The sequence below is a fragment of the Salmo trutta genome, chromosome 12 (genome assembly GCF_901001165.1).
Source record: "Salmo trutta chromosome 12, fSalTru1.1, whole genome shotgun sequence".
Lineage (NCBI taxonomy): Eukaryota > Metazoa > Chordata > Actinopteri > Salmoniformes > Salmonidae > Salmo > Salmo trutta.
This window is the reverse complement of record NC_042968.1, coordinates 79,805,296-79,935,062: the sequence shown is the minus strand read 5'-3', so window position 1 is coordinate 79,935,062 and position 129,767 is coordinate 79,805,296. Positions and strand designations below refer to the sequence as shown.

At 43.5% G+C, this 129,767-nt stretch overlaps 4 protein-coding genes and 1 long non-coding RNA gene across 14 annotated transcripts; 1 reads left to right on the top strand and 4 right to left on the bottom strand.

Moving 5' to 3' along the window:
* Positions 1–2,797: 2,797 nt before the first annotated feature.
* Positions 2,798–4,207, bottom strand: LOC115202770 (uncharacterized). The gene is made up of 2 exons (XM_029766804.1): positions 3,816–4,207; positions 2,798–3,708 (listed from the first exon to the last, which is right to left on the bottom strand). Exons 1-2 carry the CDS (start codon positions 4,094–4,096, stop codon positions 3,228–3,230), a joined length of 762 nt encoding a protein of 253 aa, XP_029622664.1. The 5' UTR covers positions 4,097–4,207; the 3' UTR covers positions 2,798–3,227.
* Positions 4,208–6,516: 2,309 nt separating this feature from the next.
* Positions 6,517–13,376, bottom strand: LOC115204330 (monocarboxylate transporter 8). Of its 6 annotated transcripts, XM_029769818.1 has the most exons (7): positions 12,848–13,376; positions 12,411–12,555; positions 11,785–12,250; positions 11,388–11,534; positions 8,229–8,457; positions 6,944–7,198; positions 6,517–6,865 (listed from the first exon to the last, which is right to left on the bottom strand). In XM_029769818.1, the coding sequence occupies exons 1-7, from the start codon at positions 13,197–13,199 to the stop codon at positions 6,633–6,635; spliced, it is 1,827 nt and encodes a 608-aa protein (XP_029625678.1). In that variant the 5' UTR covers positions 13,200–13,376; the 3' UTR covers positions 6,517–6,632. The 6 variants fall into 6 exon arrangements, with proteins under 6 accessions (XP_029625678.1, XP_029625681.1, XP_029625677.1 ...); XM_029769821.1 differs by lacking the exon at positions 8,229–8,457; XM_029769817.1 differs by having other exon boundaries at positions 6,517–7,198; positions 12,848–13,375.
* Positions 13,377–24,421: 11,045 nt separating this feature from the next.
* On the bottom strand, positions 24,422–43,670 carry LOC115204329 (interleukin-13 receptor subunit alpha-2). 2 transcript variants are annotated; one of them, XM_029769816.1, is made up of 10 exons: positions 43,425–43,670; positions 42,615–42,720; positions 29,989–30,140; positions 27,731–27,884; positions 27,392–27,512; positions 27,055–27,239; positions 25,840–25,991; positions 25,480–25,621; positions 25,156–25,264; positions 24,422–25,075 (listed from the first exon to the last, which is right to left on the bottom strand). In XM_029769816.1, the coding sequence occupies exons 1-10, from the start codon at positions 43,473–43,475 to the stop codon at positions 24,958–24,960; spliced, it is 1,290 nt and encodes a 429-aa protein (XP_029625676.1). In that variant the 5' UTR covers positions 43,476–43,670; the 3' UTR covers positions 24,422–24,957. The 2 variants fall into 2 exon arrangements, with proteins under 2 accessions (XP_029625676.1, XP_029625675.1); XM_029769815.1 differs by having other exon boundaries at positions 25,480–25,624; positions 43,425–43,667.
* A 7,654-nt stretch (positions 43,671–51,324) lies between these two features.
* On the bottom strand, positions 51,325–125,172 carry LOC115204327 (leucine-rich repeat and calponin homology domain-containing protein 2). 4 transcript variants are annotated; one of them, XM_029769810.1, is made up of 22 exons: positions 124,822–125,171; positions 87,646–87,790; positions 86,759–86,885; positions 86,557–86,662; positions 85,623–85,759; positions 84,870–85,000; positions 84,267–84,354; positions 83,976–84,072; positions 83,758–83,852; positions 83,094–83,161; positions 82,645–82,749; positions 75,052–75,120; positions 71,411–71,473; positions 70,764–70,812; positions 70,470–70,508; positions 69,933–70,070; positions 68,549–68,599; positions 68,354–68,417; positions 62,949–63,055; positions 54,095–54,232; positions 53,871–53,948; positions 51,325–53,505 (listed from the first exon to the last, which is right to left on the bottom strand). In XM_029769810.1, exons 1-22 carry the CDS (start codon positions 125,102–125,104, stop codon positions 53,386–53,388), a joined length of 2,298 nt encoding a protein of 765 aa, XP_029625670.1. In that variant the 5' UTR covers positions 125,105–125,171; the 3' UTR covers positions 51,325–53,385. The 4 variants fall into 4 exon arrangements, with proteins under 4 accessions (XP_029625670.1, XP_029625672.1, XP_029625673.1 ...); XM_029769812.1 differs by lacking the exon at positions 70,470–70,508; XM_029769813.1 differs by lacking the exon at positions 75,052–75,120.
* Positions 54,227–62,828, top strand: LOC115204328 (uncharacterized). The gene is made up of 2 exons (XR_003880350.1): positions 54,227–54,324; positions 62,285–62,828. It is a non-coding gene; the product is annotated as an uncharacterized LOC115204328 (long non-coding RNA).
* Positions 125,173–129,767: the final 4,595 nt, after the last annotated feature.

The window sequence follows — 129,767 nt, the reverse complement described above, 5'->3', positions numbered from 1 at the left end:
ACGAATAAACCAACACCTTCCCTATCTGACCTAAATAACTTGTATGTATATGTCAACTGATTATGTATGCAAGCATGAAATTGCTAAATGTGACAGAATGTGTTTTGTCAGTACAGGACGTTTTTATGTCTATAATTGTTTTAAATGTATGTAGTTCTGCTGTTCTTGTCTATTATTGCTCTGTATAATGGTATGTTTTATGTTTTGTGTGGACCCCAGAAAGAGTAGCGGCTGCTTTTGCAACAGCTAATGGGGATCCTAATAAAATAAAACATTACATCATAAAACTATCACAAATGAATCAGGGATTATATATCATCTTTATTACAGATGTTGATTGAATCTGGACTGAATGTTAACTTGAGTCTGTAAAATGTATCACCTGGAGTCTGGTCGGACAGAAACTGTGTCACGGTAGGTCTATTAGTGCCTCTGTGCAGCAGGTATCGGCTGGCCACCTGCCCCAGAGAGAAGTATATTTTCAGAGTACATTTTAATAGGTCCATTTTTACTCTGAAGAAACCCCATTAGGAACATAAAGCCATGGAGAGCTGCAACACTGAGCTATTTATTCTACCTAGCCAGGAGACTACTCCAGGGGGGGAGAGAGAGAGAGAGAGAGAGTGTGTGTGTGTGTGTGTGTGTGTGTGTGTGTGTGTGTGTGTGTGTGTGTGTGTGTGTGTGTGTGTGTGTGTGTGTGTGTGTGTGTGTGTGTGTGTGTGTGTGTGTGTGTGTGTGTGTGTGTGTGTGCGCGTGTGCTCGTGCGTGTAGACTCTCAAAACCCCACTGTCTCTGTGGGTTTCTCTCTACAGGATTCAAGAACTGTACAGACCAATAGGTGTTCAACAAGAGGTTAAAGCTGCAGTGTAAATGACTCATCTGTGCAGAGTCCTCAGTAAAATATTTAATACATACTGACATCTGCTCTGGGAATATATTATATACTGTATACGCATATTAATAAGTCCTGATAAATATGTAACACCTTGACCACATGTCCAGCTTCAATACTTAAATGACTGCATAACTTGCCAAATAAAACCTACAATAACATTAAACTCAACATTTTACAATTTCCTAATCCCAATATCACCGTCACGAAGTAAATATCACACATGTAGTAAACAGCAGAGTATTGATAACAGTATATTCAGGTTATAATTTAAAGCCAATCTGAGCCCTACTGCTGGTGGACAGATTATGACATCATCCTCTTCCCTGGTTGTTTACACTTGGCAGTGAATCAGCTGTCTGCCATCTTCCTCTTATATGTGACCTCCAAGCATATTTTACCACACTGTCCGAGCACGTCGCAGTTTGACCGGTAAAGTCTGTCGAATCCTCGGCACAGGGCCCAAAAGTGTAACTGGTAATGGTTGAACAAGGCTCTTTTATGCCATGGGTCTGTCTGTAGGCCTGGGGTCCTCCTCACCTGTCCATAGATCTGCATCTGTAGGGGGACAGAACACGATGACTACACTCTTAGAATTAGTGGTGACTCGAGGAACCCTGGATATCCTCAAGGAAACATTGCTAGTCAATGTTGAGGGGTTCTCGGTTAGTTGAGGGGTTCTTGGAGGAACCTTTAATGGTTCGATGTAATAACGGGTTCCTGGAGAAACCCTGGAGTGGAGGCGTGGCTTAGTAGTGGCGTGGCTTTGAAATATGTATTTTTTGGGCCACTCGTTAGAGTAAATGTTATTCCTGTTCTGTTGTATTGTCATCACATGTTAAGGTTGAACATTGAGAGTTTTGTAGCTTCAATGAAGCCAACAGAGGTGTATGAGTTCCTCAAGAGCCTATGAAAATCCCGAATAACCTCTGTATGTAATCAGCAATGTTAATATTATTTATATTATATTAGAATATGTCATATGCATAGGTATTCAAGGGAAATGTTCATCTTCAGTGTACAAACTTGAATGACAAGAGGCTGTCTGTGCTCTTTAAAGGTCCTTATTATTAAATAGTGTCTGTACAAACTTAACATTTACGCCAATGTATAACCAAAAATAACAATTTGAATGCCAGGGCTCCAATAAGCCATGCCTCCAATCTGATAGGCTGCCACCTCTACAATATATTATTAAAAAGGTTAAAAATGTAACCCTCCCATCACAAAAAGGTTCCGGTTTAAACCTTTACACAGGGGTTCCTCAAAGACCCTTTTCAAAGGGGTTCCTCAAGTAACCAATGTTATATACTGTATGTTTCTTATCTGCATTTTACAGAGTGGGATGAAATACAACAAAGCGGCAATATTTTGATACAGGAATGTACATCTTTATGGATAAACCCATTCAGCCTTTTATTGCTGTCCTCTTTTGACCTTCTGAATGGTTCACCTTCAAAATTACTGAACAAAAGAGAGATTATTTAATAAAAAATATTGAACTTAATATGGAACTGTCAAACGATTGACTTACCAAATTGATCTGATAGGTAGCAGGCTACAGCACAATGGCATTTGGTAGATGCAACATAGCCTAAGCTGCCTAAGCTAAGCACACAATGGAAAAAGTCTGGTAGCATCATTTGGATGATTTATTTCTTTGTTGGATGAAAATCAAAGACATTAAAAGGAATTTGACGAAATGGCACTGTCCAACAGATGCCATTTCTGTGATGCGTAATAAACAAGCACCGCTTGAAAGATAGCAGTTCGGTCAATGCCCTTCTCTTACCTTGGGAATTCAGTCATTTCCATAAGTGAGCTTCATTTGTTTAGATGTAGTCATTGTTGACGTCTCTGCATATATACCAGAGCATGACGTATAGGATGAGCAGGATGGCAAAGAGAAACAGAGGTATGAATGTGGCTTTGGTGACAGGGGACACCGACTGCATGACAGGGAGGACGGTTGAACGGAGCTGTGGAGCTCTCAGATTTCTCTGGTGATCAGGAAGCACCTGTCCCACAGCCAATCTAATAGGAAACGATTGTGCCATCTACAGTATACTGTATATATATTTTATTTTTTCTTCAAGGTGCTTAAGGTATGGTAGGCTATGGCTTGCATTCTATTAAAACTTCAACTTCAATTAGCTAAGCTACAAGGAGCCTACATCCATCTTCCTAATAATATTACAATATCCAAAAGAGTCAACGTATCACCCCATTCCTCAGATTCATTTGAAGTTTAGTTCTTTATTTTACTTTAATTTATAATGGATTATGGTTTTTAGTTTTATTTGGGTCTGAGACTGCCCTCTCAAGATGAATCAGGTTAATCGGTGATGCTGGAGTACTCAGAAGCATCATCCTCATCCTCATATTCATATTCAGATTCATCTTCATTTTCATCCTTCCCCCCCTCATCGGCGACACAAAACTCAGAGGGCAGTGGTCTGTTGGGAGCATTAAGGTAGTATGGAAGGGGACTTGTTGTCTTAGGCATGGGCACAGTTGTCTGGAGTGTGGGCTGGGACAAACGTTGGTTGTCGGGCATATTCTCAGTGAGTACAGGAAGTGGTGCAGGGGATGTCATCCTATCAGTGGGTGACACCACAGTGGGTAATGTGACTGAAGTAGGGGGTGGCAGTGGGGTATTTGGGCCAGCACCCTCCAAGCGACGGACACGCCCCACAAGCATCTCCACCAGCTGAGTGGCATGACTCTGATCAGTCCTGATCTTCAGAGTGAATTTGGCCTGGGTTTCTTTCTCTAGTCCATCACCTGCTGAGATTATCTCTATTTCAGTCAATTTCCTGCAAAACGTCAGACAGACTTTGTTAACCTATATGCATGCTCACATATGGTCGATGTTGAAAAAATATCATTGTGACCCTATGGGACCAGACTTTGATCCTCTTACATTGCTGTAGCCCTCTGGGTTCTATTGCGTCTGACGAACCAGCAGCACACTGCTCCCAGCACCAGGAGGACGAGTAACAGAACCACCACAAAGATGATGAAGATGTCTGAAGCAAACCATTTGGACGCTGTTGCATACCTGTTCCCACTGGTACTCATGCCTGAGGTGTCTTGAGGACAGGGTGCCTCCTGGAATAGTGCCAGTATGCGTGGCGTATGCGAGTCTAACAGAGGTCCAGATGTTTGTTGGTCCACTATTGTCTGTTCTTCAGTCACATCCATGTGTTAGTGAAGGGATAATGACCACTTAAACAGATCCATGCCGCTACGTTTGATCTGATCACACATGCCCTCATATAGCCTGTATCTTTCTCCCTCTATTGTTTAATAACTATCCATCAGCATTTCAAAACCAAAGAAACACACTGACAGCAAATAAGAACAGGATGAGAGACTACCTCCCTCATGGAATGTGTTTACTGTTATGATGTCACAATTACGTTTATCTTCCAGTGCAGACACCATAACAATAGAATCATTGAAACATACAGTATCTACCCATATGAATCTGTGCTATTCTGGACAGATATATCCACAGGGAAAAGGACATGCAGGATATCTAAGTACACAGTGCACAGCACATCCTTGAAAAATACCTATCGAAACGTTGGGTGTTTATGTGCTGGATCTAAATAAATGAAAATACTAAGCCTATACATTACCGTTCAAAAGTTTGGGGTCACTTAGAAATGTCCTTGTTTTTGAAAGAAAAGCACATTTTTTGCCCATTAAAATAGCATAAAATTTATCAGAAATACAGTGTAGACATGTTGTAAATGAGTATTGTAGCTGGAAACGGCAGATTTTTTATGGAATATCTAGAAGGCCAGCATCCCGGAGTCGCTTCTTCACTTTTGATGTTGAGACTGCTGTTTTGCGGGTACTATTTAATGAAGCTGCCGGTTGAGAACTTGTGAGATGTCTGTTTCTAAAACTAGACACTAATGTACTTGTCCTCTTGCTCAGTTGTGCACTGGGGCCTCCCACTCCTCTTTCTATTCTGGTTAGAGACAGTTTACACTGTTCTGTGTTGTACGAGATCTTCAGTTTCTTGGCAATTTCTCACATGGCATAGCCTTCATTTCTCAGAACAAGAATAGACTGACGAGTTTCAGAAGAAAGTTAATTGTTTCTGACCATTTTGAGCCTGTAATCGAACCCCCAAATGCTGACGCTCCAGATACGCAACTGGTCTAAAGACCAGTTTTATTGCTTCTTTAATCAGAACAGCTTTCAGCTGTGCTAACAGAAATGCAAAATCAATTAGCCTTTTAAAATTATAAACTTGGATTAGCTAACACAACGTGCCATTGGAACACAGGAATGTTGGTTGCTGAATTTAAATTTGGTGTTATTTTAATGGACCAAAAAAAAGTAGCTTTTCTTTCAAAAACAAGGACATTTCTAAGTGACCCCAAATGTTTGAACGGTAGTGTATATATAGCACATCTAGAAAAAAATATTCCTTTGAATTTGGCTCTAGCTTTTGAACGGTTGGAGAACCAATTGTTAAGCGGAGGGACACGGGGGAACCCAAGAGCAGACTCAGATGAGGAAACAGGGATGAATTAACCAAAATATTTATTGTTACACAGAAAGACATGGAGTGCAGATCCGGTGAAGCTCGGATGAGTTGCAGAAAAACCAGATGTGGAGACGGAAGTCAGAGTTATCTAAGTAGAACAGGGTAAACAGGTCCTAAGGGGAATTCAAGGTAGTGGTGGTGAGTAAAATCCAGAGCTAGATAGTTGGTTGGTGAGATGTGGAACAGGAGACAGGAGCCAGAGCAGTGACTGCAATGAGAGGATAAACGGTGTCAGGCAGGGAAACAGGCACAGCAGAGTAACAGGATCTTGAATAATCATAAATGGCTAGACTCATGAACTGACTAAACAGAGATTACAATCTGGCAGAGTGGAAGTGGCAGGACTGAGTATTTGTAGAGGTCTTGATTATGGAATGAGTTGCAGCTGGTTGGGATCTGCTCTGACTCCAGCACACCTGTCTCCAACCACACAATCACACAGCGGGAGAGAAAGAGAGTGTAACTGCAGGTCAGGAAGACACCGGATGTACACCAGAGGGCGTAGCAGGAGCAGTTGTGACACCAATTACTGAAAGCTAACACTCATGAACCTGGGAATTTAACCCACTATCCTGGTATTGCAAGCACGTATGCTCTATCAACTGAACTACAAGAGGACCACACTGATGTATTTCAATCAGTCCAAAGAATATACTTCCTTCAGACTGAAATTTGGCATTACCTGATTTAACATATAGTAACTTTGTGTTATAACCTTTATTGAGATAATGGCAAAAGGCCATATTTAATAGATTCCTAAAATTATTTTTACACATTTGTTTCTGATATATAAGATATATAACAAAATAGCTTGATGGTCCATGTTAATAGTATCTAAAATATCATGTGTGAATCCATTTGATATCATGTATGAATCAATTTGACTTTGTGAACACCCCAACTCCCTACGGGTATGACGGCTCACTCAGTGACGTTGTTTCACAGAAGTGGCTACCTCAGAAATATTAGTGACTGCCCCTGCCCTAAGCCAACAATGTTAGAAAATCATATACGCAAATAGGTCATAGAGTACAAAGCTTATTCAGAATTCAATCACTTGGTTTAAAGATGTTTATAACAAACGTCCTTTGGAATATCATGGAACAAGACTTCACTCATTATACATCTTATGGGATCTCTGACTTGTCACAGTGTCTTCACCGCAGTGGCCTCTCACTTGGTTACTGTTGGCAACATTCTTGAGTCGTGGCAGCGATGGTGATGACCAGGGATGGGAGGGGACTGTTGGTCAGGGCTGGTTGGGGGGAGCTGGTGACCAGGGATGGGAGGGGACTGGTGGTCAGGGCTGGTTGGGGGGAGCTGGTGACCAGGGATGGGAGGGGACTGGTGGTCAGAGCCAGGAGGGGATAGCTGGAGGTCAGGGCTGGTTGGGGGCAGCTGGTGACCAGGGATGGGAGGGGACTGGTGGTCAGAGCCAGGAGGGGATAGCTGGAGGTCAGGGCTGGTTGGGGGCAGCTGGTGACCAGGGATGGGAGGGGACTGGTGGTCAGGGCTGGTTGGGGGGAGCCGGTGACCAGGGGTGGGAGGGGACTGGTGGTGAGAGCCAGGAGGGGATAGCTGGAGGTCAGGGCTGGGTCTTGGGAGGGTTTCTTGCTGACCCTCCAATAGGCGTTGATGAACATTCGGGACAAAGAAGAGCAGGACACCTCCGACCATGGGAGGAACCCCAGCCAGGTAGAAGGCCATGTGGTAATCTCCAAAGTGGTCATGGAGTAGCCCTGCGAAGACACACAACTCAGTATCACACAGAGAGGCATCATTGAGGAGCACTTCAAGGTGATTCACACAGTCAGAAACATTTAACAATTTACAATAAGGCTCATGTGCATACAGTACTGATGATACTAATATATACTGAACAAAAATATAAACGCAACATGCAACAATTTCAAAGATTTTACTGAGTTACAGTCGATTTGAAATAAATAAATTAGGCCCTAATCTATGGATTTCACATGACTGGGCAGGTATGCAGCCATGGGTGAGCCGGGAGTGCAGAGGCCCATCCACTTGGCAAGCCGACACTGGGGAGCCAGGTCCAGCCAATCAGAATTCGTTTTTCCCCACAAAAGGGCTTTATTACAGACAGAAATACTCATCAGCTCATGAAACATGGGACCAGCACTTTACATGTTTTGTTTATATTTTTGTTCAGTGTATATCAGCTATATATATATATTTTCCAGCTGTCAGAGCAACTCACAGATCACTGCACCTGTACATAGCCCATCTATAAATTGCCCAACTACCTCTTCCCCTACTGTATTTATTTATTTATTTATTTTGCTCCTTTGCACCCCATTATTTCTACTTTGCACACTCATCTACTGTCAAATCTACCATTCCAGTGTTTTACTTGCTATATTGTATTTACTTCACCACCATGGCCTATTTATTGCCTTTACCTCCCTTATCTCACCTCATTTGCTCACATTGTATATAGACTTATTTTTCTACTGTATTATTGACTGTATGTTTGTTTTACTCCATGTGTAACTGTTATATGTGTCAAACTGCTTTGCTTTATCTTTGCCAGGTCACAGTTGTAAATGAGAACTTGTTCTCAACTTGCCTACCTGGTTAAATAAAGGTGAAATAAATTTAAAAAAAATAAAAAATATCCAATTGATATGTAAGGAATACAGGATAACACAGACATTTTGCATCAAAACAGTAATAATTTGTATCTGAGACAATGACACAGTGGGTTAGTGGCCATTTGAATTACTGTCCGAAAGGAGGTGAGACCTGCGAGGGGGGGTCCGGCGGTCATGGGGAGGGCCATGAGGCCCATCAGGTAGCCGATGGCCTGGGAGGCTCTCTGGGGGCCCACCAGTTCAAATGTCACAGGGGCCATGAGGGTGATGACGCAGCCATCACACAGCCCCAGCAGTAGACACACTGCAACCAGCCCCTCAAACCTGACACACAGAGGGACCAGCATAGACGCCAAGCCAAGCACCATGAAGGAGCCTGCCTGGAGGATGATGACAAGGACGGGTTAGAGAAGTTTGTCCACCACTGTTTCATTCTAATCCTGTTCAACATTTAGTTCTAAGCACAACCTCAGACTACTAGAGTGTACAGTCACTATGCCATCCAGGGGAGGACTGTGTTTCTCTCTTATCTAGTCACGGTACTTCCTATGTCAAGGAGTGTCAAACTCAATCAGCGCACAGGCCATATTGAAAAAACACAAGGAATTCGCGGGCCAGACATAACCTGTTATGTTTGTTTTTACAAAAGAAAGTGCATACAACTGGCCATTGTTTAATTTGAAAAAATATGGTGCTTTATAATGTCTACTTATGCTGTGTACAGGCTGCTGTATACAGCATTTTAATGAAAGACCCACACACTGTCGAAAAATAAGAATATTAATCTATATAGAATTTTAACATGTTAAAACAATATAAGGAGCACTCAAAAAGGCTTGTAGTTGAGTAGCCAGCCTAGGCTATATGTTAAGTCCTTTGCATGGTGTTTTGTTGCAGGTTTAGTTGTTTGGTTATTCATTGTCAAGCTTTAAAAACCGAAGCCTACACCATTTGAGTAGCCTAGCTGAGACTGTGGCATGTGTCTGTACACTTTCCCTGCACGCTGTAAACGGGAGAAACGAATGCAGCGCAATTGAAGTTGAATTCACCAAGCTGTAATTTCATAAAGTAGAAGACTCAACTGTTGATTCATTTATACTTGCTTTGTGTCCTATTGTCCTTTAGTAGTAGTTTATACCAGTGCATGAATCCTTTATCTTATAACTTTTTGACAATCAAGATTACATTTTCTGTAAGCAACAGCAATGACCCGTTGGAACCGAAACTTGGCATGGACATTTAACCTACAACATGTTTAAACTTTTGGTTTGGTAGAAGCACATTGGCTTGCTTGTGTGTGGGTGTGTGAGTGTATGGGTGCGTGTGTGTGTGGTTCTGGGAGGAGGGGTGTGTGTGTGGCAATGCACTGTAGCTTGCAGCAAGTTGGCAGTGCTTGCTGTGACTTATAGTGCAGCGCATCATGGCGGTACGGAAGTGGGCCCAAATCATTGCCCCGCTGATAGAAATGTGTCCCGAGCCTTGTGTTTGACACATGTCCTATGTTTTTGAAAAATAAGAGCAAAAATGATAAACACAAATAGGTGCTGAGTGGCGTAAAAAATCTAAGTCCAGGTCTGAAAAAGAAAAAGCCTTTAAACAATTTAAAGGCAGTACTACCAAATACTAATTGAGAGTATGTAAACTTCTGACCAACTGGGAATGTGATGAAAGAAATAAAAGCTGAAATAAATCATTGTCTCTACTATTATTCTGACATTTCACATTCTTAAAACAAAGTGATCCTAACTGACCAAAGACAGGGAATTTTTACTAGGATTAAATATCAGGAATTGTGAAAAACTGAGTTTAAATGTATTTGGCTAAGGTGTATGTAAACTTCCGACTTCAACTGTATATGTGGGTTTGATAAGTGAACACTCCTAATGTTTGCTGTTTTGTCACTAAGAAGAACAATGTGTCAGGACATACGCCGGAGATGAGAAGCAGGTACGTGGAGTCAACATTTAATCAGGAACAGACAATGACAAGAACAGCGTCAGCACACGGCTACAAAACGACAAACGACAATTAATGCTTAAGCAGGGAACAGATCGGGGAAACAGACAGTTATAGGGAAGGTAATGACAGAGGTGATTGAGTTCAGGTGAGTCCAATAATCACTGATGCGCGTGGCGGGGGAAGGCTGGTGTGCGTAATGATGGTGCAGGACTATGCAATGCTGGGGAGCCTGGCGCCTTCGAGCACCAGGGAGCGGGAGCAGGTGTGACACATTGGGAACTAACCAAACACATGTGAAACCTCATTAAAAAATTGAGGGTGGAACGCTGTAGACTACTGGATTCAGGGAGAGAGTGGAGGGGTGAGTAGTAGTTCTGTCTGTCTGTCTGTCTGTCTGTCTGTCTGTCTGTCTGTCTGTCTGTCTGTCTGTCTGTCTGTCTGTCTGTCTGTCTGTCTGTCTGTCTGGGGCATGGACTCAGGGAGAGAGTGGAGGGGTGAGAAGTAGTTCTGTCTTTCCGTCCGTAATGTGTTGATAATAATATACTCTGTTAGGTACAGAATAGAGGTAGGTAAGTGGTTAACTTCTTTGGGATAGGGGGCGGTATTTTGACGTCCGGATGAAAAGCGTGCCCAAAGTAAACTGCCTGCTACTCAGGCCCAGAAGCTAGGATATGCATATAATTGGTAGATTTGGATAGAAAACACTCTCAAGTTTCTAAAACTGTTAAAATTATGTCTGTGAGTATAACAGAACTTATTTGGCAGGCAAAACTCCGAGGACAAACCATCCAGGACTTTTTTGTTGAGTTCACTGTGTTTTCAATTGGTTTTCTATGGTAAACTAGATTTATGAGGGACCTGGTTGCAGTTCCTATGGCTTCCACTAGATGTCAGCAGTCTTTAGAAATTGGTTGATGTTTTTCCTTTGAGAAATGAAGAAGTACGGCTATTCAGAATAAGAGTCAAGCCAAGTGGACTGTTTTGTTTGGGGCGTGAAGGAAAGTGGAAACGCGTTGTCTGGAGTGATGAATCACGCTTCACCATCTGGCAGTGCGATCGACGAATCTGGGTTTTGGGATGAATTGGAACGCCGACTGCGAGCCAGGCTTAATTACCCAACATCAGTGCCCGATCTCACTAATGCTCTTGTTGCTGAATGGAATTAAGTCCCAGCAGCAATGTTCCAACATCTAGAGGAATGCCTTCCCAGAAGAGTGGAAGCTCTTATAGCAGCGAATGGGGGACCAACTCCATATTAATGCCCATGACCTTGGAATGAGATGTTTGACAAGCAGGTGTCGACATACTTGTTTTTGGTCATGTAGTGTATGTTCTGTTGGATGTGGTTTACCTGCAGATAGATCTTGCGTGCCCCATGGAGCAGGTCTCCCACCCTGCCAAACAGCAGGCGTCCTACACAGGAGGTCACCCCGATACACACCAGGAGGACCCACTCCTTCACTGGCGTCTCCACAAACTGCTCCTCCACAAAACTCATCTGACAAGAGGCATCAATAGGATACACTGAATCACTAGCCAGGTATTGTCGAACAATCAATATTAACAAAAGGTAAGGCCGGAATTCAAAAAGGGAATGTTTCCAAGTTCGTAGAGATTGCATTCAAGTTAAATGTGCATATGTCAGATCAATCGGAAATGACCTTTAAATGTCAAGTGTTCTACAAAACGCCTCAGATTAAATCCCGTCCTAAATGATAAAAATGTAAAGAATTACACAGCTAACTCACCAGGTAAATGTAGGGCACAAAGTTGCCCAGCATAGCCGTAGCCACCCCAAAAGCCCACACCCTGTAACTAGGGAGGTGAAACACTCCCAGGTTGCAGTACCTCCTGGTCTGTGCCAGGCCCTGCTGCCAGCCACTGCTCAGGTTGGCAGATGAATCCTGGGCTGTGTTAGTGGACAAATCCCTGTGGTAAAGGCGTGAGCGGAAGGAGAATGCCATGGCTGCCTGGATTAGCATGAGGGCACTGAGGATCTGAAAGGTGGTGCTGAGGCCCAGAGGTGTCCCCACCTCCTCCAGCAGGGCGGGCAGGCTTATGGAGAAAACACTGCTGCCTGCCATCACCACCCCGTTGACCAGGCCGAGGCGCTGAGGGAAGTAGTGTCCCAGGGTCACCAGAGAAGGCAAGAAGACAAAGGAGGAGCCACAGCCAAACAGAACCCCATAGGTGAAGTACCACAAACCTAACGACCTTGGAGAGAAATACACAGTGACAGCAGCAATATAATGAAAACACTTGATTAAATGAAAATACATTTAAAATATATCACTAGGATTTTCAGATTAACCAGTTTTCATTTGTACAGTAATGTATTGGAGAAAAGGTGCTAGAAAGAAGCATCCTAAGTTACACGGTGAATGAACTTGTCAGAAGTCCCAAGAAAGCCACAAGGGCCCCACAAATGGCCGTCACTCTGCAGCCCAAGTGATCAGTGACAATACTGACCAGGGGGGAGCAGAGAAAGACCATACCCATGGCCAGAGCACCAACCCAGGCTGAGGAGAGTAGGGAGAAGGGGGTGAAGATCATCTAGTATTTTAATTATAGAGTAATACAGCAATAACACAGTAATTAGGTATTTTGTAGGAGAAGCATAAACTGGATTGTGTGCGTGCATGTGTTTTTGTGTATGGCCAATAATCTATGCATAGCGGAGCGGCCCCACTGACGTCATGCTTAATCAATGTTTGGAGGGGCACAAATAAAACAAATCAAAGTTCAAATCGATCAACTATTCAGAGTTGTCTGAACAATACTGTAGGTACCCAAGCAAAACTTTCCTCTCACCTATTGCAAACTGAGAAACGTCATTATTTGAGTCCTTGTGAGCTTTAACAAGCATCATATGTATGATTCCAAAAGACTTCTGAATCCCAAAGATTGATCCATTGCACCAGGTGGCTGCCAGGACAACAAGCCAGACGAACCGTCCCTCCGGGAAGCACTCCAGGTCGGGAGCTGAATCTGCACGGGCACATGAGACAATCTGAGATGATGGGTCCTTGTTTTCCTCTGTCTCACAGTCAGGACGACTGCCATCTCTTTTCATTTCTTCATGCTCGTAATATGATAAATATGTTCCTAAGGACTGTGCAAGGCCTGGATCAGGTATCTCAGACTGTGTTTTTTGGCTCTCCATCCTCTGAGATGCTGTCTCCAATTATCAGGCCTCTAATTTTCCCATGAACATTATGTTAATATCCCTGCATGATGTCTTAGCTTCCCAGCACAAACCAATGAACCAAATCAACGCTGTTGCATGTACATCACAGAGGCTGTGAGCTAAGAGTAAAGATAACAAGTGTTACGCTCAATCATTAACCACAATGAAGAAGCATCATGGTCATGGTCATATTTTACCTTTATTTAAGCAGGGGGTCACCATCGAGACCAGGGTCTAATTCACAAGGGAGCACTGCATATACAATTTCATAGACAAAATACAAAAATCCAATTCAATATAAAACAAGTAAAATACAGAACAATACAAATTACTGCTAAGCCATTAGTGCTTTATGAGTTCGTTTCGTCATCAGTTCGACTATAAAAAAAAGAATCACGGTTTTCGACTGCAGTTTCGCTAGATTTTTCAGACATTAGACGGCATTATCTGGGTTGAATGCTGTAACAACACAGAATAAAACAATTAGGCCTAATACAAGTCCCATGTGGAGGTGACTGCCCATTACGGCTTATTACTTATTAACTATCATTTATTCACATTACTTTACTTTAATAAAATATTTCAGATGTTGTGTATATTACTGACTTTATTATTTAATTCCAAGTTATTATCTCATCTCTATAGAGCTGCTGCCTATGCTGTCTGACAAAACCACTATTTTAGTAGTTCTTCAAAGTAAATAAGGTTTTTATGACTGCTGAATACCAACTATCAATCACTTAGATCATGTACTTTCAGGTAGAGATACCTCGCGAAGCAACTTTTCTCTATCCCTCTCGATTGCGAGTTCTCTCTTCTCTCTGTCTCTGGACAAGTAGGCGCACAATGGACTATGGTCAATCTAGTTATTTACCATGTTTTCTTCGCTAAACTATATAGAATATTGACCTGTTGGAAACTACAACTCCCTACTACATCACACAGTTTGGGCTTTATCCGTTGAGAAACTGCAATGAATAAATGCACATTGAGCTCACAGAAGAAGAAAAAAATGTACTTAAATGGAATTCAAATAATTGAACCGATGTCGGTTAATTAGTTGTTTAAAAAAAACATAACGACATTTCGGTTAATCGCTCAGCACTAACAAATATTCAAAAAAAGGTTTAGCCCAAAGGCGGTTCATGTAATTTGGAATCAAATTTGCTAATTGAATTTGACTGTGTAATTTTGATGCATGACCTTGGTCTCTCTTTCACGCTCTCATTCCCCTCGCTGAGCCCGGCTGCATGGGCATTTCGCTTTCCCCTTTCCATTGACTGTTCAATTAGTCCCTCTTTGTGCTTGGCTTATCCAGAACATGGGTGTTTAGAGTATGTGACGAATCAAATTGGCTTGTAGTGATGAGGTAGGGAACTAACGCACTACAGTGGTAGACATTTTTTTGGTTTATTGTTGCATTCAAAACAACTGGGAACTCAGAACTCTCAGACTTCTGTGCGTTCAAGACAACTGAGAACTCAGGAAAAAAATGACCACCGACTGGCAAAAATCGTTTTGAATTGTCGTACAACTTGGAATTCCAAGTCAGAAACTCAGGCATCTTTCTAGAGCGCCGACTTTCCAACCTGAACATCCCTGACGTCATGATTTGATCTTGTTTTTTTCCCCAGAGTTCCCAGTTGTCTTGATAGCACCATTAAACAACAACAAGCATGGCATTGCACAATTACACAAGGACCACAGCTTGTGAAAAAAGTTATCTTCACAACAATTTAAGGATATATTTGCTGTCTCTGTACACTGAAGAGAGTTTAGAAAAGTTCAATTGAATTTTGGAGTGGAAAGGAGATGGTTCCTTAAAGCGGAAGAAGTGAATGGATGAAATCGGGTCGTTGTCCTACCTAATGGGGAGGACAACAGTCCATGTGGATGACTGGACTATATGTATGCCTATGAGTTGTTCTCCTCCTTTTCAAGCAATATGTTTATCCTAGGCTGCCTGTCATTTCATAATCTGATTAAAAAAAAATTCACTGTGTAAATTCATTAGGTAGCCATATACGCTATTCAATGCAGTACTAGTCCTAATAATTACTCTTCAGCTCTTGGAGTCCCAGGAAAAGCTAGACTAGGCCTACAATAGCTTGTTGCACACTTATCGTATTTCAAGCATTTCATTTTATACTACTAGCCTACCGCCTATCTAGGAGAGATTCCAGCTTCCTCTTGCTTGCTGAATGTAAAAGACAGAAACTGAAATAACTGGCTGTGAGTTTGAAAGGAGCGAAGGCAGTGATTTCAGCATGAAGCATTCCAAGCAGGATGTTTTAGCTCACATTATTGCAGTTTACAGCCCTGGCCAATAATTGTGTAGGCCTACTAAATTGATAACAATGATACATTCCTCATTGCACTGTGTTGTGGAAGCCTACAGTTAGAATAATGTTGTCTAAAAACGTAGGACTAATCAATAGTGGAGCTTTGCATGGCCGAGCCCCCAGGGACTGCAGAGTGCAGCCTGGAGGAACGCACAGATCTGCCATTTCATAATATGTTCACTTTTTTTCCTTGCACTTTGACAGGTAAATATTTATAGACCTACTATTTAGCTAATGAGTGGCCTAATATCTAGATAATATTTAACTCTGGCGCCTCTCTTCCAGCTGTTCCCATGCGCAATAGGTTATAGGCTAGGCTACGGGCAATAGGCTATAGCCTAGGCCACGGACAATAGGCTATAGCCTAGGCCACGGACAATAGGCTATAGCCTAGGCCACGGACAATAGGCTATAGCCTAGGCCACGGACAATAGGCTATAGGCTAGGCCACGGACAATAGGCTATAGGCTAGGCTATGGACAATAGGCTATAGGCTAGGCTACGGACAATAGGCTGTAGCCTAGGCTACGGACAATAGGCTATAGCCTAGGCTACGGACAATAGGCTATAGCCTAGGCTACGGACAATAGGCTATAGCCTAGGCTACGGACAATAGGCTATAGCCTAGGCTACGGACAATAGGCTATAGGCTAGGCTACGGACGCATGCCTTCTCCATTCCTTTTCTCGCGAACTGTCAGGAAAAGCTATAGGCTTCAAAAGCTATAATAAGGTTCAGCTATTAGGCTTTTACTGGAGAGAGACAGGCTAGCTCCTACTAATTGCTGGATGTTAAAACCAAATCAAATAGCTAAATGATCCATAGTAGGACCATCTTAAAACAACTGCCTTGTTCTGGGGCAGAATGACAGATTTTTACCTTGTCAGCTCGGGGATTCGATCTAGCAACCTTTCAGTTACTGGCCCAACGCTCTAACCGGCGGCAGGCTACCTGCCGCCCCTTAAACCTAACCCCTAGCCTAGCCACTGTTAGCCAGCTAGCTAACGTTAGCCACCTAGCTAGAATTCATACGTTTTGCAAATTCGTAACATATATTACATTTAGCAAATGTTCAACATATAATAAGAATTGTAATTCGTAACATGGACATCAACAAATTAATACATACCATACGAAACGTAACATATCATACTAAATGGAGTGTCTCAGATTTAAGAATATATATGAAATGCTTTGAGACCAGGTTATTTAACAGCGAAGTTAGGTAAAGTCGGAAGCTTGTGTAGTAGAGATTTGTAAACAAAAAGGGAATAATTAAGTAATCTACGGACTTTAATGAGGACCAGCCAACCTTTCGATACAGGATGCAGTGATGAGTATTAAAACTGTCACGTGTGATAAAGTGAAGGGCGCTATGGTAGACGACATCCAAAGATTTAAGAGTAGTCTTACATTCTGGTAAATGGTTTCCCCATAGTCAAGAAAATGCATGGAATGTATTGTACAATCTGGTTCCTGCTATTTAGGGACAGTCCAGATCTATTTCTAAAACAGAAGCCCACTTTAAAGCTAAGCTTTTTAACTAGCTCATCCATATGTTTTTTGTACGTTAAATCTTAGTCAATCCAAAAGCCCAGATATTTATAGGCGGGAACCCGATCAATGGGAGAACCATCCAATAAATAAATGTGGTCCATCTGAAAAATGTTTGTGAGAATTAGAGAACCACATGCACTGAGTATACAAACATTAAGAATACCTGCTCTTTCTATGACATAGACTGAATAGATGAACCCAGGTGAAAGCTATGATACCTTGTTGATGTCGCTTACTAAATCCACTTCAAACAGTGTAGATGAAGAGGAGACTGGTTAAAGAAGGATTTTTAAGCCTTGAGACAATTGAGAAATAATTACAATTTAGCAGTTAAACACAGGAGTGATAGATGTGCAGAAGATGAATGTGCAACTAGAGATACTGGGGTGCAAAAGGAACAAAAAAAACAATATGGGGATGAGGTAGTTGGGTGGGCTATTTACAGATGTGCTGTGTACAGGTGCAACGATCAGTAAGCTGCTCTGACAGCTGATGCTTAAAGTTAGTGAGGGAGATATACGTCTCCAGCTTCAGTGATTTTTGCAATTCGTTCCAGTCATTGGCAGCAGAGAACTGGAAGAAAAGACGGCCAAAGGAAGTGTTGGCTTCGGGAATGACCAGTAAAATAAAGCTGCTGGAGCGCGTGCTACGGGTGGGTGCTGCTATGGTGACCAGTAAAATAAAGCTGCTGGAGCGCGTGCTACGGGTGGGTGCTGCTATGGTGACCAGTGAGCTGAGATAAGGTGGGGCTTTACCTAGCAAAGACTTATAGATGACCTGGAGCCAGTGGGTTTGGCAACGAATATGAAGTGAGGGCCAGCCAACAAGAGCATACAGGTCGCAGTGGTGGGTAGTATATGGGGCTTTGGTGACAAAACGGATGGCACTGTGATAGACTGCATCCAATTTGCTGAGTAGAGTGTTGGAGTCTATTTTGTAAATTACATCCCCGAAGTCAAGGATTGGTAGGATAGTCAATTTTACGAGGGTATGTTTGGCAGCATGAGTGAAGGAGGCTTTGTTGCGAAATAGGAAGCCGATTCTAGATTTAATTTTGGATTGGAGATGCTTAATGTGAGTCTGGAAAGGGAGTTTACAGTCTAACCAGACACCTAGGTATTTGTAGTTGTCCACATATTCTAAGTCAGAACCGTCCAGAGTAGTGATGCTATACGGGCGGGTGCGGGCAGTGATCGGTTGAAGAGCATGCATTTAGTTTTACTTGCATTTAAGAGCAGTTGGAGGCCACGGAAGGAGAGTTGTATGGCATTGAAGCTCGTCTGGAGGTTTGTTAACACAGTGTTCAAAGAAGGGCCAGAAGTATACAGAATGGTGTCGTCTGTGTAGAGGTGGATCAGAAAATCACCAGCAGCAAGAGCGTCATCATTGACGTATACAGAGAAAAGAGTCAGCCCGAGAATTGAACCCTGTGGCACCCCCATAGAGACTGCCAGAGGTCCGGACAACAGGCCCTCCGATTTGACACACTGAACTCTGAGAAGTAGTTGGTGAACCAGGCGAGGCAGTCATTTGAGAAACCAAGGCTGTTGAGTCTGCCGATAAGAATGAGGTGATTGATAGAGTCGAAAGCCTTGGCCAGGTCGATGAAGACGGTTGCACAGTATTGTCTTTTATTGATGGCAGTTATGATATCGTTTAGGACCTTGAGCGTGGCTGCGGTGCACCAATGACCCGCTAGGAAACCAGATTGCACAGCGGAGAAGGTACGGTGGGATTCAAAATGGTCGGTGATCTGTTTTGTTAACTTGGCTTTTGAAGACTTTAGAAAGGCAGGGTAGAATAGATATAGGTCTGTAACAGTTTGGGTCTAGAGTGACTCCCCCTTTGAAGAGGGGGATGACCGTGGCAGCTTTCCAATCTTTAGGGATCTCAGATGATACAAAAGAAAGAGGATCATTTTAGAAAGAGAGAGTCCAGATTGTCTAGCCCAGCTGATTTGTAGGGGTCCAGATTTTGCAGCTCTTTCAGAACATCAGCTATCTGGATTTGGGTGAAGGAGAAATGGGGGAGGCTTGGGCAAGTTGCTGTGGGGGGTGCAGAGCTGTTGACCAGGGTAGGGGTAGCCAGGTGCAAAGCATGTCCAGCCATAGAAAAATGCTTATTGAAATTCTCGATTATCATAGATTTATTGGTGGTGACAGTGTTTCCTAGCCTCAGTGCAGTGGGCAGCTGGGAGGAGGTGCTCTTATTCTCCATGGACTTTACAGTGTCCCAGAACTCTTTGGAGTTTGTGCTACAGGATGCCAATTTCTGTTTGAAAAAGCTAGCCTTTGCTCTCCTAACTGCCTGTGTATATCGGTTCCTAACTTCCCTGAAAAGCTGCATATCGCGGGGGCTATTCGATGCTAATGCAGTACGGCGCAGGATGTTTTTGTGCTGGTCAAGGGCAGTCAAGTCTGGAGTGAACCAAGGGCTATATCTGTTCTAAGTTCTACATTTTTTGAATGGGGCATGCTTATTTAAGATGGTGAGGAAAGCACTTTTAAAGAATAACCAGGCATCCTTTACCGACGGAATGAGGTCAATATCCTGCCAGGATAGCCGGGCCAGGTCGATTAGAAAGGCCTGCTCGCTGAAGTGTTTTAGGGAGCGTTTGACAGTCATGGGGTGTGGTAGTTTGACCGTGGACCCATTACGGACGCAGGAAATAAGGCAGTGATCGCTGAGATCCTGGTTGAAGACAGCAGAGGCGTATTTAGAGGGCAGGTTGGTCAGGATGATATCTATGAGGGTGTCCGTGTTTACGGATTTAGGGTTGTGCCTGGTAGGTTCCTTGATAATTTGTGTGAGATTGAGAGTATCTAGCTTAGATTGTAGGACGGCCAGGGTGTTAAGCATATCCCAGTTTAGGTCACCTAACAGTACAAACTCTGAAGATAAATCGGAGGCAATTAATTCACATATGGTGTCCAGGGCACAGCTGGGGGCTGAGGAGGGTCTATAGGGAGACAGGTGGCAACAATGAGAGACTTATTTCTGGAAAGTTGGATTTTTAAAAGTAGAAGCTCGAACTTTTTGGGCACAGACCTGGATAGCAAGACAGAACTCTGCAGGCTGTCTCTGCAGTAGATTGCAACTCCACCCCCTTTGGCAGTTCTATCTTGGCGGAAAATGTTGTAGTTGGGGATGGAAATGAATGAATTTTTGGTGGCCTTAGCCAGGATTCAGACATGGCTAGGACATCCGGGTTGGCGAAGTGTGCTAAAGCAGTGAATAAAAAACTTAGGGAGGAGGCTTCGGATGTTAGCATGCATGAAACCAAGGCTTTTACGGTTACAGAAGTCAACAAAAGATAGCACCTGGGAAATAGGAGTGGAACTGGGGGGCTACAGGGCCTGGGTTAACCTCTACATCACCAGAGGAACAGAGGATAAAGGGTACGGCTAAAGGCTATAAGAACTGGTCGTCTAGTGCATTGGGGACAGAGAATAAAAGATTTCTGGGCATGGTAGAATATATTCAGGGCATAATATACAGATAATAGTATGGTAGGATGTGAGTACAGTGGAGGTAAACCTAGGCGTTGAGTGACGATGAGAGGTTTCATCTCTGGAGGTACCAGTTAAGCCAGTTGAGTTCTGCGCATGTGTGTGGGGTGGGACAAAAAGAGCTAAGGCATTTTGCGCAGGACATTGGGCTCACAGTGAAATAAAACAGTAAGAACTAGCCAAGACAGCAGTAGACAAGGCATATTGACATTAGAGGCATGAAGCAAACACAGGTGTTGATCAGGAGAGCTAAGACAACAATGGGTAAATGGCCATGAATGGGCAGAGCGGGTTAGTCAGGTACATACAGAACCTGAGTTCGAGACTGGGGCCGACCGGTAAACAAAATGAGGTACCGTGTTATTGAAACAGTCCAGGGGGAATCAGCTGTGTAGCCGAGTGATCATAGGGTCAAAAGAGCAGCAATAGGTGAGTCAGGGTGCCGTTCGGTAGTCACTACTACGCTAGGCGAGCAGGGGACACAGCGTTCAGAAAAGCTAGCGGGCCGGGGCTAGTAGATGGTTCTTTGGCGACATCGTAACAGTCTGTTGAGACCCCCTCGGACGGTTATGTCGGTAGACCAGTCGTGATGGATCGGCGGGGCTCTGTGTCGGCAGTAAAAGGGTCCAGGCTAATTGGCAAAATAGGTATTGTAGCCCAAGAATTGTCTGAAGGACCTCTTCGGCTAGCCGGGAGATGGGCCTAGCTCCAGGTTAACTGGTGCTTGATTCGGGACAGAGACATTAGCCAGGAGTAGCCACTCGGATTGCAGCTGGCTAGCTGCGATGATCCGGTGTAAAGGTTCAGAGCTTGCGATAGGAATCCAGAGATGTAGTAGAGAAAGCAGTTCAATATGCTCTGGGTTGATATTGCGCTGTGCAGACTGGCAGGAATTGACCATGCTGAGGCTGGCTAATGTCCGAGTTAACGGTGATGACCTCTAGCAGTGGCTAATTGACTACTAGCTAGTTAGCTGGCTAGCTTCTGATAAAGTGTAAAAAATAGCAGATCCGTACCACATTGGGTGAGGCGGGTTGCAGGAGAGTATGTTCAGTCCGTAGATGGAAATTGAGATTAAAAATATATATACGAAATATATATGAAGAAAAACGATAAATACACAGGATGGGACAAGACAAATAGACATCTGACTGCTACGCCATCTTGGAAAACAAAACATGGATTGTGTGTGTGTGCCATTCAGAGGGTGATTGGGCAAGAGAAGATTGAAGTGTCTTTGAATGGGTTATAGTAGTAGGTGCCAGGTGCACCTGTTTGTGTCAAGAACTGCAATGCTGCTGGGTTTTTCACGCTCAGCAGTTTCCTGTGTGTATCAAGAATGGTCCACCACCCGCCAGGCGCAGTGCACGCTGACACGGTCACCAGGTGTACGGTGTTTCCTCCGACACATTGGTGCAGCTGGCTTCCGGGTTAAGTGGGCATTGTGTAAAAACAAATCAGTGCGGCTTGGTTGGGTTGTGTTTCGGAGGACGCACGGCTCTCGACCTTCGCCTCTCCCAAGTCCGTACAGGAGTTGCAGAGATGAGACAAGACTAACTACCAATTTGATACAAAAAAATAAATAACTATGGTCCCCCCCCCCAAAGGACATCCAGCCAACTTCACACAACTGTGGGAAGCATTGGAGTAAACATGGGCCAGCATCCCTGTGGAATGCTTTCGACACCGTGTAGAATCAATTCCCCGATAAATTGAGGCTGTTTTGAGGGTGGGGGGGCACTCTAACAATGCCTGGTCAACAGTTGGGGCAATGGCATACATAAGTGTAGTCTGCATACAGATGAATATTACAAGTTAACAGATATAAATAATATTGGTCTATAAATAGTAAAGAGAGCAGGTCCCATACTGATCCCTGTGGTACACCATATGTAATATGCAGGAAACTAGACTTGACACCATCAGAAATCACGCATTATGTCCTATCTGACATTTAATTGTCAAACCACATGCAAGAAAGCCTGATCCAGGCCTATTTCTGTCAGCCTTTGAATGAGAATGTAATGATCTACTGTGTCGAAGGCCTTGGAAAGGTCTACAAATAAGGCAGCACAATGGGTTTGAATATTTAAGCAATTTAACACATCTAGAACAAGCATAGCAGCTGAAATAGTGCTATGTCCAGGTCTAAAACCGAACTGTTGTACATTTAACCTCAGCACATGAAGAAACATCCCTTTTTCAGGACCCTGTCTTTCAAAGATAATTCGTAAAAATCCAAATAACTTCACAGAACTTAATTGTAAAAGGGTTTAAACTCTGTTTCCACCACTTGTTCAATGAACCATAATCAATTAATGAACATGCACCTGTGGAACGGTCATTAAGACACTAACAGCTTACAGACGGTAGGCAATTAAGGTCACAGTTATGAAAACTTAGGAAACTAAAGAGGCCTTTTCTAACGACTCTGAAACACAGAGCAGGTAAAGCAGGTCCTCACCAGACATCACAGACAACGTCGTCGCCTATGGGCACAAACCCACCGTCGCTGGACCAGACAAGACTGGTAAAAAGTGCTCTTCACTGATGAGTCACGGTTTTGTGTCACCAGAAGTGATGGTCAGATTTGCGTTTATCGTCGAAGGAATGAGCGTTACACCGAGGCCTGTACTCTGGAGTGGGATCGATTTGGAGGTGGAGGTCCGTCATGGTCTGGGGCAGTGTGTCACAGCATCATCGGACTGAGCTTTTTGTCATTTCAAGCAATCTCAACGTTGTGCATTACAGGGAAGACATCCTCCTCCCTCATGTGGTACCCCTCCTGCAGGCTCAGCCTGACATGACCCTCCAGCATTACAATGCCACCAGCCGTACTGCTCGTTCTGTGCGTGATTTCCTGCAAGACAGGAATGTCAGTGTTCTGCCATGGCCAGCGAAGAGCCCGGATCTCAATCCCATGACGCACATCTGGGACCTGTTGGATCAGAGGGTAAGGGGGATTCCCCCCAGAAATGTCCAGGAACTTGCAGGTGCCTTGGTGGAAGAGTGGGGTAACATCTCACAACAAGAACTGGCAAATCTGGTGCAGTCCATGAGGAGGAGATGCACTGCAGTACTTACTTTTGACACCCCCCCCCCTCTGTTCAGGAACACATTAATCCACTTGTTAGTCACATGTTTAGTTTGTGTCTCAGTTGAATCTAATGTTCATACACGTATTTAAACATGTTAAGTTTGCTGAAAATAAACAGTTGACAGTACGTTTCTTTTTTTGCTGAGTTTAGAATGAGAAGTTTAAGTTCTTAGCTGAGAGTTGGCCAGGGACTTTAAAACTTTGGAAAGGCAAGATAACTACCATCCAATTTATCTAAGTTGGAAAGATCTCCTTTGTGTAGAGGGAGGACATTCCACTTCCCAGATCTTAGGGAGAACACCAGAAACAATTGTCAAGTTAAGAATATAGGTCAATGATTCTGCAATAAGTGGGACAGATACTGTATGGGATCAAAATAATCAGCTCCTGATGATATTTTTACATAGATTTTTAGTAAGGCACTTAGTACATCATAGATACAAAATGGCTGAAATTAAAATAGAGAATGTGTATCTGGGAGTGCACCATTCTCTACAGTCTGTTTCGAGGTGGATAAAGGACTCCTACTGGAATTAGAGGAATTTCCAGAAACTTATTTCAAATAGATGGCCAGTTGAGGCAATGAAATAAAGACACTTCAGCAACATGTCATTGTAAGAGCAACAGTGTACACTTAGTCGCCATGACTGGCCACATACGTCACAAGCGCTCTGAAACAGCAATCACTACAAATACAATACACATATTTATAGGTATAGACGAGAAGCATAGTTTTATAAAACATGACTTCACAACACCATCCAGCACATTTAATGTTAACAGGCTTGGGAATTCTATGCACAGGACTTAAAAGATACATTCAACTTCATACAATAGCATCAAACTACTACAAACAATTACTCCAGTAAATATAATTTGTGATATAAAATACATGTAGCAAGTAAACAAAATGGGTATAAAGAGCTGTGGCATTTTTTTAAGGATATACTGTGTAACTTAATGCCTGGAGTCTTACATTGCATAAACAGTTTGGCAAGACTATTTAATATTGTATTGAGTAACATTAAGTTGAACACATCAGTACATAAGAGATGAATATAAGTATACACATCAATATTATTCTATCTTGAACATGACATTGGTTATTCATTTTTTAAGCATAAGGGTGTGTGGTTGCGTGTGTGCGCATGAGCGTGTGTGTTTTAATCACCTGTGTAACTTCTATGTCTTCATGGTTTGTGTGCCCCCAGGTAATGCTTGCAAGACAACTACTTGTTTCTTCTTGTTTTATTGGGAAGAGGATCACAAGCACTGAGTCCTTTGGAGTATTCCATCAGTTTGTGCAGGGGACAGAAATGCATAGTTTTCCCCTCTCTGCCTTTACACCTAAGAGACAGAGAGTAGATTAAGATTTGCAACGATACTTCAGTCTTTGTGTTATCTATATGGATTGTGTGTGTACTCACTTTGTCCAGAGTGCCAGGCCACACAGAGACAGGACCACCATGGAGATAATGACCACGATGACCAGCACACAGACCACCACAGCATCTGACACAAAACCAGGAGGTTGCTCTATATCAAGGGAAAGAGATGGGTTCAAATATCCGTTCTTACAGGGGGAAATGTATCTACAGTATGTCCAAACGTGGAAGTGCATTGATCCAGTAATTAGTATGATATTTTGGTTTTTATGTAAAAGTGAGGAATTTGCATGGAAGAGGAACAGGCAACTCTATAAATATAAGAATATACTTTCTGTATGGAGAAATGTTTTACCACAATGTTACCTGGGTGACAGAACCAACGACTCCAATCACTCCAGAAGCCTCTGTCAGCACAGTAGTGGTGCACCCTGGACCTGACCCGGAAGCACTGGGCTCCATCCATTGAGAGGAAAGTGAGGGTCATCTCCCTGGTTATGTTCCTCTGCTTCTGGTGACAGGAACAGTATCAGATGAGGAAAACTTCTGAGAGTTTCTATAACCAATAACAATAGAATTTGCTTCTTCAAAGCATCATCTCAGTACCTATCAATTATTCAATAATGTTATGCATCAAAACATTATGAAAGGTGTGAAAAGATATAGGAATATATGAACTCAGTTAATCCAGGCATGTCATAAATACAGGGCGCAGTAAGGGCATACCAACAGCTGCTGCCCGCCTACGCCCTCTCTGGTTTCCACCTCATACTCCAGGCAGTGGGTGGGGATACTTTCGTGGGGTAAGTCCCAGTGCACCTGGAGCCTCCTGTCTAGACCAGCCTCCAGATGCACTGCCTCTATGGCTGCAGGCTTCACTGCAGAGTACACACAAAGGAGTCATGTTTTCAAAGAAAATTTAAAATATGATGTCATTACAAGTGTCGGTGGGTGTACTGAGGCAGAACAGTTAGTAGGAAAAACAGTTACGCAATCCTCTTGGAGGGGGGAACACAACACCCTGCTACAGTCAACTCCCTGTGGCGTGAAAGAGGTATGTGACTGTCGGTGCGGGTAAAGATGGCAGAGAACATTACTGTTTACTGGGAATTTATTAACTTAACATGGTAATTGTGGGGAAAAGGGGCAGGACGGAACCAAAGCAAAGAAAGTAAAAGTTAGAGTCCCCTCTCCTACCTACCCACCTATCTTAACACCACGTGGCGCGATACCCAAAAAACATGGGGTGATCCACCCAGGTCTTACCTAGTGTGCATAGACAGAGTACATACTAATGGTATATGTATGCCCACAGGCCTCTTGCCTAAGCACTCCCAAGGTGCCTTCCCCTTCCCCCCTGGGAACAAATGATACAGAGTAATACAAACTTAAAGTGACCAATTTCAATAATCAAAAACAATGAGTCCTATTGGCGCAGTTAGAAAATACATTCAACAAAACTGTGTCTGCGCAACAACCAACACAGGACATCCCAGAAACACTCTCTTCCTCAAAGGAACACTGGCTTTTCAAGCTATGAAGGAGTCGGTAATTGCCGACAGCTGTATCCCCTAACGAGAGGGCGGGATCAGAGCGCCAATCTGCAATGGGGCCGACCAATCAGCTGCTTGGGGGAATCCAGGAAGCTATTTCCTGAAATACACATATACACAAACAAACCCAAAACACAGAAACTGGGGAACGTAACACGTCCACTCCAAAATCTGCAAACTCCCAGTTTGCATCAATAAAAACCAACGCGCATCCCCAGTTACTAAAGTAGATGATATCTGTTTGGATATGTTAACACTGATTAAAAGACATTATGGAAAGGAACTGTATGGGCAGTTTAACAATATTTATGGAAAAGAGCAAATATCCAAACAATAGCAGTACTGCATTGAAAAGGTGAGGCATATCATGGCCTGATGTGAGTGTTACCGTGGTTCTGAACTTGCAGGGAGAAGAACGCTGACCTCAAAGCCACCTTGGGGGAGGAGCTGTTTACACATATGTTGAAAGCACTGAATTCTGGGAGAGATTCCCTGGTGAATGTGCAGCCAGTCCTGACCCCATTGGACTGGATGTACTGAGGGCACTCCTCAGCCTGCTCCATCTCCCGATGCCTGGAGAAGCACACAGACACCCACGAAATGCAATTTGGAGCAGCATTCACAGAGATTATATTAATCCAGTCTACACAGGTACAGACATGTATGTAGTTCATATGGCAGGAGATATGTTATGATGAACACAATGTTATGATAGGGTGACATACCAAAAGTACAGACTGTGCTTGGAGTGGGCTGGCTCCTCTAATCCTGCCTCCCAGGTGCACTCCATGACCTCCTTCTGATAGAACACGCAGCCAAATCCCTGGACCCTGGAGTCAACTGGACCTGGTAGGAATTCAAAAGAGATGAAGGGATTCATAGATTATCATGATGGTGCCTGTAGAGAATTCCGTCCATACAGCACACCCCATCATTGATAATTTCCTATATATAGGATAATGTGAGGAAAGAAGTCTCTCCCTCTTTCTGTCAGGCTATTGGTGTCATTTAATCTGAACCAAACAACTCCATATCTGCAAAAGCATATTGTCCCCTGACCTCACCTGTGTTATTGGGTTGCAGGACCATCTCTGTGAAGGGGCTCTTCAGCTCAGTGCCGTTAGTGCAGGCTCCCTTCAGTACGGTTGAGATCCGCACCCTGACCTCTTTCTCCAGGTCAAACTGAGCACGGTACCATGTCCGTACAGTCCTGATCACCTATTCATACACAGACAATATTACATTCATGTTATTCATACCTCAGGCACTTGGTCACCACTCTGGTCTAACAGCTATAGACACAGATCATATTGAAAAGATTTGGAAAATCTGAAAATGTATTCATTATTCTCTCATGAATACATTGATGAATTTGTCATTCCTACTACCCCTAAAAATACTGTTGGCTGTTTTACAATTACAGGGAACACCACAGTATAATTTAATGGAAGCTAAATGCGGTTATGTCTAAGCAACCACAAATCTAAACAGAGCCAAAGGATAACATTGTACGGAAATATTCCACCATGCGCATCATCACTGGCACACTTTGATCCACCCCGCTTCCCTGGCTCCATGTCCTGGCAAACATCACTCCCCCCACATATCCGGAGACGCCAAACTACCCACAGAATGATTGGAAAGATCCACAACGCCCCACAACTTCTGCTCCATAAGACCTCCTCAACCCACCAAAGATATGCCTCCCATTATGTTAGCCAATCTGGGAAGACCCTCAACACAGCAGGACAGGAAGCAATTGCTTGGCTAAGGGACTCTGCCTTCTCTAAATAAAATACAGTGCCTTGCAAAAGTATTCATCCCCCTTGGCATTTTTCCCATTTTGTTGCATTACAACCTGTAATTTGAATGGATTTTTATTTGGATTTCATGTAATGGACATACACAAACAGTCCAAATTAGTGAAATTAAAAAAATAAATAAAAGAAAGTTAAGAAAAAAAATATTGAAAAAATATATATAAAAAAAGAAAATTAGTGCATGCGTATGTATTCACCCCCTTTTCTATGAAGCCCCTAAATAAGATCTGGTGCAACCAATTACCTTCAGAAGTCACATAATTTGTTAAATAAAGTCCACTTGTGTGCAATCTAAGTTTCACATGATCTGTCACACGATCTCAGTATATATACACCTGTTCTGAAAGGCCCCAGAGTCTGCAACACCATTAAGCAAGGGGCACCGCCAGGCAAGTGGCACCATAAAAACCAAGGAGCTCTCCAAACAGGTCAGGGACAAAGTTGTGGAGAAGAACCGATCAGGGTTGGTTATAAAAAAAATATCAGAAACTTTCAACATCCCACGGAGCGCCAATAAATCCATTATTATAAATTGGAAAGAACATGGCACCACAACAAACCTGCTAAGATAGGGCCGCCCACCAAAACTCACAGACCAGGCAAGGAGTGCATTAATCAGAGAGGCAACAAAGAGACAAAAAATAATCCTGAAGGAGCTGTAAAGCTCCACAGCGGAGATTGGAGTATCTGTCCATAGGACCACTTTAAGCCGTACACTCCACAGAGCTGGGCTTTACGGAAGAGTGTCCAGAAGAAAAAAAACATTGCTTAAAGAAGAAAATAAGCAAATACGTTTGGTGTTCGACAAAAGGCATGTGGGAGACTCCCCAAACATATGGAAGAAGGTACTCTGGTCAGATGAGACTAAAATGTTGCTTTTTGGCCATCAAGGAAAACGCTATATCTGGCGCAAACCCAACACCTCTCATCACTCTGAGAACACCATCCCCACAGTGAAGCATGGTGGTGGCAGCATCATGCTGTGGGGATGTTTTTCCATCGGCAGGGACTGGGAAACTTGTCAAAATTGAAGGAATGATGGAGGGCGCTAAATACAGAGAAATTCTTGAGGGAAACCTGTTTCAGTCTTCCAGAGATTTGAGACTGGGCTTGAGGTTCACCTTCCAGCAGGACAATGACCCTAAGCATACTGCTAAAGCAAAACTCGAGTGGTTTAAGGGGAAACAACTATGGGAAACCACACTTTTTGTCTTATTTGTTGTTTGTCCCCCCCCCCCCTAAAAAAATGTCATACTTTTGCAAGCCACTGTAAATGGGGAAATATTAACATTACTGGTCTTGGCAGGCTGTTTATGGATGGTGTACCACATTTTTTTCTATTATTCTGTGTATAAGAATATAGTGTCCTTGGCCAGGGCCTCAGTGGCCTTAGGACACACAGTCCTGACAGACAGGCAACACTGTACAAGTGTTTCTAGAATAACCCTCCAGTGTGTCAGGTACACATTTGGCAATGTCTAGTTATGTGTCCAGTGACTTACAGTCCATCTGTTCTGGTATGTGTTGAAGTATTCCAGGTGGTATCTCATTGAGCAGTCAGTCAGGTTGGTCAGGCTGACAGGAGACGTCCAGTGGATGTCGAGCTGCCCAAGGTGGCCAAGGTCATCAACCCCAACATTCTCAGGAGGATCCACTGAAAGTCAATGAGGTACACAGTATTTCCAGGTCAAAGGTTGATAGAGCAAAGGCACCAAGCTTGCGGTAAGCATTAAAGGGGCAATCTGCAATTGGTATATCAATTTCTTGACTTTTTGTCACGCAGAGGGAGTAGTGGGTAGTATTTTGGTCAGGACGTGGCAGAAGAAGTCTGTATGTGTTGTCTAGTATGTCTGTTTCTGTGTTAGTCTTGTGACTCCTGATCAGGAACAGCTGGGGATCGTTGTTCCTGATTGGGAGTCATATATTTAGGAGTATGTTTGTCACTTGGGTTTGTGGCTGGTTGTGCTAACACTGCTAGTCTTTTGTTTGTAGTAAGCCTGTCGTGAGTTCGTGTTTTTGTTTTCCTGTGTATGCTTTGCTCTTCTATATTAAAAAGATGAGTATCCACATTCCGTCTGCAGTTTGGTCCATACAACACGGCTTCAACTATTGTGACAGAACCACCCACCTAAACAAGACCAAGCAGCGGAAAAAGGAGAGGAACGCTGAGTACATGGACTATGGTGAGAAATGGACCTGGGAGGAGATCTTGGAGGGAAAAGGCTCCTACACTTGGGAGGAGATCCAGGCTGGAAAGGATCGCCTTCCATGGGGACAGGTGGAAAGAGAGAGGGAGGAACGGCGAAAGGTTGGTGAGGACCGGGAACGCTACCGGGGTACACGACTGGCGAGGAAGCCGGAGAGGCACCCCCAATAATTTTTTTGGGGGGGCCACACGGGTAGTTTGGCTAGGCCAAGGAAGAGCCATAAGCCAGCTACCCGTGATTATGTGGAGGAGCGTATGGAGTGGAGGGCGCCGTGTTTTGCTGAGGTGCGCACTATCTCACCCATACGCACGCACAGTCCGGTGCGCACCATTCCAGCCCCGCACAGATGCCGTACTAGAGTGGGCATCCAGCCTGGTAGGAGGATGCCTGCGCAGCGCATCTGGTCGCCGGTACGCCTCCTAGGACCAGGCTACCCTACTCCCGCTCTACGCACGGCAAACATCAGATCCCTGCACAGCCCAGTTCGCCCTGTACCAGCACCCTGCTTGTACAGGGCTGCTAGTTCCATCCAGCCAGGACGGGTTGTGTAGGCGGTGCGGTCAAGGCCACCTGTGCACCTCCATGGCCCAGTCTTTCCGGTTCCCGCCTCTCGTGCTATCCCGGAAGTGAGTACCTCCAGTATGGCACGACCAGAACCAGCAACCCGGACCAAGCTTCCCATGAGTCGGCCTAGTCCTATTCAGCCTGTTCCCGCTCCTCGCACTAGCCCTAGGGTGCGTGTCTTCAGCCTGGTACCACCTCTACCAGCCCCACGCACCAGGCCTCCAGTGCGTCGGCCCAGCCTCAAGAGCCCGGCACCAGTGTGCAGTCCAGAGAATTCGGCACCAGTGTGCAGTCCAGAGTATCCGGCACCAGTGTCTAGTCCGGAACCGAGAGAGACTGCCTGCGACCCGGAACCAGAGGGAGCCTGCCTGCGACCCGGAACCAGAGGGAGCCTGCCTGCGACCCGGAACCAGAGGGAGCCTGCCTGAACTGAAATTGACGAACTGTGTTGTAAATGAGTCTGCCAACAGCATGGAAATGCGGGAACCTGCCCACGAGCCACAACTTGAGTCTGTCTACGACACGGACCCCAATGAGTCTGCCTACAACCTGGAGGGCAGGAGGCCAGAACCAGAGCCACCTCCAGGATAGGTGGGTTGGGGAGGGAGGGTGTAGCACAGTGCCGTCGTTGACGGCAGCCACCCTCCCTTCCCTCCCTTTTTTGTTTAAGGGGTATTATTTTTGTTGTTGTTGTGGTATTGGGGATTTTTGTGTTTTCTTTTAAGGTGCATTCCGGGGTCTGCACCTTTAGGGGGGGGGGTACTGTCACGTCCAGACCAGCAGAGGGAGTAGTGGTGTAGTATTTTGGTCAGGACGTGGCAGAAGAAGTCTGTATGTGTTGTCTAGTATGTCTGTTTCTGTGTTAGTCTTGTGACTCCTGATCAGGAACAGCTGGGGATCGTTGTTCCTGATTGGGAGTCATATATTTAGGAGTATGTTTGTCACTTGGGTTTGTGGGTGGTTGTGCTAACACTGCTAGTCTTTTGTTTGTAGTAAGCCTGTTAGCCTGTCGTGAGTTCGTGTTTTTGATTTCCTGTGTATGCTTTGCTCTTCGATATTAAAAAGATGAGTATCCACATTCCGTCTGCAGTTTGGTCCATACAACACGGCTTCAACTATTGTGACACTTAAATTATTTTTTCTTTATTTTTACTATTTTCTACATTGCAGAATAATAGTGAAGACATCAAAATGATGAAATAACAAATATGTAATCATGTATCATTTTTTAAAAAAGTGTTAAACAAATCCAAATATATTTTAGATTCTGTAACGTAGCCACCCTTTGCCTTGATAGCTTTGCACATTCTTGGCATTCTCTCAACCAGATTCACTTGGAATGCTTTTACAATGGTCGGGAAGGAGTACCCACATATGCTGTTCACCCCGCTACCATCCAGAAGGCAGGTCAGTATAGGTGCATCAAAGCTGGGACTGAAAAACAGCTTCTATCTCAAGGCTATCAGACAGTTAAACAGCCATCACTAACACAGAGAGGCTGCTGCCAACATACTGACTCAAATCATTGGTCACTTAGGTGTCCCGCTAGCGGGATAATTCCATAACATCCGGTGAAATTGGAGAGCGCCAAATTCAAATTACAAAATCGTAATATTAAACATTCATGAACATACAAGTGTCTTATATCATTTAAAAGCTTATCTTCTTGTTAATCCAACTGCGTGTCAGATTTCAAAAAGGCTTTACGGCAAAAGCATACCATGCGATTATCTGAGGACAGCGCTCCACCAAAATATTTTTTTCAACCAGCACAGGCTTCACAAAATCACAAATAGCGATTAAATAAATCACTTACCCTTGAGGATATTCCTCTGTTTGCAATCCCAAGGGTCCCAGCTACAACATGAATGGTCGTTTTGTTCAATAAAATCCTTTATATCAAAAAAGTTGGTTTAGTTGGCGCCATTGATTTCAGTAATCCACTCCAACATACAGACAAAGGAATCCAAAAAGCTACCGGTAAACTTCTTCCAAACAAGTCAAACAACGTTTCTATACAATCCTCAGGTACCCTAATATGTAAATAAATGATAATATTTCATACGGAAAGAACGGTGTTCAATAGGAAAGGAAAATAACAAAGAGCGTGCCCTCATTCACGCGTGCCGAAGACTACTTTTCCTGTTGAGCTCCCTTTGGAAAGATTACTATTACTTTTTCGTTTTTCAAGAAACAAGCCTGAAACCCTGTATAAAGACTGACATTTAGTGGAAGCCATAAGTACTGCAATCTGTGAAGAATTGTTATATATAGACCCATGGACTTGCATTGGAAAGGCCTGTGACCTCCAAAAAAAAGATGTCCAGATGGATTTTCCTCAGGTTTTCACCTGCCATATCAATGCTGTTATACTCACAGACATTATTTTAACAGTTTTAAAAACTTCAAAGTGTTTTCTATCAAATTCGACCAATTATATACATATCCTAGCTTCTGGGCCTGAATAACAGGCAGTTTACTTTGGGCACGTCAGTCAGATGGAAATTCAGGATACAAGATAATAAATGGATCACTAGTCACTTTAAATAATGCAACTTTAATAATGTTTACATCTTATACCATCTATTGCATCTTGCCTATGCTGCTTGGTCATCGCTCATCCATATATGTATATGTACATATTGTTATTCCATCCCTTTAGATTTGTGTGTATTAGGTAGTTGTGGAATTGTTAGATTACTTGTTAGATATTACTGCACTGAACTAGAAGCACAAGCATTTCGCTACACTTGCATTAACACCTGCTAACCATGTGTAAAATTTGATTTGATGTGCTGAGCACTTGTTGGCTGCTTTTCCTTCACTCTGCGGTCCAACTCATCCCAAACCATCTCAATTGGGTTGAGGTCGGGTGATTGTGGAGGCCAGGTCATCTGATACAGCACTCCATCAATCTCCTTCTTGGTCAAATAGCCCTTACACAGCCTGGAGGTGTGTTGGGTCATTGTCCTGTTGAAAAACAAATGATAGTCCCACTAAAGGCAAACCAGATGGGATGGAGAAGCGCTGCAGAATGCTGTGGTAGCCATGCTGGTTAAGTGTGCCATGAATTCTAAATAATTCACTGACATTGTCACAAGCAAAGCACCATCACACCTCCTCCTCCATGCTTCACGGTGGGAACCACACATGCGGAGATCATCCGTTCACCTACTCTGCGTCTCAAAAGACAAAGACGGTTGGAACCAAAAATCTCAAATTTGGACTCATCAGACCAAAGGACAGATTTCTACCGGTCTAATGTTCATAGCTCGTGATTCTTGGCCCAAAATTAGAAATGAGAAATTCGACCATGAAGGCCTTTTTCACACAGTCTCCTCTGAAAAGTTGATGTTGAGATGTGTCTGTTACTTGAACTCTGTGAATAATTTATTTGGGCTGCAATCTGAGGTGCAGTTAAAACCTGTTGGGGCTAGGGGGCAGCATTTGCACGGCCGGATAAAAAAAGGTACCCAATTTAAACTGGTTACTACTCTTGCCCAGAAACAAGAATATGCATAGAATTAGTAGATTTGGATAGAAAACACTCTAAAGTTTCTAAAACTGTTTGAATGGTGTCTGGGAGTATAACAGAACTCATATGGCAGGCCAAAATCTGAGAAGATTCCATACAGGAAGTGCCCTGACTGACAATTTGTTGTCCTTCTGTTGCATCTCTATCGAAAATACAGCATCTGTGCTGTAATGTGCCACTTTCTAAGGCTCCCATTGGCTCTCTAAAGCCACCAGAAAGTGGAATGGTGTGTCTGCTGTCTCTGGGCAAAGTACAACAGCTCTGTTTGTGAGTGGTCAGCCTGTGGACAGTGAGACTGAGATGCACGTTCACGAGAATTCTAAATTTTTTTCTTCCAGCCTTTGAGTGAATACAACGTTGCCCGGTTGGAATATTATCGCTATTTTACGAGAAAAATAGCATAAAAACGAAATGCGCTCGCGCGTCACCCTTCGGAGAGTGACCTGAACGCACGAACAAAACGGAGCTATTTGAATATAACTATGGATTATTTGGAACCAAAACAACATTTGTTGTTGAAGTAGAAGTCCTGGGAGTGCATTCTGACGAAGAACAGCAAAGGTAATCACATTTTTCTAATAGTAATTCTGAGTTTAGTGAGTCCCAAACTTGGTGGGTGTCAAAATAGCTAGCCGTGATGGCCGAGCTATGTACTCAGAATATTGCAAAATGTGCTTTGCCGAAAAGCTATTTTAAAATCTGACACCGCGACTGCATAAAGGAGTTCTGTATCTATAATTCTTAAAATAATTGTTATGTATTTTGTGAACGTTTATCATGAGTAATTTAGTAAATTCACCGGAAGTTTTCGGTGGGTATGCTAGTTCTGAACATCACATGCTAATGTAAAAAGCTGGTTTTTGATATAAATATGAACTTGATTGAACAAAACATGCATGTATTGTATAACATAATGTCCTAGGAGTGTCATCTGATGAAGATCATCAAAGGTCAGTGCTGCATTTAGCTGTGGTTTTGGTTTTTGTGACATATATGCTTGCTTTGAAAATGGCTGTGTGATTATTTTTGGCAGGGTACTCTCCTGACATAATCTAACGTTTTGCTTTCGCTGTAAAGCCTTTTTGAAATCGGACAATGTGGTTAGATTAACGAGAGTCTTGTCTTTAAAATGGTGTAAAATAGTCATATGTTTCAGAAATTGAAGTTATAGCATTTTTGAGGTATTTGTATTTCGCGCGACGCTATTCCACTGGCTGTTGACTAGCCCAGGGAAGTTAACTCTAAAGAACTTATCCTCTGCAGCAGAGATAACTCTGGGTCTTCCTTTCATGCTGCGGTCCTCATGAGAGCCAGTTTCATCATAGTGCTTGATGATTTTTGCGACTGCACCTTCATGTCTTAAAGTAATGAGGTACTGCCATTTCTCTTTGCTTATTTGAGCTGTTCTTACTATATTATGGACTTAGCCCTATTTTTGGTAAAATACTATCTTCTGTATACCACCCCTACCTTGTCACAACACAACTGATTTGCCAAAACGCACAGTGGCGACCTGTCATTCAGGGCAGTTTTGAGCCCCATATTTTTTGCTAAAAATATATTCTTTCTTTTTGGGGGGGGGGGGGCTTTTATGCCCCCTTTATTTATCCTATGGTTCTGACTTGGTGTACAGGGAGAACACTGTAAGAACGGCCCATGTTCTGTATTCTGTCACTGTACATTTCAAAAGTGCTAAACAAATAATTATATTGACTACATCTGTCCTAACTCGCTCATTAATTTCTTAATCGAAATTACGGATTGCCTCTTGTCCGCTTGTCGTCCCCTTATGCCATAATTTGTACATCTCAATTGTCATTAGAAACCACATTTGTTTAAGCAAGTCAGCCATTTCACCTATGTTTTTTTAAAAGGCAGTAAATGAGGCTGAATGAACTGTTTCGCTGCCAAGCAAGGCTCCGCTGATAGCCAGGTGTAGTAGTGGTAAGGTGTTGGGACAGCTTTATTTAGGCCCTAACAGTTTGTGAACACTGTTTGTCACCATTATAGTGCAATTAATGTATTGTTTAGTGTTGTGTCCTGGCAACCCATCATGATGCACACCTGGCAACCCTCATGGTGCACACCTGGACTTCATCACTACCCTGATTACTTCTCCTTTATCTAGCACTCATTAGCATCATTCTTCAGACAGTATTGGTTTAGTTTTCATGTCCAGACACTTCTCTTGTTTTGTAATGCTCCATGTTCGTTAGTATTCAACTCACCATTTGCACCTGCTTCCTGACTCCCTGCGTCTACGTTACAGAATACTGCCTCAGAAATGATGGAGCAACAGGGTCATCTACTCCACCAACACCACGACCAGCTGGCTCTACATGAACATGAAGGAGGTCCTCCGCATTTTCCACCGCCTCAACACCACCAGCAAGGTTCTCCATACCTCTGATCGAGGGCCTCTTAACACGGGTCGTCACAGTGAGCCAGTCCCCCAACCTACCTAGCCGTCCGCCCAGGTCAACGATGCCTGACTTTCCCTTCCGGAGATGTATGATAGTACTCCATCGAAAGGCTTCCTACTCCAGTGCTCCCTCTCTTTCGCCTATCAGACGGTGGCCCCCACCACGGAGAGGTCCAAGGTTGCCATGGTAATTTCCCTGCTGACCGGACAGGCGTTGGAGTGGGCTACGGCGGTCTGGGAGAGAGGAGAGGATGAGTTGGGTTCCTATGAGTGGTTCATGGCTCTGTTCAGGGCGGTCTTTGACCATCCTCCAGAGGGCAGAGAGGGAGGTGAGCTACCTTTTCAACTCCAGCAGCGTGCCCAGACAGCTGCGGAGTACACCCTCACCTTTCGGACTGTGGCAGCCGCCAGTGGATGGAATAAGCCGGCGCTCCGCACTCTATTGCGCAGTGGACTGCGCGAGGAGGTCCAGAAGGAGTTGGCATGTCGAGATGACAACCTATCCTTGGACGCTTTCATCCCGACGGCCATCCGTCTGGATAACCTTCTTTGGGAGCGTCAGTGTCCACCTCACTACTCGCTTCCCTCCTTTGGCTGTCCTGAGGCAGAGCCTGAACCCATAGAGGTGGGGGTCATGCACCTCTCCGCGGCATCGCCGGAGACAGCTGGGGTTCTGCCCCTATTGTGGCCAGGAAGGGCACCAGCTTCAGTGGTGCCCGGTGTGGTCCTAACCTGGGGTGCACTAGAGCAGAGGGGCGGCCCGTGACCTTCCGTCTCCCAGTGTAGGCATGAGTATTCCATCATCACTTTCCTCCAAATCCTTTCTGGTGTCAATTTCACTGGCTGGCTATCCCCCATGGATCTCCCCCTTTCTGATGGATTTACCACTAATCTGGTTGTTGTTGACAGATTTTCAAAATTATCCCTCCCTCTGGTCTACCTACCGCTCTCCAGGTCGCTGAGGCACTTTTCCAGCAAGTCTTCTGGCACTATGACCTTCCGGAGGACGTCGGTTCCGACCGTTGTCCCCAATTCATATTTTGGGTCTGGAAAGCCTTTATGAAGAAGCTGGGGGCCACAGTCAGACTCACATCCGGGTACCGGCCTCAGTCTAACACGCAGGTGGAAAGGACCAACCAAGAGCTGGGGAGGTTCCTGAGAACCTTCGTCACTCCTCCACTGGGCTGACTCCCTTCCAGTGCATCCTGGGATATCAGCTGGCCTTGGCTATGTGGACTCCGAGCCAGACCGAGGCCTCTGCAGTTGATGAGTGGTTCTTGCGTGCAGAGGATTTGTAAAATGCCACCCACGTGAGGCTCCAGCACACTGTCTACCGTCAGAAGGATCAGGCGGATGGCCTCCACAGTAAGGTTCCCACGTTTCATCCTGGTGATCGCGTCTGGCTCTCCACCAGGAACATCCTACTCCACCTGCCCTGCCGGAAGCTGCGTACTCCGCACAGGGAAGGAATCGGGCCCACTCCCCCTGCCGGTCCTGGCAAATGCTCCTCAGGAACCTCCCCAGCTCCTGGTTCATCCTCTCCACCTGCCCGTTGGACTGAGGCCTATACCCGGAAGTAAGGCTGACCGTCACCCCGAACTTCTCCATACCCGTGATGTGAATTGGGGTCCACGGTTGGAGACGATGTCCTCTGGAAGACCATAATGCCAGAAAACTTGCTGGAACAGTGCCTCAGCGGCCTGTAGAGCAGTAGGGAGACCAGAGAGAGGGCTGAAACAACAGGATTTGGAGAATCTATCCACAACCATGAAAATGGTGGTGAAACCGTCAGTGGAGGGGAGATCAGTGTCAAAGTCAATGAATAGATGAGACCAGGGACGCTGAGGCACGGGAAGGAGTTTTCCTGCTGGAGCGTGCTGAGGGGACTTAGTTTGGGCGCAAACAGAACAGGAGTTGATGTAGCGAATAACGTCCTGCGCCAAGGTGTGCCACCAATACTTTTTGTAGAGCGATTGTATAGTACGGGTGATCCCAGGATGTCCAGCGACGACAGCTGTGTGTGCCCAGGTCAACAGCCACTCCCTTATCCCCATGGGAACGTAGTTGCACTCAGGAGGACAGGTAGAGGGTGCGGGTTCCCTCTCCAGATCCTGGCAAATGTCCACATCTACATCGCAGACCACAGGGGCTATGACTCGAGAAGGAACAGGAAAACAGGTCCTCCGGCATTTGGGTGACCAGTCCATGATTCTCATCCTCGACCATGAGATGGTGGGGTTATGGCGTTGGAGCCATGGGAGGCCGAGGATGATCTGGTAAGCTGGTGCCCTAATGATGAAGAAGGGAATGTTTTCCTGATGAATGGGCTCCACGGTGAGGATGAGGGGTGTGGTGATGTGTGTGTGATGGTTCTGGATCCTAGTGGCTGATTATCAACAGCATGAACCAGAAACGGAGAGGAGAGCGGGTATGAGGGGATGTTCAGAGATGAGGCAAGGGTCTGGTCAATAAAGTTCCCCGCAGCACCGGAATCCACTAGCACTGTAGAAACAGTACATGAGGAACAGCCAGCTAGTGTGATCAACACTAAAAAGTGTTTGGCAGAAAATTATGAAGATGGGACACTTACACCTGCCCCAGGAGATGGAAGATCACATGACCGTCCCTCTGCTGTCATGGATCCCGAGTTGGGACGTACCGGACACTGCTGAAGTTGGTGCCCCCCTTGACCACAATAGAGACAGAGCCCCAGCTGTCTCTGTCTGCATCAGATGCTGCTACTGTCCAGAAGGTGAGCGCGTACTGGGCAGTGGTCTGGTCATCCTGCCGTAGTTGGAGTAGGCGCTCACCCCTCTCTCTGCCCTCTGGTGGATGATCAAAGATACCACCTGAACCCCTCATACGAAGCCAGCTCCTCCTCTCCTCTCTCCCAGATGCCCGCCCAGTCAGCAGAGAAATAATCGTGGCAACCTTCGACCTCTTGGTGGTGGGGAATCCCATCTGGTGCGCAAAATAGAGGGAGCACTGGAGTAGGAAGCCACGGCATTTAGATGAAATTCCATCATATTTATCCCGGAGGGACAAATGGGCATCGCTGACCTGGGCAGACAGCTGAATGGACTGGTGTGCTTGCTCGCTGGGTCGACTGGTGGCAGAGTATCCTACGCTAGTAGAAGGCAACGCTACTCAGGTATGTTTGAGACGTTGAAGACTGCGAAGAACCTCTTTCATAGCCGTCCCCAGTTGAGCCAGCTGATTGTGGTACTGACGAAGTAGGTATCCTTGTTCGTTTACCGTCTGGGAGATGTCCTGATTTCCTGCTGCTTCCATTTGTCGAGGCAGTATTCTGTAACGTAGACGCTGGGAGTCGAGAAGCAGGTGCAGTTTAATAATATAGTAATAATATAATGAACGATACAAGACAAGAGTAGTGTCTAGACATGAAACACATAGTTCCATTCCCCAGGCAGTATTGACTAAGCGAGTGACGATATAGGGGAGGTAATCAGGGAAGTGATGGGGAGGTAATCAGGGAAGTGATGGAGTCCAGGTGTGTCTCATGATGAGGTGCAGGTCCGCTTAACGAAGGAAACAGGTGTGCGTAATGATAGTAGTCAGAGCCAATGATTAGTAAACCGGCGACGTCGAGCACCAGAGAGGAGGAGCGGGAGTAGACGTGACAGTCACAGACAGCTGATGTGGACTTCAGTGCACAACACAAGCAAAGGGAAAAAGTGAGAGGAGGAAAGTGGGTAGATGTGAGAAGGAAGTATATATATACAATGAGCTGTTTGTATGTGGCTGCTATGAAAGTGAACTGTTTGTGTGTGATCAGGGGTGTATTCATTGTGCCGATTCTGTTGAAAAACATTTCATAAACAGAAGCAAACGGAACGAAACATGGATAAACATACCTGAATTTGTCCAATAGAAACTCTCATTTGCAACTGTTGGACTAATGATTACACCCTAGTTCAGGTAGATGCAGGCAAGAGTGTGCAACACATGTGTTGCTGTCTGTCACCTTGATTACTCAAAATTCTCTCAACCTGTGCACCTACATTGTAAACTTTCATTCACAAGTTAAGTTGTAGCAACCTCGTGATGGGTATAGGAAAATGTGAGTATCATGTAGTAGGCTAAATCTATTGATGTTTCATTGAGCTGGGTGAATGGAATATGAATGACAGTCATCCAATATGCTGTAATAGAAATAAGGTCATGCTCATAAAAAAAATAAGAAAATCTTCCCTCATCTTAAACGGCACAGACCGCCACTGATTTATTGCCACAGGGGCCCACCTCTTGCCTTCAGAAAGCATTTATACCCCTTGACTTATTACACATTTTGTTGTGTTACAGCCTGAATTCAATATTGATTAAATATTTATTTTTTCTCACCCATCTACCCACAAGTGAAAACATGTTTTTAGAAATGTTTGCAAATTTGTTGAAAATAAAATGCAGAAATATCTCATTTACATAGGTTTTCACACTCCTGAGTCAATACTTTGTAGAAGCACCTTTGGCAACAATTACAGTGGTGAGTCTTACCCAGAAAGTCTCCAAGAGCTTTCCACACCTGGACATTTGCCCATTATTCTTTCCAAGATTTTTCAAGCTCTGTCAAATTGATGTTTTGATACACCATCCAAAGCGTAATTAATAACTTCACCACGCTCAAAGGGATATTCAATGTCAGTTTTTTTTCTTTTTTTAACCATCTACCAATAGGTGCCCTTCTTTGTGAGGCATTGGAAAACTTCCCTGGTCTTTGTGGTTGAAACTGTGTTTGAAATTCACTGCTCGGCTGAGGGACCTTACAGATAATTGTATGTGTGGGATACAGAGATGAGGTAGTCATTCAAAAATCATGTTAAACACTATTAATGCACACAGAGTGAGTCTATGCAACTTATTATGTGACTTGTTAAGCATATTTTTACTCCTGAACTTATTTAGGCTTGTCATAGCAAAGGGGTTGAATACTTATTGACTCAAGATGTTTCAGCTTTTCATTTTGAATTAATTTGTAAACATTTTTCATAACATGATTCCAATTTGACACTGTGGGGTATTGTGTGTAGGCCAGTGGAAAACAATCTAAATTTAATTCATTTTAAATGTAGGCTGTAACACAACAAAATGTGGAAAAAGTCAAGGGGTGTGAAAACTTTCTGAAGGTATTGCAGATAAGGGGAGGAGTTGATACTCAAAGTAAAGTACATGGGATCGATCTGAAATAATCTGGTAAAGGTCTGTTAATATATAGTCTGCATGGAGGGATTCTGCCTCACATCCATGACCTTCACAACAATTTATTTGGGACCACCTTTTGTTTTGAGATCAATCTGATATAGAATGGAAATCTGCCTGGGATTACAAGTTACTAAAGTAAAACAGTGATGAATGAATAGAAATACACCTGTAGAGACTAACCTGTAATTTCCTGTGGCTTGATGCACTGACTCCAGTCAGATATAAGCATTAATATGGCTGTCAGCCACCACCATTTTTTACTCTTCAGCATTCTCTTAACTGGCCCCTGGAACATCATGAGAATTGAATTGTACAATTTAGTATTGATAAATCAATCACATATCATATCTTATCATGAATTACATTCTCAGCAAACACCAGTATAGTACAGTAGAGTACAGTAAAGTATGGAATCTGAAGGGTATGGAAGGATCTTGATAAACATAATATTATGTAGATGAAAACAATAACATGCATTATTTAAAATGCATGTGTAATTGTCTTGATATAAACCTCAGGTACAGTGCCTTCAGAACTTATTCCACATTTTGTTGTGGGATTAAAATGTATTTCATTGTAATTTGTCAACCATCTACACAAAATACTCTGTCAAAGTGGAAGAAATCTCCTTTACTTTCTGAAGGCACTGTACCTTTTAAGTCTTAATAATGTGAAGAAAATACATTGCTGACATGCACAAGTTGTAATCTATTGTACTGTATGCCATTGAATGCTCTATAGAAATCAATATAAATATACTGTTATTAATGTACAAAGTAAATGTTTTCAAGCATGTACAGTAGAGAATGCATAAACTACACAGTGAACGCATGCTTTTAAATCCAAGCATGTGTTTATGAAGGCTACCCACAACTTGTACGTTCACTTTAGATCAACAGTTTAGTAGAATATAAAGATGATAACATTGGGATACAATACAGAGAGAACAGAGAAGATAAAAGTGCATATCCACAGACAAGGAGTACTTACTGTAAATCGAGTGAGAGAGCTCCTGTGTAGATGTTTGACAGCCTGCACCATCTAATCAGGGCTGTGCGAAGTGCCTGCTTTTGTATTCTCTGGTGAACTACAGCGCAGCAGAAGCAGCAGGTAAAGACTACAGTATGTCTCAGGGGTCATGTATTGATGTCTCAGGGGTCATGTATTGTACTCTGTAAGTCTGGATTCTCTACCAAACAAGGAAGCTCATATTAAGGGTGAATCTGCAGTTTTGTCAGATTCCTGATGAACAGCCTGTGAGTGTGGTCATGGATGTGGTTCTGTGGAAGGGGAGTCAACTCTGCTGTTGCTCTGACCTGGATGGGTGGGGGTTGCAGGCTGAAGGTTTCTCATACTAACGGATGTTTTGTTTCCCTTTTCCCACGAATCATATATATATACACACATTCTAAGTGGCGAGGGGGGGGCAGGTAGCCTAGCAGTTAAGAGCATTGGGCCAGTAACCAGAGGGATTGGGTTAAATGCAGAAGACAAATTCCGATTGAATGCATTCAGTTGTGCAACTGACTAGGTATCCCCCTTTCCCTTCTCTTTAGCCCGTTTGTGCACAAGTATCAACCAGTCATCAGCCAGCCTTGATCCAATTTCAGTTACTGGCACTGGAGTTATGTTTCCAAAATGTACACTTTACTGTATTATGACAAAAGAAGTTTCACAAATTGTGTGGCGCAGTTGGTAGAGCATGGTGGCTGCAACACCAACGATCAGGGGTTCAATTCCTACTGGGGCCACCCATATAAAAAATATACAGTACCAGTCAAAGTTTGGACACATTTACTAATTCAAGGGTTTTTCTTTATTTTCTACATTGTATAATAATAGTGAAGACATCAAAACTACGAAATAACACATATGGAATCATGTAGTATCATTAAAAAAGTGTTAAACAAAAATATATATATTAACAGGTATGCTTTGTTAAAAGTTAATTTGTGGAATTTATTTCATTTTTAATGCGTTTGATCAATCAGTTGTGTTGTGACAAGGTAGGGGTGGTTTACAGAAGATAGCCCTAGTCCATATTATGGCAAGAACAGCTCAAATAAGCAAAGAGAAACGACAGTCCATCATTACTTTAAGACATGAAGGTCAGTCAATGCGGAACATTTCAAGAAGGTTTCTTCAAGTGCAGTCGCAAAAACCATCAAGTGCTATGATGAAACTGGCTCTCATGAGGACCGCCACAGGAAGGAAGACCTAGAGTTACCTCTGCAGAAGATAAGTTCATTAGAGTTACCAGCCTCAGAAATTGCAGCCCAAATAAATGCTTCACAGAGTTCAAATAACAGACACATTTCAAATCAAATCAAATCAAATGTATTTATATAGCCCTTCTTACATCAGCTGATATCTCAAAGTGCTGTTCAGAAACCCAGCCTAAAACCCCAAACAGCAAGCAATGCAGGTGTAGAAGCACGGTGGCTAGGAAAAACTCCCTAGAAAGGCCAAAACCTAGGAAGAAACCTAGAGAGGAACCAGGCTATGAGGGGTGGCCAGTCCTCTTCTGGCTGTGCCGGGTGGAGATTATAACAGCACATGGCCTAGATGTTCAAATGTTCATAAATGACCAGCATTGTCAAATAATAATAATCATAGTAGTTGTCGAGGGTGCAACAAGTCAGTAACACAAGAGTAAGTGTCAGTTGGCTTTTTCATAGCCGATCTTTGAGAGTAACTCTACCGCTCCTGCTGTCTCTAGAGAGTTGAAAACAGCAGGTCTGGGACAGGTAGCACGTCCGGTGAATACGTCAGGGTTCCAGCAGGTCTGGGACAACAGGTCTGGGACAGGTAGCACGTCCGGTGAACATGTCAGGGTTCCATAGCTGCAGGCAGAACAGTTGGAACTGGAGCAGCAGCACGGCCAGGTGAACTGGGGACAGCAAGGAGTCATCAAGCCAGGTAGTCCTGAGGCATGGTCCTAGGGCCATGAGAGAGAGAAAGAAAGATAGAGAAAGAGAGAATTAGAGAGAGCATATTTAAATTCACACAGGACACCGGAAAAGACAAGAGAAATACTCCAGATGTGACAGACTGACCCTAGCCCCCCGTCACATAAACTACTGCAGCATAAATACTGGAGGCTGAGACAGGAGGGGTCAGGAGACACTGTGGCCCCATCCGATGAAACCCCCAGACAGGGCCAAACAGGTAGGATATAACCCCACCCACTTTGCCAAAGCACAGCCTCCACACCACTGGAGGGATATCTCCAACCACCAACATACCATCCCGGGACAAGGCCGAGTATGGCCCACAAAGATCTCCGCCACGGCACAGCCCAAGGGGGGGCACAGCCCAAGGGGGGGCGCCATTTCAACATCAACTGTTCATAGGAGACTGCATGAATCAGGCCTTCATGGTCGATTTGCTGCAGAGAAACCACTACTAAAGGACTCCAATAATAAGAAGAGACTTGCTTGGGCCAAGAAACACAAGCAATAGACATTAGACCATTGGAAATCTGTCCTTTAATCTGATGAGTCCAAATGTAAGATTTTTGGTTTCAATCACTGTGTCTTTGTGAGACGCAGAGTAGGTGAATGGATGATCTCTGCATGTGTGGTTCCCACCGTGAAGCATGGAGGAGGTGTGATGGTGTGGGGTTGCTTTGATGGTGACACTGTCTGTGAATTATTTAGAATTCAAGGCACACTTAACCAGCATAGCTACCACAGCATTCTGCAGCGATACACTATCCCATCTGGTTTGCGCTTAGTGGGACTATCATTTGTTTTTCAACAGGACAATGACCCAACACACCTCCAGGCTGTGTAAGGGCTATTTTACCAAGAAGGAGATTGATGGAATGCTGCATCAGATGACCCGGCCTCCACAATCACCCGACCTCAACCCAATTGAGATGGTTTGGGATGAGTTGGCCCGCAGAGTGAGGGAAAAGCAGCCAACAAATGCTCAGCATATGTGGGAACTCCTTCAAGACGGTTGGAAAAGCATTCCAGGTGAAGCTCATTCAGAGAATGCAAAGTGTCATCAAGGCAAAGTGTGGCTACTTTGAATCATCTAAAATATATTTTGATTTGTTTAACACTTCTTTTGGTGACTATAATGATTCCGTATGTGTTATTTCATAGTTTTGATGTCTTCACTATTATTCTACAATGTAGCAAATGGTAAAAAATTAAGAAAAACTCTTCAATGAGTAGGTGTGTCCAAACTTTTGACTGGTGCTGTATGTATGCATGACTGTAATAAAGTTAGACAATTATTTCAAAGAAAGAACTCAAAAGTTCGAAAGAATTTCACTTTATTTTCCTTTGCTCTTGAAACAATGTTTCTATTTCCTTTATATAAAAAAAGAAACACTCCACAATTTATAGAGGATATATATTTACATATGAGGTTCAGTCATCTGGGATCATTGCATGCATTTAGTTTCTTTAAAATCAAAACGTGTATGTACAGAATACATCAGAATGTTTCCTCCGCAGTATAACGTGTAGATGATTCTTCCTGTTCTTTTAATCAAAGATTGAAAGTTTAAAACAGCATGAGCGATGTAGATGTGAGAGACTTGGGAGAGCAGACTGACCTTGTAATGTGGATGGATGGAGGGGGGGGCAGGATATAGCTCCAGGGTTTATCTCACATACAGTACACCATGACGCAAAGCCTGTACTAATGCTCGGATATGGCAACCACTAGGAAATTACAAATTCTTGTGCTATTAGGCTTACAGAAGTATAAGGCTTGTTTGAAAGTTGTTTGATATAAAGGATAAGGAACAATAGCTGATATGTTCTGTCAACAAACAATTGTACATATTTGTGTCTTGTGTCAGGATATGTTATCAAAAAAGCTCAGAGAATGGATTGTTGTCTCCCAAAAACCACTTGTAGAGTCTTATCACATTGACATTTTGTCACATTTACATTGACTATGAGTAGGCTACTTGATGCCTATAATTACAAGTTGGCAGATTTTCTTGGCACTTGTCAGCAGACGAGGGGATGGGCTGTTGTTGCATGTTTCTGGAATGAGAATACTCTATTAGCAAAATGGCAACACAGTCACCTGTTTTTGAGTCAGAGACATTTACATTTACATTTAAGTCATTTAGCAGACGCTCTTATCCATCAACAGCTCTGGTTATGGTGATGTCAATGCAGTAGGGTGTGGTGGGCGTTCACTGACAGGTGAATGGCATTCTAAACAGGGGAGGCAGCAAAACTTAATACATTAATCAAAAAACTTAATACCACCAATCACCACATCATAGAAAATAAACTATACAAAGGAAATTGAAATACATCAGAGATTAGTTCCCATAAACCTGTCAGAGCAGGGTTCTGTGGCCAGCTCGAATTTCAGTGTGTATTTCTGTATATGCACTTTGTGCTGATGTAAAAAGGGCTTTATAAATAAATGTGATTGATTGATCCAAGCATGTTCCAATTGACAGACACAAAGCTAACTAAAACAATGGAATGTTCTATATTTGACATGTAATGTTCTATATGTAGTTCCAGCTTCATGTCATTAGTAAAATACTTGGTACATTAAAAACCAGTGATAACATTCATGAGTTGTACAGGCACTACTAATAAGAGATATGTTTCACTGACAAAGTTACATACAAAACAGACACCAACACGGGAGTGGACACAAAAGAAACACCGGCAACATAAACTGTAGCAGGTGTGTTTGTGTATGAGGAACAAAAATATAAATGGAGTGAAGCTCAAATCTATTTTTTGGCTCTATACTCAAGCATTTTGGATTGGAGATAAAATGGATCATATGAGGCAACATTAAATCATTTCACCTTTTATTTGAAGGTATTTTCATACATATCGGTTTTACTGTTTAGAAATAAAAAGTACTTTATGCATCTAGTCCCCTCATTTGAAGGTGTCATAAGTACACTGAACAAAAATATAAACTCAACATGCAAAGTGTTGGTCCCATGTTTCATCAGCTGAAATAAAAGATCACAGAAAATGTTCCATATGCACAAAAAGCATATTTCTCTCCAATTGTGTGCACACATTTGTTTACATCCCTGTTAGTGAGTATTTCTCCTTTGTCAAGATAATCCATTCACCTGACAGGTGTGACATATCAAGAAGCTGATTAAACAGCAGGATCATTAATTACATAGGTGCACCTTATGCTGGGGACAATAAAAGGAACCGCTAAAATCTGCAGTTTTGTCCCACAACACAATGCCACAGATGACTCAATTTTGAGGGAGCGTGCAAATGGCATGCTTACAGCAGGAATGTACACCAGAGCTCTTGCCAGAGAATTTAATGTTCATTTCTCTGCCATAAGTCACCTCCAACGTTGTTTTAGAGAATTTGGCAGTACGTCCAACCGGCCTCACTACTGCAGACCATGTGTATGGCGTCGAATGGGCAAGCGGTTTGCTGATGTCAACGTTGTGAACAGAGTGCCCCATGGTGGCGGTTGGGTTAGGCTATGGGCAGGCATAAGATACAGACAATTGCATTTTATTGATGGCAATTTGTGGCCCGTTTCAAGAAACTATGTCTTGTCGCACATCACTACTACACAGGTGAGGGATTTTTTTGGTCAGAAATGCCTTCTGGAACATTCATGTGCCTTAATAACAAACTTGTATGCAATCTGTAAATACGAATAAAAAATAATAATAACGAGCCTAGTTGGTTTAGCCACAGAAAAATACAGGAACTTTCCCTTTAGCCATGATTGGCTGAGATAATGGATGGGCTGGACATGCCGAGAGATGAGTTTGGATTGGTCTGCCATGTAGCATGCTTCTGTCTATAAGTATGTGTGGATAATCCTGTCTACCGCTGCTTTTTTTGAAAGATATCATGAACTGAAAAGGTTTTGCTACTGCTCTCAACATTGCTGCCCTGGAGTTAATAGCGCTATCAACAAAGCTCAGTGGGAAAACGTTGTGATGGACAACTTCCTGGAGGATGATCGTGCCATGCTGACTCTCTGACTCTGAAAATGAATCAGACACTGAGGAAATCCCTGATTTAGGTTAAAACATTTTCATTGAACCAGACAATGTAGTCTTCTGATGACAAAGATGGGGAAGAAACGGTGTAGTTGTCACGGAAGAAGTTGACCGAGTTTTGAAATCAGTGGAATGCCAGGTGGAAGCAAAGAGATGATTTCCAAATGCAGAGGGAGTCCAAAAAGAGAACACAGAAAGAAGGCTGTTGTATAAAACACCTCCCTCCAGATTACATCTTCAAACTAAGCTCAACCATGGCATCTATGACAATGGGAGAAGCGTTCGTCCACGTATACGGGTATATGTCTAGCTACATTTTCAGATATTATACATTTCTAATTTTGTCAAAGTAATTTTCAATGCAAGTTAAAGCATACTGTTAGCTAGCTAGCTAATGTTAGCTGGTTCGCTAGCTAACATTACGTGTATGATCTGTGAAGGAGCTCTAGAAAGAGGCCCGAGTTCAAGAGTTGGAATTCCGAGTTGGATGACCGTTCAAATAGATTTTTTCCAGTTTGAGTTTTTTTTAGTTCCCAGTTGTTTTGAACGCGGCATTATAATTGGGATTATGGTTTATTGTTTAGCTAGCTAGCTACATGTCTAAACAAAAGACTGCACGATGGAAGTAACCATTTCACTGTACCGTTTACACCTTCTGTATCCTGTGCATGTGACAAATAAACTTAGATTTTATTTGATATTGTGTGGGTTTACCAGAGACGGTGTCATGTCCTGACCAGCAGAGGGAGTAGTTGTTTAGTATTTGGTCAGGACGTGGCAGAAGTTGTGTGTTGTATGTAGTTTCTAGTTGTTCTGTTTCTGTGTTAGTCTGTGTGACTCCCAATCAGGAACAGCTGGATATCGTTGCTCCTGATTGGGAGTCATATATTAGGTGTGTGTTTTTCTCTTGGTTGTGGGTTGTTTTATTTTGCACTGCTGTAAGTATCTATAGAGCCTGTAGAACTGTCGGTTTGTCCTTCGTTATTTTCCTGTGTTCTCATTATTTAATAAATTATGATGTTGAGCACGCAATCCGCTGCGCCTTGGTCTTCTCTACAGTACGACAACCGTTACAGACGGTAATGTAAAGAACAACATGACCTGCATTAAAGTCAGATTAGGATATAGGCCAAGGACTAGATACAGTTTATTTTTACTACTACTTTTTGCTACTACTTTCACCACTTTTAGTCTTGAAATCTTTGGTTGTTTACTACACAGTGAATCCTTAAAGAGATGGGTGGGGCTAAGGCTTAGGAGGGTGTGAACGATGCTGAATGGTTGTAGACAAAGAAGGCCCCTCCAGTAGGTGTACCAAAATATTCACGGACCATTTCCTCAAAAATGGTTACAAGTTTATCAACTTTCAAAGCATAATCATTTTCTCACTGTTCCTCAACTGCAGTGTATTATATACCATTTCCTAGCTCGGAGTCTCTACTTCTATGTAAAAAACATCATTCAAATTTTGCTACATAGGACCGAATCCAGGTGGTGGGTCACATTTGAATGCATAGAGATACTGTGACGAGAGCCCATTGTCGTGCCATTCATACGCTGCCATCACCTCATGTTTCAGCATGATAATAGACGGCCCCATGTCGCAAGGATCTGTACACAATTCCTGGAAGCTAAAAATGTCCCAGTTCTTCCATGGCCTTCATACTCACCAGACATGTCACCCATTAAGCATATTTCTGATACACTGGATAGACATTTACAACAGCGTGTTCCAGTTCCCGCCAATATCCAGCAAGTGGGACAACATTCCACAGGCCACAATCAACAGCCTGATCATCTCTATGTGAAGGAGATGTGTCGCGCTGCATTAGGCAAATGGTGGTCAAACCAGATACTGACTGGTTTTCTGATACACACTGCTACTTTTTTTCTTTTTAAGGTGGCCAACAGATGCATCTGTATTCCACGTCATGTGGAAACCATAGATTAGGGCCTAATGAATTTATTTAAATTGACTGATTTCCTTATGTGAACTGTAACTAATTGTTGCATGTTGTGTTTATATTTTTGTTCAGTATAAATATTTATCAGTGAGTAACACTGATTCAATCAGACATTGCAGACAAAAATACTATTGTTCCTGTACCACACAAAAGCATATTTGAAGTATGTGCAATACTAAGACTACATTTACTGATGGAAACAAAATGAAACTGCATCTGGAACAATTGTTCAGATTTCCTGCAATGTGAGGTTAATTGAATCAGGCTTTTTGAGACAATGAACTTGTAAACTGTGGCCAAGAACAAACACCAAAGCAAACACTAAAGCTTAAAGCAGGAAAATAATCACCGGTTTGGAGCTGCAAGCTCCAGTCACATAACTTAAGGGGTCATCAGGGGTGAAAAACAAACAAACAAACAAAGAAAATAGATAAATAATTTTCCTGATTAAAATAGTTCAGTGGTCTGGATTCATCTATGGCAGTGCTTCCCAACTCCAGTCCCCAAGTACCCTCAACAGTACATATTTTAGTTCTAGTCCCAGACTAACTCACCTGATTCAACTCATTGAGGGCTTGCTGATTAGTTGAATCAGGTGTGTTTGTCCAGGGTTACAACAACCATATGTACTGTTGAGCATACTGAAGGACTGGAGTGATGAACGATGACCTATGGGATTGCCTCATTGTTTATGTTGTGTTCCTTATTTTACATTTTGCAGTTGTGAATCCAACTAGAGGAGCAAGTTATAAATGTAAAGATGAAATATGTCAATATTAAAAAAGAACTGTTTCAATGCATCAAATTATCAAAAGATACAATCTTAGCATTATAAGTGTATCTGGTACAATATCCTAACTAAATAACCATGTGCTTTCAACAAGTCCTATTCAAATAAGCACACGAGGTACGATCAAAGCTACATGTAGTCACAGTAGCAATGTCTCTAGGTCTGCATTTGAGAGAAGGTCCCGTGGCAGTGGGAAGGCTCTCTCGTATACCGTACCGGTGTGAGCTACTAGTACCACATCTGAAGTACCTCAGAGCAGCCTCCCTGCACCACAGATGTGCTGCAGTAGAAAATCGGAATCATGGATACCATGCTTTTAAAAGTAAGCTTAGCATTCTTCCCTCAAATGGCACTGTTATTGGTAGTACAATAATTATTCTCAAATGCAGACTGTAAGAAGTGTGTATACCAGTGCTTGGCTACTGCTGGCTCCTCTGAGGTAAAGCACCACTTAGGATGTCCCAAGCCTTACCTCTGGGATATCAGAGGTATATTGTGATATAACACAATGATCTTTACAAATATATCCCCTTTGAAAGCTAATTTGTTCTAAAAAGAAAAGTCAGGGTGTAAGGACCACTTGAGTTATGTGGTGTGGCTGGTTCGGCCAGCATGCAGTTCAGTTCTCTGAGTGAAAGAGTGAGTACATGCCTTTAAATCTGCTATCACTTCACTACAAATGTCTTCAATACTGAGTGTTGAAAACCCAGTGAATTCAGTGTTCGCACCACTAGGTTCAAAAGTGTCTGAGCATGGGCTTGTCAATATCACCATGGGGACAGACAGGTCTTCATCTTCACTGTGATTCATTCCTTAGTCTGACCTCTGTTCACCAGCTCTCATAAAGTCCACACTGTGCAGGTCACACAGGTCACACAGACAGCCACACTGGTACTCTACAAACACAGTACAGTAGGGTCCCCTTGGGGAGGACATGACAGTAGCTAACAATCTGATGGATGGGAGGCTGGTCCCAGCTGACATCATTTAGGAAGGGTGGGAGGATCTGAGTTAATCCCTCCCTTTCTTGACTCAGTCAGCTGGCAATGGACTCCCTGCAGCCCCCAGCCCTCACCCCCTAAGGGGTCCCTGGTCCCCGGTGATGACCGGAGCAGGCTGGAAGCCCCCTCCTCTGTGGGGTGAAGGGCTGGGTTGTGGAAGGCTGGACTGGGCTGTACGGGGGTTGAGGCAGTGTCCAGGCTGCTGTTAGACAGCAGACAGCTGGGTGGGCTTGGAGGCCGGCAGCTCCAGTAGAGCCTGAACGGTCATACCCACCTTCACCAGCCCACGCTCCTCTAGGATATGGTGGGGTAAACACAGCTTGTCCTGCCAGGGTAGAAACACAGCACACAGTCATCACCGGTCCTTTCAAAATACCTTCAGGTCAGTACAAGTGAATTGACGTTTGGATGCCAGTCTGTTTCTTTGTTAAAATACATTGTCAGCAAGACAACAATAAGGCAGTTGTATGAACCAAAAACAGTGGCACCCAAGCTCAACCTATCCTCTTGAGGTTTCCACATTAGGTTCAGGACTCAGACAGAAGTTTATCTACAAATGGTTATCTGTAGATGTTCTCCTGATAAGGGAGTGCGCCATAACTGGGAAAAGAGGCGTATCAGATCTCTTGCTGGTAACTGAGAGGACTGATGACAGCGATAGACAGTGGTGATTTTGTGATGTGCGTTTACCTGTGACACGCCCAGCTTCTTACAGGCATCCAGGAAGTTCTCCACATTCCTGCGGCACTTGGCCATGCTAAGCTTTGGCTGTGGAACAGAGTTCGTCAGTTACATGAAAAAAAAAATTTTTTATCCTTATTTGTTCTAAATATTCTTGGCTTTTTTTTCTTCTTGGCAGGTGGTTTGCTTTGGCTTTAGGGATTTAAAACAACAGGTTTTCAACAGGTACTTACCACTGCTGGGGAGGGTACATGGATGCTGGCCACTGACCGAGGACGAATGTGATTGGCCAGATGGCACAAGACAACGCCATCCATCAGAGCAGCTCCGACATCGTCCGGCAGCAAGACCTTTAGTCTGGACTCCAGGTTCTGAGAGGAGTCACAGTAATAACACATTCAACATGGATCCTGTAGAATAGATCACTGTGGAATATTGCACAACAACTATTGCAACCACTAAGGTAAGACATGTATGAACAGTCCACTGTAGGAGGTGTTTGGAAATAATATATATTAACAAAATAGCAGACACTTCTTTCCAAAGTGACTTACAGACTTAGGCATGACATGCCAACAACAAATTCTGAACCTACACATCCAAGTATAACTGACCAAATTATGAAAGACAAGCATTGACATTTTGTATTCCGTAAAGTGAATGTGGAAGAGGTGAATTTTTTTTTGCTGTCTACCAACAATGACAAGCCACCTTGGTCTGACAACTTGGATGGAAAATTACTGAGGATTTTCCTAAAGGAAAGTGTGTGCCCTCAGGCCTGGAGGGAAACAAAAGTAATTCTGCTACCCAAGAATAGCAAAGCACCCTTTACAGGCTCAAACAGCTGACCAATCAGCCTGTTACCAACCCTTAGTAAACTTTGAGAAAAATTGTTTTTGAACAGATACAATGTTATTTCAGAGTAAACAAATTGACAACAGATTTTCAGCATGCTTTAAGGGACGGGCATTCAACATGTACGGCACTGACACAGAGAAAAATATTGTGGAATGTGTTTTGTTAGACTTCAGTGTAGCTTTTGACATTATCAATCATAATCTGCTGCTGGAAAAACATGTGTGTTATGGCTTTACATCCCCTGCTATATTGTGGATCGAGAGTTACCTTGTGGCAAAATCCTGCACGGAGCCTTCAAATCAATTTTTATTTGTCAGTGAAATGACCTTACAGTGAAATGCATACTTACAAGCCCTTAACCAACAATGCCATTTTAAGAAAAATAAGTGTCCAGTAAAAAATAGATAAGAAAAAGTAGAAAATAAAAGTAACAAATAATTAAACAGCAGCAGTAAAATAACAATAGCGAGGCTATATACAGGGGGTACAGGTACAGAGTCAATGCGCAGGAGCACCGGTTATAAGACACAGTGGCAGAAACATTATTCACCGTGCGCTGCCACTTTAAGAGTGCATCAGCAGTCAGGAAGGAGGAAATAAAGATAGCTATTCTGAGTAATAGCAACATTGTTGCGAACATTTGAAAAACAAACCAACAAACCATCAGCTGTATCAGAGGGACAGACAGTGTAACTGCAAGCCTGAAGTCAACAGCTAAGACCCCCCCCCCTCTCATTTCCATCCATCGTTCCAGTGCGTTTCACTGCAGCAGACTTCATTTTATTCCCTATGTGCTCCTTTTGATGTTCTGTGTTGTTGGACTATTAGTTCCCTGCCAGTTGTATTTGGTGTGACATTTTAGTTAAAGGGAGTTTGCATGAGTTATTATTTATTGTTGTTTGAACTGTATGGATTTTCTGTCGGACTATTTACATTTGGCCGAGAAGATTCTAGGACATTTTAAGGCCTTTGTTTTGTCCCCCCACCCCCACCCCCCACCCACCCCCCACGCACACACACAAACTCATTCATCATCCCAGAGTCGCCTCTACACCGTTGACGTTGAGACTGGTGTTTTGCGGGTACTATGTAATGAAGCTGCCAGTTGAGGACTTGTGAGGTGTCTGTTTCTCAAACTAGACACTCTAATGTACTTGTCCTCTTGCTCAGTTGTGCACCGGGGCCTCCCACTCCTCTTTCTATTCTGGTTAGAGACAGTTTTAGCTGTTCTGTGAAAGGCGTAGTGCACAGCGTTGTACGAGATCTTCAGTTTCTTGGCAATTTCTCACATGGAATAGTCTTCATTTCCCAGAACAAGAATAGACTGACGAGTTTCAGTATAAAGTTATTTGTTTCTGGCCATTTTGAGCCTGTTGTAATTGAACCCACAAATGCTGACGCTCCAGATACTCAACTAGTCTAAAGAAGGTCAGTATTATGTGTTCCCATTTAATTAGCTAGTAAATAAATAATTAAACCAATTTGTGTCGTACTGAATCATAAGTAAGACTCTGGTTTTTGCAGATGCAAGGTTACGACTGTTCAGAATTATGATGATACGAGGTTGTGATTAATAAATTGACTGTTTATAGATGTGATAGGTAAAGATCTTTTAGCGTTTCATTCGGGAGATGGTATCTCTTTAAAGAACCGCTCTCGTGGTGCCCCAGATCCTAATGAGTTAATTGTTACTTGATTAAGTTAAATCGGGTAACAATTAAACAGACTTAGTTAATTAGATAAATAACAGTCTTCAGATTAATGTTAAAGTCAAGTCACAACACAGACTATTGCAAATACTCTAATGTTGATGACTGGGTTCTTTCTTGTCAATTGTTTCTATGAAGTTGCCGTTAAATTGCTATTGTATGAGGTATTTTTGGTTGTGTTACCCCTGTGCTGTGACGTGTGTTTTATATGGTGTGTCTTTTCTTTCCACTGGCTATCTGGCCAACAGACTACACTCTAAGCAGTCTATTCTGCTGATGTGTGTGTGTCTGGTAGCCCTACTGTCACATCTTCTCCTGCTCCTCCCCTCTGGCGTACGACGTCACCAGAATACTAACCACCGGTCCTGGGATTCATTATTACGCACACTTGGCACCTATCGTTACGCACACCTGTTAATTATTATGATTCACACTTGGACTTCATTATCTTCATAATTTCCTCCCATTTATATGTCACTCCCTTATGTTTTCTCACTAGTTGGTATTGCTCTTGTTTACCGGCGTGTAGCATTATGGAATAGTCTCGTTACTGGTTTTGTTGTTTTACTAAACGTTTCACCTGCACCTGCTTCCCGACTCACAGCGCCGTTATTACAGCTACTCTATCTATCCTACTCTTTTCCTTTCGGCAGGGTTAATATATACTTGGCGCCCCAACAAAATCTTTATCTTTACCCCTCTCTAACAATACCACTACAACCAGTTTAACAGAACACAGAGGGTGTTCTTTAATGGAAGCCTCTCCATAACAATCCAGGTAGAATCAGGATTCCCCCTTGGCAGCTGTCTAGGTCCCTTACTATTTTCAATCTTTAATAATGACCTGCCACTGGCTATAAGTAAAGCCTGTCAGATACCACAGCAAGTGAAATCACTGCAACACCTAACAAAGAGCTGCAGTCAGCTTCAGAATGGGTGGCAAGAAAAAAAATAACGAAACACATTGTATTTGGGACAAATCATTCACTGACCCCTAAATGTGGAAATTGAGCAAGTTGTGGAGACTAAACTGCTTGGAGTAACCCTGGATTGTAAACTGTCATGGTCAAAACATGTTGATGCAACAGAAGCTAAGATGGGGAGAGGTCTGTCCATAATACAGTGCTATTCCGCCTTCTTAACAACATCAACAAGGTAGGTCCTACAGGCCCTAGTTTTGTCGCACCTGGATGACTGTTCAGTCATGTGGTCAGGTGCCACAAAGAGGGACTTAGGAAAATTACAATTGGCCCAGAACAGGGTAACACGGCTGGCCCTTAAATGTACACAGAGAACCAACATGAAATACAAGTCAATCTCTCCTGGCTCAAAGTATCATAGAGGAGAGATTGACTTCATCACTACTTGTATCTGTGAGAAGTATTGACATGTTGAATGCACTGAGCTATCAGTTTAAACTACTAGAACACAGCTCGTACACCCATGCATACCCCACAAGACATGCCATCAGAGCTCTCTTCACAGTCCCCAAGTCCAGAACAGACTGTGGGAGGCCCACAGTACTACATAGAGACATGACTATATGGAACTCTATTCCAAATCAAGTAGCTTATGCAAACAGTAAAATCAGATTTAAAAGCAGATAAAAATACACACACAGTGGGGACTGTGAAGAGACACATGCACACACACACACGATAACATACGCATTATACACACATGGATTTTGTGTTGTAGATACAATGTATGTGGTAGTAGAGTAGTGGCCTGAGGGCACACACTTAATGTGTTGAGAAATCTGTTGCGAAATATATTGTAATGTTTTTGAAATGTTATATAAATGCATACATTTTGCTGAACCCCAGGAAGAGTAGCTGCTGCCTTGGCAGGAATGACAGGGGATCCATAAACAATACAGTCATGCAAGCATAACTTTTTAACTCATGGTTAGTCCTGGGAATTGAACCCACTATTCTGGTGTTGCTCTACCAACTGAGCTACAGAGGACCGAATGCACGCAGGCAAGCATGCACACACATTGTTTCAATGGGAGGTAACCAAGAACCCGATGGTCACTCTGACCGAGCTCTAGAGTTCCTCAGTGGAGATGGGAGAAGGACAACCATCTCTGCAGCACCCATCAGGCCTTTATGTTAGAGTGGCCAGACGGAAGCCACTCCTCAGTAAATGGCACATGATAACCCGCTTGGAGTTTGCCAAAAGGCAAATACTCTCAGACCATGAGAAACAAGATTCTCTGGTCTGATGAAACCAAGATTGAACTCTTTGGCCTGAATGCCAAGCGTCACGTCTGGATGAATCCTGGCACCATCCCTACGGTGAAGCATGGCGGTGGGAGCATCATGATGATGGGATGTTTTTCAGCGGCAGGGACTGGAAGACTAGTCAGCATCGGGGTAAAGATGAACAGAGCAAAGTACAGAGAGATCCTTGATGAAAACCTGCTCCAGAGCGCTCAGGACCTTAGACTGGGGGTGAAGGTTCACCTTCCAACAGCACAACGACCCTAAGCACACAGCCAAGACAATGCAGGAGTGGCTTCAGGACAAGTCTCTGAATATCCTTGAGTGGCCCAGCCAGACACTGGACTTGAACCCAATCTAACATCTCGAGAGAGACCTGAAAATAGCTGTGCAGCGACGCTCCCCTGACAAAGCTTGAGAGGATCTGCAGAGTATAATGGGAGAAACTCTCCAAATACAGGTGTTCTAAGTTTGTAGTGTCATAGTGAACAAAAAACATACAGTCAGCGGCAGTCCAGTCGGCGAAAAGAGCTCGTTGATGAGAGAGGTTGAAGGAGAATGGCAAGAATCGTGCTAACTAACAGGCGGGCTACAAACAGACAAATTACAGTGCAGTATATCAGTGGTGTGCAGAACGGCATCTCAGAACACAACTTGTCGATCCTTGTCACGGATGTGTTAATGCAGCAGACGACCACACCGGGTTCCACTCCTATCAGCTAAAAACAAGAAGAATCGGCTCCAGTGATCACCAACACTTGACAATTGAGGAATGGATCAATAGGCCCTGGAACATGACAGCAAGTTCAGTTTACTTGAGTGGCCTGCACAGTCTCCAGACCTCAACCCAAAAGATCATCTTTGGGATGAGATGGAACAGGCTGTCCGCAACATGAACGTACCATCGTCCAATCTGCAGCAACTGCGTGATGCCATTGCGTCAGCATGGACCAACATACTAGATTGGTGTACCTAATAAGTATATATCCTGTCTGGGCTAGGGGGCAGTATTTTCACGGCCGGATGAAAAACATACCCAATTTAAACAGGTTACTACTCTGGCCCAGAAACTAGAATATGCATATTATTAGATTTGGATAGATTTGGATTATTAGATTTTGATAGAAAACACTCTGAAGTTTCTAAACCTGTTTGAATGGTGTCTGTGAGTATAACAGAACTCATATGGCAGGCAAAAACCTGAGAAAAATACAACCAGGAAATGAAAAATCTGGTGCCTGTAGGTTTTTCAAGTCATTGCCAATCGAACACACAGTGACTAAGGATTCATTTTGCACTTCCTAAGGCTTCCACTAGATGTCAACAGTCTTTAGAAAGTTGTATTTTTCTGAGCACAGTACTCAGATTATTGCAAAGTGTGCTTTCCCAGTAAAGTTATTTTGAAATCTGTCAATGCGGTTGCATTCAGGAGATGTTAATCTATAATTCTTTGAATAACAGTTTAATATTTTATCAACGTTTATGACGAGTATTTTTGTAAATTGTAGTGCTGATTCACCGGCAGTTTTGGGGGAAATACATTTTCTGAACGTCACGCGCCAATGTAAAATGCTGTTTTTGGATATAAATATTGATAGAACAAAAAATGCATGTATTGTCTAACATAATGTCCTAGGAGTGTCATCTGATGAAGATTGTCAAAAGTTAGTGCATAATTTTAGCTGGTTTTCTGCTTTTGGTGATGCCTGTCCTTGCATTGAAAATGGCTGTGTGTCATTTTTTGTATATGTACTGTCCTAACATAATCTAACTTTATGCTTTCGCCGTAAAGCCTCTTTGAAATCGGACAATGTGGTTGGATTAATGAGATGTTTATCTTTCAAATGGTGTAAAATAGTTGATTGTTTGAGAAATTGAAATTATTAGATTTATGCTATCTTGTCAAGCAATCCCGTTACCGGTATGAGAACGGGAAGGGGTCCCATAGAGGATATACACTGTATATACAGTTGAAGTCTGAAGTTTACATACACCTTAGCCAAATACATTTAAACTCAGTTCCTCACAATTCCTGACATTTAATGATAGTATAAATTCCCTGTCTTATGTCAGTTAGGATCACCACTTTATTTTAAGAATGTGAAATGTCAGAATAATAGCAGAGAGAATTATTTATTTCAGCTTTTATTTCTTTCATCACATTCCCAGTGGGTCATAAGTTTACATACACTCAATTAGTATTTGGTAGCATTGCCTTTAAATTGTTTAACTTGGGTCAAACGTTTCGGGTAGCCTTCCGCAAGCTTCCCACAATAAGTTGGGTGAATTTTGGCCCATTCCTCCTGACAGAGCTGGTGTAACTGAGTCAGGTTTGTAGGCCTCCTTGCTCGCACACACTTTTTCAGTTCTGCCCACAAATTTTCTATAGGATTGAGGTCAGGGCTTTGTGATGGCCACTCCAATACCTTGACTTTGTTGTCCTTAAGCCATTTTGACACAACTTTGGAAGTATGCTTGGGGTCATTGTCCATTTTGTAGACCCATTTGCAACCAAGCTTTAACTTCCTGACTGATGTCTTGAGATGCTGCTTCAATATATCCACAGAATTTTCCTTCCTCGTGATAACATCTATTTTGTGAAGTGCACCAGTCCCACCTGCAGCAAAGCACCCCCGCAACATGATGCTGCCACCCCCGTGCTTCACGGTTGGGATGGTGTTCTTCAGATTGCAAGCATCCCCCTTTTTCCTCCAAAAATAATGATGGTCATTATGGCCAAACAGTTCTATTTTTGTTTCATCAAACCAGAGAACATTTCTCCAAAAAGTACGATCTTTGTCCCCATGTGCAGTTGCAAACCGTAGTCTGGCTTTTTTATGGCGGTTTTGGAGGAGTGGCTTCTTCCTTGCTGAGCGGCCTTTCAGGTTAGGTCAATATAGGACACGTTTTACTGTGGATATAGATACTTTTGTACCTGTTTCCTCCAGCATCTTCACAAGGTCCTTTACTGTTGTTCCGGGATTGATTTACACTTGCCCCCCAAAGAACGTTCATCTCTAGGAGACAGAACGCGTCTCCTTCCTGAGCAGTATGACAGCTTGCGTGTTTATACTTGCACACTATTGTTTGTACAGATGAATGTGGTACCTTCAGGTGTTTGGAAATTGCTCCCAAGGATGAAACAGACTTGTGGAGATCTACAATTTTTTTCTGAGGTCTTGTCTGATTTCTTTGGATTTTCCCATGTCAAGCAAAGAGGCACTGAGTTTGAAGGTAGGCCTTGAAATACATCCACAGGTACACCTCCAATTGACTCAAATTATGTCAATTAGCCTATCAGAAGCTTCTAAAGCCATGACATCATTTTCTGGAATTTTCCAAGCTGTTTAAAGACACAGTCAATTTAGTGTATGTAAACTTCTGACCCACTGGAATTATGATACAGTGAATTATAAGTGAAATAATCTGTCTGTAAACAATTGTTGGAAAAATTACTTGTGTCATGCACAAAGTTGATGTCCTAACCAACTTGTCAAAACTATAGTTTGTTAACAATAAATTGGTGGAGTAGTTGAAAAACTAGTTTTAATGACCCCAACCTAAGTGTATGTAAACTTCCGATTTCAACTGTATAACAGATATATTTAACTTCAACTATTTCACTCCACAGCTCCATATAAATGTGGGCGTGCAATGTGCATGCTTCTGGGGAGCCCTGAGGGACCCACTGGGATGCTGTCGAAAGCCCAACGCTACCTGGAGCTGTCTGGAAGAACAAGTAGTGACACGTTGAGAATTCTGAGGAAAACATGAAATAGCCCATTCAAGGAAAACATCTTAGAATTACAGTAATACATTCTCCTGTCAACTCTGCCAATACAAGAGGAATTTGTTCACACCTGATGAATAGCTGCTGATTGTCCTTAAAACTCTTGACACATATTTTATAAAGGATTCAGTAAATTTCATGGAGAATGAAAAGGACTGTTCCAAGTCTAATCGGATTACACAAGGTTAGAGCGTTGGGCCAGTAAACAAAAGGTTGCTGGTTCGAATACCAGAGCCGACAAGGTGAAAAAGTCTACCGGTGTGCCCTTGAGCAAGGCACTTAACCCTAATTGCTCCAGGGGAGCTTTACAATGGCGAGCCTGGCCCCATTCCCTGACCCCATTCCCTGCGGGTGCCTCAGGGTGAGTTTAGATATGCAAAAAAAACAATCCATTACACACACGTGTATAACAGGACAAATATAAGCACCCCCCCAAATGATTATTATTATTGGTGATGATCTTTTAGTCATTGTTTGTCATCTGGTGTTTTCGGAGTGTCCTGACCTGCCGTAGGACGCCAATCTGCTCCATCTCCTCCCTCAGGTGTTCCATCTTCCTCCTCATGGTGAAACTGGGGTCTGATGACTCTTGACGGCTGCTTCGACAGAACGCTACACCAACATATAAGAAACGTATAGGTTGTGACCTACAGAAATCACTGAAATTACACATTTAGGGAACTTTCAAACAATGGACCTCTGGGAATACCATTGAGCAATGCAGAGATGAGATCAGAGTCTAGACCTTTTACTGACCATAATCACAGTCTTCCTTCCAACAATAATTGTAACTTTGGAATGTTCAGACTAGGGCTGTGATGGTCATGGAATTTTGACAGAGTATGGGAAACCCTGTTTAAAAACGGTTGTGACAGTTATTTTCATGACTGTCTTCATCCATAACCGTCAGTTTCACAGGGTATGGTAGCAGGCGCCAGGCGCACAGGTTTGTGTCAAGAACTGCAACACTGCTGGGTTTTTCACACAACAGTTTCCTGTCTGCGTCAAGAATGGTCCACACCCAAAGGACATCCAGCCAACTTGACACAGCTGTGGGAAGCATTGGAGTCAACATGGGCCAGCATCCCTGTGCAATGCTTTCGACACCTTGTAGATAGAATCCACGCCCCAACGAATTGAGGCTGTTCTGAGGGGAAAAGTTGGTGCAACTCAATATTAGGAAGGTTTTCTTAATGTTTTGCAACGGTGTAAAGTACTTAAGTAAAAATACTTTAAAGTACTACTTAACATGTTTTTCGGGGTATCTGTACTTAACTTTTTATATTTTTGACAACTTTTACTTCACTACACTCCTAAAGAAAATAATGTACTTTTTACTCCATACATTTTCCCTGACACCTAAAAGTACTCGTTACATTTTGAATGCTTAGCAGTACTGGAAAATGGTCCAATTCACGCCCTTATCAAGAGAACATCCCTGGTCATCCTACTGCCCCTGACCTGGTGGACTCACTAAACATACATGCTTCGTTTGTAAATCATTTCTGAGTGCTGGAGTGTGCCCCTGGCTATCCACACATTAAAATAACAAGAAAATGGTGCTGTCTGGTTTGCTTAATAAGGAATTTGAAATGATTTTACTTTTGATACTTAACTATATTCTAGCAATAACATTTACTTTTGATACATAAGTATATTTAAAACCAAATACTTTTAGACTTAATCAAGCAGTATTTTACTGGATGACTTTTACTTTTACTTGAGTCATTTTCTATTAAGGTATCTATACTTTTAGTAAAGTATGACAATTGGGTACTTTTTCCACCACTAATGTTTTGTATACTCAGCATTATGTACTAATTATACTATAACTACTTCTAAGGAAATCTCCTTACATGCTGACCACACTGCTCGAGAGTGTGCTCCATTACGCGCATGTTGATTTTTTCCACACACACCAGACGCGATCAGGACACGCAGGTTGAAATATCAAAATGAACTCTGAACCAACTATATTAATTTAGCTAGTTAGCTTGCAGTTGCAAGCTAATTTGTCCTATTTAGCTAGCTTGCTGTTGCTAGCTAATTTGTCCTGGGATATAAACGTGGAGTTGTTATTTTACCTGAAATGCACAAGGTCCTCTACTCCAAAAATTAATCCACACATAAAACGGTCAACCGAATCATTTCTAGTCATCTCTCCTCCTTCCAGGCTTCTTCTCCTTCTTTGGAATATATGGTGGCAACCAACTTTAAGGTGTATTTCCACCATCAACTGGACTGGCGTGTGGACCTCAGTTCATCTTTCAATCACGCATATGAGTATGTGCTCCTAAGAACCAATGAGGAGATGGGAGAGGCGGGACTTGCAGCGCATCAAGCATCACAAATAGAACCAAGTTCTATTTTAGAGCCTGGCTATGCAGACGCACGTTGACGCGCTCGAGCAGTGTGGGTAACAATGATTGAATAACATGTTGTATACATTTATTTTGCAACGCACACGACGCGGGCGGTGTGGTCAGAATGTTAGTGTCCTTTCTGTGGGTTCAACACCACATTTCTTGGATTTTGTAAACCATTTATTAATAGTGAAATACCATGAAAATTCCACTGAACTCCTCCACTTTTTCTTGGAAGGAAAGTTGAGAAGGTCATTTCACACATCATTGTTATCATGGCAACAGAGACAAAGTAATCAGGAACTAAGGTCAAAGGTCCAGTGATTGACCGGGAGTGCAGGACAGATTGCAACTCTGACAGGGACACCATTTTCCTGTTTGTTGGATATCTATGACACCCACTAATAGTTTATCTTCTCTATTTTATATTTTGTTAAAAGGGAAATCTGTGATTCAAACAAAGCAGTCACCCTGCCACTGAATTGGTAAACAGCTGAGGGATGGGGCTGGAGAAATGTAACCACTCTCAAATTCATAGACAGAGCTATGGATGCAAGGACTGACCATGAGATCAAAATGATAGTTTTAACCATGTTTTGAAACTATACAGTGTTTGTTTACGATGACATTGTTTACAAACAATGGAGTAAAAAAGCAAATACGACAGTAGAACTAAGCTTATGAGGCATTTATACATTATTCTTCAAGAATGAATGGGTACACACTGAGTAAACCAAAGAGTAGGAACACCTTCCTAATATTGAGTTGCACCAACTTTTTCCCTCAGAACAGACTCAATTCGTTGGGGCGTGGACTCTATCTACAAGGTGTCGAAAGCATTGCACAGGGATGCTGGCCCATGTTGACTCCAATGCTTCCCACAGTTGTGTCAAGTTGGCTGGATGTCCTTTGGGTGGTGGACCATTCTTGATACACACGGGAAACTGATGAGCGTAAAAATCCCAGCAGTGTTGCAGTTCTTGACACAAACCAGTGTGCCTGGCACCTGCTACCATACCTTGTTCAAAGGCCCTTACATTGTGTGTCTTGCCCATTCACCCTCTGAATGACAATTGTCTCAAAGCTTAAAAATCCTTCTCTAACCTGTCCTCACCTTCATCTACACTGATTGAAGAGGATTTAACATGTGACATCAATAAGGGATCATAGCTTTCCCCTGGAAAAGTCCAAAAATGTATGTAGCAATCACAGATTGCACTTTTAAACAGAGCCTCCCACAAGAAAATTCAACCTCTAGCACTGAGGCACATGCTTGACACACAGTTGACATTGCAGAGTGCCTTCATAAAGTATTCAGACCCCTTGACTCATTCCACATTTTGTTGTTACAGCCTGAATTCAAAATTTATTAAATATATTTTTTCTCACCCATCTACACACAATACCCCATAATGACAAAGTGAAAACATGTTTTTAGAAATTTTTGAAAATGTATTAAATGAAATACAGAACTGTATAATTTACATAAATATTTACACCCATGAGTCAATACATGTCTTCCTGGGTAAGTCTCTAAGAGCTTTGCACACCTGGATTGTACAATATTTGCACATAATTATTTTTTTAATTCTTCAAGCTCTGTCAAGTTGGTTGCTGATCATTGCGAAACAGCCATTTTGAAGTATTGTCCTGCTGAAAGGTGAGTTTGTCTCCCAGTGTCTGTTGGAAAGCAGAATGAGACAGGTTTTCCTGTAGGATTTTGCATGTGGTTAGCTCTATTGTGTTTATTTTTATCCCCCCAAAACTCCCTAGTCCTTGCTGATTGCAAGCATACGCATAACATGATGCAGCCTCCATCGTGCTTGAAAATATGAAGGATGCTACTCAGTGATGTGTTGTGTTGGATTTGCTCCAAACATAACGCTTTGTATTCAGGACATGAAGTTAATTTCTTTGTCACATTTTTAGCAGTTCTATTTTAGTGCCTTAATGCAAACAGGATGCATGTTTTGGAATCTTTTTTATTCTGTACAGGCTTCCTTCTTTTCACTGTGTCATTTAAGTTAATATTGTGGAGTAACTACAATGTTGTCAATCCATCCTCAGTTTTCTCCTAACACAGCCATTAAAAACTCTAACTGTTTTAAATCCTTGAGTGGTTTCCTTCCTCTCCGGCGAGCTAGGAAGGACGCCTCTATCTTTGTCGTGACTGGGTGTATTGATACACCATCCAAAGTGTAAATAACCTCGTAAGGATACCATTTCAAAGGAAACACTTTGAAGTTTGTGGAAATGTGAAAGGAATGTATGAGAATATAACACAATTGATCTGGTAAAAGATAATACAAAGAAAAAAAACAACCGTTCGTTTCTATTGTTTTTGTACCATCATCTTTGAAATGCAAAAGAAAAGCCATAATGTATTATTCCAGCCCAGTTGTAATTTAGATATTGGGCACTAGATGGCAGCAGTGCATGTGCAAAGTTTTAGACTGATCCGATGAACCATTATATTTCTGTTAAAATATTTGTATCAAGACTGCCCAAATGTGCCTAATTTTGTTTATTGATAACTTTTCATGTTCAAAATTGTGCACTCTCCTCAAACAATTGCATGGCATTCTTTCACTGTAATAGCTACTTTAAATTGGACAGTGTAATTAGATTAACAAGAATTTAAGCTTTCTGCCAATATCAGATATGTCTATGTCCTGGGAAATGTTCTTGTTACTTACAACCTCATGCTAATCGCATTAGCCTATGTTATCTCAACCGTCCCGTGGAAGGGACACCGATCTCAAAGAAGTTTTAATAACTTCACCATGCTCAAAGGGATATTCAATGTCTGCTTTTTATATTTTTACCCATCTACCAATAGGTGCCTTTCTTTGCGAGGCATTGGAAAACCTCCCTTGTTTATGTGGTTGAATCTGTGTTTGGAATTCACTGCTCAACTGAGGGACCTTACAGATAATTGTATGTGTGGGATACAGAGATTAGATATTTTTTAATGACTATGTTAAACACTATTATAGCACACTGAGTGAGTCCATGCAACTTATTAAGTGACTTGTTAAGCACATTTATACTCCTGAACTTATTTAGGCTTGTCATAACATCGTGGTTGAATACTTATTGACTGAAGACATCACAGCTTTTCATTTTTTATGAATTTGTAAAACACTTTAAAAACATATTTCCACTTTGATATTATGGGGTATATAGGCCAGTGACACAAAATCTCAATTTAATCAATTCAGGCTATAACATAACAACATTTGGAAAAAGTCAAGGGGTGTGATAAACAAATGTATCACCATGCTTGGGACAAGCTGTAACAGGTCCATACTTACACAGAATCACTCTATTACTTTCTAGAATGCCATTCATTATATACCACGCCTCATACTTGCACAACATGTTCAAGCTCATTGCTCCATGTTATCTGTTTTAAAGTTATTTAACGGGTTAAATACCTTAACTGGAAGACATTGAAATGTGTTGATTGTAGGTGTGCCACTTCATAAATAAAAGCCAGTTAAGGAATGACTGTAACCGCTGAAAGATTTAATTAATTCAGGCTTACCTGATCTTGGCTTCAGACCAAACACTGTGAGGGTGCTGCTGAAATCAGCATTCCGCATCCCCTCCTGCAGACAAAATACATGACAAGTTTATCGGAAAGATAGATCAGACAATTTTGATATTTGCTTAAGTATGTACGAATATAATTTGGATGAATGTGATTTTACTGTGCATTTGATTGAATAGCAATTCACACCTCACACTCGTCATTCCCACAGGAGTTTCTTCGGGCACTCTGGCACTTGTACTGTAAGAGAAGACACATCAAGAAAGATATTTACTCCATGATCTAGCCTGGAACCTGGTGTAGGCTTCTAGCTGAATCCTCTCATATATACTGAACAAAAGTATAAACGCAATATGCAAACATTTCAAAGATTTTACTGAGTTAAAGTTCATAGAAGGAAATCAATTGAAATAAATTAGGCCCTAATTTATGGATTTCATGGGTGAAATCCCGCCGGGGAGCCAGGCCCAGCCAATCAGAATGAATTTCCCTCCCCTTCTTTTATTGCAGCTCATGAAACATGGGACCAACACTGTACATGTTGCGTTTATATTTTTGTTCTGTATAGTAGAATACAGCCCTTTGTCGTCTACCTCCCTGGACAGTCTGGGATGTATTTGTTCCAGCCTGTGAAAGAAAAGTTGTTCATTTCATACAGTGGGGAAAATGAAACCTTTAATAATATGATCACAACTACAACTCCAGCCATGTAGCAGAGCCATATTGAGGTATGCATGGGGTAAACACTTGAGCTTGCTCTTGGCATAAGCTGTAATGTGATGCTACTGGCGGCAGAGAAGTCAGGCGCAGGAGAGAGGAAACTCATTTACAACGGTTGTGTTTAATAACCATAAACCACCATCAACAGAACAATACAATAAATGGATCAAACAAAACCCGGTAAAAACCAGCATGTCGTGCACAAGCACTACAACAAACAATTACGGACAAGGACATGAGGGGGAACAGAGGGTTAAATACACAACATGTAATTGATGGAATTGGAACCAGTTGTGATGGAAAACAAGACAAAACCAATGGAAAATGAAAAGTGGATCGGCGATGGCTAGAAGGTCGGTGACGTCGACCGCCGAACGCCGCCCGAACAAGGAGAGGGACCGACTTCGGCGGAAGTCGTGACATAAGTGCTGCATCTAAAACAGGGATCATCAACTAGATTCAGCCACGGGACAATTCTTTCTGGAGCGGATGGTCAGGTGGCCAGAACACAATTACACATCATTTGTAGACTACAAATTGACCACAAGAAGCCCAAACGGATATAATTGTGGACTAAAACATAATCATTTCAAACCTTGCTTACATTTTTATACAATCACATATCTCTCTATATGCGTGGAACAGATTTCCAAAACTAAAATCACTTGGAATCGATTTGCTGGTATTTTTACAGTCTTGTATGTCCAACAATAAAACAAATTAAACTTCTTTAGGTAGTCTCACTAAAAACTCTCTTTTTTTTAAATCACCCAGTACCTAGTATGCTGGAAAGCTTTTGATGGCCAAGGCTTCAAGTAAGTAAGACTGCATTGTGAAAGTCATGGTTTCATACCTTTAGATAATCTTTCCTCAGATACTTGTTCCTCCTGCGCTCCTCGTTCTGGTTGAGTACGGGTGGAACCTCTGGCCATTTTGGCTCTGTGTCAGACTCTGACTTTAGACTGCCATCGAAAGAGCAGGAAGAGGACGGCTGAAGAAAGACAAAGATGAAAGGCCAAGGTACTGGACACTGTACTGATCAAATGGCAATGCAATAATGGACAAAAAAACACTTTGCTTAAGCAGCACAAGCCTTCAATATAAAGACATGAAGACTAAAGCCTCCCCTTACATCACTAAATGTAACAAGGTCACATGCACACCAGTGGAGGCTGCTGAGGGGAGAACAGCTCATAAGAATGGAGCAAATGGAGTGGCATCAAACACTTGGAAACCAATTGATACCATTCCACTGATTCTGCTCCAGTCATTACCAAAAGTCCGTTCTCCCAAATTAAGGTGCCACCAACCTCCTGTGGGATACACAGATTCATCATCACATGCATGATGATGAGGGTGAGAAAACAAAGGCATGAATGAAATGGGTGACCTCAGAGAAAGCTGTGTCATCGTCTGTGAAGTCAGGGTCCTTTCCGGAGAAAGACAGAGAGAAAGAAAAATAGGAGTGAAACCGACACCAAAACCAAACACCACACACACACACACACACACACATACACACACACACACTTTAAAAGTGAAACTGAAAATATGACTGAATTTTGCAGATGAGATTAATGAGTGAAAAGAAAGAAATTATTGCTAGTATTACTTGCACAAATGGAAATAATGAATTGCTTGTTTCCTGTAGAAAACAGAAGGTACAGAAAGTCCAGTTCCTTACCTGCCCACTTAGCACTGACGGTCCACTGCTCCCTTCATCCAGGGAGGCACTGCGAGTGAGACAGGAAAACACACTGACTCACTCTGTGTCACACATACAAACTTACATTCATGTAAGCCTTATTTACAGTTTACTGGAGAAATTGGCTCAACACTAGAAGACAGCCAACAATAAATAACACCAGACAGACACAATGGAGTTTTTACTTTAAACACCTTACTCATCATCATCATCATCATCATACAGTATGATTTGTGCCTGCTCATACTCTTTTCATAGTAATTACTCATCATCATCATCATACAGTATGATTTGTGCCTACTCATACTCTTTTCATAGTGATTACTCATCATCATCATCATACAGTATGATTTGTGCCTACTCATACTCTTTTCATAGTAATTACTCATCGTAATAACTAAACTATGACAACATCCTATAACATCAGTCATGGGGCCAGTTTCAACAGAGCATGAATGGACCATACTTTTTAGTCCATGACTAAACTTGACCTGTGCCCAGGAAACTGATTAGTTTAATGCAACTGAACCATGGTCTCGTTGATACGGTATACAGTAGTCACCTGTCAGAGCAGAGTGAGGGGCAGAAGTCATGTGTTTAGGCAGAGCTGTGCTGTACGTACGTACCTGCGGATGGCCTGGCAGGGGGACCTCTGTTTGCTGCTGGAGCTGCCAGAGTGACTGAGGAACCTGGACAGGTAAACAGAGGATGCAATAAGGCCAGAGGAGGTGTGGTATATGATCAATATACCACGGCTAAGGGCTGTTCTTAAGCACGATGCAAAGCGGTGCCTGGACACAGCCCTTAGCCGTGGTATATTGGCCATATATCACAAACCCCCGAGGTGCCTTACTGCTATTATAAACTGGTTACCAACGTAATTAGAACCATAAGACTCCTGAACACCTAATCAAATGGCTACCCAGACTATTTGCATTGCCCCCCCTCTTTTACATCGCTGCTACTCTCTGTTGTTATCATCTATGCATAGTCACTCTATGCATAGATAACTCTACCTACATGTACATATTACCTCAACTAACCGGTGCCCCTGCACATTGACTCTGTACCGATACCCCCCTGTCTATAGTCTCCACATTGTTATTTTACTGCTGCTCTTTAGCGCTTTAATTACTTGTTACTTTTATTTTATTATTCTTATCCGTATTTTATTTTTTTTAAACTGCATTGTTGGTTAGGGGCTCGTAAGTAAGCATTTCACTGTAAGGTCTACATCTGTTGTATTTGGCGCATGTGACTAATAACATTTGATTTGAATAAATGTTGTCATACCCGTGGTATACGCAGTGGTGGAAAAATACTCAATTGTCATACTTACTCAATTGTCATAACTAAAAGATACCTTAATGGAAAATTACTCAAGTAAAAGTGAGTCACCCAGTAAAATACTACTTGAGTAAAAGTCTAAAAGTATTTTGTTTTACATATACTTTAGTATCAAAAGTAAATGGAATTGCTAAAATGTACTTAAGTATCAAAAGTAAAAGTATAAACCATTTCAAATTCCTTATATTAAGCAAACCAGATGGCACAATTTTCTTTCTTTTGTTTATTGACGGATAGCCAGGGACACATTCCAATACTCAGACATCATTTACAAACAAAGCATTTGTGTTTAGTGTGTCCGCCAGATCAGAGGCAGTAGGGATCACCAGGGATGTTCTCTTGATGAGTGTGTGAATGTGACAATTTTCCTGTCAAAATGTAACAGGTACTTTTGGGTGTCATGGAAAATGTATGGAGTAAAAAGTACATCATTTTCATGAGAAATGTAGTGAAGTAAAAGTAAAATTTGGCAAAAATATAAATAGTTAAGTAAAGTACAGATACCCCAAAAAAACAACTTAAGAGGTAATTTAAAGTATTGTACTTAAGTACTTTACACCACTGGGTATACAGTCTGATATACCACGGCTGTCAGCCAATCAGCATTCAGGACTCAAACCACCCAGTTCATAAGTAAGGATTAGTATAATTTCTCTGTTTTTTTTGCAGGCACAGTGTGTTCAGACGGTCATGGTATGGGTTCAGGTGGATTTAAGACCTGGAGACCAACAGACAATATCTCTAATGCAGTGTGTCTTAATTTTGGTCCCGTTTTTGCCTTAGCACTACACACCAGGTTCAAGTAATCAAAACTTGACTTCATGACTGAGGTGATCATTTGATTCAGCTGTGTAGTGCTAGGGCAAAAACTAAAATGTGTGTCTGCAGGACCATAATCAATAAACACTGCTCTAATGGTGTGCATACATGTCATCTCACAATAAGACAGAAATGTGTCGTTTCAGGCACAGAAACATTTCAAAACAATTTAACACACACCACCTGAGTCTTGCATACATACATCCCCCTCCTTTAGCTTTCAAAATCTCACTCTGTCACACATACAGTACCAGTCAAAAGTTTGGACACACCTACTCATTCAAGGGTTTCTTTATTTTTACTATTTTCTACATTGTATAATAATAGTGAAGACATCAAAACTATGAAATAACACATATGGAATCATGTAGTAACCACAAAAGTGTTAAACAAATCAAAATATATTTTATATTTGCCACCCTTTGCCTTGATGAAAGCTTTGCACACTCTTGGCATTCTCTCAACCATCTTCATGAGGTAGTCACCTGGAATGAATTTCAATTAACAGGTGTGCCTTGTTAAAGGTTATTTTGTGGAATTTCCTTCTTCATGTGTTGTGACAAGGTAGGGGTGGTATATAGAAGATAGCCCTATTTGGTAAAAGACCAAGTCCATATTATGGCAAGAACAGCTCAAATAAGCAAAGAGAAAAGACAGTCCATCATTACTTTAAGACATGAAAGTCAGTCAATGCGGAACATTTCAAGAACTTTGACAGTTTCTTCAAGAGCAGTCACAAAAACCATGAAGCGCTATGATGAAACTGGCTCTCATGAGGACCGCCACAGGAAAGGAAGACCCAGAGTTACCTCTGCTGCAGAGGATAAGTTCATTAGAGTTACCAGCCTCAGAAATTGCAGCCCAAATAAATGCTTCACAGAGTTCAAGTAACAAACACATCAACATCAACTGTTCAGAGGAGACTGCGTGAATCAGGCCTTCATGGTCGAATTGCTGCAAAGAAACCACTACTGAAGGACACCAATAAGAAGAGACTTGCTTGGGTCAACAAACACAAGCAATAGACATTAAACCAGTGGAAATCTGTCCTTTGGTCTGATGAGTCCAAATCCAACCGCCATGTCTTTGAGAGATGCAGAGTAGGTCAACTGATGATCTCTGCATGTGTGGTTCCCACCATTAAGAATGGAGGAGGAGGTGTGATGATGTGGGGGTGCTTTGCTGGTGACACTGCAAGTGATTTTTTTAGAATTCAAGGCACACTTAACCAGCATGGCTACCACAGCATCCTGCAGCGATACGCCATCCCATCTGGTTTGCGCTTAGTGGGACTAACATTTGTTTTTCAACAGGACAATGACCCAACACACCTCCAAGCTGTCTAAGGGCTATTTGACCAAGAAGGAGAGTGATGGACTGCTGTATTAGATGGCCTGTCCTCCACAATCACCTGAACTCAACCCAATTGTGTTACGACTCCCGCCGAAGTCGGCCCCTCTCCTTGTTCGGGCGGCATTCGGCGGTCGACGTCACCAGCTTACTAGTTGCCACCGATCGATGTTTCACTGTTTGTTTGGTTTTGTCTTTATTGTGTACACCTGTTTTTGATTTTCCCTAATTATGTTCATTATTAAAACCTCTGCATTTCCTGTTTGTCTTGTCGGTGATTGTTTCCTGTTTTGTGTGGTTGGAGGTGTTTCTCCGCGATATGTATTTTTCTATGAGAAGATTTATTGAATTTTTCAAGTAAACACGTTTGTTTACATTGATCCCCGTGTCCTGCGCCTGACACCTCTACTTCGCTAAAGAAAAACCATTACAAATTGAGATGGTTTGGAATGAGTTGGACTGCAGAGTGAAGGAAAAGCAGCCAGCAAGTGCTCAGAATATGTAGGAACTCCTTCAAGAAAAGCATTCCAGGTGAAACTGGTTAAGAGAATGCCAAGAGTGTGCAAAGCTTTCATCAAGGCAAAGGGTAGCTACTTTGAAGTATCTCACTACATGATTCCATGTGTTATTTCCTAGTTTTGATGTCTTCACAATTATTCTATAATGTATAAAATAGTACAAAAATAAAGAAAAACCCTTGAATGAGTAGGTGTGTCCAATCTTTTGTCTGGTACTGTATATCTCTCTCTACCTGTGTGCTCGGCCGGCAACCCTCCTTCGATGAATTAGACTCTCTGCTCTACAAATTAAGGACCGTCGTCTGGTAGCCACACATTATGTGTGCATCAATCAGGTCCAAGGAAGAGGTGAGGTTGGGGAGCAGGAGATGGATGAAGGGAGAGAAGGGAGAGAAGAAGGGGAGAGAATAGGGGAACAAATGACGGGGAGGGTTGTTAGATGCAGAGCGAGAAGAGAGATAGTTAGAGCGTGGTGATGGAGTAACTTCAGAAGAGAAAGGAGCAGTAAAATGTCTGGAAAGGACCTAAGGTCTGCCTATACAATGGACAAAATGCAGAGAATATAGAATAGCCTAATACACAATAAATTAAAACATGTACTCTTCACATATCCCCTGCTGTCTACAACAGCTATGGCTGGCTCTCACTGACTATTGATTGTAAGTAAGCTACACTGAACAAAAATATAAAACGCAACATTAAACAATTTCAAAGATTTTACTAAGTTATAGTTAATTTAAGGAAATCAGTCAACTGAAATTAATTCATTAGGCCATAATCTATGGATTTCACATGACTGGGAATACAGATATGCATTCGATGGTCACAGATATCTTTTAAAAAAAGTAGGGCCGTGGATCAGAAAAAACAGTCAGTATCTGGTGTGACCACCATTTGCCTTATGCAGCACATCTCCTTCACATAAAGTTGATCAGGCTGTTGATTGTGGCCTGTGGAATGTTGTCCCACTCCTCTTCAAAGGCTGTGTGAAGTTGTTGGATATTGACGGGAACTGGAACACGATGTCGTAAACAATCAATCCGGAGCTCGCCAAACATGCTCAATGGGTGACATGTCTAGTGAGTATGCAGGCCATGGAAGAAGTGGGACATTTTCAGCTTACAGGAAATGTGTACAGACCCTTACGACATGGGCTGTGAATTATCATGCTGAAACATGAGTTGATGGCGGCAGATGAATGGCACGACTACGGGCCTCAGGATCTCGTCACGGTATCTCTGTGCATTCAAATTGCCATTGATAAAATGCAATTGTGTTCATTGTCCGTAGCTTATGCCTGACCATACCATAACCCCACCACCGCCATGGGGCACTCTGTTCACAACACTGACATTAGCAAACCGCTCGCCCACACGACGCCATCTGCCCGGTACAGTTGAAACCGGGATTCAGCAGTCAAGAGCACACATCTCCAGCATGCCATTGAAGGTGACCATTGAAGGTGATCATTTGCTGACTGAAGCCGCACTGCAGTCTGGTCAAGACCATACATGTATACATGTGGTCTGCGGTTGTGACGCCGGTTGGACATACTGCCAAATTCCCTAAAATGACGTTGGAGGCGGCTTATGGTAGAAAAATGTACATTTAGTTCTCTGGCAACAGCGCCGGTGGACATTCCTGCAGTCAGCATGCCAATTGCACGCTCCCTCATGGGACCAACACTTTACATGTTGCATTTATATTTTTGTTCAGTGTACAATGCAATCGGAAACTATTCAGACCCCTTGACTTTTTACACATTTTGTTACGTTACAGCCTTATTCTAAAATGAATTAAATCATTTTTCCCCTCATCAATCTACACACAATACTGACAAAGTAAAAACAGTTTTTGAAATTTTTGCAGATTTATTACAAATTAAAAACAGAAATATGACATTTACACAAGTATTCAGACCCTTTACTCAGTACTTTGTTGAAGCACCTTTAGCAGCGATTACAGCCTCGAGTCTTCTTGGGTATGACACTACAAGCTTGGCACACCTGTATTTCAGGGATGCAAACTGGTGAGGGCCCAAAAAGGTGACACTTTTTGCACGTAAACATTCCAAAAACATTTTTAAAAAATCAATGCTAGGTGGAAATGCAGGTTTTAACTAATTAAACAATGAATATGATCTACATGATCACATGATCAGTCTGTGTGTAAAATAAAGTGTTTAAGCTAACTCGCAGCTAAAAATGAAAATAAAGCAATCCAATGTTATTTGTTGCCTAGACTTTATTGCAAATGACACTCAAGTCTTGAGAAACGATACGTTAATATTGCAGTTAGCCATGACAGCATTTATAATAGAACGTTTGTGACCACACACATCCAAATATTGCACTTGGGAAAAAAACATCTTAAAGTATGAATGAAACAAACAGGCATTCTATTTTTGCTCTATTATAGTGGCCACTATAGTAAACATCGATCAAGTGCACAAGGCTACATGTGTGCAAAAATAACATTCACCAAATAAAAAAATGTAATGTTCTGTAAGGGCTGTCGTCATGGAGAGAAGTGGACCAAGGTGCAGCGGAGTTAGTGTTCATAATTTTTTATTCAAAACGGAACACTATACACTTACAAAACAATAAACAACCGACAGCTAAACAGTACTGACAGCATAACACACTGCACAGAAACAATTACCCACAACCACAAGGACAAACACACACTACTATATAGGACTCCCAATCAAAGGCAACTCAACACACCTGCCTTCAATTGGGAGTCCAACACCCAACTCACACGTAACCCAAATATCTCTGCCACGTCCTGACCAAAACTAATACACTTGCTCCCTCTGCTGGTCAGGACGTGACATGTTCCCCCTCACTCACACATAAGTGTTACTGTCGAATTCAACACAACAAAAGCAGTATCTTTGGGCTACACATTATTACATTGTACACTTTGTTAGAGAAAATTATAATTTTCGTGGTATTGCTTTGTGCACTGACTTTAACGAGATCTGGAGAAAACGAACATTGTCGCTGGGTGAGTACATCTGACAATGTGCTCTCCCGTCCATTGGACATTTTGTTTGCTGGAACTCGCTCTTTTTCACTCGTTCCACTCGTCCAAGTGCCGATGTATTTGTGGCGTGATGTGAACATTATGAATTTGTGTCACTACCAAAGTCTAATGGTTTTAAATGACTGTTTTGTATTGTCTGGAAACTCACTTGTAGACTTCGCTTGCAGTAGGTCTCTTAAAAAAGAGAAGCCGTGCAAAGCTATTAAACAGAGGTGCCTAGTTATTCTTCTATTGTTGATATCAGGTAACGTGCAGCCTAACACTGGCCCTGATATGCAATGTCTCCAAACCCCCTCTGATTTTAAATCAAGATCTGGTCTTGGTATTTTTCATTTAAATGTACGCAGCCTGTTGTCAAAAATGGATGGGGTTAGGATTTGGGCTAAATCAACTGATGCTGATATAATTGTGTTTTCTGAAACCTGGCTCAGCAAGTCTGTTCTTGATACGGATATTTGTATAACTGGTTACAATGTTTATCGCACTGATCGGGTTAAGAAAGGTGGGGGTACATAAATTCTATTCTTCGTAATTCTTCGTTAATTCTATGGTTTTTACTAGATTCATTGTAGTTTTTCATGTTGTTTGTCTGTCATTTTTGTAATGACTTGGCGCCGCCTATCTTGGCCAGGACGCTCTTGAAAAAGAGATTTTAAATCTCAATGAGCCCTTCCTGGTTAAATAAAGGTTAAATAAAAAAAAATACAAAAATAAAAAACTTTCTGCCTGTGGACATCGGTTCTACAATGTGCCAGCTGAGCATGATACCCTTTGTTGGCATAATTGATCCCTTTCAGGCAGAGAGTACACCTGGCATACCCCTTTTTATATCCCCTGTATTGAAAAAGTTAGAGGGAAAGTGTGTGGTGTTCCTTTCACCTCTACGGTGGCATCCAGCTTAAACCAGGCCCAGCTCCAGCTACAATTCATCCCTGTATCCACTTGCTTAATACTGTAATGACCTGACTAGATCATAAAGGAACAATTGTCCAGACAGAGGATTGAGTTTACGAAATGACGGTTTATTAACCCACGCCAAATAAATGAAGGATACCCCACAAACCAACCGTGACCTTCTCTTGTGAAGCCCAGACGTAAGAGAGAGAACAATGGCTAAACCCGGTCTTAACTTCCAATGCTCCATCCCCCTGCCCAACCCCCCTCCACGCCACTCCGCCAACCACCAGGCTGCCCGGCATCAGAACATTCCAGGAATTCCCATGATTGGCAGATAGCGGGTTGATTGGCATGTCGGACCCCGCGAACACTGGGTACTGGTAAGTACAACACAACCAACTAATTGCCTAACACAACACACAGCTGTCTGTGCGGGTCGCTACAATACTTAACAAGCAATGCCTCATTTTCACCTAATTCTCTCATTCTGAAATTAACCACATACTTTAGAGGGAAAACATCAGTTCACAGATAGTAGTTAATTCGTTAGCTAGTTAACATTTCACACAGACTGCCAGGGTCCAGTAAACAACTAACATAATGCGTTATAACTTGAGGAACGGCAAGGAGTCGTACACCAGTTAATACTATAGCGAATTGGTTAGGTTAACGTTAGCGCATCCAAATGCCAGTTGTTTTTAGGTTACAGCTCATTAAGTACGCTTCATCACCTTCTCGTCCCTGTCTCCGTGGTCAGCCTTCTCGCCTACCTACCTCTTCGTTATCTTTCAGGCGACGCGCTGCTGTAACTGGCAAACTGCCTTTCCACTCTCCCGCTGTCTTTCTAGAGCGCGCGCTGATAACTGTTTGCTATAACTAGCAAATTGGTTGTCTCTTCTCTCTTCAGTCGCATGCTGCGTTCTGTTATGTGAACGATTGGCTGAGCCTTGGATACAGACAGCATTGCTCCAAGCGCATATCAGTCGTTCACTTACAGCCAGTATTGATCCCCCCACCCCCAAACTTTTCTCATCGGATCTACACAAATTACGTAGGTCACCTATTTTGGATTCAAAACAGCGAATTTCGCTGAAAGGTGACTAGTTTGCATCCCTGGTATTTGGGAAGTTCATCCCATTCTTCTCTGCAGATCCTCTCAAACTCTGTCAGGTTGGATGGGGAGCGTTGCTGCACAGCTATTTTCAGGTCTCTCCAGAGATGTTAAATCGGGTTTGAGTCCGGGCTCTGGCTAGGCCACTCAAGGACATTCAGAGACTTGTCCCGAAGCCACTCCTGCGTTGTCTTGGCTGTGTGCTTAGGGTCGTTGTCCTGTCGGAAGGTAAACCTTCGCCACAAACTGAGGTCCCGAGCGCTCAAGAGCAGGTTTTCATCAAGGATCTCTCTGTACTTTGCTCCGTTCATCTTTCCCTCAATCCCGTCTAGTCTCCCAGTCCCTGCCACTGAAAAACATCCCCACAGCAGGGATGATGTCAGGTTTCCTCCAGACGTGACGCTTGGCATTCAGGCCAAAGAGTTCAATCTTGGTTTCTTCAGACCAGAGAATCTTGTTTCTCACGGTGTGAGAGTCCTCTAGGTGCCTTCTGGAAAACTCCAAGCGGGCTGTTGTCTTTTACTGAGGAGTGGCTTCTGTCTGGCAACTCTACCATAAATGCCTGATTGGTGGAGTGCTGCAGAGACGGTTGTCCTTCTGGAACGTTCTCCCATCTCCACAGAGAAACTCTGTCAGAGTGACCATTGGGTTCTTGGTGACCTCCCTGACCATGGCCCTTCTCCCCCGATTGCTAAGTTTGGCAGGGTGGCCAGCTCTAGGAAGAGTCTTGGTGGTTTCAAACTTCTTCCATTTAAGAATGATGGAGGCCACAGTGTTCTTGGGGACCGTCAATGCTGCAGAAATGTTTTGGTACCCTTCACCAGATCTGTGCCGCAACACAATCCTGTCTCGGAGCTCTACGGATAATTCCTTTGACCTATTGGCTTGGTTTTTGCTCTGACATGCACTGTCAACTGTGGGACCTTATTTAGACAGGTGTATGCCTTTCCAAATCATGTCCAATCAATTGAATTTACCACAGGTGGACTCCAATCAAGTTGTAGAAACATCTCAAGGATGATCAATGGAAACAGGATGCACCTAAGATCAATTTCGAGTCTCATAGCAAAGGATCTGAATACTTACGTAAATAAGGTATTTCTGTTTTTGCTTTGTCATTATGGGGTATTGTGTGTAGATTGATGCGAAAAAACAATAATTTAATACATTTTAGAATATGGCTGTAACGTAACAAAATGTGGAAAAAGTCAAGGGGCCTGAAAACTTTCCGAATGCACTGTAATAACTGTGGTTAGAAGGCCAAAAATTAGTCAGAAACCCATAACTGTCAGGGGTTGTAAATCAAGTCCTTATTGTCACCGCCCAACATTCTAGGAAACTGAAAAGAAGAGTCCCTCTCCTTCCCAACCCTCTCCTCCAAGAACATCCCAGGACCTTCCTGCCCTTGCAGTGAAGAGGTCAAGGGTAGAGAGCGGGAGCAGAGGTGCCATGGGGAAGCTGAGCTCAGCAGTGGTGTGGAAGACATAGAGATATGGGGCTAGGGGCAGGGCAGAGCTAAGCAGTGGTGTGGAGGACATAGAGATATGGGGCTAGGGGCAGGGCAGAGCTAAGCAGTGGTGTGGAGGACATAGAGATATGGGGCTAGGGGCAGGGCAGAGCTAAGCAGTGGTGTGGAGGATAGAGATATGGGGCTAGGGGCAGGGCAGAGCTAAGCAGTGGTGTGGAGGACATAGAGATATGGGGCTAGGGGCAGGGCAGAGCTAAGCAGTGGTGTGGAGGACATAGAGATATGGGGCTAGGGGCAGGGCAGAGCTAAGCAGTGGTGTGGAGGATAGAGATATGGGGCTAGGGGCAGGACAGAGCTAAGCAGTGGTGTGGAGGACATGGATATATGGGGCTAGGGGCAGGGCAGAGCTAAGCAGTGGTGTGGAGGATAGAGATATGGGGCTAGGGGCAGGGCAGAGCTAAGCAGTGGTGTGGAGGACATAGAGATATGGGGCTAGGGGCAGGGCAGAGCTAAGCGGTGGTGTGGAGGATAGAGATATGGGGCTAGGGGCAGGGCAGAGCTAAGCGGTGGTGTGGAGGATAGAGATATGGGGCTAGGGGCAGGGCAGAGCTAAGCAGTGGTGTGGAGGATAGAGATATGGGGCTAGGGGCAGGGCAGAGCTAAGCAGTGGTGTGGAGGATAGAGATATGGGGCTAGGGGCAGGACAGAGCTAAGCAGTGGTGTGGAGGATAGAGATATGGGGCTAGGGGCAGGGCAGAGCTAAGCAGTGGTGTGGAGGACATAGAAATATGGGGCTAGGGGCAGGGCAGAGCTAAGCAGTGGTGTGGAGGATAGAGATATGGGGCTAGGGGCAGGGCAGAGCTAAGCAGTGGTGTGGAGGATAGAGATATGGGGCTAGGGGCAGGACAGAGCTAAGCAGTGGTGTGGAGGATAGAGATATGGGGCTAGGGGCAGGGCAGAGCTAAGCAGTGGTGTGGAGGATATAGATATGGGGCTAGGGGCAGGGCAGAGCTAAGCAGTGGTGTGGAGGACAGAAGTTGTCTACATTTGACACTTACATGCGACTTCTATCAGAATATGAAGCTTGCATTGAAAACACGGGTCTAGACGCACAAAAGTCACTCTGTGGTCTGACTGTGTTCAGATCTGTCTGAACAGTTGGTCAGGGATGCATTGTGTGCTGATTTCTCCTCAGCCTGGATGCAAGAGAGATACAGTATGGGGCTAGGCCAGGGTAGAGCTCAGCGTGAGGTGATTTCAGAGAGGAGTGGCCATGGCAGGGGTCAGAGCTCAGCCTCTTACCTGTTCTGTTGCTCCTGCTGCAGGAGCTGGACAGCGATCTTCCTCAGGTCCAGCACTTCCTTCAGCTCATCCTCATCCTCCTCAACTAGCTGATCTTTATCAGAGCTGCAGGAAACAGGGACATGACAATTCAGTTTGAAGCCAAAACCTATGCCAACTACACTCCCTATAATAGCATTAACTCAGTGTGTGACCCTACTATAGTGGCAGCTATCCAACGACATAACCTTCTCAGCATGTCTACTGTCTGAGCCTGTTATTATGTTATGTCACTTCTGCTATCATCTACAGCTGCTAATTATCAACTACAGTACATTAACTAGTGTTGAAAATTAATTATTTAAGGAGACGGATAGATCAATATGATTTCAGTTCAAACTTATAGAAGTTAAAAGGATTTTCTTCCATTCCTCCTTTCTTCTATCTATTCAAGTGTAGTGAAGACTTACCCAGACTCCTCTTTCCAGTTCTCCTTATCTTTGCTTTGGTGTGACTTGTTAAGAACTTTCTCCAATTCCTGACACACAGAACAAAAAGTAAATAAAATCATGTTATTTTTATTTAACCTTTTATTTAACTAGGCAAGTCAGTTAAGAACTGGCTGGGCCACCGCCCTGACTCCCAATCACGGCCTGTTGTGATACAGCCTGGAATCGAACCAGGGTCTTTAGGGACGTATCTAGCACTGAGATGCAGTGCCTTAGACCGCTGCGACACTCGGGAGCCCATAAACAGATATCTAAAAGTAAAACCCCCACACTCTTATCCAAGTTTATCCAACACATTTCATTTGAACTTCAAGCTGAATCCACAGGTTTCCTCCCAAAAAAGACCTAACGAGACAATCTGTTGGCTTTATTCAATCAAATTTATGGCATCTGAGATTCCACACCTGATGCCTTTCAAGCTTTTGACTCGATGAAAGATAAGATTAGTTTAAAGCCCTGACCAAGCATGTACCAAAACCTCCCATTCTTCAGAGCTAACAGTGGAAAATAACAGGCACTAATTGGACAGTAGCTCACCCAGGGATAGCTCAACAGTGGAAGACTAGTGCAGTTAATGGTGTACTGTAGTGGTCATACAGCTCTCTATGGATCCCTGGTGACATACCTTTATACATGAGATGTTGGGTCCACTCTGCTGCCCATCTGACAGGGCAGCATCTTCCTCTGCGTTGGGCTCGATGAAGTCAAAGGGGACCTGATCTACAGGAACAACACACCAGGTTCAACCTCAGACTAATGTGCTTGTTGCCAGTTGAGCCCATTATTGCTCAAACACCGTTTTTTTTCAAACAGTCAAATCCACTGCATCCAAACAGGTCTTACCTTTGCCTGAGTCCATCTTGGAGAGGAGAGAGAGGGCGTCGGCGCGGGCTGTCTCTGAGACCTGAGAGTGCAGGCTGATGGTATCATCGTCAGAGGGCTAGAGGAAGAGAGGGAGGAGGAAGGGGGGGGCTCAGTGTTAAAGTGAGCATAAAGCATAGAGTTCACGTCTACTGAACATGTCTGCAGAAGAACTGCAGAGTGTCAGGATCTACAAGCCATGGTTGAACGCACAACAGTCCTCAGTACAATCTAGGCATCAGTTCAGCCTGACTACAGCGGGTGAACTCTGACCTCTGTCGCAGACAGTCTTTTATCCCCGTTGTCACTGCCGATACCAGAGTCAGGACCGTGGTTCTTACTGGGGTAAAAATCCTCCATGCTGCAGAGATGTATAAAGGGATAGTCAGTAATAAACAGTCAGACAGTTTTGATTCAGACACATTCATGACAATTCCGTAAGCACTTCAAAATATGTCGAGACCTGTGTCATTAATCTTCAAATATGTCATACCAGTTGTCATTACAGTTTCATGGCACATACTGCATATTCGTGTCAGTCATGCATATGGTCAATGGTCTTGTCTGTAGTATACTTAAGCAATAAGGCCAGAGAGGGTGTGGTATATGGCCAATATACCACGGCTAAGGGATGTTCTTAGGCACAACGCAATGCGATGTGCCGGGATACAGCCCTTAGCCGTGGTATATTGGCCATGTACCACAAACCCCAGAGGTGCCTTATTGCTATTATAAACTGGTTACCAATGTAATTAGAGCAGTAAAAATACATGTTTTGTCATACCTGTGTTGTTATTGGTTGTCAGCCAATTGGCATTCAAGGCTCGAACCACCCAGTTTATAAATAGAATTCTGATATGATATAAGAGTGTGTACCTGTCTGTGAGAGGCTGGGGAAGGCAGCGTTTGCCCAGAGAAGGGAGGTCCAGAGAGTCAGGCTTCTTATCCATCCTACAAGCCTGGATGTTCAGGTACTTAAAGATGTGCACCTTGCCCTTCAGGCAGATCTGAAACACACAAATACAAAGTGCATGAAGTATATATCCAAGTGCTGAAATGAAGTGCCCAAATGTTCATTCAAGCAGAAATGAAATCATAAGGGGATAGCTGCCCACTAGATGGTGCAACTGTTCCTCAGCGACCATTATGGGTATATCCTGGAAGAGCAAGGAAACTGTCACAGCTAGGGGGGGTGTTTCTAGGCATGATGCCGAGCTGAGGTTAACCTGTGTTAACTCGTCGGCACCCCATACCTGATACACAAGGAGATGGCTGTGGATAATCCCATGCAGTGCCAAAATGTCATTTACAGCATTTACATTTTAACAGACACTCTTATCCAGAGCAACTTACAGTAGTGAATGCATACATTTCATTTCAAGCATTTTTTTTTTTGTACTGGCCCCCCGTGTGAATCGAACCCACAACCCTGGCGTTGCAAACACCATGCTCTACCAACTGAGCCACAGGGAAGACACTCACACACTCTCACTCACACACTCTCACTCACACATACCTGTGCAGGCTGACCTGCCATAAACTACCACAGATGTTGCCACACACTCACACACTCTCATTCACACACTCTCACTCACACACTCTCACTCACACACTCTCACTCACACATACCTGTGCAGGTGGGGACTGCATAGGGTTGTTGTCGAGGATGATGTGCTGCAGCTGCCTGAGTCTCCTGTAGACAGGAGGGATCTCTGTGATCTTATTGCAGGAGAAGTCCAGTCTGATGAGTGGCAGGTCAGCCAGCTCTGGGGAGAGAAAAAGAAAGAAAGCACAAGAGGCATGGGTTTGGATATAGAATAAGGAGAGAGATTATGGTAGACCTAGCTGGTATCTGTCACTGCTCTAGGGTCCAGAGAGGAGGGGTTGGTGAGGGAGAGAGGAGAGGACCAGGGGAGAGGATGTAGACTACTGCCTACCCTCAGACCAGGGGAGAGGACATAACAGCTACCTACCCTCAGACCAGGGGAGAGGACGTAGACAGCTACCTACCCTCAGACCAGGGGAGAGGACGTAGACAGCTACCTACCCTCAGACCAGGGGAGAGGATGTAGACAGCTACCTACCCTCAGACCAGGGGAGAGGACGTAGACAGCTACCTACCCTCAGACCAGGGGAGAGGACGTAGACAGCTACCTACCCTCAGACCAGGGGAGAGGACGTAGACAGCTACCTACCCTCAGACCAGGGGAGAGGACGTAGACAGCTACCTACCCTCAGACCAGGGGAGAGGACGTAGACAGCTACCTACCCTCAGACCAGGGGAGAGGACATAGACAGCTACCTACCCTCAGACCAGGGGAGAGGACGTAGACAGCTACCTACCCTCAGACCAGGGGAGAGGACGTAGACAGCTACCTACCCTCAGACCAGGGGAGAGGACATAACAGCTACCTACCCTCAGACCAGGGGAGAGGACGTAGACAGCTACCTACCCTCAGACCAGGGGAGAGGACGTAGACAGCTACCTACCCTCAGACCAGGGGAGAGGACATAGACAGCTACCTACCCTCAGACCAGGGGAGAGGACATAACAGCTACCTACCCTCAGGCAGCATGTGAAGACAGTTCCTCCTGATGTTGAGTTCCCGTAATGAACGGAGCCTCCCCACCTGAGGGGGCAGCACCTGTATCTCATTACAGCTGATGTCCTACAGGGGAAGACAGGAAGCAGGATGTCACACACAGACAGACCAGTAACAATATAGCTGCAGTGGTTTTTTTATCAGCTCTGGGCTTGTGCTCACCAGCTCCATCAGTTCTTTGGCCTTCCCAATCTCCTCTGGGACAGACAGTAGCTTGTTGTTGCTCACCACCAGCACTTTGAGAGGGAGGTTGAACAGGTATTTTGGCAATGTTGAGAGAAGGTTCCGGCTATAGAAACACAAAATACACATGTACAATATAGGCAGTATGAAAGTTTTATCCTGTGTGCAAGGATAACATTGGGGACATCAGGAAAAGATCAAGCAATGAATGTCTCCTCAATGGGTTAACAAAATGTTAGTGAAACAGAGGACCAGAGCAGACTGATATCCATGGCTGTGTTTACACAGGCAGTCCAATTCAGATTATTTTTCCACTAATTGGTCTTTTGACCAATCAGATCAGCTATTTTGCCAATAATTAGAAAAAAGCTCAGAATTGGCGTTGCGTGGGGAAACGCAGCCTAACTGTGTCTAGGAAATGAACCATTCAAAACAACATCACATAGTGTAGGCCTATTTCTCCCACTGTGAAAGAGGAAATGCTCTGGCTACTTGATCCTGTGAATCCCCTGAAAGGAGAACTCCATACTGAGATAAAGCAGAACAACAGTGAACATGGGCCCTTGTATTTCCTCTAGCCTGGTGATATCATGGTTGTAGAATCTTATGATGCTTCTTAGAACGAGGACTCCAGACACTTAGAATAACCTTACAGGAATGCACCTGGTGTAAGCTACCTGAGGCTTTTTTGAGCACGGTTATATTGCATTTAAAGGGCTACGGATAGCGGAAAGAAAATGTGATATTGAGTCAATGCTGCCATAATACTTAACTATACCAGGTTACTACAATGCTGATATCATGTTACAGTATGAGGTCATTGGGTCAACAGATCACACCACAGTGTTCCATGAGTCATCACTGACCTTATGTTTAGATAGGTCAGCACCTGCAAGTTGATGATGGCTTCAGGGATGCATTTGATGCAGTTGTGGTAGAGGTTGAGAGACTCAAGGGGGGCGAACAGACACACCTCTGGAGGGATCTCTGTGAGCCTGTTCTTCGACAGATCTGGGGGAGGGACAGACAAGAGACAGACAGCAGGTGAGGGTCATGGGTACACAGGGACTACATACTGTCATACATGTATGGTCAAATTCTTCATCAAGTAGCACAGATCAGGTGTTGGCTACTGTATGTATCAGGATGTAATGTAAGAAAGGATCCAAACAGTCTCTCCAGAAGCTGCTATACACTGTTAGAAAAAAGGGTTCTTAGGCTGACCCAATAGGAGAACCCTTTTTGGTTCCATGTAGAACCCTTTTGGGTTCCATGTAGAACTCTCTGTGGAAGGGGTTTTAAATGGAACCCAAAAGGATTCTACCTGGAACCAAAAAGGGTTCTTCAAAGGGTTATCCTATGGGGACAGCCGAAGAACCCTTTAAGATTCTAGATAGCACCTTTTTTCCTAAGAGTGTCGGTTGGGTCGGATGAAATCCTCTGGGAGAGTAAATTGATTCCAGGCAGTCTTGACTGGTCAATATGTCTGAATGAGTGATCAATGGGAAAATGGCATGTTTCTCAAAGACAGCTGAAATTACACTAGGCCTGAGCACAGTTCTATTACACACAGTCATATCCAGTTCCAGATTCAGTCAGTCTTTCCCATATCGATATATCCATTCAATGAGAGTAGTCTGGCCAACTCCTCTGCTTGTGTCTGTGTAATAGCTGTTGACCCATACTCTTTCAAATTCTGCATCAAACCAAAAGGAGTTGTATTATGACGTCTGCAGTACATGGCTAGACAAACCAAGCCTCGGGCCCGGGGAAAGAACATACATTGTAGGTTAATAATATTACATTGTATTACACACTTTAAACATATTCTATGGATCCCTTGGCCAAAAGTAGTTACATCTGTTGGTAGTAAAATGTAATATATATACAGTACCAGTCAAAAGTTTGGACACACCTACTCATTCAAGGGTTTTCTTTATTTTTACTATTTTCTACATTGTAGAATAATAGTGAAGACATCAAAACAATGAAATAACAAATGGCTAGAGAAGATCTGCAAAGAGGAGTGGGACAAAATCCCTGAGATGTGTGCAAACCTGGTGGCCAACTACAAGAAACGTCTGACCTCTGTGATTGCCAGCAAGGGTTTTGCCACCAAGCACAAAGTCATGTTTTGTTGAGGGGTCAAATACTTATTTCCCTCATTAAAATGCAAATCATTTTATAACATTTCTGACATGCGTTTTTCAGGATTTTTTTTGTTGTTATTCTGTCTCTAACTGTTCAAATAAACCTACCATTAAAATTATAGACTGATAATTTCTTTGTCAGTGGGCAAACGTACAAAATCAGCAGGGGATCAAATACTTTTTTCCCCTCACTGTATATATTACAGTTGAAGTCGGAAGTTTACATACACCTTAGCCAAATACATTTAACCTCAGTTTTTCACAATTCCTGACATTTAATCCTAGTAAAAATTCCCTGTCTTAGGTCAGTTAGGATCACCGCTTTATTTTAAGAATGTAAAATGTCAGAATAATAGTTAAGAGAATTATTTATTTCATCTTTTATTTCTTTCATCACATTCCCAGTGGGTCAGAAGTTTATATACACTCAATTAGTATTTGGTAGCATTGCCTTTAAATTGTTTAACTTGGGTCAAACGTTTCGGGTAGCCTTCCACAAGCTTCCCACAATAAGTTGGGTGAATTTTGGCCAATTCCTCCTGACAGAGCTGGTGTAACTGAGTCAGGTTTGTAGGCCTCCTTGCTCGCACACACTTTTTCAGTTCTGCCCACAAATTCTCTATAGGATTGAGGTCAGGGCTTTGTGATGTCCACTCCAATACCTTGACTTTGTTGTCCTTACGCCATTTTGCCACAACTTTGGAAGTATGCTTGGGGTCATTGTCCATTTGGAAGACCCATTTGCGACCAAGCTTTAACTTCCTGACTGATGCCTTGAGATGTTGCTTCAATATATCCACATCATTTTCCTACCTCATGATGCCATCTATTTTGTGAAGTGCAGTAGTCCCTCCTGCAGCAAAGCACCCCCACAACATGATGTTGCCACCCCCGTGCTTCACGGTTGGGATGGTGTTCTTCGGCTTGCAAGCATCCCCCTTTTTCCTTCAAACATAATGATGGTCATTATGGCCAAACAGTTCAATTTTTGTTTCATCAGACCAGAGGACATTTCTCCAAAAAGTACGATCTTTGTCCCCATGTGCAGTTGCAAACCGTAGTCTGGCTTTTTTATGGCGGTTTTGGAGCACTGGCATCTTCCTTGCTGAGCGGCCTTTCAGGTTATGTCGATATAGGACTTGTTTTACTGTGGATATTGATACTTTTGTACCTGTTTCCTCCAGCATCTTCACAAGGTCCTTTGTTGTTGTTCTAGGCTTGATTTGCACTTTTCGCACCAAAGTACGTTCCTCTCTAGGAGACAGAATGCGTCTCTTTCCTGAGTGGAATGACGGCTGCGTGGTCCCATGGTGTTTATACTTGCGTACTGTTGTTTGTGCAGATGAACATGGTACCTTCAGGCGTTTGGAAATTGCTCCCAAGGATAACCTTCTTCTGAGGTCTTGGCTGATTTCTTTTGATTTTCCCATGATGTCAAGCAAAGAGGCACTGAGTTTAAAGGTAGGACTTGAAATACATCCACAGGTACACTGCCAATTGACTCAAATTATGTCCATATCAGAAGCTTCTAAAGCCATGACATCATTTTCTGGAATTTTCCAAGCTGTTTAAAGACACAGTCAACTTAGTGTATGTAAACTTCTGACCCACTGGAATTATGATACAGTGAATTATAAGTGAAATAATCTGTCTGTAAACAATTGTTGGAAAAATTACTTGTCATGCACAAAGTAGATGTCCTAACCGACATGTCAAAACTATAGTTTGTTAACAAGAAATTTATGGAGTGGTTGAAAAACGAGTTTTAATGACCCCAACCTAAGTGTATGTAAACTTCCGACTTCAACTATATATATATATTTTTTTATAGACCTGGCCGCGGACCCCCTGCAGTACCGCTGACCCCACTTTGAGAACCCCTGGTGTAAAGAGAGTATAAACATGTTGCCCTCGTTCACAGTAATATTTAGCTGAATTAATTAGACTCACAGGGCTTACTCATTTCATGGGTCATGAAACGGTGCGTAATGAGAAGATTGATAAAGAGAGGTGGAGAGAAGAGATGCAAGAGAGACAGCCGTGAAGAACACGTCACTGCCCCTTTCAGATAAGTTTGTATGGTTGTGGTGCAGTAGGCCCATCCCTCTGTCCAATAATTGATGTGATGGCGAGTGGAGTGCCTGGCACATTGTACTGTACCCCTCCTCAGCCTAAGCTCTAGCCTCAGCTCTAACCTCAGCTCCATCCCCAGCAGTGGTATCTGGCAGCCACCACTGCCTCTCAGAGAACCAATGAATAAGATGATGTCTGGAGGAAGAGCCTCCTCCTCCACCCCCTGGAACAGACTCACTGCAGTTCCTCCATTCACAAATGACACGGTCTACAATACAGCTACTGTACCTACCTATTGCACCACTCTCCATTCACAACAAGCTGCCTACTCTAGTTTACCACCTCCTCAATTCCTCACACACTATTCTACCACAACCACACTGTGCGTTACAACTGAAATTCCGTCACATGGTTCATGCACAATGTGGAATGATCACTATAGCTCTGTTCACTGCATATTCTGTCTATTCTAACAACATCTGTGTATCTTCCTGTGTGTGTATCTTCCTGTGAATGTATCTGTAATGTAAGAGGCCTATCAGTGTGTGATCCCATATGTGAGAAGTCTAGGCTCTGCATATGTGTCCCTCACTCTGTGAAGGAGAGTTCTGCAGTGCTCCGTGAAGGAACTGTGAAGGCCCTGGCTACCGATACCATGGCAACCACACGCAGAGAGGAGGGGAGCGGCAAGCAACTGAATCTGCAAGACGCTCACATGAGGGGGACGTCTGTATATGCCTTGATATGCGTGTCTGTGTTTGCTTCAGTAGTGCATGCTTGCATGCAAAGGAGGGAAGGAGGTTGTGCTGATACAACTGATTTCTAAATGAAACTAAAACAAAGGTCGAGCTCCTCAAACACAGAGGGAGTTGGTTCCTGAACAATCTAACAAACTGACCTCAGCCCTGTGTCTGTATGTATGGGCGAGTGTTCAGCATGGTGAGTAGGAGGGTGTTGTCTGCCAAAACAATGCTGTCTATTTAATTAGAGGGCAGAGAAGGCAGGACTAAAGCTTTATCTCTAGGCCACTCGCAGGCCTTGGTAGACTACTTGATATTATGGCCTTGTTTTTCTCTCATCACTAATCTCAAAGCCAAGACTGCATAAAGATGCCCAACGGATCCTTGCATTTAAACAAGCTCAAATCCAGATATTTTATTGTCTTTCTGTACATCTTTAACCTGTAAAAGCCCAACCAGGATGAATTCCAATTGCATCTCCTCCACTCATGAGAGACGTATTCCTTTCTTTCAGGTTTTCTGGGAATTACCAGTCAGGCAAATGATAATAGGAACCTGGGGCTACCATCCAGTCAAATCTCACATGGCAGAGACTAGCCATCAAAGGCAAAGTGGGATCACAACAAGCATCAATGCTAGTCAGACCCCACTGTTTATCACACACATTGTAGCTCAGTATTGTAGCTCTGTTCAGAGAGAAAGAGCTGTTTTGGATGAACATAAGGGGGCCATCTCTGAGTAAGCCTGTTACAAATTGCAGCATTTACTGTGTGGGAGACATTTCCATAAGGAAGTGTTTGTGTTTAACTCCGTTCCTGAGGCAGAGTTCTGAGGCAGGAAGATGGATACATCATTGCTCCATCACATGAAATGTGACAAAAACTCCAATAACCTCCTCAGATTTAGGGCTGGCACAATTACCATATAACCGACGGTTATGGATGAAGACCGTCATGAAATAAAATAACAGTCTTAACCGTTTAAAAATACAGTATATATCTTTTTTTTACAAACAGTTGACTGAAGACGGGACAGCCGGGCATTCTGCAGTTGAGTCCGTTTCCGCTGTAACATGGGTTCTTAACAACATGATGAAACTGTTGCTGCTTGCTGAAACAAGAAACTAGCGGAACGAGTCTTCGGTTGCCTAGGCAACGGCCCCCACAATGCATCAGCAGCACACAGCAATATAATTCATTCTAATTTCTAGCATTCTATTTCTATGGCAGCACAATGCAGTCAGGAGCAAAGGAGAGGAGAAAAGGTGCGTCTATAAATGTTCTATTCATACGTATTACGGAGACCGCGGTCATTTTGGCTGGCCAATTACCGTCATCCAAAATTCTATGACTGTCACGACCCCACTCGGAGCAGATGTCAACATGCACACTGCATCAAAGACTCTGTAGAACAGGGAACACAATCTACATTCCAGTGAGATGGGTCCTCGTGAAATATACCTGCACTTATTGCAATATACACTGCATTCGGAAAGTATTCAGACCCCTTGACTTTTTCCACATTTTGTTACGTTACAGCCTTATTCTGAAATGGATTCAATTGTTTTTTTACCTCATCAATCTACACACACAATACCCCATAATGACAAAGCAAAAACCCGTTTTTAGACATTTTTGCAAATGTATAAATAAAACAAAACTGAAATATCACATTTACATAAGTATTCAGACCCTTTACTCAGTACTTTGTTGAAGCACCTTTGGCAGCATTTACAGCCTTGAGTCTTCTTAGGTATGACGGTACAAGTTTGGCACACCTGTATTTGGGGAGTTTATCCCATTCTTCTCTGCAGATCCCCTCAAGCTCTGTCAGGTTGGATGGGGAGTGTCGCTGCACAGCTATTTTCAGGTCTCTCCATAGATGTTCGATCGGGTTCAAGTCTGGGCTCTGGCTGGGCCACTCAAGGACATTCAGAGACCTGTCCCAAAGCCACTCCTTCGTTGTCTTGGCTGTGTGCTTAGGGTCGTTGCCCTGTTGGAAGGTGAACATCGCCTGAGCGATCTGGAGCAGATTATCATCAAGGATCTCTGTGTACTTTGCTCTGTTCATCTTTCCCTCAATCCTGACTAGTCTCCCAGTCTCTGCCACTGAAAAACATCCCCACAGCATGATGCTGCCACCACCATGCTTCACCGTAGGGATAGTGCCAGGTTTCGTCCAGACGTGACACTTGGCATTCAGGCCAAAGAGTTCAATCTTGTTTCTCATGGTGTGAGAGTCCTTTAGGTGCCTTCTGGCAAACTCCAAGCGGGCTGTCATGTGCCTTTTACTGAGGAGTGGCTTCCGTCTGGCCACTCTACCATAAAGGCTTGATTGGTGGAGTGCTGCAGAGATGGTTGTCCTTCTGGAAGGTTCTCCCATCTTCACAGAGGAACTCTGGAGCTCTGTCAGAGTGACCATTGGGTTCTTGGTGACCTCCCTGACCATGGCCCTTCTCCCCCGATTGCTCAGTTTGGCAGGGTGGCCAGCTCTAGGAAGAGTCTTGGTGGTTTCAAACTTCTTCCATTTAAGAATGATGGAGGCCACTGTGTTCTTGGGGACCTTCAATGCTGCAGATATATTTTGGTACCCTTCACCAGATCTGTGCCTCAACACAATCCTGTCTCGGAGCTCTACGGATAATTCCTTTGACCTCATGGCTTGGTTTTTGCTCTGACATGCACTGTCAACTGTGATACCTTATATAGACAGGTGTGTGCCTTTCCAAATCATGTCCAATCATTTGAATTTACCACAGGTGGACTCCAATCAAGTTGTTGAAACATCAAGGATGATCAATGGAAACAGGAGGCACCTGAGCTCAATTTTTCTAGTCTCATAGCAAAGGGTCTGAATATTTATGTAAAGTTATTTAGGTTTTTTATTTATTTACAAAAAATCTAAAAACATGTTTTCTCTTTGTCATTATGGGGTATTGTGTGTAGATTAATGAGGGGGAAAAAAATAATTGTATACATTTTTAGAATAACGCTGTAACAAAATGTGGAAAAAATGAAGGTGTCTGAATACTTTATGAATACACTGTAATAAGTCAGTGTCCTCATAAATGGTGTAGAATAATGCTAATTACCTTGACAGGTGAACTTGACCCACTTCATCAGTGAGAAGGAATGCCGGTTAATCAGCTAGGGTGTGATTAGTGATTACCATAATAGTGAGGAGTCTTTTCCTGCCTCTCACCAGTCAGCCACCAAACCCACAGCAGTACCAGCCCTGTTCCTCTCCTCCCGCCTGCAGGAAACCTGGGGGCACCTCATTAAATATTCAGATGGCAGCCCATTCAGTGAGGTCAGAATATGATTGGCATGCGTATGAGAGACAGAGTGAGAGATAGGAAGAGTGTGAGAGAGAGAGAAAGAGCTATAGGAAGAATGTGAGAGAGGGGATAGAGAGAGAGAAGAAGAAACAGAAAGAGGAAGAGAGAGAGAAAGAGACAGAGAAAGAGCAAGTGAAAGAGAGTGAAACAGAGAGAGAGAGAGCAGGCCTAGATTCCAGGCCATCTTGGATAGAGAGTGGAGCCAGCCCCTACACATCCTCATGACAGTTGGGAAAGGGTTGTCCCCACACCAAGCTGTATTACCCACAACTCCTGCTCCCCATTCTCTATGTATATGTGAAATCCCCTTCCTGCGTGCTCCATGTCTTAGAGTCCAATTGATTTTCTCCACACCCTATCCATCAACATGGCTGTAGACATGTAGAGCACAACACCAAGAGGAATCATTCAGAGCAACACAGGAGAAGCAGACAACAGCTCTTCAACCTAAGATAATGCTAATGCACAAGCCCCATTCTTTTCACGGACAGAAATGAATGATCTAGTAATGATATAATGCATGTTCGTTAGTGATAATCATTTTAACAAGGATCAAAGCAGAAGTGTCCTAGACCTGGCAACACAATCCTCGGCTTTGGCATGTGACGTGACAAAGCGAATTCGACAGACATGTCATAAGGTTCCTCATACAGACAGGCAGACAGGCAGACAGGCAGCGTGGAGAGGCAGTGATGGGAACCCCATGTGACAGTGACATCTCTAATCCTCAACCTCCTGTCCCTCACTGCACAGCCAGAGAGAAGGGGCCCGTGATGCCTTAGAGGACTGCTGTATAACCCTGGTCTGCCTGGCTACATCACAGAGAGCTAGCCAGGCAAATACACCAATATCTTATACCAAGCCTAATCGTGGTGGGCTAACGCACAAACAAATCAACCCCTGTTACTGCCAGTAAATGAGCTTGTAGAGAAGTCACAGTGCCCTATTTCACAGCCTTTCAGGTGGAGGGCTGTGTGGAGAGGCTGATGATGATGGAGGGGGCAGGGGGGAACCTATCGTCTCAGCTGTGTACCAGAGGGAGTATAATCCCCCCCTCCCCACGTCACTCCTCCAGGGACCTCTCTATCCACAGCAGGGTCACCCTCTCAGTGGAAGATGGGGAGAGGAGAGGGTGAAGATCACTCTATATCACTCCCACTCACAACCTGAGGATGTATCATTCCACCTCCCCAGAGACTCCTCCATTACTCCATCAGCCAGAGGGGAGAAAAAAGGCCTACGGTATTGCTTTGGGGCAGTAGACCCCAACAGAAATGCAACCCCCTCCCCTTGTTATTCACCCCAACCTTGGGCTACGTCCGAGTATGAAAAATACTCCTGACCAAGGTCAGAGGATAATGTAAAGATAATGTTTGACCTTGCGCCCAAATCACATCAACATTTTGAAGATTGCGAGTCAATTCACTCTTTGACAACTGTGATGAATTAGGCGTGGTCACACACAGTTCAGAAAGATTGACATTTTCGAAAGAAAATGTGTGTTTATTCACACAAACATTCCCATATACTCATGCCTTAAACACACACGTGCACTCTGATGTGTGTGTGTGTGGTGGGGATGTGTCTCTGCTGATGCAGGTTTAATTGGCCCAGTTGAGCCTGTGTGTGATGGAGCCTGAGCTCTGGATAATCATGGGCTGACACAGTAATTACAGACCTGTGTGAGGAGCTGCACAGCCCCTGGTAAAGATACACACACACAGACATACACACACAGACATACACACACAGACATACACAGCCCAGCTCAATTATGACATATTACATACGATTACAGCAGATACATCAGCACCAATTCAACTATTTAGCAACACATTCATTGGCTTAATTGAATACGAGTCCATAGCTATTGGGAAGTACTGTATGTAGAGTCACACATGGATTCAGGAAAATACACATATTGATCTCTGTTCTCTCCCACACAAACACAAAGCCTCCTGTCTTTATCTCTGTCTGTCAGACACAAACACAGACACATCTAGACAGACAAAAGTGCTCGCTCTTTCACACACACACACACACACACACACACACACACACACACACACACACACACACACTAATGTGAGGCTTGAGGCTTAAGGCACAGCTTCAGCAGCCAGTAAAGGCTTTGCTGCCAATTCTGTGCTGATAGCTAGTCTTCCAACATGCATCATTCATGTTGTACAGCGTAGGTGAGCCTCGATTTCAAATACGTGTTCCCCATGTTACAGGCTCATCCCTATCCTGTGATGTCAGAGCGCAGGAGCGCTGTATGGGAGCGGTGAGAGAGCAGCCCTTCATCTAAAAGGCTTTTGTTCTCTCACATGGCCAAGGCACACAGGACCAAGCTCCTCTAACTCTGACTTTCAGCAGAACAACAAATCCCAGACAGACACATGAATCTGAGGGCCCACAGACACAGACTGGGAGACAGACAGACTAAAGAGAGGAGGAGACAGACTGGCCAGACAGACATGAGGGAGAGGTGAGGAGAGAGACAGACTCAAGCATCTCTCTTCTGATGATATGCGCAGGAAGACAACGGTTGGTGGATGTGCTGTGAATCTAAAGGCTCATCTCTCCCATTAAATCAACCCAACTGACAGACATGTTCCAAAGTCAAAACGTTGTCAGCCCTTCTCATATGTTGCCTGAAGCAGTAGTTGACTGTTCCCCTTTCCCCCTGAAGGGAAGACCAGGGTTGGCCCAAGCTCACTTCTAGACTTAGACCTGGAGGTTATGAAGGGGACCCCCTGCTGGGCTCAACAAAGGTCTGGCCACTCGTGTTTGGGGAACATTTGAAGTACACTGGTCGTTGGGGAAGGGGGTGGGGAGAAGAGTGATGCTGTCCATTTCTCTTTCTCCATCCTTGCCTCTGACCAAACGCCATCTGTGGCATAAGCAGGCAGACAGACAGGCAGACATCTGTTAATGCCCAAAGAGCTCAAGCAGAACAGGATCGGCGAGGCTGACTACCCCCAGCCAAACCACCAGGCTGACTACCCCCAGCCAAACCACCAGAATGACTACCCCCCCCCCAGCCAAACCACCAGTATGACAACCCCCCCCCCGAGCCAACCCACCAGTATGACAACCCCCCCAGCCAAACCACCAAGCTGACTGACTACCCTCCAGCCAAACCACAAAGCTGACTACCTACCCCCCAGCCAAACCACCAAGCTGACTACCTACCCCCCAGCCAAACCACCAAGCTGACTACCTACCCCCCAGCCAAACCACCAAGCTGACTACCTACCCCCCCAGCCAAACCACCAAGCTGACTACCTACCCCCCAGCCAAACCACCAAGCTGACTGACTACCCCCCCGCCAAACCACCAAGCTGACTACCTACCCCCCGCCAAACCACCAAGCTGACTACCTACCCCCCAGCCAAACCACCAAGCTGACTGACTACCCCCCAGCCAAACCATCAAGCTGACTACCTATCCCCCAGCCAAACCACCAAGCTGACTACCTACCCCCCAGCCAAACCACCAAGCTGACTGACTACCCCCCAGCCAAACCACCAAGCTGACTGACTACCCCCCAGCCAAACCACCAAGCTGACTGACTACCCCCCAGCCAAACCACCAAGCTGACTACCTACCCCCCAGCCAAACCACCAAGCTGACTGAATACCCCCCAGCCAAACCACCAAGCTGACTACCTACCCCCCAGCCAAACCACCAAGCTGACTGACTACCCCCCAGCCAAACCACCAGGCTTGACTACACTCCCCCAGCCAAACCACCAGGCTTGACTACACCCCCCAGCCAAACCACCAGGCTTGACTACACCCCCCAGCCAAACTACCAGGCTTGACTACACCCCCCAGCCAAACCACCAGGCTTGACTACCCCCCAGCCAAACCACCAGGCTTGACTACCTCCCAGCCAAACCACCAGGCTTGACTACCCCCCAGCCAAACCACCAGGCTTGACTACCCCCCAGCCAAACCACCAGGCTTGACTACCTCCCAGCCAAACCACCAGGCTTGACTACACCCCCCAGCCAAACCACCAGGCTTGACTACACCCCCCAGCCAAACCACCAGGCTTGACTACACCCCAGCCAAACCACCAGGCTGACTACCCCCCAGCCAAACCACCAGGCTGACTACCCCCCAGCCAAACCACCAGGCTTGACTACCCCCCCAGCCAAACCACCAGGCTTGACTACCCCCCCAGCCAAACCACCAGGCTTGACTACCCCCCCAGCCAAACCACCAGGCTGACTACCCCCCAGCCAAACCACCAGGCTTGACTACCCCCCAGCCAAACCACCAGGCTTGACTACCCCCCAGCCAAACCACCAGGCTTGACTACCCCCCAGCCAAACCACCAGGCTTGACTACCCCCCAGCCAAACCACCAGGCTTGACTACACCCCAGCCAAACCACCAGGCTGAAGCCTCTTCATCAAGTCAGGAAAGGACATTCAATGTGGGGTGGCAGGTAGCCTAGTGGTTAGAGCGTTGGGCCAGTAACCAAAAAGTTGCTAGATCGAATCCCTGAGCTGACAAGGTAAAAATCTGTTGTTCTCCCCCTGACCAAGGCAGTTAACCCACTGTTCCTAGGCCATCATTGTAAATAAGAATTTGTTCTTAACTGACTTGCCTAGTAAAATAAATATTACTTTTTTTTTTTTAAGTAATAGATAAAGCCTGACTGATATGGATGCTGAGAGCAGAAAGAGGTTGGAAGGTTGAATTAACTTGTAGGACAAGTATGTTGTGAATGTAAATAGGAAATGCTCCCGCCATACCTTGTCCAGTGGCTGTTGCTTATCGTCTCGCAAAATAATGATATAAATGCACCTTAAGTTAGGCTTGATATGTAGAGTCTTTATTATCCCAAAGGTGTAATTCATTTTGCAGCACGTACTGAGAAACACAATGACAATAAAAATAGACAAAGACAGTATATGTAGCACACAATACTATGACAGCTAGTTGAGGAAGCTGATTGTAGCTGGAATGAAGGCGAGTGTAGGCCTGTTAGTTTTAAACTTAGGGAGCCCGTATCTGCGCTCTGAGGGAAGAATCGTAAATTAATCAAATAAGGAATGCTCTAAGGAGTCCCTCAGAATGGGCTGCCTATGGGCAAGGCTTGATATTAGTGTAGGTATGAGCTAGACTTAACCAAACCATGACATTTAGCTTGCACTCTCTGATAATTACCCCTCAGGAAGAGTGGTGGAATAAATCCTCACTTAGCCAAAGGCATTGATGCGCTGGGCTGCAAAATGGCTGACATTTATCACAAAGGTTAGGGTAGCACATTGTTGGTTGATGAAGGACAGGCGCAAATGTCCCTTTTTACTAGAACATTTCCCTTCAACTGAGTTTTTTGTGTGAATTCCATCTTACAACGTAACACGTCGCATAATTCATTGTAATAGAATTGTCAGTAGTCTAAAGAACACCAGACAAGACCACAACAGAAACAGAGGGTGACAGTGAGAGCTCTTCTATGTTAGCATAGGCCTACATCTTTTGGCTGGATTTAACTTACATGTAATGTCCATTCTGATATTTGTAACGCAAAGCCACAAAGTCATAAAATCTGATTTTAAACCTAATATTAACCACCCTGATGCCTAACACTTACTTAAATTAAGACCAAAAGCACATTCTTGTTTTCATTCATTTTTACAGTTTAGACAATTTTGACTTTGCAGCTGGCCTGTCATTTGGGGCGGCAGGTAGCCTAGTGGTTAGAGCGTTGGACTAATAACCGCAAAGGTTGCTAGATTGAATCCCTGAGCTGACAAGGTAAAAATCTATTGTCCTGCCCCTGAACAATGCAGTTAACCCACCAGGTTGTCATTGTAAATAAGAATTTGTTCTTAACTGACTTGCCTAGTTAAATAAAGGTTAAGAATAAATACAAATCTAGTGGAAATTGCTCAGTCCTGCCTCCAGGACAAAACTCATCCCATTAAACATCAACCTGCAGATGTTTATTGATTAGTATCACTTAATACAATACAGCATAGAATGTATACAATAATTTGTTTTGAACTAACAATATTCTGTCACTGTCAAAGTACAATCTTAATTTAGAGAGTAGTAGTAGTGATGATATGGGGGGGGGGGTAAACCAATACTGTAACATATCAGGATATTATTTCCTACAATATATCATATTGTTTTGACAACATCGGAATAATGTTTTTGCGCTAGTTGGCTGTACCTGCACTAAAACTCAATTTTAATAAGGGAGCCAATTAGTTTTCAGCACTTCTATTTCCATGACTGATCAAAACTCTCATGGCTCACTCTGCAGCAGACATATGGAGAACCATACGTTTGGAACATTGAAACACAAAATCACAGTATCGAATCACAATACATGTAGAATCGTGAGAATCACAATACATATAGAATCATGAGAATCACAATACATATAGAATCATGAGAATCACAATACAAATAGAATCATGAGAAATACAATACATATAGAATCATGAGAATCACAATACATATCTTATCGCCACTTAAGTATGGTGATAATATCGTATTGTGAGGTCACTGACAATTCCCAGACTTAGAGAGCACGTAGACTTGATTAACAAAATATCAACAATAGAACTCCAAGTGCAGACAAACATCCTGATCTGGCTGGCATGTGTTCAGACTTTTTGTTCTTTTTTTCAAGCAAGCATATCTAAAAAGGATCATACACAAACACAGTTTCCAAACAAGTCCCTGGTTTCAGAGGAACTAAGAGTCTTTCCTTGCAGAATAAAGTCAAAGTAGCATGGGTGTTAAGTGTGGATCAGCCTGTTTAGAAACCTCATGGTCATTTGACACAGGGGTGTCTGTCTGGACTCCCCACCTTTTAAAGGTCAAGCATTGATTTCCTCGCCCACTGTGTCTGTCTGCCCATCTTCACCCAGAGAGATAGTATAGAGGTGAGGGAGCCAGGGAGGCTTGGTTGGAATGCTGCCTGTACAGGCTGTACACAATAGCACTGTGTGGTTTCAAGTTTCAAAGTTGATTCGCCACGTGCACAGGAGACAACAGTGTAAAACAGTACTGTGAAATTCTTTCTTGAGAGCTCTTTTCCAACAATAAAGTGATAATAATTATAATAATAAATATAGATAATAAAAGGAAAAACACACAAAGTACGATATAAGTTGAAGAAACACGAGAATGCAAGTATATACAGGTCTGTATCTTATTCAATATTCAGGGGTACTGGAGTGGTTGAGGTGGGTTTATACATAAAAATGTACTGGTAGTAGATGGCGCCGAAGACCATGGCTGACGTTGTTATTTTTTTGCGTTTTGTATAACTTATTTTTTTTACTTATTTTGTACATAATGTTGCTGCTACAGTCTCTTATGACCGAAAATAACTTCTGTACATCAGAAAAGCGATTACTTACCGCGGACTGGAAGAAACGTTTTCCTTTAACGAGTCCGACGAGAAGGATATCCTGCTTTCACTGGAACAGGCCCAGATACACGCCTTTTGCGTGAAGAAAAGATGTCGGAAAAGGGGACACAGATCGGGGATCCTTCTGAGAATCCGGAGGCGAGCTCGTAAACTCCCAATGCCTTCCATTCTTCTTGCTAACGTGCAATCGTTAGAAAATAAAATTGATGACCTAATATTAAGATTATCCTACCAACGGGACATTAAAAACTGCAACATCTTATGTTTCACCGAAACGTGGCTGAAAGAAGAAACTGACAATATAGAGCTGGAGGGATTTTCCATGCACCGGCAGAACAGAGACGCTACCTCTGGTAAGACGAGGGGTGGGGGTGTGTGTCTTTTTGTCAATTACAGCTGGTGCGCGATGTTGAATATTAAAGAAGTCTTGAGGTATTGCTCGCCTGAGGTAGAGTACATTATGATAAGCTGTCGACCGCATCTACTAAGAGAGTTATCATCTGTATTATTCATAGCTGTCTATTTACCAACACAAAGCGAAGCTGGCACTAAGACCGCTCTCAACCAACTCTATAAGGCCATAAACAAAGAGAAAATGCTCACCCAGAAGCGGCGCTCCTAGTGGCCGGGGTCTTTAATGCAGGGAAACTAAAACAGTTTTACCAAATTTTTACCAGCATGTCACATGTGCAACCAGGGTAAAAAAATCCTAGACCACCTTTACTCCACACACAGAGATGCATAAAAAGCTCTCTCCCGCCCTCCTTTTGGCAAATCTGACAATAATTCTATCCTCCTGATTCCTGCTTACAAGTAAAAACTAAAGCAGGAAGTAGCAGTGACTTTCTCAATACGGAAGTGGTCAGATGACACGGATGCTACACTACAGGACTGTTTTGCTAGCACAGACTGGAATACGTTCCGGGATTCAGCCAATGGCATTGAGGAATACACCACCTCAGTCATTGGCTTCATCAATAAGTGCATCGATGATGTCGTCCCCACAGTGACTGTACGTACAGTTGAAGTTGGAAGTTTACATACACTTAGGTTGGAGTCATTAAAACTTGTTTTTCAACCACTCCAAAAATGTCTTGGTAACAAACTATAGTTTTGGCAAGTCGTTTAGGACATCTACTTTGTGCATGGCACAATAACTTTTTCCAACAATTGTTTACAGACAGATTATTTCACTTATAATTCACTGTATCACAATTCCAGTGGGTGAGAAGTTTACATACATTAAGTCGACTGTGCCTTTAAACAGCTTGAAAAATTCCAGAAAATGATGTCATGGCTTTAGAAGCTTCTGATAGGCTAATTGACATCATTTGAGTCAATTGGAGGTGTACCTGTGGATGTATTTCAAGGCCTACCTTCAAACTCACTGCCTCTTTGCTTGACATCATGGGGAAATCAAAAGAAATCAGCCAAGACCTCAGAAGAAATATTGTAGACCTCCACAAATCTGGTTCATTCTTGGGAGCAATTTCCAAACGCCTGAAGGTACCAGGTTCATATGTACAAACAATAGTACGCAAGTATAAACACCATGGGACCACGCAGCCGTCATACCGCTCAGGAAGGAGACGCGTTCTGTCTCCTAGAGACGAACGTACTTTGTCGCGAAAAGTGCAAATCAATCCCAGAACAACAGCAAAGGACCTTGTGAAGATGCTGGAGGAAACAGGTACAAAGGTATTTATATCCACAGTAAAACGAGTCCTATATCGACATAACCAGAAATGCCGTTCAGCAAGGAAGAGGCCACTGCTCCAAAACCGCCATAAAAAAGCCAGACTACGGTTTGCAACTGCACATGGGGACAAAGATCGTACTTTTTGGAGAAATGTCCTCTGGTCTGATGAAACAAAAATTTAACTGTTTGGCCATAATGACCATTGTTATGTTTGGAGGAAAAAGGGGGAGGCCTGCAAGCCGAAGAACACAATCACAACCATGAAGCACGGGGGTGGCAGCATCATGTTGAGGGGTTGCTTTGCTGCAGGAGGAACTGGTGCACTTCACAAAATAGATGGCATCATGAGGTAGGAAAATTATGTGGATATATTGAAGCAACATCTCAAGGCATCAGTCAGGAAGTTAAAGCGTGGTCGCAAATGGGTCTTCCAAATGGACAATGTCCCCAAGCATACTTCCAACGTTGTGGCAAAATGGCTTAAGGACAACAAAGTCAAGGTATTGGAGTGGCCATCACAAAGCCCTGACCTCAATCCTATAGAAAATGTGTGGGCAGAACTGAAAAAGCGTGTGCGAGCAAGGAGGCCTACAAACCTGCCTCAGTTACACCAGCTCTGTCAGGAGGAGTGGGCCAAAATACACCCAACATATTGTGGGAAGCTTGTGGAAGGCTACCCAAAACGTTTGACCCAAGTTAAACAGTTTTAAAGGCAATGCTACCAAATACTAATTGAGTTTATGTAAACTTCTGACCCACTGGGAATGTGATGAAAGAAATAAAAGCTGAAATAAATCACTCTCTGTCATGACTTCCGCCGAAGTCGGTCCCTCTCCTTGTTCGGGCGGTCGACGTCACCGATCTTCTAGCCATCACTGATCCATTTTTCATTTTCCATTGGTTTTGTCTTGTCTTCCTGCACACCTGGTTCCAATCCCATCAATTTCATGTTGTGTATTTAACCCTCTGTTTCCCATCATGTCCTTGTCAGAGATTGTTTGTTTTGTTTGTTCGTGAATTATGTATTGGTGCGTGACGGGTTCTTGTACCCACTTTTATTTATTATGTACTTTGGTTTTGGAGTTTATTAAAGGCTATTAAACTACTCCATTTATACCAAGTTCGATTCTCCTGCGCCTGACTTCCCTGCCACCTACACACACGACATTACACTCTCAACTATTATTCTGACATTTCACATTCTTAAAATAAAGTGGTGATCCTAACTGACCTAAGACAGGGAATTTTTACTAAGATGAAATGTCAGGAATTGTGAAAAACTGAGTTTAAATGTATTTGGCTAAGGTGTATGTGAACGTCCAACTTCAACTGTAGGTGTTCCTTTTGTCCAGGTGGGAAAGGGCAGTGTGGAGTGCAATAGAGATTGCATCATCTGTGGATCTGTTGGGGCAGTTTGCGAATTGGACTGGGTCTCGGGTGTTCGGGAGGATGCTGTTGATGTGTTTTCTTCTCCCTTGAACTGCACTGCTGGTTAAGGGCTTGTAAGTAAGCATTTCATGGCATAGTCTACACTTGTATTCGGCGCATGTGGCAAATAAAGTTTGATTTGTTAAACCTGTGAACAGGGCTGAAAAGTAACTGGAAGCAGGAATATATAAACGCTTATGGTAATGTACTAATGGTAATACACTGAGTATACAAGACATTAGAAAAATCTGCTCTTTCCATGACCTAGACTGACCAGGTGAAAGCTATGATCCCTTGTGTCACTTGTTAAATCCACTTCAATCAGTGTAGATGAAAGGGAGGAGACCGGTTAAAGAAGGATTTTTAAGCCTTGAGACAATTGAGACATGGATTGTGTATGTGTGCGATTCAGGGGGTGAATGGGCAGGACAAAAGATTTATGTGCCTATGAACGGGGTATGGTAGTAGGTGCCAGGCGCACCGGTTTGTGTCAAGAACTGCAACGCTGCTGGGTTTTTCATGCTCAACTGTTTCTTGTGTATATCATGAATGGTCCACCACCCAAAGGACATCCAGCCAACTTCACACAACTGTGGGAAGCAATGGCGTCAACATGGGCCAGCATCCACTTGACACCTTGTAGAGTTCATGCCCTGACAAATTGAGGCTGTTCTGAGGGCAAAAGGGGGAGCAACTCAATATTAGGAAGGTGTTCTTAATGTTTTGTACACTCAGTGTAAACAGGTGTAATAGTGACCAGTAGATAGATACTGATGGTAATGGAAATTAATAATCAATGAACAGCAGCAGAATGGTAGTAATAAATCTAATCAAGAATCATTTTAGAAGCAGCATAGGTGTGAGGGGTGTGTGTGCACATGTGGGTGTAAATGTGTGGCGTCAGTAATGAGTGTGAGGGTATATGCGTGTGTGTGTGTGTGTGTGTGTGTGTGTGTGTGTGTGTGTGAGTAAGAGTTGAGATCAAATCAAATTTTATTTGTCACATGCACCGAATACAACAGGTGTAGACATTACCGTGAAATGCTTACTTACAAGCCCTTAACCAACAATGCAGTTCAAGAAATAGAGTTAAAATATTTACTTAATAAACTAAAGTAAAAAAATAAATAGATTTTTTTTTAAGTTACACAAGAAAATTACATAACAATAATGAAGGAAAGGTGAGGGTAAGGTGTATGTGTCTGAGTTGGTAGAGACCTGTGGATGAGCATAAAGTCCAGGCTAGTCACGAGAAAGAGCCGGCGATTTTAGACGTTTGAAAAGGCCCTGAGGACGTCGATATCTGCCTTTGTCGGTGCTCACCAAAAAGAAACTATGGCACAACACTGGGCTCGAACTCACAAGGCTCAAAGCCAGAGCGTGCTGCTTAGACCAATGCACCATGGAAGTTCACAATTTTCTTGCAAGCAGGGAGAGTACTTGATGATGCTTAAAAGGAAACAGCGCATTGTTTTTAATTATTTTGTTTCAAACTTTTCCCAAACCATAGCTCGAACCTTAACCACTCAGAATTAATACCTAAACTTAACCCTTTGAGTTATTTCTGTTTTAACCCTGTAACCACGCAGAATTAACCCTGTAACCACACAGAATTAATGGGTAAAACTATGAAATCCAGTTGTAGGGCCTCCCGAGTGGCGCAGCAGTCGAAGGCAGGAGCGTCACTACAGACCCATGAGGCGACGCACGATTGGCCCAGCGTTGTCAGGGTTAGGGGAGGGTTTGGGTCGGCCGGTATGTCCTTGTCCCATCGCACTCTAGCGACTCCTGTGGCGGGCCGGGCGTATGCACGCTGACACAGTCGCCAGTTGGACAGTGTTTCCTCCGACCAATTGGTGCGGCTGGCTTCTGGGTTAAACGAGCAGTGTGGCAAGAAGCAGTGTGGCTTTGCAGGGTCGTGTTTCGGGGGATGCACAGCTCTCGACCTCTGTACGGGAGTTGCAGCGATGGGAAAAGACTGTAACTACCAATTGGATATCACGAAATTGGGGAGAAAAAGGGGGTAAAAGTACCAAAAATAAAAAATAAGATCAGGTTGTAGAGTCAGAGTGGATAGTCTGTGGGAGCGGGAGAGCAGTAGTTGTTAGCCATTTACCAGTCTTATGGCCAGGGAATAGAAGCTGTTTAGTAGTCTGTTGGTCTGAACCTTGATGCATCGGTACCACCTGCCGGACGTGAGCATGGAGAACAGTCTATGTCTCGGGTGACTGGAATCTTTGGTAATTCTTTGGACCTTTCTCAGACACCGGCTGGCATGTAAGTCCTGGATGGCTGGGAGCTCACTCCCAGGGGTGCGCTGGGCCATTCGCATCACCCTCTGTAGGGCCTTGCGGTCGAGGTCGGTACAGTTGCCATTCCAGGTGGTGATACAACAAGTCAGGATGCTCTCGATGGTGCAAAAGTAAAAGTTGTAAAAGTTCCTGAGGATCTGATGGGCCATGCCAAATCATTTGAGCCTCCTGAGGGAAAATAGGTGCTGCCGAGCCTTCTTCACAACTGTGCTGGTGTGAGAGGACCATGTCCTCAGTGATGTGGACACTAAAGCTTTTGACCATCTCTACTGTGGCCCTGTCGATGTGGATGGCGGTGTGCAACCCTCCCCTGGTTTCTGTTGTTCTGTTTCTTGCTGACGTTGACGGAGAGGTTGTTGTCCTGGCACCACACTTCCAGGTCTCGGACCTCCTCCCTTTAGGCTGTCTCATCATCGTTGGTGAACAGGCCAACCACCGTTGTGACATCAGCAAAACTTGATGATGGAGTTACAATCGTGCGTGGCCACATAGTCGTTGGTAAACAGAGAGTACAGGAGAGTTGAGGACCAGCGTGGCAGAGGTGTCGCTGCCTAGCCTCACCACCTAGGGTCGGCCGGTCAGGAAGTCCAGCATCCAGTTGCAAAAGGAGGGGTTTAGTCCCAGGGACCCGAGCTTGGTGACAGGCTTGGAGGGCACTATGGTGTTGAATGCTGAGCTGTAGTGGATGAACAGAATTATCACGTAGGTATCCCACTTGTCTGTTGGTTAGCGCCTGTAAGTAAGCATTTCACGGTTGATTTTGAATACATTGTAAGGCTGCATGATGAGACTAATGATGATTTGAAAAAAGTTGCTTGAAAAGGCATGAGCTCTGCTTTGTGTTTTGTGCAGGCTGTACACACTCCAATAGTCTTTCATTCACAATTTGACACGCACTTGATAATGCCTCGAATTTCAAGGCGGCATCCCCTTTTGTGGCATAATGCATCCAAAAAAAAATATTTTTGCGGCCCGGAGTGTTGCTTTGTGCCCTTCTCCCTGAGTGTGCTGCGCAATCCGAAGCGCTTCTCACTCACATGGCTCTCCGTCAAGTGATCGGGTCTTTCTCACAGGCTACAAGTGAAGACAGACAGATCGGGGACGATCGGGGACGCAGCTGTGCGCGTCGTTATCCAATTCTGAGGAGCATATTGAAGATATTGGAAGAAATGTCCACTTGTACTTTTTGTCAGCCAACAAGATGAGTAGGCCTAACGAACAGCAAAAGCACTAGCCTATGTCAATCTACTATCGCCCATACTACAAAAGTGGACCTATTCTGTGCGAGAAATAAATATTGCAAACATAGTCTGGGACAGTTGTGGGATGCAATACATCCCAAATTAATAATTTACACTAGCATCTAATTTACACTAGCATCAAAAACAATGTTATGCAATGTCGCTGACGCAATAGATCAGAGCATTTAGCGTAAAATATTGATAAACTATTAGGCTAGTTCTTCACATTATAACCACAGCAATGTGCACATGGTAGTAGGCTATAAGTGCAAATTTTCCATTAGTGGAAAACACCACTATCAAAAGTGACTGCAAATGCAATTATGCATGTAATGCTCTACACCCCTTGCAAAGCAGATTAATGTGCTTCATTTTAAGAAGTTATTTGGCCACTTTAGTTGTGATACAAATCTTAATAAAACATATAGGCCTCTGGGCTAGGCTACATGAGACTTTTTTTATTAAAAATAATTGACCATTATCATTCACCTGTATCGAAACAGGTGCACTTAAATAGCAAATGGAGGACACTTTTCCCCGTGGTTTATTTTCATGCCAGCCAGGTAGGCTATACTCCTGTTGTAAATATAAGCAATGTGCTTAATATTAGGAAAGTTGAGCAATAAATATAGTAGGCCTAGCCTATAGAAAGCTGATGGGAACCTCATCTTTTTATTAGAGGCCATCACTCTGTTTTCTCATGCAATTGCATAGCCTAAAGAAATGTTGCGCAACATGAGCTCATGGGCTCTCATGAAGTGTTTGATCAGAATTTCTATTACATTTGCATCGATGTCAGAGTGATTAGAGGGGCAATAGAGTGCTGAGTACAAGGCAGTTAGCAAGTTTGGTACGCTACTAATTAAAACAATATGCATATATTTAACCTTTATTTAACTCATGACCAGCAGTAGCATCAGAGCTTGGAGAAGCTCTGTGACTAAACGGTCATGTGGAATTTGACTGCCTTCATGACTCGTGACTGCAGGTGTGGTGGTAATACGGTCACCGCAACGGCCCTAGTTGTCATTCAGGGATCACTTGGCAGAAAGTCAAGCCACACCAGTGCAGCCAAACATCAACTGCCAGTGAAATACTATAGTGCTCAGGAGTTACGACACAACCAAACACACAATCACAGGATTAAATGTTCATGTTCAAAATATTCTACGATATCTACAGCATTTGCCCCATCATCCTCTCCTCTCATTGTTTTTTGTTGGAACGAAAGTTCTCCTTCTCTCTCTCGTATGTGAAGTGCAGGGTGTTTGTGCCCTCTGGGGTAGAGTCGGATAGGGTAGGGTACGGTAGGGTAGTGTACGGTATGGTACGGTAGAGTAGTGTACGGTACAGTACCGTATGGTACGGTAGAGTAGCGTACGGTATATACTGTAGGGTACGGTACGATAGAGTAGGGTATGGTACGGTAGAATAGTGTACGTATGTATGTCACGGTATGGTATGGTAGAGTATGGTACGGAATGGTACGGTAGAGTAGGGTAGGGTTCGGTAGAGTAGGGTATGGAAGAGTAGGGTACGGTAGAGTAGGGTACGGTAGAGTAGGGTATGGTAGGGTTTGGTAGAGTAGGGTACGGTAGAGTAGGGTATGGTAGGGTTTGGTAGAGTAGGGTACGGTAGAGTAGGGTATGGTAGGGTTTGGTAGAGTAGGGTACGGTACGGTAGAGAAGAGTAGGGTACGGTAGAGTAGGGTAGGGTACGGTAGAGTAGGTTATGGTAGAGCATGGTAGGGTACGGTAGAGTAGGGTATGTTAGAGTAGGGTAGGGTACGGTAGAGTAGGGTACGGTACGGTAGAGTAGGCTATGGTACGGTAGAGTAGGGTATGGAAGAGTAGGGTACGGTAGAGTAGGGTATGGTAGGGTTTGGTAGAGTAGGGTACGGTAGAGAAGAGTAGGGTACGGTAAAGTAGGGTGGGGTATGGTAGAGTAGGGTACGATAGAGTAGGTTATGGTAGAGCATGGTAGGGTAGTGTAGAGTAGGGTATGTTAGTGTAGGGTAGGGTATGGTAAAGTAGGGTACGGTAGAGTACGGTAGAGTACGGTAGAGTACGGTAGAGTAGGGTACGGTAGAGTACGGTTGAGTAGGGTACGGTAGAGTACGGTAGAGTAGGGTACGGTAGAGTACGGTAGAGTAGGGTACGGTAGAGTAGGGTAGGGTACGGTAGAGTAGGGTACGGTAGAGTAGGGTATAGTAAAGTAAGGTATGGTAGAGTAGAGTAGGGTACTGTATGGTACGGTAGAGAACGGTAGAGTACGGTAGAGTACGGTAGAGTAGGGTAGGGTACGGTAGAGTAGGGTACGGTACGGTAGAGTAGGGTACGGTACGGTAGAGTAGGGTATAGTAAAGTAGGGTATGGTAGAGTAGAGTAGGGTACTGTATGGTACGGTAGAGTAGGGTACGGTATGGTACGGTACGGTATGGTACGGTAGGGTACAGAAGAGTAGGGAACGGTAGAGTAAAGTACGGTACAGTAGGGTTCGGCAGAGTAGTGAATAGTAGTGTAGGGTACGGTAGAGTAGGGTACGGTAGAGTAGAGTAGGGTACGGTTGGGTAGGGTACGGTAGAGTAGGGTATGGTAGAGTATGGTAGGGTACGGTAGGGTACGGTAGAGTAGGGTAGGGTACGGTGGAGTAGGGTACGGTAGAGTAGGGTATAGAAAGGAGGGTATGGTAGAGTAGGGTAAGGTACAGTAGAGTGGGGTACGGTAGAGTAGAGTGGGGTGCTGTATGGTACGGTAGAGTAGAGTACGGTATGGTACGGTAGGGTACGGAAGAGTAGGGAACGGTAGAGTAAAGTACAGTACAGTAGGGTACGGTAGAGTAGGGTATGGTAGGGTACGGTAGAGTAGGGTACGGTAGAGTAGGGTACGGTAGAGTAGGGTAAGGTAGTGTAGGGTACGAAAGAGTAGGGTGCGGTGGAGTAAAGTACGGTACAGTAGGGTACGGTAGAGTAGGGTACGGTGGAGTAAAGAACGGTAAAGTACGGTACAGTAAAGTACGGTACAGTAGGGTGCGGTACAGTAGGGTGCGGTACAGTAGGGTAGGGTAAGGTAGGGTACGGTAGCGTAGCGTAAAGTACGGTACAGTAGGGTAGGGTAGGGTACGGTAGCGTAAAGTACGGTGCAGTAGGGTCCGGTACAGTAGGGTACGGTACAGTAGGGTAGGGTACGGTGGAGTAGAGTACGGTACAGTAAAGTATGGTACAGTAGGGTAGGGTACGGTAGGGTAGGGTACGGTAGGGTACGGTAGAGTAAAGTACGGTGCAGTAGGGTGCGGTACAGTAGGGTAGGGTACGGTAGGGTAGGGTACGGTAGCGTAAAGTACGGTGCAGTAGGGTCCGGTACAGTAGGGTAGGGTACGGTAGGGTACGGTAGCATAAAGTACGGTGCAGTAGGGTGCGGTACAGTAGGGTAGGGTACGGTAGGGTAGGGTACGGTAGGGTAGGGTACGGTAGAGTAAAGTACGGTGCAGTAGGGTGCGGTACAGTAGGGTAGGGTACGGTAGGGTAGGGTACGGTAGCGTAAAGTACGGTGCAGTAGGGTCCGGTACAGTAGGGTAGGGTACGGTAGGGTACGGTAGCGTAAAGTACGGTGCAGTAGGGTGCGGTACAGTAGGGTAGGGTACGGTAGGGTAGGGTAGGGTAGGGTACGGTAGCGTAAAGTACGGTACAGTAGGGTGCGGTACAGTAGGGTAGGGTACGGTAGGGTAGGGTTCGGTAGAGTAAAGTAGGGTGCGGTACAGTAGGGTAGGGAATGCAGCAGCATGCTGGCCTGTTGGCTCCAACATCTGGATGTTCCCCAATGCTGGAAGGGGGGCCCCGAGTGAAAAAGTTTGGGAACCCCTGGAGTAGAGTAGGGTACGGTAGATTAGAGTACGATAGAGTAGGGTAGGGGATTGCAGCAGCATGCTGGCCTGTTGGCTCCAACATCTCCAGCCTCTCTCCAAGGTCAGGGCATCGGCTTACAGCTCTCACACATTCCCATGAGAAAAATAACTGACTGGCGACAAACTGTCAACAGCATACTGCAAATATGCACCTTTGTGTCAGCTCACCTTCCTCTGTCTTTATATCCGTCTTACGTAAACAATACACACACAAAGACACACATGCGCTCTTTCTGGTTCACTTATCAGGGTGTTGCAACTTTCATTGCTTGAACACATGGGAAGAGTGTTGCTTGAACACATGGCATAGGACTGTTGACAGCTCCTGCAATGACCCAACACACTAGAGAACAATATAATTGGCATTTTATCTAACACTTTTGGAAACTCTATCTTGCTGTGTTAAAAAATTTTAAGCATTCTGAAAGTATTCTTCAAAGGGAATTCATTGAACTCCGATTGTATTCTGTCTTGTGGTTCGATGTTCCAGAATTCTATCTTCAATGATTCTATTTGAGAGTTCTGATCTGTTCAGAGGATTCCGTCTGGGAGAATTCTGTCTGGAACTAGAGTGGGAGGGTTCGGTCTGAGAAGGCTCTATCCACTGACTATACTCTATACACGGTTCTGTCATCACGGATTCTGTCAGAGAAAAATTCTATCTGGAAAAGTTTGGTTTGGAAGGGTTCTGTTTTAGAAGGTTCTGTCTGAAAGGGTTCCACATGAGGGTTTAAGGAAATGTGATCTACTATTGGGTTCATGTCTTCTTAGAGCATTGTATAAGCAAGAGTCTTGCATAGGACAAGGCAAAACAAAGTGAGAGTTTGCATTATGAAGATAACCTCCATTAAAAAGAGTGAAGTTCCTGTCCTTGCTTGCCCAACCATCCAGCTGTAATATGTAATCTCACCAAAACCAGATAGAGCTTGTTTTTTCTGGAGTGATGCTTCATTTTGACTGTGTGCTGTAAAACAGTGGAGGCTGTTGAGGGGAGGACGGCTCATAATAATGGCTGGAACGGAGGGAATGGCATCAAACACATGGAAATCATGTATGTGATGTATTTGATAACATTTCACTGATTCCGCTCCAGCCATTACCACGAGCCCGTCCTCCCCAATTAAGGTGCCACTAACCTCCAAGTGCTGTACAAGAATTCGCTACTAGCTTACAATATCAACGATAAGTCATCATCATTTAAACCTTTTCTTTAGATGATCTGCCAAGTGTTTTTCCAAGTAACTATTGATTCTTTCTTCCTAAAACTAAAATAGACCCGTTTCTCTTTCTGTACTAGCAATCAGGTACTTGGACTTAAAATCAGCGTAGAAATAGAACACTATTCATGCGACTGATGCATTTCTCTTTTCATTCCACCAGTGTTCTCTGAACAGGACTATCTCCATCTGCCAGTTGAATTTAGGTTGAGGATTTGATGATGCCAGCTTAAACAAGATATGCCTTCCATTTCGTTTTAGGGGTTTTTCTCAAAGATGACAAAGTCACCGTTGTCATGTCCTGACCCTAGTATGATGACATTTTCTATAGTAGAGTAGGTCAGGGAGTGACAGGGGGTGTTTTGGGTTGTTCTATGTTTTCTATTTCTATGTTTTAATTCTAGTTTTCTATTTCTATGTTGGGATTGTTTTGGGTTGATCTCTAATTGGAGGCAGCTGATCCTCGTTGCCTCTGATTGGAGTTCATATTTAAGTAGGGGTTTTTCTTCCTGGGTTTTGTGGGTAGTTTTCTGTTTAGTGTATGTCACCTGACGGAACTGTTGTCGGTCGTTTTGTTAAAGTATATTCATTAAAAGTAAATATGAGCACTATACATGCTGCGCCTTGGTCCCCTTTATACGATCCGCGTTACAACCATCAAGAGGAATGTCTGTCACAGTATCCAACGAAGGTGGTGCCCCTCCTCGGTCGGGCGGCGGTCGTCGTCGCCGGCCTATTAGCTGCCACCGATCCATGTTTCTGTGTCTTTTGGTTTTGTCTGTCTATCCCGCCCCTGTTTTGTGTCTGTCATTAGTGGGGGGTTATTTAGTGTGTATTTTCAGTTTGGGTTCTCGTGCGGGATTGTTTATTGTCCACTCAGGACAGTTGTGTGTGTGGCCTGTTTCGCTGGCCTGTGTATGACTTATTGCCGGGCTGCGCCCCGTGCGCTTTTCTTCGTGTTTTCTTTTGGGAATGTGTTTTCCTGGCGGACTTATTTAAGCGCCCGGTGCCTTTCGGCTATTGTATTTTTGTTTACCGTGGCATTAAAAATCTGTTGCTCCGGACCTTTGTCTCCTGCGCCTGATTCCGCATCTCTACTGGTCCTAGAATTCCGTGACAATGTCAATATATATACTGCTCAAAAAAATAAAGGGAACACTTAAACAACACATCCTAGATCTGAATGAAAGAAATAATCTTATTAAATACTTTTTTCTTTACATAGTTGAATGTGCTGACAACAAAATCACACAAAAATAATCAATGGAAATCCAATTTATCAACCCATGGAGGTCTGGATTTGGAGTCACACTCAAAATTAAAGTGGAAAACCACACTACAGGCTGATCCAACTTTGATGTAATGTCCTTAAAATAAGTCAAAATGAGGCTCAGTAGTGTGTGTGGCCTCCACGTGCCTGTATGACCTTCCTACAACGCCTGGGCATGCTCCTGATTAGGTGGCGAATGGTCTCCTGAGGGATCTCCTCCCAGACCTGGACTAAAGCATCCGCCAACTCCTGGACAGTCTGTGGTGCAACGTGGCGTTGGTGGATGGAGCGAGACATGATGTCCCAGATGTGCTCAATTGGATTCAGGTCTGGGGAACGGGTGGGCCAGTCCATAGCATCAATGCCTTCCTCTTGCAGGAACTGCTGACACACTCCAGCCACATGAGGTCTAGCATTGTCTTGCATTAGGAGGAACCCAGGGCCAACCGCACCAGCATATGGTCTCACAAGGGTTCTGAGGATCTCATCTCGGTACCTAATGGCAGTCAGGCTACCTCTGGCGAGCACATGGAGGGCTGTGCGGCCCCCCAAAGAAATGTCAACCCACACCATGACTGACCCACCGCCAAACCGGTCATGCTGGAGGATGTTGCAGGCAGCAGAACGTTCTCCACGGCGTCTCCAGACTCTGTCACGTGCTCAGTATGAACCTGCTTTCATCTGTGAAGAGCACAGGGCGCCAGTGGCGAATTTGCCAATCTTGGTGTTCTCTGGCAAATGCCAAACGTCCTGCACAGTGTTGGGCTGTAAGCACAACCCCCACCTGTGGACGTCGGGCCCTCATACCACCCTCATGGAGTCTGTTTCTGACCGTTTGAGCATACACATGCACATTTGTGGTCTGCTGGAGGTCATTTTGCAGGGCTCTGGCAGTGCTTCTCCTGCTCCTCCTTGCCCAAAGGCGGAGGTAGCGGTCCTGCTGCTGGGTTGTTGCCCTCCTACGGCCTCCTCCATGTCTCCTGATGTACTGGCCTGTCTCCTGGTAGCGCCTCCATGCTCTGGACACTACGCTGACAGACACAGCAAACCTTCTTGCCACAGCTCGCATTGATGTGCCATCCTGGATGAGCTGCACTACCTGAGCCACTTGTGTGGGTTGTAGACTCCGTCTCATGCTACCACTAGAGTGAAAGCACCGCCAGCATTCAAAAGTGACCAAAACATCAGCCAGGAAGCATAGGAACTGAGAAGTGGTCTGTGGTCCCCACCTGCAGAACCACTCCTTTATTGGGGGTGTCTTGCTAATTGCCTATAATTTCCACCTGTTGTCTATTCCATTTGCACAACAGCATGTGAAATGTATTGTCAATCAGTGTTGCTTCCTAAGTGGACAGTTTGATTTCACAGAAGTGTGATTGACTTGGAGTTACATTGTGTTGTTTAAGTGTTCCCTTTATTTTTTTGAGCAGTGTATATATATATATATATATTTTTTTTTTTTTCATCCTCAGCATATTCCCTTCCTGCAAAATTATTTTCTTCACATTCTACACTATAATGTGTGAATGGAAATACACCTGCTATAAAATGAAACAGCCTTCTTTATCCATCTGAAAGGGACTGCTTGTCCTCACTTTATTTATCTGCACTAGTCTGCAGCATATTTCCTTTTATAGAGACAGAGAAGAGAAAGTCAGTGCAGTAGCACTGATCAAACACACCAGGCCCATAGACACAGTAAGGGAAAAAAGTATTTGATCCCCTGCTGATTTTGTACGTTTGCCCACTGACAAAGAAATGATCAGTCTATAATTTTAATGGCAGGTTTATTTGAACAGTGAGAGACAGAATAACAACAACAAAAATCCAGAAAAACGCATGTAAACATTTTTATAAAATGATTTGCATTTTAATGAGGGAAATAAGTATTTGACCCCTCTGCAAAACATGACTTAGTACTTGGTGGCAAAACCCTTGTTGGCAAACACAGAGGTCAGACGTTTCTTGTAGTTGGCCACCAGGTTTGCACATATCTCAGGATGGATTTTGTCCCACTCCTCTTTGCAGATCTTCTCCAAGTCATTAAGGTTTCGAGGCTGACGTTTGGCAACTCGAACTTTCAGCTCCCTCCACAGATGTTCTATAGGATTAAGGTCTGGAGACTGGCTAGGCCACTCCAGGACCTTAATGTGTTTCTTCTTGAGCCACTCCTTTGTTGCCTTGGCCGTGTGTTTTGGGTCATTGTCATGCTGGAATACCCATCCACGACCCATTTTCAATGCCCTGGCTGAGGGAAGGAGGTTCTCACCCAAGATTTGACGATACATGGCCCCGTCCATCGTCCCTTTGATGCGGTGAAGTTGTCCTGTCCCCTTAGCAGAAAAACACCCCCAAAGCATAATGTTTCCACCTCCATGTTTGATGGTGGGGATGGTGTTCTTGGGGTCATAGGCAGCATTCCTCCTCCTCCAAAAACAGTGAGTTGAGTTGATGCCAAAGAGCTCCATTTTGGTCTCATCTGACCACAACACTTTCACCCAGTTATCCTCTGAATCATCAGATGTTCATTGGCAAACTTCAGACGGGCATGTATATGTGCTTTCTTGAGCAGGGGGACCTTGCGGGCGCTGCAGGATTTCAGTCCTTCACGGCGTAGTGTGTTTCCAATTGTTTTCTTGGTGACTATGGTCCCAGCTGCCTTGAGATCATTGACAAGATCCTCCCGTGTAGTTCTGGGCTGATTCCTCACCATTCTCATGATCATTGCAACTCCACGAGGTGAGATCTTGCATGGAGCCCCAGGCCGAGGGAGATTGACAGTTCTTTTGTGTTTCTTCCATTTGAGAATAATCGCACCAAATGTAGTCACCTTCTCACCAAGCTGCTTGGCGATGGTCTTGTAGCTCATTCCAGCCTTGTGTAGGTCTACAATCTTGTCCCTGACATCCTTGGAGAGCTCTTTGTTCTTGGCCATGGTGGAGAGTTTGGAATCTGATTGATTGATTGCTTCTGTGGACAGGTGTCTTTTATACAGGTAACAAACTGAGATTAGGAGCACTCCCTTTAAGAGTGTGCTCCTAATCTCAGCTCGTTACCTGTATAAAAGACACCTGGGAGCCAGAAATCTTTTTGATTTGAGGGGGTCATATACTTATTTCCCTCATTTAAAATGCAAATCAATTTATAACATTTTTGACATGCGTTTCTCTGGATTTTTTTGTTGTTATTCTGTCTCTCACTGTTCAAATTAACCTATCATTAAAATTATAGACTGATCATGTCTTTGTCAGTGGGCAAATGTACAAAATCAGCAGGGGATCAAATACGTTTTTTCCCTCACTGTAGGCCCATAGCAGTGTATTTAGCCAACTGCCTTCTGGCCTTATATCACTTCTGCAACATCACTCTAAATTACAATCAACACTGCATGCATTCAATCTCAACATGGACGGCAACTATCTGGTCTTTCACAGGTCCTCCCTATCCCCACATTGAAATAACTTGTCAAGTATCTTCTCGCCGGCAGGTCTTGCCTTTGATAGTGCCAATGACGAGATCATCACATCCCACCTGATTCATCACACAACAAGCCTGCTCTCTCACCAATACACACACACCCAAACTTCCTGTCGTCTTCACAGCTTCTCAAGACTAGGTCGGTATCATGCATTTTTTTCACACATTGCTCTGTTATACAGTATACACTTCACATAACACTGTTATCATTATGTGCTGAAACCAACGCACACTGCCGTCATGTCACAAAAGTCAAGTCAGTCCGATCACTTGAGGAACTGATAAACTGTGAAATAAGTATGTTTGTATGCAGTAGCTAACAAATGCATCTCATTCCGAAAATAGACATCAAGTTGCTCGTTAGTTAGGCTGAGGGAGCATTCCATGTATAATTCAGCCACAGCACTTCAAAGTAAGCTTGAATAAATCAACATCTCTGATGCAGTCCGGTAAGCCTACTGTATGTCCCTCCTATCTAAGTAGAGGGGACTCTTGCATTTAAGACCCAATTCCTTAACTAAAAAGGTACACAATAAATCCTTATGAACTGTATTACTCAGTATGCATTTTTAACTAAGACCTTAGGGAAATGATTAAATCAGGTTGTACAAACATCACAGGCTAGTATCTATCTGCAATCTGAGCCAGAGGCTGCTGTCTAGGCTGGTGTTTTTCATTTCTCCAAACATCAGGCACACTGGCCTGTGTGAACTTCTCAGTGTTTGAATTTGCCAAATAGTTGCCCATCTGAGTAGCCTACATTGCCTTGCCTGGCTACCAAAACTCCTTGCTCCCCCCAAGCTATGTCACGCTCACGGACGTTAGTTTCTTCTCCGCAATGAGCCTGGATCGGAGTACCTCCCCGACGATTTCTAGAATGGAAATACATTCTAGACTGTCTGATTGGTCCCAGAAACCGATGGGTTGGGCCAGAGCCAGAACATACGTGGGTAAAGAGGCGTTTAGACAATTTGTCATTGGTTTAGATACTCTGATTGGTTAGAGATTATCTAAATTGCTGATGACTGTTTTGTACAAAACCCCTCATTTTGACATCACCCCAAATTACTTAAGTGATCCGTCTCAGACGGAAGTATGCAGCGAACGAAAGAGCAGCATTAGAATGAAGTTTGAATCGTGAGGCAATACATTGCCCACCAAGACCATGCAATGGCATAAGTACAGACACCCACACCACAAATATAAATACACAGAAACACAAACCAACTCATATACCCTGTGACAGAAACTTCCTCATGAGTTAGACTCTGGGTCTGCAAAAGGAAGACTCTCAGTTCCTCTGAAACCAGGGACTTATTTGGAAACTCAGTGTATGTGAGTGAATTCAGGAGCTGACAGGGTTGACCCAGAAACAACAGACAGTTTTGTTTTGGCACGTTGAGCACTAAATTCACATAGACACTAACTCCATCAATGAGGCGCTAACTCCATCAATGAGGTGCTAACCCCATCAATTATTTATTTTACCTTTATTTAACTAGGCAAGTCAGTTAAGAACAAATTCTTACTTTCAATGATGGCCTAGGAACAGTGGGTTAACTGCCTTGTTCAGGGGCAGAACGACAGATTTTTACCTTGTCAGCTCAGGGATTCGACCTTGCAACCTTTCGGTTACTAGTCCAACGGTCTAACCACTAGGCTACCTGCCAATGAGGCACTAACCCCATCAATGGGCCACTAACTCCATCAATGGGCCACTAACCCCATCAATGGGCCACTAACCCCATCAATGGGCCACTAACTCCATCAATGGGCCACTAACTCCATCAATGGGCCACTAACTCTATCAATGGGCCACTAACCCCATCAATGGGCCACTAACCCCATCAATGGGCCACTAACTCCATCAATGGGCCACTAACTCCATCAATGGGCCACTAACTCCACAAGGCACTAACCGCACATGAAGCACCAATCCCACATGAGGCACTAACACCACATGAGTCACTAGCTCCATTAATGAGGCACTAACACCACATGAGTCACTAGCTCCATTAATGAGGCACTAACACCACATGAGTCACTAGCTCCATTAATGAGGCACTAACACCACATGAGTCACTAGCTCCATTAATGAGTCACTAGCTCCATTAATGAGGCACTAACACCACATGAGTCACTAGCTCCATTAATGAGGCACTAACACCACATGAGTCACTAGCTCCATTAATGAGGCACTAACACCACATGAGTCACTAGCTCCATTAATGAGTCACTAGCTCCATTAATGAGGCACTAACACCACATGAGTCACTAGCTCCATTAATGAGGCACTAACACCACATGAGTCACTAACTCCATTAATGAGGCACTAACACCACATGAGTCACTAGCTCCATTAATGAGGCCCTAACACCACATGAGTCACTAACTCCATTAATGAGGCCCTAACACCACATGAGTCACTAACTCCATTAATGAGGCACTAACACCACATGAGTCACTAACTCCATTAATGAGGCACCCCACATGATTAATGGACCTTTAGAATCACTGTCATGACCCTACCTTACTGACACAGACATTCACAGTAACCTTGACACGTTAAACCCACTTCAGTCTCCAGGAAAAAAAGAAAAGTAGAGCCAAGACCAAGCCAGGGCTCTACCGTGCAATCATTTTCATCCCATATGCGCCTAAATATATTTTGCTGTACAACCTGGAATTGTAATTTAGAATAAAAAATAAAAAAATCAGCCAGATAATAATTGTTGTAATGATTACTTCACTGTACCGCAGCCCCTGAGCACCATGGAGAATACACTGAGCTCATGTTCATGACCATCATGCTTGCACCACAGAAACACAAACCAACTCATATACCCTGTGACAGAAACTTCCTCATGAGTTAGACTCTGGGTCTGCAAAAGGAAGACTCTCAGTTCCTCTGAAACCAGGAACTTGTTTGGAAACTCAGTGTGTGTGAGTGAATTCAGGAGCTGACAGGGTTGACCCAGAAACAACAGACAGTTTTGTTTTGGCACGTTGAGCACTAAATTCACATAGACACTAACTCCATCAATGAGGCGCTAACTCCATCAATGAGGTGCTAACTCCATCAATGAGGTGCTAACTCCATCAATGAGGCGCTAACTCCATCAATGAGGCGCTAACTCCATCAATGAGGCGCTAACTCCATCTATGAGGCGCTAACTCCATCAATGAGGCGCTAACTCCATCAATGAGGCGCTAACTCCATCAATGAGGCGCTAACTCCATCAATGAGGCGCTAACTCCATCAATGAGGTGCTAACTCCATCAATGAGGCGCTAACTCCATCAATGAGGCGCTAACTCCATCAATGAGGCACTAACTCCATCAATGAGGCGCTAACTCCATCAATGAGACACTAATCCCATCAATTTTTTTTAACCTTTATTTAACTAGGCAAGTCAGAACAAATTCTTACTTTCAATGACGGCCTAGGAACAGTGGGTTAACTGCCTTGTTCAGGGGCAGAACGACAGATTTTTACCTTGTCAGCTCAGGGATTCGACCTTGCAACCTTTCGGTTACTAGTCCAACGGTCTAACCCCTAGGCTACCTGCCAATGGGCCACTAACCCCATCAATGGGCCACTAACTCCATCAATGGGCCACTAACCCCATCAATGGGCCACTAACCCCATCAATGGGCCACTAACCCCATCAATGGGCCACTAACTCCATCAATGGGCCACTAACCCCATCAATGGGCCACTAACTCCATCAATGGGCCACTAACTCCACAAGGCACTAACCGCACATGAAGCACCAATCCCACTTGAGCCACTAACTCCATCAATGGGCCACTAACTCCACAAGGCACTAACCGCACATGAAGCACCAATCCCACTTGAGGCACTAACCACACGAGGCACTAACTCCATCATAGAGGCACTAACACCACATGAGGTACTAACTCCATTAATGAGTCACTAACTCCACAAGGCACTAACTGCACATGAAGCACCAATCCCACTTGAGGCACTAACCACACGAGGCACTAACTCCATCATAGAGGAACTAACACCACATGAGTCACTAACTCCATTAATGAGGCACTAACACCACATGAGTCACTAACTCCATTAATGAGGCACTAACACCACATGAGTCACTAGCTCCATTAATGAGGCCCTAACACCACATGAGTCACTAGCTCCATTAATGAGGCCCTAACACCACGAGTCACTAACTCCATTAATGAGGCCCTAACACCACATGAGTCACTAACTCCATTAATGAGGCACTAACACCACATGAGTCACTAACTCCATTAATGAGGCACCCCACATGATTAATGGACCTTTAGAATCACTGTCATGACCCTACCTTACTGACACAGACATTCACAGTAACCTTGACACGTTAAACCCACTTCAGTCTCCAGGAAAAAAAGAAAAGTAGAGCCAAGACCAAGCCAGGGCTCTACCGTGCAATCATTTTCATCCCATATGCGCCTAAATATATTTTGCTGTGCAACCTGGAATTGTAATTTAGAATAAAAAATTTAAAAATCAGCCAGATAATAATTGTTGTAATGATTACTTCACTGTACCGAAGCCCCTGAGCACCATGGAGAATACACTGAGCTCATGTTCATGACCATCATGCTTGCACCATTACCACAAAGAAAATGGCTTGTTACCTCAAATATTTTTCATTTTGCGCCTACATTTCGTTGTGTGCTCCTACATTTTTCAATTTAGGCTCCCTGTTCCCTGTAAAAAAAAAAGGTCAGTATGTGGATCTGCCTCAACACCACCATCAATAATTCCACCACCTGGCTGCAGAGGTCCCACAATCAGGCACCACATGCATGATGTACAGCCAGCTATTATATACACTACAGTGTGGGAAACCAGCAGCATCATCATTTCATAAGACAAATGAATGCTTCATTCTGCCCACCCTAAATATGCAGGCTATCTACATGGATGAAAAACATGTGGGCTATGGATCATGTAAACCTATAGCCTAGGCCTGCTATGTGTTCAACCACATGAATAGCCTATAATCCCAAACCGCCATGTGATATTTGGCCCCTTGAGAGAAAAATATATACTTACTAATTTAATATTTATTTACTTAAATTGGGCTACTAGAATTATATCCAACATAAATTAAACGAATGGGTATGTCCAATCAAAATCTATCTCGTATAAGAGGGAAATGCGTCCATACACCCATTCTAGAGGCTATGGAGACGGGGAATCTTTTGTCTTGGGCTGCCGTAGACAAAATAGCCTCTCAGTGAACATGCTCCAAAAATGACATTTCATATTCATTGGGTAAGGTTTTATTATTCATCTCCTCATTCGCTGATCATTTTCTTCACCTAGCCAGGCTACTCACCATCTAAATGTAGGTTAATGTAAAGTCGCTCTATCGCCCTGACTGAGTTGCGCTTATCATTTAATTCATGCATATGGTCTCATCAGGAGAGCGGTAGAGAGGCAGGCGACCAAGACGAGCCGTTGCCACCGAATTGCCAGCGCAATTCTAGAGGACGTAAATACTATGGCACATTTTAACACATTGAGCTCAGCTATTCTACGAAGACAATATGGTAAGAAAGAAAATGCAACACTGTGTATCTATTGCACTGTTAATAAAACAGAGCAGTTGGTGAAAACATGCAAATGGGCCATAGTAATAAGGAAATGTAGTGCGCACCACGCTCAATTGTATCAATGTTGGATACTTTGTAGTATCACGCGCCTATTTGTTGAACCAGCTGAGGCCAGCAAAGTCTCAAGAGCAGAGAGCGTTTCGGAAACCAACCTGCCTGTGTTGTATCAGTAAGATCATAGCTCAATCCAGGGTAGTCTCTCAGCTTCCTCCCGCTAAGATTCAACGTTCCGGAGCACACGGAATCCTCCAGAGCGCGGTCTAAGCTCCGGGTCGTGTGGAGATGATGCTGATGCTGGTTGATCCCCGGGTTCCAGTGAGGTCCGTTGGATAAGTGATGGTTTGAAAGAGCCGGTACAGCTCCCACACCTCCCTGACTCGACGCCATTTTCACAAGAGGAATTACAATAATAACAGTGGCCGTTTCTACACCCATGCGCAAAAGGCACACACTCCAGGGACGTTAGGGGAAGGGCTTCTGAGAGGGCGTGGGCGCGGAGGGGACATTTGGTATAGAGAGGTGCACTCATTTTATTATCAGAGAGAAGTATTCACATCTGTGCAATTAAAGTGAGTTACAGACCTGTATGGAATGTTTAAAATGTAGGACCTGGAACCCCCCCCCCATTTCATACAGGTCTGTACAGGGTATTGCTATAACTCAGTTTATAAATAGGTAATGGCACAGATGTGATTACAGATGGGAAAACGGCTAACTTCCTGCTATTTCTATAGATTTTGCAATGGGCCAAAGAGAAGAACATGCTGTTTTAATTAGATAATCACATGCCATTCTACAAATTTTGTCATGAGGCTGAATTTTTTTTTTTAATTTCTAAAGCTAATTTCCTGCTATTCTACACATTTTGCCATGAGGCTGAGAGAAAATGTTGCAGTTTTAAAGAAAATGTCCTGTAATCCCCCCTCCAAAAAAAGAAATGTGTGTTCATATGCTATTTCCAGGGAGGCCTCAGCCCAAAAAATACATTAAAGAAGAGTTACATTCGTGTTTTTATTGTTGCACTAGCTAAGTCGCACATTATTGCTTTATTATTCAATCTTATTGAACAATATCATTATTTTCATTTGACTCATAAGTAGGCACCTTGGTCTGATATAGACCTACATCACAGGCTACATACATCAACAGACCTCAGTATACTGATTTCTTATTCTCCTTTAGTCTTTATGTAATATGTCACTTTCATCTATGGTGCTTATGTAGGCCTGCTATTAAAACTCCATCCTGCTGAGATGTCAGGAGAGCTCATCCATTATTGTCATATTGTATTGAACAGTGCAGACATAATGCCACTTTAATTTTGGATCACATTAGCTCCCCTTAATAAGGTATTTCTGTTTTTTATTTTTAATAAATGTGCAAAACATTCTAAAATCCTGTTTTTGCTTTGTCATTATTGGGTATTGTGTGTAGATTGATGAGGAAAACAATATATGTAATCCATTTTAGAATAAGGCTGTAACGTAGCAAAATGTGGAAAAAGTCAAGAGGTCTGAAAACGTTCCGAATGCACTGTACAGGGAGTATCAGTACCAGATCAATGTGCAGGGGCACGAGATATTTGAGGTAGATATGTACATGAAGGCAGGTTAAAGTGACTAGGCATCAGGAGAGATAATAATAAGGTATTTGAGGTAGATATGTACATGAAGGCAGGGTAAAGTGACTAGGCATCAGGAGAGATAATAAGGTATTTGAGGTAGATATGTACATGAAGGCAGGTTAAAGTGACTAGGCATCAGGAGAGATAATAAGGTATTTGAGGTAGATATGTACATGAAGGCAGGTTAAAGTGACTAGGCATCAAGAGAGATAATAAGGTATTTGAGGTAGATATGTACATGAAGGCAGGTTAAAGTGACTAGGCATCAGGAGAGATAATAAGGTATTTGAGGTAGATATGTACATGAAGGCAGGGTAAAGTGACTAGGCATCAGGAGAGATAATAAGGTATTAGAGGTAGATATGTACATGAAGGCAGGTTAAAGTGACTAGGCATCAGGAGAGATAATAAGGTATTTGAGGTAGATATGTACATGAAGGCAGGGTAAAGTGACTAGGCATCAGGAGAGATAATAATAAGGTATTTGAGGTAGATATGTAGATGAAGGCAGGTTAAAGTGACTAGGCATCAGGAGAGATAATAATAAGGTATTTGAGGTAGATATGTAGATGAAGGCAGGTTAGTGACTAGGCATCAGGAGAGATAATAATAAGGTATTTGAGGTAGATATGTACATGAAGGCAGGTTAAAGTGACTAGGCATCAGGAGAGATAATAAGGTATTTGAGGTAGATATGTACATGAAGGCAGGTTAAAGTGACTAGGCATCAGGAGAGATAATAAGGTATTTGAGGTAGATATGTACATCAAGGCAGGTTAAAGTGACTAGGCATCAGGAGAGATAATAAGGTATTTGAGGTAGATATGTACATGAAGGCAGGGTAAAGTGACTAGGCATCAGGAGAGATAATAATAATGTATTTGAGGTAGATATGTACATGAAGGCAGGTTAAAGTGACTAGGCATCAGGAGAGATAATAAGGTATTTGAGGTAGATATGTACATGAAGGCAGGTTAAAGTGACTAGGTATCAGGAGAGATAATAAGGTATTTGAGGTAGATATGTACATGAAGGCAGGTTAAAGTGACTAGGCATCAGGAGAGATAATAATAAGGTATTTGAGGTAGATATGTACATGAAGGCAGGTTAGTGACTAGGCATCAGGAGAGATAATAAGGTATTTGAGGTAGATATGTACATGAAGGCAGGTTAAAGTGACTAGGCATCAAGAGAGATAATAAGGTATTTGAGGTAGATATGTACATGAAGGCAGGTTAAAGTGACTAGGCATCAGGAGAGATAATAAGGTATTTGAGGTAGATATGTACATGAAGGCAGGGTAAAGTGACTAGGCATCAGGAGAGATAATAAGGTATTAGAGGTAGATATGTACATGAAGGCAGGTTAAAGTGACTAGGCATCAGGAGAGATAATAAGGTATTTGAGGTAGATATGTACATGAAGGCAGGGTAAAGTGACTAGGCATCAGGAGAGATAATAATAAGGTATTTGAGGTAGATATGTAGATGAAGGCAGGTTAAAGTGACTAGGCATCAGGAGAGATAATAATAAGGTATTTGAGGTAGATATGTAGATGAAGGCAGGTTAGTGACTAGGCATCAGGAGAGATAATAATAAGGTATTTGAGGTAGATATGTACATGAAGGCAGGTTAAAGTGACTAGGCATCAGGAGAGATAATAAGGTATTTGAGGTAGATATGTACATGAAGGCAGGTTAAAGTGACTAGGCATCAGGAGAGATAATAAGGTATTTGAGGTAGATATGTACATCAAGGCAGGTTAAAGTGACTAGGCATCAGGAGAGATAATAAGGTATTTGAGGTAGATATGTACATGAAGGCAGGGTAAAGTGACTAGGCATCAGGAGAGATAATAATAATGTATTTGAGGTAGATATGTACATGAAGGCAGGTTAAAGTGACTAGGCATCAGGAGAGATAATAAGGTATTTGAGGTAGATATGTACATGAAGGCAGGTTAAAGTGACTAGGTATCAGGAGAGATAATAAGGTATTTGAGGTAGATATGTACATGAAGGCAGGTTAAAGTGACTAGGCATCAGGAGAGATAATAATAAGGTATTTGAGGTAGATATGTACATGAAGGCAGGTTAGTGACTAGGCATCAGGAGAGATAATAAGGTATTTGAGGTAGATATGTACATGAAGGCAGGTTAAAGTGACTAGGCATCAGGAGAGATAATAATAATGTATTTGAGGTAGATATGTACATGAAGGCAGGTTAAAGTGACTAGGCATCAGGAGAGATAATAAGGTATTTGAGGTAGATATGTACATGAAGGCAGGTTAAAGTGACTAGGTATCAGGAGAGATAATAAGGTATTTGAGGTAGATATGTACATGAAGGCAGGTTAAAGTGACTAGGCATCAGGAGAGATAATAATAAGGTATTTGAGGTAGATATGTAGATGAAGGCAGGTTAGTGACTAGGCATCAGGAGAGATAATAAGGTATTTGAGGTAGATATGTACATGAAGGCAGGTTAAAGTGACTAGGCATCAGGAGAGAAAATAAGGTATTTGAGGTAGATATGTAGATGAAGGCAGGTTAAAGTGACTAGGCATCAGGAGAGATAATAAGGTATTTGAGGTAGATATGTATATGAAGGCAGGGTAAAGTGACTAGGCATCAGGAGAGATAATAATAAGGTATTTGAGGTAGATATGTAGATGAAGGCAGGTTAGTGACTAGGCATCAGGAGAGATAATAATAAGGTATTTGAGGTAGATATGTACATGAAGGCAGGTTAAAGTGACTAGGCATCAGGAGAGATAATAAGGTATTTGAGGTAGATATGTACATGAAGGCAGGTTAAAGTGACTAGGCATCAGGAGAGATAATAAGGTATTTGAGGTAGATATGTACATCAAGGCAGGTTAAAGTGACTAGGCATCAGGAGAGATAATAAGGTATTTGAGGTAGATATGTACATGAAGGCAGGGTAAAGTGACTAGGCATCAGGAGAGATAATAATAATGTATTTGAGGTAGATATGTACATGAAGGCAGGTTAAAGTGACTAGGCATCAGGAGAGATAATAAGGTATTTGAGGTAGATATGTACATGAAGGCAGGTTAAAGTGACTAGGCATCAGGAGAGATAATAAGGTATTTGAGGTAGATATGTACATGAAGGCAGGTTAAAGTGACTAGACATCAGGAGAGATAATAAGGTATTTGAGGTAGATATGTACATGAAGGCAGGGTAAAGTGACTAGGCATCAGGAGAGATAATAATAAGGTATTTGAGGTAGATATGTAAATGAAGGCAGGTTAAAGTGACTAGGCATCAGGAGAGATAATAAGGTATTTGAGGTAGATATGTACATGAAGGCAGGTTAAAGTGACTAGGCATCAGGAGAGATAATAAGGTATTTGAGGTAGATATGTATATGAAGGCAGGGTAAAGTGACTAGGCATCAGGAGAGATAATAAGGTATTTGAGGTAGATATGTACATGAAGGCAGGTTAG

Coding starts and splice junctions, on each gene's coding strand:
- LOC115202770 (XM_029766804.1), bottom strand. CDS start 4,096: ATGGATGTGACTGAAGAACAGACAATAGTGGACCAACAAACATCTGGA. Junction 3,709..3,815: donor ACCCAGAGGGCTACAGCAAT/GTAAGAGGATCA, acceptor GACGTTTTGCAG/GAAATTGACTGAAATAGAGA.
- LOC115204330 (XM_029769817.1), bottom strand. CDS start 13,199: ATGGAGAGCCAAAAAACACAGTCTGAGATACCTGATCCAGGCCTTGCA. Junction 11,535..11,784: donor TTGTGCCCTACATTTACCTG/GTGAGTTAGCTG, acceptor GCCTCTTGTCAG/ATGAGTTTTGTGGAGGAGCA. Junction 8,458..11,387: donor CACGCAAGATCTATCTGCAG/GTAAACCACATC, acceptor ATCATCCTCCAG/GCAGGCTCCTTCATGGTGCT.
- LOC115204329 (XM_029769815.1), bottom strand. CDS start 43,475: ATGGTGCAGGCTGTCAAACATCTACACAGGAGCTCTCTCACTCGATTT. Junction 25,992..27,054: donor CCTGCAAGTTCAGAACCACG/GTAACACTCACA, acceptor TGTACTCTGCAG/TGAAGCCTGCAGCCATAGAG. Junction 25,076..25,155: donor GGCCTGGCACTCTGGACAAA/GTGAGTACACAC, acceptor TCTGTCTCTTAG/GTGTAAAGGCAGAGAGGGGA.
- LOC115204327 (XM_029769810.1), bottom strand. CDS start 125,104: ATGGGTGTAGAAACGGCCACTGTTATTATTGTAATTCCTCTTGTGAAA. Junction 71,474..75,051: donor GTTGCCGGCCGAGCACACAG/GTAGAGAGAGAT, acceptor TTACCTGTCCAG/GTTCCTCAGTCACTCTGGCA. Junction 68,600..69,932: donor TGAGGAAAGATTATCTAAAG/GTATGAAACCAT, acceptor CTTCTCTTACAG/TACAAGTGCCAGAGTGCCCG.